The 144,179-nt window shown below is 41.7% G+C and overlaps 5 protein-coding genes across 17 annotated transcripts in view; 3 read left to right on the forward strand and 2 right to left on the reverse strand.

The window, feature by feature from the left end:
* Positions 1-14,879: 14,879 nt before the first annotated feature.
* On the forward strand, positions 14,880-91,682 carry ctbp2a (C-terminal binding protein 2a). 6 transcript variants are annotated; one of them, XM_049007282.1, is made up of 11 exons: positions 14,880-14,988; positions 15,131-15,247; positions 50,103-50,248; positions 78,886-79,040; positions 82,062-82,206; positions 83,245-83,451; positions 86,063-86,277; positions 86,868-86,998; positions 88,760-88,887; positions 89,552-89,666; positions 91,234-91,682. In XM_049007282.1, the coding sequence occupies exons 3-11, from the start codon at positions 50,191-50,193 to the stop codon at positions 91,412-91,414; spliced, it is 1,335 nt and encodes a 444-aa protein (XP_048863239.1). In that variant the 5' UTR covers positions 14,880-14,988; positions 15,131-15,247; positions 50,103-50,190; the 3' UTR covers positions 91,415-91,682. The 6 variants fall into 6 exon arrangements, with proteins under 6 accessions (XP_048863239.1, XP_048863241.1, XP_048863237.1 ...); XM_049007284.1 differs by adding an exon at positions 90,087-90,161 and having other exon boundaries at positions 14,904-15,247; positions 91,234-91,371; XM_049007280.1 differs by having other exon boundaries at positions 14,904-15,247.
* A 1,575-nt stretch (positions 91,683-93,257) lies between these two features.
* On the reverse strand, positions 93,258-112,249 carry LOC125739361 (ubiquitin thioesterase ZRANB1-like). 2 transcript variants are annotated; one of them, XM_049009396.1, is made up of 10 exons: positions 111,444-112,249; positions 109,394-110,167; positions 105,172-105,359; positions 104,136-104,289; positions 103,074-103,145; positions 102,453-102,651; positions 101,354-101,474; positions 100,275-100,404; positions 98,896-99,125; positions 93,258-96,791 (listed from the first exon to the last, which is right to left on the reverse strand). In XM_049009396.1, the coding sequence occupies exons 2-10, from the start codon at positions 110,130-110,132 to the stop codon at positions 96,573-96,575; spliced, it is 2,052 nt and encodes a 683-aa protein (XP_048865353.1). In that variant the 5' UTR covers positions 110,133-110,167; positions 111,444-112,249; the 3' UTR covers positions 93,258-96,572. The 2 variants fall into 2 exon arrangements, with proteins under 2 accessions (XP_048865353.1, XP_048865354.1); XM_049009397.1 differs by lacking the exon at positions 111,444-112,249 and adding an exon at positions 111,063-111,415.
* Positions 112,250-112,383: 134 nt separating this feature from the next.
* On the reverse strand, positions 112,384-123,296 carry abraxas2 (abraxas 2, BRISC complex subunit). Its single transcript, XM_049009399.1, has 9 exons — positions 123,164-123,296; positions 121,165-121,255; positions 120,440-120,476; positions 120,185-120,251; positions 119,395-119,585; positions 118,101-118,220; positions 116,484-116,568; positions 116,157-116,274; positions 112,384-114,956 (listed from the first exon to the last, which is right to left on the reverse strand). Exons 1-9 carry the CDS (start codon positions 123,284-123,286, stop codon positions 114,472-114,474), a joined length of 1,317 nt encoding a protein of 438 aa, XP_048865356.1. The 5' UTR covers positions 123,287-123,296; the 3' UTR covers positions 112,384-114,471.
* A 220-nt stretch (positions 123,297-123,516) lies between these two features.
* eef1akmt2 (EEF1A lysine methyltransferase 2) lies at positions 123,517-129,030 on the forward strand. Of its 3 annotated transcripts, XM_049009410.1 has the most exons (7): positions 123,537-123,673; positions 123,821-123,953; positions 124,035-124,100; positions 124,227-124,341; positions 124,532-124,639; positions 126,823-127,039; positions 127,875-129,030. In XM_049009410.1, the coding sequence occupies exons 4-7, from the start codon at positions 124,243-124,245 to the stop codon at positions 127,967-127,969; spliced, it is 519 nt and encodes a 172-aa protein (XP_048865367.1). In that variant the 5' UTR covers positions 123,537-123,673; positions 123,821-123,953; positions 124,035-124,100; positions 124,227-124,242; the 3' UTR covers positions 127,970-129,030. The 3 variants fall into 3 exon arrangements, with proteins under 3 accessions (XP_048865365.1, XP_048865367.1, XP_048865366.1); XM_049009408.1 differs by lacking the exon at positions 123,821-123,953 and having other exon boundaries at positions 123,517-123,673; XM_049009409.1 differs by having other exon boundaries at positions 123,821-124,100.
* A 693-nt stretch (positions 129,031-129,723) lies between these two features.
* Positions 129,724-144,179, forward strand: part of LOC125739364 (protein FAM53B-like) — a 21,053-nt gene continuing 6,597 nt past the window's right edge. The window contains exons 1-5 of one of the 5 annotated variants that reach the window (XM_049009405.1): positions 129,724-129,875; positions 138,469-138,719; positions 139,689-139,731; positions 141,907-142,001; positions 142,176-142,607. In XM_049009405.1, coding sequence (XP_048865362.1) covers positions 138,627-138,719; positions 139,689-139,731; positions 141,907-142,001; positions 142,176-142,607 — 663 coding nt within the window. In that variant the 5' untranslated portion in view covers positions 129,724-129,875; positions 138,469-138,626. Of the gene's footprint in view, positions 129,876-137,437; positions 137,500-137,718; positions 137,863-138,468; positions 138,720-139,688; positions 139,732-141,906; positions 142,608-144,179 lie in introns of those variants that run through there. The other 4 variants (XM_049009400.1, XM_049009401.1, XM_049009403.1 and 1 more) reach the window with 4 other exon arrangements.

Consider the following 144,179-nt stretch of genomic DNA (forward strand, 5'->3'; position numbering starts at 1 on the left):
AGCATGGATGTTGACACGAGGCATGAAAGGTTGAACAAGATTAAACTGTTTGGGTGAAATAGCACTGAATGTGAATGTGAATGGGGAATTCTCTGCTTTGATGATAGCAGATGTTTTGAGCACATTTTTCTCTGTTCCCTTCATTAGCATTTCGAAAGGTCTCCCTCTGTAGCTCTCCACAGAGGCAGTTCATAAATTATGTTGCGGCAGTATATTGGAAGTGGGAAAAAAAAGCCCAAATCTCTTTCTTAGATATGTGTGGGTCTCATTTATTCCATCACCCTAGGTGCAGGAACTTCGTTTATTTGCACGTCTTATTAAGATGACGCTTATTTCATAAGTATGATCTAATCTGTTTTTTTTTTTCCTGAAAACAACTTAAACAAAGAACAAAACTTGTCATAAATGGAGTATGTTTCTACCCCCACTCGCAATATTTTGGCTTGCAAACTGTAATTAGACTGTGCAGTTAGACTGTGTTGTAGATGCAATTATATGTTTTGCTATACGTAGCTAAAATGACTGGGTATAAAAAGAGCCTCTCTTGTTTTCCATATTCCATATAGGACCAATAAACCCGTTGTTAAAAAGAACCATTTAAGAATAAACCTTTTATATATTTTCCATTTAGTAGGTTTAATATTGGGGTGGGATGGCTATTCTGGAAATGGATGGATGCATGGTTGGATAAACAGTTATCTTCCTCTTCGGATAGCGGTGTCATTTGTGTCTGTACCCATTAGTTCACAGAGAAACTTCTGGGAGTAATTCAGGCATACAAAAGCTTTAAAAATGCATCTTTTAATGCATCTCTCCAGGTTCTCTGCCAGCCTAAGGCCTGGATAGCATCTGGTAGATCAAAGATTGGCAGTTGCTGTTGTGAGTTAAAGAAAATTAGACAGACAACCACGATAAAAGCAGCCATTAGACGTAAAGCACATTTTCTCCCAAACAGGTAGCTGTACCATCTTAGCTAAAAGGACCAAAGACTGACAATGAATGACAGCGATTCTTGTAACAGAATGTGTATTTGCTCTTTAACAAAGAGGTTAACAATCAAGAGTGCAAGATATTTCACATCAAGAGTCTTATCCTGAGGCAGACCCCTGGGTTTATGTTCTTAGGACATGATTTACATAAGACCGGCAACTATTGTAATATTCAGATCATGAAAAATAATTTAGACATTTTTTTTTGCTCAATAAATCAATAAGATAAAGTATGTTTTGTTAAATTTGATTTTGAAATCTCTTAAAAATCTGGTAAATTTATTTAAGTTCATTTTATGTTTTGTTTTATGAAAAAATGAAACACAATTTTTTTAAATTTCCTGCTGGCCTTTTTGCTGGCCTCAAGGCGATCTGATGAATAAATTTTACAGTAATTTAAAATCAAACCTAGCAATTAAACATCTCGGTCCAGTTCACAGAAGCTATGTCTTACTTGTTTGACAACACCAAAAGCATAGATCCACCTGTCTTATAACCACTTCTCCTGCTCAGGGTTGCAGGGAAGGTGTAAAGCCTATCTGAGGCAGTTAAGACTCATGTGCACTCTGGATGGGATGTCAAATAAGTAACCAGTAAGGCACCACAGAGATGCCCTGGGCATGGCTCCGCTCCCTGAATGCGGAGAAATAGCTGCCCGCTGCTCTGTCCCATATGCGTTAAATGCAGAGGACGCATCGTGCAGTGGTGTGTCAACAATGACAATTAATCAGTTTCACAATGATCACAAAGGTCTATTGATATTACTGAACCCCCCCCCCCCCACCCCAGTGATATTTCAGCACCCATCATGCCATACTTCCTTGTCCTTTTCTAAAAGGCAGTAGCAGCAGGTTATGGAGGAAGAGGAGCATCAGGGTGAAATATCAATAAAAAAAAAGCGAATCATCGGAATAACCTTCTATCTGACTGTTCTGGGCTGCTGAGTGGAAGTGGAAGTCAACAAGCGACCCGTGACACACATCTATCCACCCCATGCCTTGCACACTGCTAATAACGTTCCACTTTTGCACTTTATTAATAAATAATAATATCCAAAGACTAAGCTCCATTTGCACATTCCTATTACATCACCGATTAATTACTTATTTCTCACTGGTTATCTTGCACTGCCTTGTCCTTTATTACAGTGCTGTTTGTCCTACCCCCACCTGTCCCCTATGCTGCAACTGTGACTTAATAATCTCACTGTGTTCCTCCAGAAATATGTGACAATAAAAGCTGAAATTTCAAACTGTAAACTGCATACAGCTACTGGCAATCAAGGTGTCCCTCACTGTGTTAATGCAGCAATCACAGAGCTTATGAAAACATCAGAGCCCTCCCCTCAGCACTGAGGTCTAAATCCCCCGAATTTGCTGTTGCAATAATCAGCTGCATTTTATTTTTGAAAACTGTGAATTGTTTTGCATTTTAAAAAGGTCAGACTCTGAGGTTCCTGCCAAAATAAAATATAAAAAACTTTGGTAACACTGAACTGCGCAAGATTAATTCAGTACATTTTATAAAAGCATTGTTTTGTTAAGTTTTTTTTAAAAATAATTATTATTCCAGTCATGTGTAATTAATAAGATATAAATGAATAAGTATAAATATAAATGTACAATAAATATGGTCAATCAAATAGTAAAGAGTATGAAAAATAAAAGAGATTGTTTGACTACTGATGCTGAACGTTGTACATCACTGTTTTTAAATAATTCTCATGAACAAAAGAATACTCTGAAAATCTGAATATAGTCATTTGTACTAATTCATTAATTTTGTAAATACACATGAAAAAATAATGTCCTTTTTCAAATTAATCCAGTCCTGAAACATGATATACAGAATGAAATTAAACAATGCAATGCATTAAATATGGTAATTATGAATACATAATTTAGTGTCACATATATAAGACAAATCTTTGTCATGGGCACAACCGTAGTTGTGTGTTTGATTCCTGCTTCCTCTGTTGTGTGTGATTAAAAGCTGGTGGAAACTCAGTTTTATAAAGATCTGAAGTTTGTGTGCCCTCTAAGTATTCTTTGTGAGCTCCCCTGCACAGTCAGAAAGACTTGTGGGTAGGCAAGTAGTGTGTTTGCCCTGCAATAGCATTCGGGGCCCTGGAAAATCAAGTTATGAAAATGGACAGACATCTTTCTTTAAGGAGTAGAAAAATTATGAACTACAGTTATGACATTGCATTTATATCTCTTGCAATAAAATGCATGACTTGTTTGAAATTTGAAGTTCATTCTAATGAGTAGATCATCTATCACTTCACGGTAGCTAGTCGTTAATGTGGTGTCAGTGAACAAAAGACTAATTGGGGCTCTTATTCATTTCACAAACGTATTGCACTGGAGTGTAGAGACTTCTCCCTTGTAGAATGCTACTATCAGCAGCGAGCATTCCAGCATCCCATTGCAATTCCATCAAATTACTGATACATTACGCCTCACATGACTCCAAAAAGCAGGCTCGCCTACTCAACTTACAATGTGCACATATACAAAAATAGTACAAAATTTCTAATTGCTAGAAATTGCACTCTCATCAAAAAGACAATGTCAGCTTAAGGCAGCAATCAAAAGCACTTTGCAGCTGCTTAAAACACAACTTGTTTGAACAACATATAAGGAAACATCTGTCATCTCTCCGTCTTTTAGCTACTTATCCAGTCCTGAGGGGGCTTTGAGTCTATCCCAGCTCAGGACATAATGCTGTAGGAATATTCTGCACTGGTTCATTGTGCAAAAGATTATTAGTATTTATTTTTCGTGTTTTACAACTGTTTTATTCTTGTTTTATGTCTATTGATCTTCATAGTTTTTATGTTCTTTCAGAAAGTTATTGGAATTGCCATTTCAAACATACAGAATATTACAATAATGAGAAGTGCATTATCTAGTGGTTTTAAAATTAATTTGGAGATTGATATCACCATAGCAACATATAACAGCAGATGATCCTGCAGCCAAAATTGACAATTTCATGCTGTCTTACTCAAACAATTGAGGTACAGAGGGGATTATAAAAATAAACTTGCCATCCAGTAATATGGTTTCAGATTCTGCTGAAAGTATTTGATGCTTAAAATCTTGTCAATTGGCTTTTTTTTTTAGCTTCTCCAACTTACTGAGCTACATTTCTTACAATTTTATCGATGTAGTGTTCCAGAACTGTCCAGACCATATTTCGAATAGTATTCGCCATATTAAAAATGTATAATTTTTCAAGAAGAACAGCGGAATTTCATTAGTTTTCCAACAGATTAAATATACATATATATATATATATATATATATATATATATATATATAAACATATGCATATATATACAGACGCTCCTCTACTTATGAATGAGATACGCTCCGAACAGCCCTTCGTAACTTGAAATGTTCGTAAGTCGTTATTCAGCATCATTTTTACGGTATACGCACGTACAAAGAACTAGGATGCTGGGAGTACAGACGCTACGCTGCTGCGCGGTGGGAGTAGCGGCCAGAAGCCGTACTGGGCGGAATCGGCACACAGAAAAAAAATTTGATGAACAGGAGCCCAATGAACACAATTTGAACTTCCTGAAATCATATTAACTATATTTAATTTACAAGAGCCTTTTAAGATTTATGTTATTTCTTCATTTTTTTTTTTACATATTTTAATGTTTAGAATCATTCATAATATCATTTGTCTATTCATTACTGTCTATCAGTTGTAGGAGCGATTGAAATTACAAGTAAACTGTATATTTAACAAGTTTATTGCAGAAAATGGATAGATACAGTTTTACTGCCAAGGTCACAAAATCGTGCGTGGATGGTGGGAAATAAGCATTTGTGGGTGAAGGCTGGTGTGAGCCTCATTTTCCTTAAAACGGGGGATTAAGGTTGATGCTAACCCAGGCCTACATACCACAGACTGTCTCGCTGCCACACACACACACACACACACACACACACACATTGAGTTTGTCTGGCCCTGCCTGTGACAATCACTGTGAAAATAGCATCAATTCATTCAGCCAAGAACACTGCAGTGAGTGGAAGCTGAGACATGCAACCGAAGAGAGCTGCATGAAAATATGCTCTGAGAGACGGAAAGCCAGAACTGGCTGAATGGTAACATTTTTATTTTGTTTAAATCGTTACATTGTTAGTAGAAGTTATACAAAAGTAGATTACATGATGTCCCTGAAGTGCTCTTAATTAAAATGTACTGTGTATACAGACCCGTTTCCAAAAAAGTTGGGACAATGGGTAAAAAGTAAATATAGACAGAATGCAATGACTGGCAAGTCATATAAACCCATATTTCATTGAAAATATATGACGACATATAGGAAACCCAGTCCCAACTTTTTGAGACGTGTTGCTGGCATCAAATTGAAATTGAGCATATATTTGTCATAAAACAATAAGATTTCTGTTTCACCATTCGATATGTTGTGTTTGTTCAATTTAATACATCCGTTTTATGCATCTATATGACAAATTATTAATTTAAACTTCATGTAATAAATGTGACAATAAAAATGATCAAATTCAGCAACATTTAGTGCATCAGAGTGTTTACTAGACTGCATTGTTTACCCTCAAGTAAAACTTATACACTGTTGAACAATTACCAAATTGATCGATATTTGATTCAATGTAAATGAGTTTATCAATTAAGGTTGAAATGCAATGCAAAAAGTTATCCAAATTATGTGTAAATGATGAGGATTGAATTAAAGGTAAACACAAATGAAATGTTATTATCGAATTATACTACACTTGTTTTCTCATGTTTTAGTCTTTTCTCAGTCTTGGGGTTTTGCAAGACTTATTTATTAATTATAATTTTTTTATACACATATATATGCAGTTCTTTTGAGATCATCCGAGATATCATATAACAAACACAGGCACTCCTGCAGAGTGTGTTTTGTATGATTTATACTCTCTGTAGTAACTGTTTACTTGAAGGGGCACAAGTAACTTAATAACTCAATTACTCCTCAAGTAGAAATCATGTAGTATTTGTGTGAAATACAATATATGAACAAAAGTATTGTGACACCTGGCTATTACACCTACAGGAACTTTTATCACATCCCATTCTAAATCCATAGGCATCAATATAGAGTTGGTTCCACCTTAGCAGGTATACCAGCTGATACTTTCCCATGAAGGCTTTTCACAAGACTTTGAAGTGTATCTGTGGGAATTTTTGCCCATTCATCCAGACCAGCATTAGTGAAGTCAGGCACTGATGTTGGACATGAAGGTCTGGATTGCAATTTCAGGTGTAGTCCATCCTAAAGGTGTTTAATGGTTTTGAGGTCAGGGCTCTGTGTGGGCCAGTCATGTTCTTCCACACCAAACTCAACCATGTCTTTATGGACCTTGCTTTGTGCACTGGGGCACTGTCATACTGGAACTGAAAAGGGCCTTCCCCAAACGGTTCCCACAAAGCCAAAAGCACAGAATTGTCCAAAACGTCTTGGTATGTTTGAGCATTAAGAGTTTAATTCACTGGCCTCACCCAACCCCAAAAAAACACCCCCATACCATTATCCTTCCTCCACCAAACTTTACACTTGACACAATGCAGCCAGGCAGGCAACGTTCTCCTGGCATCTGCCAAACCCAGACTCGTCCATCAAGCTGCCAGACAGAGCAGCGTGATTTGTCAATCCACAGGACCTGTTTCCACTGCTCCAAAGTCTAGTAGCAGTGTAAAGTAGCAGCGTGCTTTACACCACTCCATCCAACACTTGTCATTTGTGCTTGGTGATGTGAGGCTTGCATGCACCTGCTCACTCATTCCATGAAGCTCCCAGCACACAGTTTTGCACTGGGGTTAATGCCAGAGGAAGTTTGGAACTCTGCAGTTATGGAGTCAACAGAGTGTTGGCGACTTTTACACACCATGCACCTCAACACTCGGTGACCCCCCTCTGTTACTATACATGGTCTGTCACTTTGTGGCTGAGTTTCTGTTGCTCCTAAGTGCTTCCACTTTGCAATAATATCACTTATAGTTGACCACGGAATATCTAACAGGGAAGAAATTTCACAAACTGAATTTTTGCAAAGGTAGTATCCTATGACAGGACCATACTTGAATTCACGGAACTCTTCAGAATGGCCAATTCTCTCAGAAATGTCTGTAAAACACCTGAATTCAATGATTACAAGGTGTGTCCCAATACTTTTGTCCATATAGCGTACAGGAACCACTTTGGCTGATTAATGATGAATGAACACCGGATCAGTACTAACACCTGCTTTCCGGTTAGTTAATACTTTAAGTAAGAGTGTACCACTATATAAGTAAAGTATAACACTATTTCTTGATGTTGTTATCCACAGTAACTGACCTGATTGATTAGCTTAGCAGACATTTACATTTATTTATTTAACAGATACTTTTGTCCAAAGCAATGTGCAAATGAGGCTTGAGAGCTGGGTCAGGCAGTGTCCATGGGGTTAAGTGCCTCGCTCAAGGGCCCAGTGGTAAAATTACAAGGTGTTTCCCAATACAGCCACAGGATTTGAACCAGTGACCTCCTGACCACGAGCAGAGAATCCTAACCACACAGCACACATTCCTGAAATCCTGATTTTTATATTGCAAGGTTTTACATTTTATATTTTGTGTGCTTGTAATTGCAGCTCCTGGGGATGCATCTGTTGGACCTATCATCCATCCACAAGACCAGATCCAAAGCACTCATGAGCATGAGATCACCCTGGTCATCACTGCTAAGATCACTGGATTATGGCAACCATTAGCATTGCTCACTGCAGAGGATAAAATGAAAACAGTTTCAACTGAGCACAGGTATTGCAAGGGCTAAATTTTATTATCACTTTAATTTGAGTGAACAGTGCATGATCATTCTGCCTGAAATCAATATATTTTTCTCAGAAAGACATTTATCTAATACTACAAAAAAATAATAGCATTACTGATTGCTATAAATAGAACATTTATTTCTCTTTTCCTTTGAAGTGTTAGACCTTCAACTATCTAGAAATGATTTTTATGTTAGACAAGAAAAAGATCATACATGTCATGATTTATGAATAGTTTTTTTCTTGGTTCCTGGTTTTATGGTTAATTTCATTTGCATAAAATGAAGAAAAATACGGAATGTTTCATTTTGCTTGATTAATGTTTTAAGTGTATTACTTTTGGGAAATATTTCTTAATCCAGCAGATCTATTGTAGCTGACAGGACCGACAGATCCTTTGATGCACAGGGAAGAAAAAAATGGCGAGAAAAAGAAAACATGAAGGGGATTTGCCATGTAATCAGTTTTATGCATTAGTGTTGTTTACATTAATGAGTCATTACCTAAACAAAGATAAGAGAAGCTCGTCCATGATGCTTGACACCAGGGACGGTTTCTTACATGAGGTACTGACTGCCATGTGAGTTGGTGCCAATACTTGCACAAGAAAATACATGTCAGCTGTACTCTGTCGTACATCTGCGACTTCCATTTCAATTTGTATCCCTTTAAATAGAAACAAGGTCCCCCCCCCTCCCCCAGTGCCAATGCTCTTCATGAGAGAGTATTACAGAATCACAGAGTAATTATGTAATACTGAGGCAAAAACAGCTTTTAAAACAGCTATTAAAATGAATTTTTAAAAAATGTCGAACTGAGGCCTACCCCAGAACTAGGACAAATGTAAATTATGAGACCAAGAACCTTAGATAAACAGGGTTTCTTAAGGTAAAATAACACTAAACATAAAGCGGAACAATAATTTAAACACACAATTCCAGAACTTAAAAGCGTAAGCAATGAAAAATGAAATGCATTTAGATGTTGGCAAAGATTGTATTTATTTAAATCTGAAACAACTTACTTTTACTTAATTACTTCCAAGGTTCATGCATATTTGAAACTCACACTAATAAAAATGTTAATGATAAAGGCAAATAAAAAAATACAGAATGTTCAGTTATATGTGTAAAACTGATTTGCTTTTTATTACATGCATAAAAGACTTATTTGACTTCTCTTGACTCTTCTGAATGTACATCTCTGGCACATAGCAGGTCATTAGCTTCCTAAATTACACATCATCAGCAGAAATGATTCTAGCTAGCCTCCCAAAGGGCTTCAGACAGTGCGGTTGACATGGAAGGAGATCATTTAACGTGCGGTCCTAGTGCCATCTCAGAAGTTCAAGTGGACCCGCCAGGGGTCTTTCGCTGATCACCTCTCACAGCTGACAGCTTCTGCCACCAGCATATCACACAGTGACCACAGCACAACTCAGCCAGGAAAAGACCTTTTTGCACCAACTGTCAGGCAAAAAATACTGGCATTAACTAGGCTGTTTGGGGCTCAGATGTGAACCAGGGGTGGACAACTCAGCGCAAGGGGGGAGGCGTGGGCATAGAATTTTCTCAACAGGAATCCATCTGGAAAGCCAAACCTTTTGCTGTTATAGGACAGGGATTTGTCAAATCAATGGACTTTCTGTAGGGAGGGTACATCCTTCTGGCAGAAAGACTGTAGAATTGCACTACTCCATTTGTTTAGGTGAAAAAGAATGAAATGATTGTCTTGGAGGGGTGACGTATATGACACTGTTTTGTATGAGCTCACGGTTCTGGTGTATCTCTGGTGTACTTCGTGGATTAAAGTACCATGGTAAATACATATATATATATTTCCTCAGATTATGCAATCCTGAATAACGACAATCATAAATGATTGAAATAGATATAGATAAACAGAACGCCTATTTACATTCAGCTGTGCTTTCTATGGCCTGGAGACTATTTGTCAAGCCAAAAGAGGGGAGTGGAAACCTCAATAATTCAGATAGGAATTGATTTGCATCTTGAGAGATCCGAGCTAGAGAATCTTACCACCTGCGTCTCTGATAAAGTGGCATCCATTTACAGTGATGCCGGGTCAAAATGCTAGGGGCTGAAAAATACGGAGAATGGCGATGATTATCTGAAGAATTGCAGATTACAAAAGTCTATTCGCAGATTAGAGACAAAGCTTTTAAAGCAAGCAATCAGAACATCTTTAGTCCACTGGTCGGCGTTGGTATAGTATGTATTTGTACTGCATTAATAAAACCTGAAAAATACAATTGAGTTACTATTATGGCATTGCTTTGAAAAATTGCTAAGTGGCCACTACACTGATTGAAAAGAGATTGAAAAATAGATGGCCTGCCTGAAAGGAAGATAAACAGGCATTGACCCAGGGAAACAGGAAAAATTAAGAAACAAAACTCATCCAAATTATAATTATAGGATAAACGCAGGTAGATCAGATGCTTCACAATAATCAAACCCAATTTTGCTCATAAAGTCCAATTAGATCATTTCAGCAACATAGCAAGATAAATAACATCCACACAAGTAATAGCACGGAGACAAGATCAACCTTATGCAACTGCCAATGCTGAATGCACCACAACAGAGAGAGAGAGAGAGAGAGAGAGAGAGAGAGAGAGAGAGAACAATGTTTGAATTAAATGATGTTAGAATTAAAAATCCCATATCTCTATAAGTAGAGAATTGTTGTGCAGGTTGAGCTTGATAGAAAGTTTGAAGGATAGATTTTACATGAAAGCTTTTCCCCAGAGTGGCACACATGAAATTAAATGCTCCCCCAAAATAACACAGAATTTAAATGGCTGAAATTGTACATCAGCTCAGACAGAAGCCATAAACCTAATAATAACGATAAAAGGAGGGAAAAAATGTAGAGAATGAAATAAAAGGCATACATCCTGCACTGATTCCAACCCTGTGACACAAGTTAACATTTCTCAAACCTAAAGATCACTCATGACGACTGGCACAGTTTTGTCTACTGGCTTAAATTGTCTTGGGGGGGGGGGGGGGTCTATCATAGAACGAGCACCTATGTGAGTGCAAGACAATCCGTAGTGCAATTTGTTTAATCTTAGACAACACACAGAAGTGACATGCAAAGTTTAGACCTCTAAATGGTGGTAAACATAGGGCGGAGTGTGGCCCAGCGGGTTTGGTCGCTGTGTCTGCGTTCGGAAGGTTATTGGTTCAAAGTAATTTCAGCACTCGGCCTCTGAGCGAGGCCCATAACCCCCAATTGCTTCAGGGACTGTCTCACCCTATTATCTCACAATAAAAAAATGTATGTCGCGTTGGATATAAGTGTCTGCCAAGCAAACAAAATGTAAACACTTCCAGCAGTTTCAAGAATGTCATTTGGGTGTTGTCACTTAACTGCCACACAACACCTTTGGAAAAGTCCGGGGGAGGCATGGAGAACAGGCCAGAATCGTATGGAGACTCACTTTTTAATGTGGACAGGCTTAGAAGGAAACGAGATGATAAAACACGTGATACACAGCTATAAAATTGCTCTTTCTGCAGCAAGGAAAAACGACTGTGCAGCATAAGGAACCACCTTGTAGTTTTCGGGTCCATTTACTTGTTATATGCATAATTTATTTCCGCAAATGCAATTGCTTCTATTACCAATATACACTAATGAATAAGTGAATTATATTATGAATGTTTCTAAATGCTAAAATATGCAAATATGCAAAAAAGAAGTTCTCTGGTAAATTAATATTGAGTGAATAAGCGTGCTCTAGACACTTGACCGGTTTTATTCTGTCTGTTTATGAACGATGACGGATTTGAAGTCACTGCAAAAGCAGCACTGACAAACAACTGTATAGAGGAACAGGTAGAACAAATCAATAAGAACAGTGTGAGTCACCGGGCTCATCCTCCTGGATGTGACGCCTCTCCCTGCCCACCCCATTCGCACGCTTTTTAAGGTCCGCAGAACCTGAAGGAAAACTGAAGAACTTTAAATAACCAAACAAGGAACTAATGTCCCAATCCTGCAAATGACACATGATCCGTTGAACACTGGGAGAATTCTCACTGCGATATATGTAGACCTACCTTTGAACACATAGTAGCTGGACAAACGTATGCCATTGGATTGTCTATAAGTGCCTATCCATTTACAGGATTGTGGTGAGTCTGGAGCCGATCCCAGGAAACGCAGGGCACGAGACAGGGCACACCCCGCACGGCATGCCATATCACTGCCGGGCACACACACTGCGGTGAATGCAGAGGCACCAGTTCACCTAACCGCATGTTTTTTGGATTGTGGGAGGGAACTTGTGCAAACACGGAGAGAACATGGAAACGCCACGCACAGAGCCTGCAGATAGGAGGCCACTTCGCTGCCCAGTGAGTCACCATGCTGCCTGTTGCAGGAACGAAAGCTATAGCATTTCAAGAGTTAATTATCAATCGTTTTCAACCGGGACCTTTTGGCAAAAACATGCAGCTTAATTACTTACTTCAGGCTAATAACAATTATTATAATAAAAATTAACATATTAAAAATCTTCATATTAAATAGGTTAGGCGTTGATATATAGGTGTTGCGCTATCTCTGGAACCCCCCCCCCCCCCCCCCCCCCACATTTTATGCGATAGTGCTTACTTATGCTTTTCTCAAACAAAATTGCAAAACCGATCCTTAATAAGCTGTAGACATTTGATATATGTACTTGCAACCTAAATCTAAAGTATCTGCAAAAAGGGTTACTGTGAAGGAGGCCAAGCTTAGACAGATCCAGGGGCCCTGAGAAATAGCTATCATGGGGGGCAAAACCTCTAGTGGTAGCCCTGCCTGTAAAAGTGTTCCTGCTATATAGGTGTTTCTATGGATTGTGTCCATTTGAGCTTGGAAAATGTTACCTTAATACCAATTAGGAGACAGAACTACAGAGACAACTATAAGAGGAAATGAAAGTGTCACAAAGCGTACAGTGTTTTCTGCTGGAGGGTCTTAAATGTGCATGGTTTCCCCTCTCAAGGATTTTCGTTCCAAAATTGTCCATCCATCCACTTTGACTACCTGCTTGTCCCATTCAGGGTTGTAGGGGGTCTGGAACCTATGCTGGAAGCTATGGGTACAAGGCAGGGAACTACCCAGAATGGAGTGCTAACCCATCACACACACGCAAACACACACACACACACACACGCACAGAAATACAGGTTTGTAATTATATCTTTGTGAGGACTCTCCATTCATTTCTATGGGGAAAACATGACGACCTTAACCCCCACCCAGCCCTAACCTTAACCATAAGTACCAAAATGAACTACTAGACTTTTGGCATTTTTATTTTCTTGATTGCATTCACAGATCTTTGTGGGGACCTGAAAAATGGTCCCCACAACATCAAAATGGCAGGTTTTTATCAGGTTGTGGGGGACATTTGGTCCCCACAAAGTAATATAAACCTAATCTACACACACACACAATTTGTTCATTCCAATTCACCTTAGCATGTTTGTGGACTGTGGGTGGTAACTGGAGTACCCGGAGAAACCCCATAATGACACGGGGAGACCACGCAAACACCAGGCGTGGAGCCGGGCGGAGATTCAGATAAGATAAACATGGAGTGCAACCAGGAAATATACTGCAGCTGTAATTCTCCTTGTGCACAAAGTCAAAGTTTTTGAGTGAAAGGAGACACTCCTGTAAACCTCCTTGACCAAACGTAGAACCAATCATCAGTCTGCAGTGTTCATAACCACCTGTACCTGCACTTTAACGGAAATGATTGAATTATACATCTCTCATAATATGTATCATTTTTAACATTGGAAACAAAATGTATAGCTCATTTACATCATAATGCTCTGACACTTCACACACTCATAAAATTACTCAATGCATCTGTGCTATGGATCTGAAATATCTGCATGTTGTTCTGGCCATTTTCTGTAGAAATATCATATAGGGATGAATCTGTAGGCTTCTGTGTTTTATAAGATGTTGTACCTGAGCATAATAGGTGCAAGCTAGTTACAACTACATTAAGGATCATGCACATCCATCCATCGTCCCAACATTTATCCAGTAGAAGGTCATGGAGATCTTATCCCAGGCTGTACAGAGAACAAACCCTGCAGAGAATCCAGTTTTACAAACTTGCTTTCAACAGATGTGTGGAATTTCTATGGAATATACTTCTAGACATTGTGCACCGCTTATCAAATTAGGTTAATATGCTTAAAGTACCTTTTAAATGGGACATTTATTTCAGGACCCATATACAATTCTTTAATTTAGTTAGATGCCATTACAGCTAATGTCATAATAGACCATCTGTGGTCTCTTATCTCTTTCAGAAAACAGTGCTGTCATTAAAGTGGCATTTGCACAATGTGTCCAGAAAATAAGGTAGTACCAGTTCACAAGTTTGTGGTGCTGCATCGTCAGAATCTAAACAAACTCCATTTGTAAACTATTATTTTAATAGTGGCAAATGTGCAGTTTTCTTTGCGATGGAGAATGAAAAAGATTTATCTTTGGCTGAAAGTTTAGAACTAAAGTATCTCGATATGTTCACTACTTCTTAAACAATGTGCATTTTTCTTAGGCATTATTCTACATTTGATATGATTTCATACCTTTAGCGTTAAGCCATGACATCAGTATGGGTGGGACTCGTTCAATGGAGGGAGCAGTCACGGATTCAAGCAAAACAAGCCATCGTGACAATTTATTATGAGTACAACAATCAACACAACAGAAATAATAATAGGCTAATTCGTAAATAACAAACATGTTTAATGACAATAACTTTAAAACTTGCTGATTTTTACTTTCCGTACCAACAGGTTCGACGTGTTTTTATAAAAACTAAATCAGTGAAGTGCAGTTATTTACAAATGATGTGCTAAGAGAACTGCGACCCCCCCCTGAGAATATACCCCTAGAGGACCGAGTGTGGATAAAGAGAGTTGATCGGGGAAGGGGGGGGGCAGGCGAGTCCGTGAGGATTTGTGTCATTGGTTTGTATGAACCAAAGCCCCGCCTTTAAAAAAGGAAAACGAAAAAAGAAAAAGAAAACACACCTCTCAATCTTGCAATAGGGAAGAAGAGATAAGAACACTTCTTAAATCTTACCATACTACACATATCAGGTACCTGACTTAGACACAAACCCCTTGCAAGTCAGTCAAGAGCAGGAGAAAAAGATCGATTGATTTGTGTCTGGTTTGGAAACTGTCGTGTTGCCTACATATTTAGGGCTGGGAGGATTAAGTTTTTTGTGTCATTTTTAAGGTGGATCAGTTATCCTGAAAACAAGATCGATAGGAAGAGCTTTTAAAAAAACGGATGATGGTGTTCTTTGATGCCTAAAGTCGTGGCTTGAACTTGCAATAAACATCATATATTAAGGTAAGATTTGCCCTTTTTGAAATTTGGAGGCATGGAATTTACCTGATTGCTTTTATTTAGCTAGCAAGGTAGCGGCTATAACGTGTCCACAGTGTCCATGTGTGTTAGTCTCACTGCGCCATGAAGAAAGGCGAGGGACGAGGAGGGAATTATATTACTATACGAGGACATCTTTGGTTACAGCGAGCCGCACTTCACTGTCAGGAGAAAGACTTTTTTCACGTGCATTTCCCCATCTTTACACGCTTCGCGGTCGGCTTTGCGTGAATAAATAGCCGATCGTTTGGCAATTGTTAAAATAACATTTTGAAAGACATGACGGGGCGCAGTAAAATATGTGGATATAACGAATTCCACTATAGCCAAGCTAGCCAAGTAGCTAGCAGTTTTAGCGAGCAAAAATACCGTCATCGCGTTTCATCAAAGTCGCTGCTGACTTGGGGATTAAGCGAATTTATTAACGTATAGCTCGCGGTTTCCTTTAATTGATATCGGCAGTTTAAGCGTCTAATCTGTAATCAAAATATTTTGTGAAACGCACTCATGGAGATGAAAAGATCGGTATGTTTTAATATAGGATGGGAAGGATCGTAGTAGCGAAATGTTTGTTATTATTAATATTGTTATTATTTATTTTGCGGAGCAGTTGTGCTCCATCAGCAGCGAGGTCCCCGGGCTGGGGTGGGCACCGGGAGCATTGTTTACTTTCTTGGTGACTGTAGATAGATGGGAGGTAGCTAAATGTCAGAAAAAACGTATTAGGGTACTGAGAAGGGTTAAAAGGAGTTGAAGGAAATCAACTAAATTAAACCAATATTGCGATTTCCGCGCGGACTCGTGATTGTTCGCCGGAATGTCATTAAATAAACGCAGCTGCGACATTGTGACAATGTGACTGATCGCATGTAGCATTTCTGTAAATCTTTTTTTCCCCCTCAGCTTTAACGGTTTAAGTTTTGCTAGATTTTCGGGGTTAGATTTACTGATTTCGACCGCAAATGGAGCTGCTGAAAATTGTTAATTTGTTAAACATACAGGTTCCTTGGCACTTTATCAACATTTCTGACTTTAAAATAATAATAATAAAAAAAACAATAACATTTTAAGCAGTGTGGAAGTTGGTAGCTATATCAGCGTGTCTTGCACAGCCACAGAAGCGGCAGGCATTTGGGGAGGAGGGATGAAGGTGCCCCCCCTCAACGAAGTTCAGATCGTATTCAAATGGTGTATTGCGCCCCCCCCCCCCCATGATGAACTCATGTGATCGCTGGAATGAAGGGATTTGGAGTTGAGCTCTGTAACTTTTTTATTATAGTGCCAGCTTCGGATGCACGTAACTTGTGCCCATGAACTGAAACAAGAACAGAAATTCCTGTAAATGTTTCACATTATCATTTTGCCCGCTGTTGTAGCGCTATTCTCCCGTATACTCCCGAATATAAAAAGGCACCCTTGGAGTTTTCAATGACTGATGTTTGAAAGCTCAACAGACCGTGTCCTTGAAAAGAGCCCTTTGTTTGTTAGGGACAGAGATGGGGTGTTTGCCCGAAGGAATAGGAACCGTACAGATGTGGTCTATTATTTACGCTTTATTTGTGAGTTTTTTCTGTGAGTTTTCTCTAAGATAAGAGTTCTTATCTTAGTGTCAGAGTAAACTCTGATAGTAAACTACGATCAGCTCGGTTGAAATATATTTTGCCCTTCCCCTGCATCGAAGTGACTGCTGTTGGGGAAAGTTTTTAAAACAAACCCGAATGTCCCAAAGCCTTTGATCTGCGCGTTTTTGATTGCAATAATTTTGCTACAGTGTGATATATGGGAAAATCCTCATCAATAAATAAAAGTACATGCATGGTTATCAGTAAATGGAAAAACACCCCGCGATTTAGTACGATGTCCTCTTATGTTTGCTAATTAGATATCACACCTGAGTTATATTAAAGACCAGGCGTGTACCGTTTTATGTTTATATAATGCAGGAGACCCCATCATGGACCTTGAAATGTTCCCTTTCTGATCCTTATGCTTACGCTATACAGCAGCCACCTAATAAATCAAAGCTGCTGAACATTTCAGAAGAGACATTTTTAGCTCTTGAATTATTTATCGCTATCCATCATTCAGAGAGTCGCACCCCATTCAGTGATTATGTATCGCAGCCTTCAAACGCGGCGTGTCTCAAAATTTCTCTCGGTGATTATTACTTTAAGGAACTTATTGTGGTCCCTGGTTTTCAGATCGAAATCCCTGGCACGGCATGGTCACCTTTTTGCCATCTCCGCCTGTCAGGCTAGTGTCTAAATTCCCTGTATGTTCGCTGGCTTAATGTTGTCAGACATGGAGGGTGTTAACCCTCCCAGACATGTACGCCCCCGCCCCCGGAAAGTGCGAGTGGTGGTTTGATTTATAGCGATGGGTTTGTATTCGCGACATTTGCGTGCCGGGGCCTCACAGACAGGCTGGACGGGAACCGAGAGCCGCGGCCCTGGGCGCTGATGGCGTAAAGCCCATGTTTTCGTTTGCTGGTAAATCGGGCTTTGCGTGACTCTTAGCCGCACCTATTGGGGTTAAGAAGGGAAGGAGGGCTGGAACTGAAAGGCTTTTTAAGAAAGGGCGGGAAGCAAAGAGGGAGGCAAGAAAAAAAAATCGGATTTTTTTTTGTTCCACCAACATTGGATTTGGGCGTCTGATTGGTCTTCCCTGACTTCTGATTTTCTCTAAAATGACATGTTGGTGAAGAAGACAGAGTGGACAGTCTCTGACTCAGCAGGGCTCGTTTTTAGGGTGGATTGAAAGTGCTTTCCTTTGCAGCCACTTGTGGGATTCAATTTAGTGATAATGGAGCTCAGCTGTAGCCGTCCATCTGCAGGGCACCGACGCCAAAGTGCATCTGATATGAAAAGTGAATAGAGATTCCTGCCATTCCTTCTGAAAATTGTCTGTGCTGATTTAAGAGTCAGAGAAATGGGAAAAAAACCCTTCCAGTGTATTCTACGGATGAGAGCTGTGTGTGTGTGTGTGTGTGTGTGTGTGTGTGTGTGTGTGTGTGTGTGTGTGTGTGTGTGTGTGTGTGTGTGTGTGTGTGTGTGTCTGTCTGTCTTGGATCTCGTCTAATTCATGAAGGAACGTGTTGAAATAACCCTGGAAAGCAAAGTACAGTCTTTAACTCTCTTTAACTGTGCAAACTAGGTTAATTGGTGCTAGATTCTATATTATACTCAGCAGATAGGCTTTTCTAAGGATGTAATATTTTATAGTTGTATATACACTAACGTATCTTTCAGGAATCCATGTACGTTTGATTATGCTGAGGAAAAACTGTTTACTTTGGGTCGGCTCTGTTGTAAAATTACACTGCATTACGATCACAGGGATCAAACTGCTGATTCATCACTCACGCAGAACTGGTTAATCTACAGATTAACTAATCGCAAAAATGAATCCACCAACGAACTAAATCAACCAGCTCCTGTCCTTAAATCACCCCCCCCCCCCCATCGAAAAAACACATCAAATAGATACATTACCATGCAAGCTTCAGATCTTGTGAAAAGTTTGTTCGATGTCTTCAGATGTTTACTAGTAGTTCTAGTAAATTAGTACTAGTTTACTAGTAACAACTTCCATGGGACAAACTACTCAGGCTGCTCTGATTTATGCCAGGGGATTGGATCAAAAATACTGTTGCATTATGCCTCTTAGTAGCGAGTGTGAAGTTTGGCCTTGTTTAACGGAAATTGCATACTAAGAGTGTATTGGATCATTCGTTGTAAAATTTGTAGTTGAGATCTTGTTTTTTTTATTCAGTTGTGGGTGGGGGGTGTGGCCATCCAAGGTTCAGGTATAATCAGGTTTCGAGAATACTGAAGCGGCTCACCTGTGCCACATGTGAGGTTCCTCTAAGACTGAGTTCTGTTTCTGCTTGTCCCTAGTTAACATTCTCTAACCCTTTTGCTCGACCCAGCTGGCAGCCTGTCTAAGACACGGCACACGTTTTGTTTTTCGTTTGTACTTCCCCTTGTGCCTCGTTCCTCCCTTTTTTCGCTAAACCCATCTCCACGCCTGTCCACAATAAATGTCCTATTCCTTCTTCCCATCCATGCGTCACATGGTTCTGCCTGGAGCAAATCTTATAATCCCGTCACGATGAGATGAATCGCGGGAGCGTCCTCGTGCGTCGTCTGCTTGCCAGTTATTATCCAGCAGAGTACTTTGTCATGGCTAACTGGCAACAGGTGGCATGTTAGTTCAAACGCTGCCATTTTAGACACTGTTTTACCATTTACCCAAGGTAACCTGGCTTATAACGCTTTGGATAAATGTCCAGCTGTATAGACCTGCCTTGGATTGGCTGGGCTGCAAAATCATAAATACCTGATCACTGAATGGGTGCAAAGAACACCCTTTCTGATGTCTTTTATGTTTATTATTGTATTCATCTGTATTCTAGAAATTCGGTGTAAAATGCAGCGACTGGGGGAATTGTGTACATTTATCGTATGTATGCTTTTAAGGGGAGATTAGCTCAATTTTTAAATTGTATTTATTTGGTAGAAGCACGTGGATATGAATTAGGACAAAGGTTGCATGCTGCAAATATTTAATTTCTGCCTTGGATGTTAACGTTAACTCCACGTTCACTAGGCGAGTATGCTGATCGTGGCCATTAATTCCAAAAGGAGGGCTGCTCTACAAAGGAGAGACCACCCCATGTTCTGAGTCCTGTTTCCTGCTCTCTAGAGCAAACAGGGGTGTATTCCCATGGGTCTTACTAGAATGCTACGCATGCTTCTGACTAATAACCGCTGCTTAGTCTCCCTGATTTATGAGTTAGCTTGCCGGGTTCAAAGAATATTTAATACGAAACAGGAAGAAATGGCTACTTTGGAAATTCCGTGAAACATTATCGAATTTGAATGCTCTGTGAAGAAATCAGATTTAGTGGGATTAGGGCAGGGTAACGACACAAGCAGTGGTTTTTTGGTTGACTGTTGAGCTTTATTTCGATGTGTCTAGCTGTTGGGGGTGCAGTGGGTTTCTGAACATGTCGATTCAGATTCAGATGACTTGGAGAAAAAGTCTCGTATAGCGAATTACGCAAATAAATGCTGCATATATGTTCTCCAAGCAGTGCTTTTCGACCGTAGCAGCTGAGCTCTTCTTTCTGGATTTAGAGGGTTCTGTATTCTACCCTGCAGGTGCATCAGTGTTTGTCAGAGTAAGACAGGTGCTGGGGGAAATTGCTGCTGTTTCGCAGTGACTGAAATGGACTGCAGTTTCCTAAAATGGTTTCACCATCATCATCATCATCATCATCATCATCGGCTCTCTGTTCTGAAACAGCCTCAGCTCATTACACCTGCTTTTACTTATGCTTACCCATTGTCCCATATAGGTTGTATCAATTGTATCAGTCCAATTCTGGAACATCCCTTGGAGTGCAAGATAGCAGCCAGTTATCCGTCCTCTATTGTTGACTAACCACTAGCAGTGTTTTGCATGCAGTGATGGACGTCACATGCCATTCGATACTCTGTTGCAATTGGGCGGCCCGGCTGTCCTCACAATTTTCCCTCTTCCGGAAAGAATCCTGTATTTGAAAAGATGAAACTGTTTAATTAAAGTGATTCTTCAAATTATTCTAAAATAACACACATGCAAGGTACTTGACTAGGAGAGAGGGATCTGTTTTTTTGGAGAACTGAGATGGCAGGGGGTGTTTAGAAGCCGTGCTGCTTGCCAGAGTGGCTGCCCTCCTACTGAACAGAGCTCATGTCGGGCAGAGAATGTGACAAGCATGCGCCGCATGGTATCTCCACATCGTTACAGCCATCGGCGTCGCCACCAATGTGGAGTTTTGTTATCGGGGGTTTTGTCCGGCTGAAGTGTGGACTCTGTTCCTGTCTTTTCCGGTTTCTCCTGCCTGGTGATAGGAGCTGTTTGTCCTGGCTCCAGCAGAGATGAAGGGGCACTCGTGTGTGGAGAATATTGACACTGGTTGATGGTGCCAGTTTTTACTGCTGTTGGTATGTAGATGAATGTTCTGAAACAAGTAACAGTACTAAAAATGTAACTATGTTTTTTTTTCTTCTGATGTGAGATCTTGCGCTTGCCGTCAGTGAAAGACTGTTTGTTTATAATTATAACCGGGATTTTTATATAGCAATTTAGATTAGGAACCAAAGGGTACAGCAAGGATCGTCCTGGGATTTAACCTGGCAAAAATGTATCTTTAGCTACTATGCTATCTGTCGCTCTTCCAGCTACTGTGAAGCAATGTTCACCTGTTGTCAATGTCATAAGCTATGTATCTGTTCTGTGAATGTTTGGAGATCGCACTGCCCCCTTCAGCCCTTCCAACGCAACGACAGCAGAACAGTCTCGCAACAAGGGTGTGTTAGGCCATACAAGGAGGAAACAAATGAATGTTGCTATAGAAAACTCTAGAGACTGGTTGAGATTGGGGAGGAGTAATTATGAAGGATGTTTACGGCCCACACTCTATCGAGATGAGGCTGTCCCTGCTGTTGGATAATGGACGCCCACCTGGTACAATTGATGTACTGTAGATTTCCCCTTTCTGCTAAATTACCGATCATTTGCATTACAATGAGCTCTAATGGTTCACAACGGCGAGGATACTGGTCCAGTGGCATGCGACAGTGGTTTTTTTGGCAGACCTCTGGGAAAATGACCGGTCATGCTAAGTGACCATTTTGGGAATGTCTTGGCCGTCCTCCTGCACCTCTGCTTGATTGAGATGCATACCCACTAAGGCTTCTGTGACACGTGCCAGTGGGTGTGTGGGATAGCGGGTAAGGACTTTATGTTTTGAATTAAGCATTAATATTACTGAGGCGTCTCTCGTCTTGCCTGGGAAAGACAAGCGCCTGGAAAAAAAAAATGCAAGAAACATTCATCGTTTAGAAATGTTGACGTGGATATCAGGCTGTCTTACTTTTCTCCTTCGGAAAACCAAGGAAACTGTTCACACATTTGCACCTCTGGCAGCAACTATTAATCAGGGCTTTTTTATTTTTTTTAAAGAAGAAAGAAAAAAAAAAAGAAAACGATTGTCATCCCAAAATGGCCCAATTTGGATTGAGAATGTTGCAGTAGGTAACACTGCGAAAATGTTCCGTCTGCTCCATGGCTGCGTTTGACTGACACTGACCCCCTGCTGGGAGAGACTATTACCAGTGTTATTAATGAGCTGCCTGTGTGTGGTAGCAATCTTTAAACCAGGACGCCTGGCCTTAAGCGAGGAAAAACAATGACGGTTGCCCCTGTTTTTGCTGCCCGCGACAGGAGCGGAGCTGGAACCCAATTCCTCCCAAAACTCCTTCAAAGCAAGACGGAATGAAAGGGCGGTGTTTTTATTTATTTATTTATTTATTTATTTCCTCGTCCTCCCCTCCTTCATCTTTACCCTTTCCGGCTGATAACTGTCTCAGCGACTTAGAACAAGGTGAAGCTTGAAAGGCAGTGGTCTCAAGCCATAAGAAAAGCCAGATTTAACAGCAATTGGTACAAACCTCGTGGGAACAGTTTTTCTTTCTCTTCTCGGAACCTGCTCATCTGCTGAGGCCTGGAATAATTACCTTTTGCAGATAAAAGCCTGAATTATTTTCCGGATAGAGCTAATGGGTATTAAAAAAAATAGAAAGGAAAAAAAAAAACTACTCGACTGTTGTTGTTGGGGCTGATTGTAGAGTCACGGCTGATGTTTGTTCTATTGAGTCCTTTTGCGGTACTTTAACCGATTTCCCCCACATATCATTCCCACTCACAACAAGCTTTTTGATGTGAAATAATATTTTGAATCTCTTTATTAAATGGAATGATATTTTATTGTCAATAGTATTATATTCTATCAACAGCCACCACCGTGCAGTTAATTATTAGGGACTCAAACATAAGTTTCTCTATATTTTTTTATCTTTGTGATTTAGGTCAGGTCCAGTTGTACTGAAGGTCAAGTTGGAAGAATAGTTTATATCTCATAGAAGTCTTGGCTATAAACTTGTGTTTTCGCATAAAAAACTTTGATATATTCAGAAGCACGTTATTCCGATCGATCCAGGCATGGTACCCGGAATGCTTCACCAGAATTTACCTCCATAAAGCCTTACAGACAGGCTAGAACCCAAATAAGCTAATGTATGCTCTTCTGTGTTTGGCTGGAGATGCTTACGCACATTAGTTCCTTTTAACGTTTTGATATGTTCCTCCCTGACAGTAGAGGACAAAATTGGTATCTAGCCAGTTGCTTATCCAGATTGTCTTATTGGCAATAATTATGCACCTGACTGACAAAGGAGGGACTTGGGATTGTATTGCAGACCTCAGTAGGACTTCAAAAATACCATGAGGTTATGTTCTATATATTTTTCTCCAGTTACAAATTTGGAACTTACTTCAAAGCCATCTACCGAATCTTGTCGTTACTTGGATTTGCCTTGATATCAAGACTTCATGACACTTGTTCTTACGCCATTCAGACTGTTCAGCCATTTACTAGCTTCAAGCTTGCAAGATAAAATGATGTCATTTCCTGGTTGTATATTTATTTGCTCTCTAGACCTTGCATGCTTGACCTCTGCCCAGACTGTTCCAGAGCTTCTCCAGCCTCACAGTTCCATCTTGGTTGATTTCCGATGTCCTCCAGTCCTTGCAGGGAATTCAGTACATAAAATAACTAAATGAAAGTAAATGTGAAATATCAACAACCGGGCTGCAAGTATTGATCGTAGCTTACAGCTCTTTCTGTACTCTTGGTGCAGTGGGCATTAGACTTACGTAGCACTCCTAACATACGGAGATTCATAATGATTTGAATTTCAGTCCAGATTAGAGCACATCCGATTGACCAAAGCTGCTCTGATGAATAATGCAACTATGATAAAATGTTGCAGTAGGAACGTTTTGTTTTACAGTGAAGCTGTGGCCTCACACATCCCAGGGTTTGGATGTTCTGTACATGTTCTCTTGGGTTTCTTCTGGGTTCTCTTACTACTTCTCCCACTCCAGCATTATGGGCTGTAGCTGATAGTGTGCGATTGTGAGTCCGTGCCTTGCAGTGACCTTGCACCCCACCCATAATGCCCTGTGTTTTTCACAGTATGGCTCTGAATTTGCCACAGCCCCGTGTAGACAAGCATTTATGGAAAATGGATGGATGAATGAGGACACCAAATGCAGAAGCGGCAAGACACTCATGCGCACCTTGTCGGCATCTGAGCATGAAACCTATATCCGCTTTGCGGTCCCCAACGGGCGAGGCAGATGCCGCCTGCTATCGTGGGTGGCACCGAATTATCCGCACCAACATAAATATGCATGCCGTTCCCGCTATTCATTTCTGTAGAAGAGAAGAAGAAGAACTTAGAGCAGGCCATGCTTTGAGGAATATGTCACTCAGTTTGACAGAACATGACATTTGAAAAGGTCTGTGAGTAAGACCTGTTTATGATGGATTCAAATTACAGTGTGCAAGGCTGAAGGGAGATATGTGGGGGGGGGGGGGGGGGGGGGAGGAAAGACTCCTGCCTATTTAAATGTCACTTCCACACATTGCGCTCTAGCACTTTTTTTTTCTGTAAAAAGAGCTACTTCCGCAGCCTGTTCTGACACCACTTATGCTCGCGAGTCGAGAACTCTTCAGAAAGTTGCCCCAGACTGTTGACGCTTGGGCAGCATGTAATAAGCTGTAAAACACCCGGTTTGAGGAGATGAGCCCCCACACCCAGGACCCCTGTATCACCTTTCCTTTCGGTTTGCCTTTAATGAGCTAAAGCAAATCCAGCCAATCGGGCGCCACGCCCAGGCCCACCTTGGCACCAAATGTGAATCTTTCTCTTTTTCCTTCAGCGATGAGTACCAAACTTTCCCGACTGTCTCAGGCATGCAAACTCTTCCCGTCTGGGGAAAACAATTTCTCCCCTCAATCCTTTTTTTGTTTTGTTTATGCAAAATAACATACATCGGAACCATGGTTTCAAAATTGTTCCTGCCATTAGCTCTGCTGGCCTCTCTCCCGTATAAGGAAGAGATGTTGTCACACCGCTCCGAGGTGTGTCAGTTCTTCTGTCTCATGTGGAAGCATCGCTGGCAAAAGCGCAATAACGATTTGACTTCGAATAGTCTGTCCTCCAGTCATGAGAGACTCTCCATCCTGTAGAGTATAAACCTATGAATCACAGTTGGAGCATCAATTTTCGGAGCATCGTTTTTAAAAAAATAAACGATGCATCAGTCGATTCTAGAGGAGCTTTCTGTCGAGAGTGAGTATGGTGTGTTTTATAAGGAGTCAACATTTCCCCTCTCCACCGCAAGTGCAATACACCATTTTTAGCTGCAGTGCACTCATTTTATTGACAGATAGGGCTATTAGGTTGAGGTTTGACAAGTGAGTGATTATGTCTTTGGTGCACTTTTGCAGTTTTGTATGCTTTAAAAATGTTTGTATTGGAAAAATGGTTTAAATAATAGTACATTCTTGTATTTCTTGTTTATAAAAAATTTCAAGGTACATACCTTTTAAGGGTTGCAGCAGCCTCACGTTCGTGGAATTTATTTAGCTATGATCTTATTACAATACAAAAAACTTCACAGCCGCCCTGATATACGCAGCCCTGTGTGTCAGCATGTCTCATGTTTCACATTGTTTTTAGAGTCTTTTTTTTTATACTGTTGTTACACAAAATATGCAGTCTGGCTATTGAGCTAAAATAAATAAATAAATAAATAAATAAAACATCACGTAGATAAAACAAAGCCGTTTACATTATCTGATACTATGCAACAGGCATGATGAATAGATTGCATGGGGCCAAAAAGTGCTTTTGGAGAGCTTGTTGAACAAAGTATGTTTCTGTAAATATCGCACTCGTTCTCGTAGGAGAGCTGACTTTCCCCTAATTAACAAATACACAGGAGAGGCTTTTGGGTAATTTATATAATTAATGATGCAAGGGCATTATCCATTTAAATAAAATAGAAATGTGATTGTAATGAGGTTTTGTTGGGCAATGATTGTGTTGAAAGAGGCAAAGCATGATTTATATATGATGGAGAGGCAGGAATATCTACGCTATTCCATTTGTAGGTATGATAATTTGTTGAAATTTAACATTTATTTATGCTCAACAAGGAAGCAATTTTTACTGTTTTTCAATAAAGGATCGTTTCAGTATGAATGGATTTGTATCAGAAAAGTTAATGCAAGGTATAGAACGTAAATGGATACAAGATAAATCGCTTTATTGTTTGTGTGTGTGTGTGTGTGTGTGTGTGTGTGTGTGTGTGTGTGTGAGTGTGTGTGTGTGTGTGTGTGTGTGTGTGTCTAAGCAGAATTCCATGTCACCTGATGCGGAGCTCTGGTCCCCACTGTGACCCTGTTCAGGGTAAGTTGTTGGATGAATGCTGGATGTTTGCTTTGCCATTAGCAGTTGATGTGAAATTTGCCTGGCAGTTAAAACAAACAAACAAATAAAATAATAAATGTATATAAAATAATTGCTTTTTTTCTTCATCATAAAAATATATATGAGTATGTATTATTCAAAATTGTCTATTCATGCATTCAACAGTTAGTAAATCTTTCATTTCTACTAGTAATAGCAAACCTGCTATACTGGCAAATATGAGTGCTTATTCATAACTTTCGTTACAATAAAATACGCTTTAATGTTTGTAGTATGTGAATCGGGTGCATCTTCAACGGCTGACAGCTGCTTAATGTTTAATTTCTCTGGTATGTTTCAGCAGCATGGTTAAATTCGCGTATTTTATGTGAAAGGTTAGCGTATGGTATTTCAAGAATTTACGAACAGAAGAGTGAGCGGAAATCAAGTGTCCTCTGCATTACTGTTTGTCGGACAGACGCGTGCTTCACTGGCCCTGTAAATCCATAAGTTGATGTATAGAGTGAGGTCTGTTAAATCGAAGAGATGCCGCATTGATTTTTGCTTTCTTATTCTCCTGAGCCGACCTGCTCAGTGAATGATGCTCCAGGAGGGCTACCAGTCTCAGGGCTATCTCTGGTTGGCCACCGTAACCTTAGAATGCTGGGGGAGGTCCTGCATGTGAAGACGCTCTCAAAACCATTAACCCGCTCTTTGTCGTATGTAATATGCACATTGCCTCGACGTCATTGGGTTAAGACATGAGTATGGGGGCTGCCTGGGCGCCGGTCCAAGCTGCAGAATGCCTCTGGTACGTGAGTGCCATTTTATTTATTTCTTTGTGTTCTGTGGTAGGCCCTCTTGATTCGTAATTGTTAATCCCTGAAGTGAGCACTTAGAAAAGGGTTGGGGGGGGGGGGGGGTGGATTGATTGTGCAGTGAGTTTATGGACTACAAACAAGGGAATGACTGACTCCCCACAGTTTTAGTTGCCCACTGTCACTTCTCGGCGATCTTCCTCCAACCTCTTACTCTGCCTTTTGCTGAAGCGATCGTTTCCCAGTTTCGGCAGACGAGGCGATGAATCAGGAGGTCTGAAGGCGTGCACTCTAATTTGTCTGCAGGAATACCCAGTGCAGCATTGCTGGCACTGGGGTTTAAGGGTTGAGGTGTTAGAGTGTCTGTTCAGCAAATCAATTTGTTTGAGGAGCTGGGAGAGGGCTCGGGAGTTCGCTTGCCTCGACTTTGACGGCTCACTACACCTTCCGCGATGGCATGAGCCTCTGCTTTATCCTGCCGTCATCGCCAATGAGCTCTGGCGGGATGCCAGACCCACTCGCGCTCCCGGCTGCAGTTGGCGCGAGGAACAGAGGGCCGTGCAGATTGACGCTCAGGAGAGGCATTGAGACTGCCCCAGTTCAGACGGCACCTCTTCACGAGGGCGACGAGAGAGAGAGAGAGAGCGAGCGGGCGGGCGAGCCTGGGTCCTCATTGGTGTGCTGAATATGATGTTTCTTTTCTAAGTGCTGCTCCCTCTACAGGCAGCTATATGACAGTGCCATCACACAAATACACGGCAGTACTGTCTCCAGTCAGGCTGCAGATTAAAGCGGCTGTTTAAGACTAAAACTCAGAGTGGCCTAAAATTTAGTTAACATGTCATTTGATACCAGTAATTAAAAAATGATGGTTTTCATTTGTAACATTTTGGAAGTGCCTTACTTTATACCTAGAATTACTTTGACTTTTACTTCTTTTTTTTAATATTTTGAACAACTTTATACTTTTTTATAATTCACCTTGAAAAGAACGTGCATATTGAAATGTCTTTTTAGTTCTTTTTTTTAATACGAACTTGATCATGTTCAAGGCTTCAGTAGACATGCAATAAATTGGACTTTCAGCCTGTGTCTTCAACCAGTAAATCTGTCCAGCTGTTTGCAGCTGTATATGGTGCTGGAAATGCGTGCACTCGCAAATAAGTTCAGGTAAACTGCTTCTGTAATGAGGAGAAATGAGATTTTTATCTATGAACCCTTAACCAACCATTAAAAAAAGTTTTTTTTTATTGGAAAAGGGTTCTTGCACAATGTCTTGGCGTCGTTGTCTGGAGACCATCCAGATGTGCTGTCAATCACATGAACAGATGTTTCTCAAGGTCTGCATGTAAGCATCTGTGGTGCTTTATTGATATACAGCTCTGGATAAAATTTGAGACTGCTCTATATTTTTTAAGAATCGGCATAGGTAAGACCTGGTTTGGTTACATTTCTGCTGACAAACGGCTACATTGAGTTGACAGGTTGCTTCCAGGGTCAAAATTTCTAAAATGCCTGGACACAAGAACAGGGTGAAGGAGGAGACACTGGGAACGACCAGAAACCAGCTGGGTAGAGGGCAGAAGCGACTTTTTAATTCCAGAGATGAACGTTAACTTATCCGACAGTTTCTCATGATTCATAGGATGACATGAAGTGACCTTCAAAAGGAATGGAAAACATTAAGTGCAGGTGTGAAGTGCACTGCTAGGAGAGTTTGTATCAGGCTCCTAGAAGCAGGACTGAAATTCCATAAAGCAACGATAAATATATATTATTCGCAGAGGCACACCCATAAACTGAGAAATGAGTGAAACTGAAAATTGTGCTGTGGTCTCTTCATGTTTTCGGAGATGTGCATTCATATAGCGCCTGCCATTGTCTTTCCAAAACTTCTTGAATTTCTTCTAAGCCCCAGGCACTTGTTGAATGATGCAGGTCAGGACATTCCATGTATTTCTGGGAAAGGTGTTGTCTCTCTACATTTTGAAGCTTCTCCAGCTTTCCTGTGCAACAAGGCTCTGCGTGACCTTTTCCTAACCTTGTCGACTGTAAGTGATCAGAGGTCTGTCATTTGACAGAAGGGGGACACTCCCAGACTCCCTCCCCTATCCTGTTTCACTGGCAATCATACGGCTTTTGGTTAGCTAACAGTGTAGCTCAGACTGCATGTGTGACGTCAGCAGTATCTCTCAGCTCACCTCAACTCAGCTATCTTATGCTGGTGTATCTAAACAACAGCCTTCTATTTATTGGTTGTGAAAGGTTGCCAGCAAGTTTGTCATGTTTGGAAAGAGCATGTTTAGCTTTTCATTTGATATAGTCTCTTATTTTATCTGTATTATCCAGATTTGAGAATTCCTAAATAATGGTTGATAGAAGACAACATACTGTGCAAACATTTTATGACCAGAGGTTCTTCTTGCACAGTTTGCGTAATAGTTTACGAGATTCCCTTTTACACAACCGAGTTAACGGCATGCTGTAGGTTGATCGCTGTCTAGCTCCAGAAAAGAAATGTTTTGGGGACGTTCCAAAATGAACAGCATTACATCCATTAATCTACCCGGTTTCCATAAATGAAAATCCAGTGAGGGGTTTCAGTGGGCAGAAGGCAGGGGACACGTTGGACAGGATGCAAGAATTTTATCAAAAGTGCCAGAATTTTCTGCTTATCAGTATTCATCAGTTTTTTTTTTTTTGTGTGTTTCGTTGGTGTTAGGAATTAAATTTAATATAATTAAAAGTCTATTGGAATTCTCCCAGAAGCAGAGATGTAAGTGTGTCTGTGGGAAACACGAGGCAGAGCCGAGTTTAGTTTTTGCAGGGAAAGGAGCTTGAAACTACAAAGACCAGAGCCAACCGTGTGGCTTGGAAAGATGCCTAAACAAAAGGCAGTTTGTCACTGCCACGGTTAAACTAACACACTCGAACACAAGGCTGTTAATGAATAAATGTTAAATAAAAACCTGACGGAGTGCTAACAGTGTGGCCCGATCCGACAGTGCTTAGTACTTGCCGATGTTTAAGCATAGGCCGGTTTAGTTAAGCACCAGTTGGGTGAAAACTAATCATGCGTATTCTGCTGGTAGAAGGTTTACTTGCTGCTGGGTGGAATTGCTGTTGGAATTCAGGGCTTGTTGTGTGTCCCACACCCGTGTGGTGGCCCCCTCATTAGCCTTCCTGACGGTCACTGTGGCAACAGCTTGACCAGTCATTAGCATTAGCATTTTTCAAAAGCATTTCTCTCGGGCTTTCGTTCTACCCCCAACAAAGGGTCATCTTACATTCATTTTAAATGAAAGTTCTCTTTATTGGCCTGAATTACAGCTTTTTTTTTTGGTTTATTTTCATGGAATGTATATTAATATTAACGGGTGGTTCGGAAAAGGGCATTTGGAACTTGATGTCGTCGTCCGTGCTGTACCTTCTCCATTAAATAATAAAGCCGCAGCCTCAGTTCTGCAAATGTAGCTTGTACATCAACTAGCGCTGATAGCTGGTTGACATGGGAACATTTATCCAGAAATGCATTTTTCTGAGTAAAAATGAATAATTACAAGAACTTCATGCGCTAAACAAGCATTTGAGTTCAAAATGCATTAAAAGTGGTAAATGGGAGTGAAATATCTCTGCTGTCTCACTTGCCCCCAAATTCCCCCCCCCCTGCAGACACAGCTGCCTCAGCCTTTTACACCCGGAGTTCAAACCCATGTACTATTTACCCATAATGCCCCCCTAGACATGTCCATTTTCACAACCACACCTTGCATGATCCCTCTCTGACGCCCTGCACACCACCCAAATACACCACCCAAATACACCACCCAAATACACCACCCAAATACACCACCCAAATATACCACCCAAATACACCACCCAAATATACCACCCAAATACACCACCCAAATACACCACCCAAATACACCACCCAAATATACCACCCAAATACACCACCCAAATACACCACCCAAATACACCACCCAAATACACCACCCAAATATACCACAGAGCACTAATATTTAGTCAGACTCCTCCCTTGCAGGGTCTCCCTTACCTTGTGCTTTGTGTCTCCTGAGAGAGGCCCCCAGTTCAGCACAAACCTACACTGGCTAAGTGGAAAAGGGACGCATGGATCGGTTAAACATGACCCCTCAGTTCACACCTTGAAATCCTATCATAACCTCGTAGTCTATATGAGACCAGAAACCCTAACCAGTTTATGCATGTAGCACCCAAAAAAAAATCCATTTATCTATGCCTACCTATCTAAACCTTTCTTTTTTCGTTTATTTTATTTAGTAGATTCTTGTGAAGCAAGTAGCATACTGCAAACATGCAGGTATCGAGGACACGACTAGGCATTAGTGCAGCTAGCTTGAGCTTCCGATGAGTACGCAGTTACAAATGTAAGTAGCATAGAAGTAAGAACTGCTCGACATCTTCCCACAAAGCGAGCCCCCTCCAAACGATTCTAATAAAACAAAACACTCCTTCAGCAACAGCTCTGTATCACCCCTCAAACCTCAGATATCCTCACTGTTATGTCCATTTTATTCAGTCCCTGCATTTCAGGGAATTCAAGTGGTCAAGTGTGCAGCCGTAATTAACCCCCGTGCCTGCAAAGGGAGACCTTTTCAGGAGTATTCATTAACCTTTTTCAGAGAAGGTCGACATGCACCTAACCATTCAGCACGTGACAGGTCTTTCCATTGTGTTCCCTCCTCAGAGGTAATGCATACAGCTGTAAATGAAATGAGACAATAAACCCGCCGATTCTGCACGTCTGTATGGCTTTTCATTTGCCCTCCTCGGTGATACTTTTCGACATCTATGTTGGTTTGTTTTGGGTATTCAGATGATTATATTTTTGTCCCTACTGAAGAGAGCCTTTTCATACTTACTGAAATGAGATTCTAAAATATTTTGCCACAATTTTGTGTCTGTCAAATGAAATCTGGGCCCTACTTGTTTGGTGCATAATACCGAATATGCCTCCGGTTAGAGCCTTTAAATAATTAAAATTAACTTGTATAATGTCACTCCACCACCTTTCAATCTGGCAGGTTTGCTTTATGCGCGATGACAATACTGGTGCACGATTAAATATTTTTCTTGAGAGAGAGTAAAGCAGGCAACCTTTTTGGAATGGTTATAGGTGGGGAAAAAAAAACTCCCAATATCTTGGCAGTTTTGCTTAATGAATTCCTTTTTTACTTCAAAGCATTTTGTGTTTTGTTGTTCGGGATCACAGAGGGGTATTTGTACCTATAGTAGTGTCTTTTTTTTTCTTTTACCTTTAATCGTGTATTCATTTATATTTACTATATTTGCAAAATAGATTTACTACGTCTTACAGGAAGTGCAATGTCACTGGTGGGCAATGTGTAAATGGGGACTACAACGATAACAGCAAATAAAATAGACCTGTTTTATGAAGACCTATCATTTTTATTTACTTAGCTTATTGTAACCATGGATACCTCAGCTGAAACGAGTCCCCTTATACAGATTTCTGTGCAGTAAAAGAATACTCACAGCTCTGGAGGGTGTGACAGATGGAATCAGTCCCTGACAGGAAATAGCAAACTCACAGATTTGGGTCAAAAGACTTTTTTTCTGGTCAATTCCCGGACCTCCCTCGCGAATGACTGCTTCAGAAATATGAACTTCACTTTGAATTTGGATGTAATGTCTGTACTCTACGCTTTAGCTGGGTCATCTTAATGGGTCACAGGTCACCATGGTTGTCCTGTCACTTTCATAGCAGAGTTCAAATGATCATGTGACATCTTTGGATATTATGACACGTCGGATTATTTTGGTTTAGTTCAGTTTATTAATTCTGCATAGTTGTTGACCAGTAAAAACGTAAATGAGTATACAGTCATGCGTCACCCACCCCACATAATGACGTTTTGGTTAACGATGGACCGCATAAGTGACGGCGGTCCCGTAGTATTATACGGCAATGAAGCTGGGAAGCTGTCGTAACATCGTACTGCAAAGCGTTAGTCACGTATTCGGTGAGATTCTAGAGTAAACAAATCTACTGCGCTACACGTTCTATAAAAATATAGCACTTTCAATTATGTATAATGCGTAACATTTGATAATGATAACAGATAACTATGTTTTTGATTTAAATATTCACTATACAACGATGAAATTGCCTAATAACGCATTTCTCAGAATGTATCCCTGTCGATAAGCGATGCAAGAGTATACTGCTATGTCAATAGAAATGTCTCTAATGCATTCGGCTCTGTTTCACTTGTAGTAGATTTAAATACTACATTTAAATACTACTACATTCAATACATTATTACATAGAATTGTTTTGCCTTTCTGTTTTTTTAAGGGACCATATCACTGTAAGTAAGTAATGCACTGTCAGTTATAATTGTATGGAAGTTGGTTATTTAGCCAGCAGAATGTTCCCCAGTCCAGGTTTTCCCAGCCCATCGCTTCAGCTGAGCTCTTAATTTGCCTTGTTTGACCTGTTGATTGAATACTTACATTTAAAAAAAATATATATTGATTTTAATTAAAATCACATTAAACTGAATGTGTTAATGGAACATTAACTTTGTTCAGAATAATTGTAAGATGAAGTATTTCTAAATATCTGGTTTTTACCATTAATATTGTCGGTAATATATTATTCATAACATTTATAATTAATTTCTGGTCAATTATTAATAATGAAATAATTTGTAGCCTTTAATCAATTCTGTAAAGGACCAAAAACTGATATATTAGCAAATACATTTTGTTACAAATTATCAGATAAAAGGAATGCACTTTATCAACACAAATACATGTTTTTCTAATGTGCAATTAAAATTTACGGGAAAGAAATGCGTTATATCACGTGATCTAAATTATGTGACGTATTCAATTAATATTTCAATCAGACCTAATTAATTTAAAGCAAAAGCCAGCATACATAGCGGGCTGTGAGCCGCAAATGGTAGCCCAGCACATGCTATTATTCAGAGTGACATATACAGCCGGCGCTATTATGCCTTATCCATTATTATACTGCAGTGTTATATTTTATCCATATGCAGAGCTAGCAGTACTATTGAATCCTTGTCATTTGTTGTGCTTAGACCAGCAGGAAGTGTGCTGGAGATTACACAGAGGACCCGCCCTATTGAAGTAAAATGGGGTAGCCAAGGTGTCCAGTGGAATAAACTGCATAAAGCGGCGATGAAATTGCAGGTGTATGATTTACTCTTTAACAGCAAATGACAGGACAGCCAGTCATGGGTCGGATTGGTCGGAATAAACACCAGTCTGTTCCGCAACCCTTCACTGGCCGACGGATGTTGCCTTTTTTTCTCGTTTTGATCCAACACGTGCTTCAGTACGCAACAGCCTTTGAAAAGCAATGGACTCTTAAAGGTGTCAGGAGATTGTTCCCCGAATTGTAACAAATAGTAAAGAAAATGTGTCTGCGTTCCTCTGGGGATTTTTGCAAAAAATCAGTTTGTTACATTCAACTGATTTATCGATTGAAGAGTCGCTTCTGACAGCAGTCACAGATGGATAGGAACGTCTGAAGTATCTTTTATTCCTCTTCAAATGAAATCCCTTTCCCTTCCTTAAAAAGTATTTTAAAGAATTACTGTAAGGAAAAATGACGATGATTCTCTTGAAACCTGTTAGTGCGTTTTTAAAGTTTGCTATAAACTATATTGTATTACGGCGTACATCTAAAACATGGGATGGTATTCAATGGGGGTCCGCAGAGCAATTTCTGGGCATCTGCAAAAAACATAATCAGTTATTAGTCGCTGGGGGTCCTTTGGCTGGATTATCGGCAGTTTGACCAACCCAGGTTTAACGAAGGCTGAATCACTGACTGTTGAAATTTTTAGAATTTCAAAGCTGTGTAGATGAAAGCGACACGTGTCCTGATACAATATCGTTACTTTAGGCAACTGTCTGTTTAGATAATACCAGACTTTGTGTATAGCCTCAGTTTTGATGTTAAACAGGAGCGATACATTCAAGGGAAACCATGTTGCATATTGATGAGGATACCTGTTACGTTGTTTCCAATTCGTAGGAAATTTGCCACCATAGTAACCGTGAACCAGGAAATCTTATTATTCTACATGTCCCCAAACAAGGCTCCGTTAACTGAAGGTGACAAGCCTCACCAGTGACGTAGCTATACAATGCCTGTACCACCTTTTATCTACTATCACAGTTTAATGGGGTTTTCCTTCAAGTGGATCATTGGCCCAGAGTAAATTGGATGAGGTGGTTTATAAGAGGTAATAAATGACCTACACCTGACAGCTGAGCCACGTTTCCTGTCCCTAGAGTTCCAAGGCTGGAGTATTTATAAGGCTTCTTCATCACCACTGTTGGAAAAAGTAATCCTGCGCTCTGGGGGTAAATTCTAAGCTAAAGCTTAATTTATGGAGAGTGTAATGTGGTTTTGCTAGCTCCATGGTTTATGGCACCAAAACCTTATAAACATAATTAAACCTCATCTCAGTTGTATCCTTGGCACTTGTCAGCATTTTGAGAGCACTGGAAGTTTAATTATTGGGACAGTTTTCTCCTATCTGCTTCCTGCATTTCTAGTTCTCGGTTGTGGATGCTGTGTCAGGTCTGTAAGATTATAAGATCCTTCTACTCTGTTTCTAGTTTTGGAAGAGCTTTTGTCCATTTTATTGGAATATACGCAGAACCTTTGATTAGCAGCGTATTCAGTCATCTTTCAAACACAACCATTTAATAGCATAGTATTTTCTGCATTATTCAGTGTATGAAATGTTTGTGGGTTACATTGTGTAATATTGTATAATATTGTATAATAAATAATATTAGTAGCAAATAGGCTCACTGAATAATGGCATCATTAAGGATTTATTTCTCTTTTTTTTTCCTGTGGCTTGCTTAGATATTGCTAAGGAATTGCAGTAAACACAATTGCTGACTGTCGGTAATGAAATCTCATTACGTTTGCCGGGGCAAGATGGAGAACGACATCAAAAAATTAATTGTCTGCTCACAGTAGTTTGGACAGGAGCTGGGTGAGGCGCGGTAAATGAATCACCCTGGGCAACAGCTTTATGCCCCCAGAGAGAAGGGAGTGGTTAGATTTAATAAGAGGATAGAATGAGGATTTTTCTTGCATCAACAGCCCCCATAGCCACACACACACACACATACACAATCAGCACGGATCAGTGTATGTACCACTGCCAAATAGTGTAACCCCTTTGGACCCTAATAAAATTATGTTAACTACATCTATTTGATATTCTTATATGAATATGATAATAAATATATTCTGCTCATGAAATGCATTTACTAATTTGTAGCGGTGCCATTCATTAAAATGTAACGAATGGCAATAATACAAATACAATATTTAATCAAATTACAAGATTTACATTCAAGATTCAAGGCTGGAGTCGGGATATTGCACTCGGATGCTCGATATAGTGGGATTGCAATGGGCATGAGTATTACATAAGTCTGAGCACATAATGCAAGACTGATAAAGTACTCGACAAAATGAGTAGTACTAGGCAACAAAGTACTGACTGAGGACAATGTATTGGGCAGAGTAAAGCATACTAGGTAAAGTGCATGACACAAAGTACTGCACAAAGAAAGCACAGTGCAGGTGTGAGCAGTGTTGCACCAATGGACAGATCGAGCATTAAAAACATATCGTACAGCAGCACTGTAGCAAGTACCGTTGTGGAAACTGACCAGCTCTTACACTTACTTGGACCTGCTACTTGTTGCTCATTGTAAGTTTAACATAGCAGCACTTGTCTACTTGACGGCTGTATGCTTTTGATGGATCTACCTTAGTTCGCCACTTTTGAGAAAAACATCAGCTAAATCAGTTGAGGTGGATGTAGCTGGAGGGGGTAGAAGCTGGTGATGGTAGGTAGGTGGAGTTGTAGATGTCAGGTTGGCATTAGCTCAGTTACTCAGTTTTTCATGGTCCAGCAGGCGTCCATGGTGCCGTATGCTTTTTCAGGCAGCAGTGGAACGAAGAGACCATGTCTGGGTGAGTTGGGTCTGTGATGGCACCCGCGTTGGAATAACAAGTTACGGTTATCGCTGTTTTGCATGTGGCTTTTTCTGCCGAATGGGGATGTACATTCTGAAGTGAGCCGTTGATGAGAGCAGGTCGCAGAGTAATTTGCAGGTGCCACGCTTTCTAATTTTGTGGGTTATTTGCAAAAGACGGCTGTGTTAATGAATACAGATGCGGCGCGTTATTCTGAAAATCGCCGCCGTAGCTAGAGATTTCCTGTTTCTGTGTCGTCCAACCAGCTACAACTACAGCAGGCGCTGAAACGCGGAGCACTGCTTCGTCACGATGAATCCTTGTTCATTAATTCTATAGGAAGATAGGCGAGTGAATTCTTACTTGCTAATTCCTTAAGCAAGACGGATTATAAATGAATGTCTCGGAATTAAAGATTCCCTATGGTGCATCAGTCTTTCTCTTAGTCATTAAAGTGTAATTTACATTGAATGAGGTGTAAAGTCGGTTACTATTTTATAAAAACATGTATATTAGATATGTAATACAATATGAATGAGTAACTTTAAAGACTGTCGGTGTTTGCCCACAGGAACAAACAAAATTTAATTTATTGACAGCGTTTCATTAAATAAGGTATTGCTGTCATATTGACTATTGACACTTCTTAAAGCTACGTGGGAAAAAACTGTTGAACAGTTTTATAGCACTGGTCTAATTTAGTTACAAGAGTGACGCCTCATCCCTGCTGTGTTTACTAGCTACGCACACAACCCTAACCAATTTCCTTTTATATCGAGATATTACTTTTGTAAGAGTCCTAAATGGTACACGATAAAGTGGGGAAAAGTTACGCCGATTCCAAAATGCAACATAATTGGTCCCCCAATCCAACGAATCCAATGTGATTGGCTTTCTTGAAGCCCAACATCTCTAGAGACACCCATGGTCTTAAGTTTAATCTAGGTTTGTTCATTAGGCTACCGAAAGATTGTCGCTATACATAAGGATAGGAACCTGGATTGTCCTGTAAAGTAGCGATGATATTATGTCCCATTTTTTTTCTGCTCCAATCCCGATAGCAATAATACAATTTTGAGTATCTGCTAATACTGATACCAATCTGATATTTTCCCCCTTTATCACCTACCAAGCATTAAATATTTGCATCAGTACACTTCCGTTAACATGGCATCAATTAACTTCTGCATTTAGTGTTGTAGTGAATTTTTTTGAGTATGCAAAGAATAGGAAAATATATAATGGTCATGTTGCTCAAACAAAAGTTTTGGCACTACAGTACAAGAAGTACTGTACTCATCCACAGTCAGCATGAGTCACACAAGGCTGCTTTTGTTTGATTCAGCAACTTCCACGAAAATGAACAGAAATATTTCTTAAAGTGCAAATTGTGTTTTCTGTTCCTAAATTAAATATAATAAAGAAATCAATTATAAAAATATCACCATATACCCCAACTAATCATTTCTAGTCAAAAAGTAAACATAATTCTCCAGTACAAAATATACAACGGACCACAGATAAAACTTTCAAATAATAATTTACCAAATCTTAGAAAGATTACAAGTACCTCATACTCCCGTTAACTTCGCAAAGAAATATCACCGCTAATCAGCTCTTTTTTTCGTTACATAATCTTCTGTTTACACATAAGGGGTAAAATCATGGTGATGAAATCAGCACTCTGTTGTTTTTCATTCTTTCTTGTCTTCCTTCAGCGTAAAATATTTCCACACAGCCGACACGACGACTCCCGGCGTACATGCGTTGCTGAGCACCCATCCATTATGTCACCCTCACTCCTGTTTTCGGTACATCGCACTAAGGCTACAAGCATTTTTGCGATGTTTCAGGCTAGACCTACCTGTGTTGGAAAATCAGATCGGTTTCTTACTCCCCTGACTCCTGATATCCAATCCGGCATTTTTTGCCGATACCATCCCAATACTGATAGTAGATATCAGATTATTGCCATCTTTGGTATAAAAGTAATAACCTTGCCTGGGACGTCTGCTTTCAGCTCGCATCCATGGATAAATGCCGTGACCTCAGTGCAATGGAAGCTGCCTAAAATGCACCACCTAATCTCTCACTCCACTACAAACCTCACCATGACATTAACTGACTAACCGTTCAGATGTAGTTATTGCATATTGTAGATGGTCAATTTTATAATTAACAGTCATCTTTATGGGAAGGAACTGTGGGATGCAGTTAGCTCTATGACTGTAGGTCAACAAGTAGCACATTTTGCTAGCAGTGTGAAGGTTGTGGGTTCCAATCCCAAGGGATGCACACAAATTGTAACTTCTCTCTAATATAAGTTGCTCTGAATAAAAGTGTAAAAAATAAAATAAAAATCACAATTCCTTTTTATGAGTTAATGAATTGGTTCACTGGAATGACTTACAATTATGTTTTTAACAGTCAGCATCATCTACTAATATATTGCCCCAGCTATTAAATAGTTTAAGATAATCATGCAGAGATAATGGCCTTGCTTTTCAAAAATTTCTCACTGCGTATTCTTTTAAACTGTCTGTGTTTATTTAGTGCTGCCACAAAGCTTTGGGAAAATATGCCCCTTAGTTCGTTAATGTCATGTCAAACAAATCCACTATGGGAAGCCCTTGCAATGCAGCGAGGAAGAAAATGCAATACAGGGATGTAAGCAAAGCCTTCTGCTTGTCGGCACGCTTGAAATACTGAGAAACGGGCAGCGATATCTTCCAGAATGACAAGAAGGAAGTGGAGATTGCGTCCGTGGGAGAAAGTAACACAGTACCCACCGAGACCCCATGTTAGTCCCCATGTGGCGAAACGTCAGAAGAAGAGAGATGCTGATTTCTGCCGTAATATACAAATAAACACTGTTCTGTAGCTTCTCTTCTTAGATTGAAGTCTACATTGCAAAGAATAATTATTGGAATCTCATGTATGTATTTGAGGACCAGGTTAAATGGATGAATGATGGATGAATGGATTTGCCCACCAATGGGGAGGCTGTGCCCCAACACCTCCAACATTTCCGTGTTCACCAGCATCTCATGTGTTAGCATTGTGTTTATCTGCAGATTACGCTTCTACTTAATTGGACTGACTGAAAACAGCCGACCAGTTTATCTCCAGCACTGTAAAACAAAATGGGAGCATTTAGAACAATCACTGATTTAAGTGTTTGCAGCTTTCGGCTTTTTTTTCTCGTATCTCTGCAGCAGTGATATGTAGGGCCGGTACTTCCTTCAAACCCTATGAGCTTCATCCAAATTGTTCTTTGCTGGAACTTCCACAAGGTCATAGTTGACAGAGTAAAAAAAAATTGCGGAGTTAAATGAAATAATTCTGCATACACTTTGGCACGCAGGAAAACACCTGGGGTGCTTGATACATTAGCAACGCACACTACACACTCAGCGAGTGATGGCATGTAAAGACCTATAGCAGTTAAACCAAAGGGTGGAGTATTTATACACGAGCAAAATGTGTATAGTGCTGAATATATATATATATTTTTTTTTACAGTCACATTAATTCCTTTGTAGGGTGATGTGTGCTTATGTGGTTTCGGACTCTGTGTTCATGATCAGAAGGTCGCTGGTTCAAATCCCATGGCTGGCAGATTGATGTCACCATCGGGCCTTTGGCCAAGGCCCTTAACCCCATTTGCTCCAGGGACTGTATGAGCCTGCTTTCTCAATTGTGTATCGCTTTGGATAAAAGTTCCTGCTAAATAAAATGTAAATTGTTCCAATCTTTGGAAAGGGACTCGCTAAAGGTTTGCTAAACAGCCCACGCCGGAGTGAGAGAGAGGTTGAATGTATGAAATGTTCTTCATGGAGGATGGAACAAATTGAGTATTAAGGCTGAAATCAAGTCGTATGCAGTCATGGTCAAACCTAGGCTAATGCGATTTTCACTTGCTGTCCATTTTGCTTTATGACCTGGGGTGCGTTTCCCAAACGCTTCCATCGGCGGCTTGCGTGGTTGGACTCAAGTTGCATTCAGTTGCATGGTTTCAACTATGTAAGTTGCTAGCATAGTTAGCAACTATGCTTTTGGGAAACGCACTCCTGGTCATTACAGAATGGAATTTGGTCGCTGAATAAGCAGTGGTTATAATGCACATAGTCCTCTATATACATATTTATGCTTGCATGTCAAAATAAAAACAAAAACAAACAAACACGGTTTTTAAAACATAAACAGTCATTGTGTAGGCTATTGCTTGCTGGTGACCATAGTGGTAACACATCAGCATGACATGCAACAATAAATCGAATGCAGTAACAGGATAATATGTTAATTTGGTTACATTCTGTGCTTATAAATGCCTACCACTTGCCTTTAACACCACTCTCTGCTGGGGGTCAGCACTTTCTAGTAAAGTTAATCCACTAGGGTTGTATACACTGCTGTCATTTTCTGCCCTGTTTTGCGAGTCCTATAAAGTGAAATGCTCTCAGGTTTTAACACTGTGTCTGGCCTGTATATAGGTGAGACCACAGGGGCTGATTTAAGGGTGGTCCTGGTGACGTGCGTGATGTCTGGGGGGGGGGGGGGGGGGGGGGCTGGCTGTATTTCACCTGTCATGACCACTGAAAATGGCACGGTTATAAGCGCCTGTCAGGCATGTGAAAAATTGCGTTGTTGCTGGGCGATAATGCGGCCTGAAAGAGGTTATTTACAGCAGCAGCTGGACAAAACCTGGGTTCGTTCCAGTTTCCTGCGATGCAACTCAAGAAGAAGCAGACTGACTCGTGCGATTACTGCAGCGACGAACCATACTTGTAGCTACCATGGAGGTGGTGCCAAGTTCTTCACAGAGATACAGTGTGCAGCCTTGACAATGCTTGCTGTGATGAATGACACCCCCCCCCCCCCAACTCCTGAGTTTTGGAAAAGGAAGCCGCCTGCGTTTCTATTGGCTGTATTGATGCCCTGAAAGCTGACACCCTTGAAGGTACAAAATGGGTAGGCTGTGGAAGAGAAGCTCGCATGTTAACTGCACCCTACTAATGCCCATTGAGGTTCGTCCTCACCCCTGCTGAGCAGTAGAATTCACTTCCTGGTCAGCTGACTGGATTTAAAGTAAAAGGTCAAAAAATGTTGGCTGTCCCACCTTATTCATAGTTGGGGTCGATGCTTTGTGTGAGGCTGCCGGTGGTGGAACTGCAGGAACAGGAGTCCAAGTAATCATTGCTTTTGCTCACTTTTTGTGCTTTAAGTATTTTAAATCAGGGTAGCTACATTGGCCATTTGCTGTGTCACACCGAGTCTCAATTCAAATACAAGACAACGACAGCAGTTTCATACACCGAGACAATTGCTGTTTTATATTTACTATGGTGGTGCGGTGGTTAGTACTGTTGCCTCACACCTCTGGGACCCGGGTTCAAGTCTCCGCCTGGGTCACATGTGTGTGGAGTTCACATGTTCTCCCCATGTCGTCGTGGGGTTTCCTCCGGGTACTCCGGTTTCCCCCCACAGTCCAAAAACATGCTGAGGCTAATTGGAGTTGCTAAAATTCTCGTAGGTGTGCATGTGTGAGTGAATGGTGTGTGAGTGTGCCCTGTGATGGGCTGGCCCCCCATCCTGGGTTGTTCCCTGCCCCATTGCTTCCGGGATAGGCTCCGGACCCCCACAACCCAATTGGATAAGCGGTTTGGAAAATGGATGGATGGATGTTTTGGGGCAGCGTGGTAGCACAGTGGATAACACTGTAGCCTCACTCCTCAAGCGCTGTAGGTTGCATTTCTGCCCTCGGCTTCACGTGGAGTTTGAATATTGTCCAGTGTCTGTATGGGTTTCAACCAAGTTCTCTGATTTCCTTCTACAGGTCAAAATCTTGCTGCTAGGTGAATCGGTATCTCTAAATTGCCCATAGTGTGTGATTTATATTTGTTTTGCAATGGACTGGCATCCTGTCCAAGGTGTCCCCTGCCTTCTACCCTGCATTTCCTGGGCTGGGCTCCAGGTTCGCCGTGATCTTCTTCTGAAGTGTTTCCCAAACCCGTCCTCGGGGGCCCACAGACAGTCCATGTTTTTGCTCTGACAGGGAGCTCCGAGGGAGCAGACACATGGACTGACTGTCGGTCCCTGAGGACCGGATTGGGAAACACTGCTCTACTGGATGGGCAATATGAATATTTTTAAAACTTATTTGTACACAGCGTTTTGCAGCAGTAAACCTTGAACCTCCCTGCAGTGGATTAATGCCTGGACACATTAATTTTGGCGGACTAACTGCAGACAGGAATGGTTTCAGGTAAATGCTTGGTTATTTTCAGGTCCACGTACTTTGTTTTTGGCAAAGCTTCTGTATGACATTAGATATAAAATCTAAGTGTAATTTATGACTGCACAATAAATAGTTTCAGCATCGTCATCACAAAATGCGCATTCGCAGTAATGACATCGCATTCGTCGGCGTTGCTTTGCGTCTGCTGACAAGTTGTTTGACTCGCCGTATTGGTAGATCATAAAAAGTTCTATTTGGCTGTGGTTTATTTTCGGTAAATTTCATCTCCTGTTTTGTTTGATAAGTACCGCAATAGTAAGTGCAAATATTTCGAATATTGCGATGCGGTACCGCGCAGCCCTCGTAGAAATATTAGCCGATTGATGACATTGTTACTCATTTTGGGTTTTCAAGTTCGAGCACAATGAAACACAACGAAATTACTTCTGCAGCAAACCCAAAGGTAATTAACGGTATAATTAGTCAATACAAAATTTAAGCTAAAAAAATAAAATTAATAAAATAATCATACAAAGTGTTGTCTGATTTGTGCTGGTGGCAGTCTGACCTGTGGACTATTTAAACTAAATGTTTTCCTTTGCTGGTACCAGGCAAGTATGTTTAACAGTAATGGCTCAAAACAGGCTAAGTTGTTTGAGGATGGGAACTCGACTCTACTCTCTTTATTTTGTAAGAGCACAAAGATTCTTTTCCCTTGTTGAAACTGCGGCCCGCCTTGTGTCATCTCTGGTGATGATGCAATGGTGTGGTAGATCATCTTGGGGACACTGGGATTCAGTGACTGCAGAAGCCAGTTTGTTTTTCTCCCTCATCATCCTTCTCTCTGCCCCACTCCCATGAGATGCATGACCTCCTACTGATGCAAGCTGAACTCTGAGTTCAGCTGGCCTTCAAAGGAGCTTGACCATCTGCAGTCGTAGCGACTGAGAGAGCAGAGCCCCTTTCCCTGCAGCCAGGAAACTATAAGCTATGTTCTTGGGCTGCTCTGTTGAGAGCTTTGAGTGAGTTGTTGTCGTCGTGATTGTCCTTGTTGTTGCTGTTGCCGTTGTTGTGTTGTCGTAAATGTTGGACTAATTTCCAAACAAAACTTGGCTACTAACTTTCTTAAACTTCTGTATGTAATTTAAAATCCGCAATTGTAAGAAATCTTGTCTGACTGGCAAGTCACGTATGATATAATTTTGTGTATATCTGCACGGAGATGGAAGCAATATCAAACTGAGAGACAGTATTGTAATGTTGCATGGGGTATAATTTACTAAGCTAAGTGAACAGCTTTAGGAGTAGATATGTGGCCCTGTAATAGTGTTTCTCCTGTACAGTGGGCCTGTTTTATGAATTCTCCGTGGTCTTTCTGTTTTCTGTTTGACAGAGTTTTTGTTTTGGCCAAGTAGTGAAAGATTTATCCCAGAGAAAATAAGACGAGAAGAAAATGGTTTCTTTGTGCCAGCTCCTGGGGTGGACGGAACGGGGGGGGGGCACAGGAAGGTTTGAGAAAGCAGTTTGGAAATAGCAATAATGAAGAAAATCGAATCCTGTAATTACAAGAAATCCGGAATTATTTGAATTCTCTAGGAAAGGTGTTGATCCTGCCAGCATGCTGTTCTAGCACCAGGTAATGATGCGATCTTGTTGGAAATCCTTCAGCAAAATACTACTGAAGTAACGGTGAAGTTTTCTGTTTGTATTTGTGTGTGTGTGTGTGTGTGTGTGTGTGTGTGTGTGTGTGGGGGGGGGGGGAGCGGGAGGCTAATATGATGATAGATGCCATTGTGTTTCCTTGTTTAGCAGTTAAAAAAACATCCCTAGAACTTTTTCCTCCTGCGTGTGATCATGTGCCTTTTAAATGTAGTAATGTGTTGTATGATTTTCTTAAAAATCTAAAACTTTTTAAATTATGTTTTTTTTTGGACTCTTCAGTACGTTGGAATGGAATGAGATGCAGTTGATTTTATAATGCTGTGTGTGTGTGTGTGTGTGTGTGTGTGTCTGTGTGTTTTTGTCATCTTTGCCTGCCGTAGCAAGTAGCGCAGTAGGAGAGCAGCCTGACCTTTTATTGGGTATAAATTATTCAGACATTCATATTTTTAATTGACATATTAATTTACCCATGCATTAAAAATTGTGGTTATCTAGCGTGTTGCTGCCTGTGCCGTTGTGTGTTTTGAAGGGTGCAGTTACAACTGAAATTTGATCCTGTCATTGGAGATTTTACCAAATGTACCAAACAGTCTCTCTTACCTGTCTGAACAGTTTCAGTATAATGTATATCGCTCCTTTCCCTTCTCCTCTGGAACCAGTCCTGGCTTATGAGGTTATGAGGCTTTTTTTAATATGTGTGGCTGTCATAATTACCTTGAAAAGAAAGTCATCAATCTGTGCTAATTAGCTTCTGAGAGAGGATGTCTTTATTTTCAAACCCAGTTATTCTGACTTTGTGTTTCCTTACTCTTGTAAATCACACTCGAAGTGGATTTCTTCTTTCCCGAATTTGGCGCAAAGACGGACTTCTTTACAACCGGAGCTTTATCTTTGCCTTTTGTGTTTCTACAGATTAAGGCAGGTATTGTGATGTGAATTCAATTTGAAATTTAGATTAAGCCAGTGAGCGAAAGCAAGGAAAGGGGGTGTCTGGGGGGCCGGCTTCAGTACTGTACGCACGTCCTTGCGGTCAGAACTTCCCTAGAAATAGACCCATTTCAATTATGAATTCAGTTGAGTCCCTCATCGCATGAGCTTACACTCTTGAGGAAGAAAAGGCTTTTCAGTCTCATTGTTCTGTAGCTGCTGGCAGTGATGTGCATAACCAGACTCTTTAGTTGACCATATACACTGCATTTTTTAATTTTACGTTTTAAGATTGCACATTTAGCAAAACTTTGGAAATATTTGCTTGTTGCAGATTTGAAAATATATTTTTCCACGTTGGAAATTTAAATGAAGTATTTTTCTGAAGGGTATGATTGTGTAAATATTTTTCCATAAACATGAGATCTCACTACTGACAGTTTTTTTTTTTTTGCTAGTATTTTAATTTCCTTCCTTTTATCCTTGTTGCAGGTTTTGTGCAGTTGTGATATTAATAAAACTAAAATACTAAAAAGGCTTAAATGACTTTAAATTCACCCTTTATCAATGTGAACTTTTTGCATTCGTTTGAATTCTAAGAGTGTGCAGTATTAATTAAATCAACATAAAAAAATTTAAGGGGGCGGCATGGTGGTGCAGTGGTTAGCACTGTTGCCTCACACCTCTGGGACCCGGGTTCGAGTCTCCGCCTGGGTCACATGTGTGTGGAGTTTGCATGTTCTCCCCATGTCGTCGTGGGGTTTCCTCCGGGTACTCCGGTTTCCCCCCACAGTCCAAAAACATGCTGAGGCTAATTGGAGTTGCTAAAATTCTCGTAGGTGTGCATGTGTGAGTGACTGATGCGTGAGTGTGCCCTGCGATGAGCTGGCCCCCCATCCTGGGTTGTTTCCTGCCCCATTGCTTCCGGGATAGGCTGCAGACCCCCTGTGACCCAGAGCGGTTTGGAAAATGGATGGATGGATAAAAACTTTAATAATTCACACCCCATTTTCATCACACAAAACATTTTTACAAGTTAACCAAAAATAGAAATTAGAGCTAGACATTAAAACATTTTAAAGAAAGTTTTGTGTGTGTGTGTGTGTGTATTCTGTGACCTTGACTTACTTTCCTGACACATTTTTTTAGACTTCAGTATTATAATGTTTTGGTTACTCTCCATTACCCCTCATTAAGGATCTCTTTTAAATAATTTCACATCAAATATAAGCTCAGTATGTGTGTGATATACTGATTGTGCTTTTTTTTCCATTATAGCAGCTCCTATAATAATCATGTAATTATCTGTTGACTGGAAAGGGAAACTGTTTGCATGCTGAAGCATTGAATATCTGGCATGATTTCATTTTGAACTTCCCTCCCCTCCCATCACCTGACTCCCTCCCCCATCTTGCTATGCCAAACGCTTGGTTGCATGCCCCCCCCCAACCCCCCTGCTCCTTCAGGACATGCCCATGATCAATAAGTGTGTCTTGGGCTAAAGCCAAACCTCAACACAACTGAAGAACGGCGCTTTGGGATTGTGGTTGAATTCCGACCCTAGCGCTAAAAATACTGGCAGCCTCTGCTGCTTTGGCCGTCGATATTTGGCGGTTAAGTTGCCCGCTTGAGGGTACAACTCCTTGGCTCTCTGAGATTCCCCTTGTGCACCCCCCCCCCCCCCCCCCACATTTTCCAGGTGTGTGGGCGGGGAGAGTCCGTTACTGCTCCTCCCATTTTTCATGAACCCTCCAAGAGTCATCTGCCCTATTTACACGTGTAAATACCGAACGCATCTTGGAGGTCAGGCACCCCGGAACGAGGCCCGTGTTGATAACGTCTGTGCTGCGCTCGGATAAGCCCAGGAGAGCGGTGGCCCGGTATGCTTGATAAATGAGACAAATAGCCAGGAAGGTAAAGCCTCATTCAGGGACAGGAAGATTAATCAAGGCTAACTGATGATGCTCTTTGTTGCAGCATTTTGAAACAGCACTAGATTTCCCCCCCCTCTCCTTGCATCCATTACCACCCATGCAGATGAATGCTATTTATGAGCAGAGGGTACAGTACCAACCATTAGGAGGTGCTGAGTATGTGTGAAGAATTCACGAGGTAGTACTCGTATCTTCTGCATCGCTAAGGTGCTGAACTGTCTAAATTAGCAAGTCCGGATATTGGCTATTGTGGTAAAAATACTAATCCACAGCTTTTGATCTCCACTCTAAATATTCAATTCTCAGTATTGAATATTTAAAGTACAGCTCACTATTTAACAAGCCTCTTTTATATGCTGCTGCTGCATTTAATTGCCTTAATATTTTCTCACACCCAGTGTCCTGGAAATGGTTTGGCGTCACTTCTGCAGCCCTTTGCTTGGAGTGTAGAGGACAAATTTGGCTTGTGCTGGAGCTAGATTTTTTGGGGGCGGGGGTGGGGGGAGGTTTTGGAGCTAAAATCTATACATAAATTTCCTCCAGCTATGTATAATACCCGAAAACCTGCTTGCTTCACCACCTGCTGCCTCTGTTATATTCTGCCACGATAGGCATTGTTCATAATCTCTAACAAACAGCATACTGACAGGCGGGATGGAGATCTATAATCTATGAAAGTTTGTGAATACGACGGTTCCCTCTAATGGTTAGAACGTGTCAGTACAGTTGGGCATTTAGTCTTAAATTTGCTTTTTAAAATCATATTTTTGTGTTACTAGTAGAACATGACCTCATCCAGCTGCATTATACATTCATCCATGAATACAGCTAATCACTTTTTTTTTGGAATATGATCACAGTAGCAACTTTTTTTCCCAAAGTCACTTATAAATAATCCACTATTTCGCGCCCTTTATCTATAAATGAGAAATCATAAATGTGCAATAACTTTCCTCATAACTGCTACTGGTTAAGGTAATAAAAAATTAAATATAGCAGTAGTTTTGTGTACCAATGTGTTCCTCTAACACCCTCTGTCCAGAACCTACACATAAAGTCTTAATCATGTATTTATACAGACTGGTATATTATTGAATGAATTCAGCGTAAGTTCCTTTTCCAAACATACAGTTAAAGGGACCCTCTGGTCACAAATTCAGTGGCTGCTGAAGAGGTGTAATCGGTGGGTTAGCTGTAAACTTGGGTTAGAACAGTAAATATATGATTCATGGATCCAGGGGAGTTTAGTAAATGCCACCCACAGCATATGGTATTACATATGGACTGTGTACTTCCTGAGGTCTTAATGTCTTTTTAAGGGGAATTACACCAATAGTTGTATTAAGTTCACTCTTTACACCATCAGACATTTTCTAGTGTATATGAAGGAAATCACATTATGTAAGATGTTTCCTGAAAAATTCTATTCCATAAAAATGTTTCCATATACCGAGTTGAACTGAGAAATCTGCAAATGATGATTTATTTTTTTAAATCTGATGTCAGTTCGGCTCCCGCCTCACATATTCTAGACCCGGTGGGGGTCAATCTTATCCGTAAAGAGCCGGTGTGTACACAGGCTTTTCAAACCCAGGTGTGAGGACACTTCAGCCAATCAGTCCTCTAATTAGTAATCAGTTAGGGAGCTGCAGCAAAACCCCCCCCCACACACACGACGGACTTTTCTGGATAAGATTGCCCGCCCATGTTGTAGACGGCAAATCCATGTGCTTCCAGTATTTGTATACTGTCAATGTATAACATTAAAAGACACACAAGCAAATTGCGCCCTAACGGTTCTGCGCGGCTGTCTGCAGACGCATCGCGGCGGCATGCTCCGTGAAGGACGGCGGGCAGCACGCTAGGTTCCTGAAGGTCAGCTTGGTTTCCTGCCGCACCTCCGCCATGGCTTTGGCTGACAAGCACAAAGTGAAACGGCAGCGTTTGGACAGGATTTGCGAAGGTAAGATCACACCAAACCTCCCCAAATATCACGGCTGCCGTATTTGTTCGTGTGTTTGAAACAAAGTACTTTGAGTTACGGTCCTTCCGTTGGCCACACTGGGTCATTCCATTATCGACCTGATTTCCAGCCAGACGTGGGTGCCTGGTTGCTCGTTTTAATATAATCTGCGGACCTCGATTTTATTCAGAGTAGACTGTGGTTGTTCGGGACCCTGAACTGAAAATCCATTGGCTTTCCTACTATCTCATTACTAAACACTCAACTCAGAAAACTACCTTAACTGAACCTGTTTAACCTCCCCCCTAAGTACTTAGCGATGTAATAGGAACTTTGAGTCAAGCCCATGTCAACATTAACAGCTGTGGTATATGCTGCACCACGTGTCACAAGGTTACAACTACAGGAAATCGGCAGGGATGTTCCGGTGGAGATTGGGGGTCTTGTTCTTGACAGGAAGGGCTACCATACAGAACATCCATTTTTCACCAGGGATTGACTCTTTGTCTAATGTGTGGTCTTGGCAAAAACATGGATCCTGCTGTAGGGGATAGAGCAGTATGTGGAGTTTGGTGACGATACCTGCAGCTGGCCTAGTACTTATAAGCTGCAAGCTGTTTTTTATATTTACAATTGATGCTGCAGAGGGTGGCTTGTCCTTCTAAGAAAGTGATTTCCATTGAGGTTGGCTGGTTCAGTAGTAAGCACAGTCTTACATGGTGTATGCTGCACACTGGGAGATCCCAAAAGAGTTTGGGCTTATTTTACCAGGAATGACAATTTCCACAGAAATCCATTTAGGTGCCTTTAAAAATGACACAGAAATGGTAAATTGTGCTGTTCCAGCTTGTGATTCCGGAACTCCTTTCACGTGAAGTTGTGTGACTTAACCGATGTTTTGCTAAAATATTGAGAAGGTGTCCTTTCTGTATTCTGTAATACTAACTGGGAGGAGGTCTCAAATTCTTTATCGTTTGAACTACACAAGGACTAGTCATTCTTTAACCAATGTACAGGCATCTTGTCTCTGTTATTGTTTGTGAGCCAGGCAGCAGTGGTCCAATGTCTCCAGAACCATAACAAGCTTTTCATAAAATTACAAGATCCTTACTTGCAGAAGTTTACCGCAATGCTACTTTCCTGAAGGGATCTGGTGAAGAACTCCTCTCTTCTCCAGCTGGTTTCTATATTCTTTTGTGGCTGATAAAAATGACCCGATGCAGCAGTGACTAATTGTCTGCCTTTTTTTGGTTTTATTATTCTGGCCCGTGGTACCAAAATTAAGATGACTAACGATTGATTATACAAACTCTTGGTCTATTTTTGTCCAGTTTTTTTTAGAAGTATTTGATTAAAAGATAACTCTATTAAAGCTTTTTAGACTTATTCAGTTAGTGATTTCCTTAACTATTGTACAAACAATTGTTGCATTGTGTAGATTTTAATAATCGTTACCTGTATGTCCTGGTGGATTTTGTTGGGGAAAGAGAATTTTGAAATGGAAATTCTGGCCAGTTGTTGGGGGGGGGGATGGCTCACGTGTGCCTGTGTATTGTACCTGTTCGAACACATTGGGGGCCTGCAAATTGCATTCGCAGCAGGAGCTACCCAGCATCCTGAGCCACAGCTGCAGGCTCCCTGGTCCTCAGCAAGCCTTTAATTGCAATTATACGAGAGTCACAGAACCACCACTTTGATGTCCAACTTGCAGACCCTGGGAGCAGAAACAGGCCCACGCCTGCCTAGGAAAATGGGGAGTGGGGGGGGGGCATGGTGAGGCAGAACCGTGAGGTCCCAGTGTGGATTACTTTAATCTGGTTTGATGCTCCCAGATATGTTTCTGGGCGACTGGTTGCAGAGCTGAGCCCTGTAATAAAGTGGAGGACTTGCCCAACTCTGGTACTGATTATGTTGAAATAGGTTTTGTTTTTTAAGGCTCTACAGTTTTCCTGCTTGGTTGCTGTTTTTGGATCGATGCTTTTATGACCTACGAGAGGGAGTGGCGACTTCTGATTGGGTGGGAATCTGGATCCAGCCTCCAGATTTTTCCCTGATCCAGTCCTCTTCAGCCTGATTTAGGCTTTAATAAATGAAGCTGTTTTAGTGCCTTTGTGACCTAAAGCTGTAACCTGACTTCCTCTGCAGGCTGTAGTCTGTGCCGGGGGGGCTTTTTTGAGGGTGTTCTTTAAGGAAAAAACACTCTTTTCCTATTCCTGTGGCGTAGCCCTGATGAGGGCCACAAATGGCCGACTGTCACCACGAGGCTGGAGGAAGGACAGCGGATGCAGCAAAGTGCCAAAGCCCGCGAGAATTTTAATATGATGCACTTATGAAATGAGGACCTTGTGTAGCTTATGGACCGAGCCCTTTCTACCTTCTGTGTAAAACAAGAAATTGATTTATTCAATCAAAGCAAATTACTCAAAATAATGAATAAAACGTCGTAAAAATCCTCGTCATTAGGCGTTAAGCTTGGCCATCGGTGAACCCCAAAAATCACGGGAGGGCAAAACTTCGTTTTTGTCTTTCGAACTGTACAGTTCGTCCATGAAGTGATCTAATCATAGATAACGTTCTCCTCTTCCCTAGCTAGCTGCACTGTTTAAGTCCTCCCCTGTACTGCCTTGCTTTTAACCCCACTATTAATTAGTTGATTGGGTGCAGGTGCGCCCCCTGGGGACCACTCGGGGCGCTGCACACTCGCCCGGGGTTGACGACGCTCTGGGGAATTGTCCCCAGTCTGCGCTGCTGCCATGTAATTGTACGCCCGGAAACTACCTCCTCGCAGTTCTACAGATACTGTTACAATTTGGCAAAATGTTCTAATAGTACAATGTCTAACAAATGAGACTGAATTGAAAAAGCTGATAATGATATATTTTGTGTAATATAATTCTTCTATAAGGACAGTCCTATTTATTATCATTGATAGTAAGGACCTGGTCGTCCCTCTGGCATTCAAAGAAAATGCCATTGAAATGATCTTCATGTTGGTATATAACAACACTGCGTCTATAAAAGTGTGTCATCGTAGCCGGTTCAGAATCTCCTAAAATCATCTGAGAATTCTCAGCGACCGTCCAACACACACACCCATTTTTTTTTTACTTGATCACTACGCCACCCAATACTCAGTTTGGCTAATCAATACCACATTGAATTGTATAACCAATTAAGTTAATGAATTTAGCTGGTGGATGAATGTAACAAATACATGGAATGGCTGAGGTGCCCCTGTGGAGAGGTTTGGGAACTGAAGCTGTGTTCATCTAGCTGTCCAACAAAGTATCAGTGGTTTTGGAGAACAAAAGAAACTCTTATTTATTTATTATGTAACTTTGTATATGTTTATTAATGTGTGATTTGCATATCTTCTAATGTTAAAGGCCTTTGTGCAGAACTGTGCATCGCTCTTCCAACCGCTTTTGCTGGTCGGTGTTGCAGGGAGCCTGGAGATGCACAGGGCACAGGGCACAGAGCTGGATTAATCCCTGCATGGAACACCAGTCTGTCAGTCGTGCACTGCTGTCAATTTAGAGACCCCACTTGGCATCATTTTATGAACTATATCAGGAAACCGAAGTAGGTGAAGGAAAGCTGGAAGACAAGACGATATATACAGAACCCCCACTCTAGGGATGTGAGCCCCCAGACCACCCATCTGCTGTATATATTCAAGAATAAAACTAGTCTTCTTAAGAGTCGTGAGGTTGACTATATGCTTTGATTGTACGCTTTCCTTCACTTATAGACTTCTAGCGGTGGTATTGCAGGAATGTGATCTCTTTGCCAGTGTCAGAAGATTAATTATGCGTTTTAAAATGAAAGATGCACAACCAGCATCAACTACAGATGACATAGCCCTTAAGGGCTGGTATTGAGTTCTGTGTAAGGCACCCAACATCACATCGTGTGACCTTAGACAATATGGCTGCCCTGAATAGGTGTACGTCAGCCAGAGTTATATATAGACTCTGAACAAAGCAATTTACAGGCTACTCTCCGCAAAGAGATGATCCCATTTTTCAGTTTTGCTTCATTAGGCAAAGTAATATTTTTCACGAAAATCCAAAATATCCGTAGCTTAATATACATTTTTAACGACACGTGGAACTGAAGCATGGAATTAATTTACAGCCTTCGAGTAGAATTTGTGAAAATTACAGTTTATTTACTTCCGATTTTTATCAGCATTTTCCTCTGCGGGGACAAAATGCTTTTGAGAACACTGCTGGGAAGCATTTAAGATTACAGCTTTTTTTCGTCTAGTAGGTTTCAAAGGGGAAAAAAATTAAGCATATGTTTTCCCAAGCCTGTGGTTTATGTGAACATCATTAAAACTGAGGTCTTTACTGCTTTTGTTTTTCATTCTGCAAATTTGTTTAAGCGTTTTCTTCTTTTTGAAAGCCCAAGCTGTTGTAGCATATTGTTAGTCTGATCTGTATTCATATACAATTTAATAGATCTATACTTGTAAGCTGAACTTTCCTGAACCTTAGTTATTTTTTTATTTCATTTTCTTTTTTTAATTTTCTGTTTACTCAAGACTGGTATATTACAACTTAGCATTTATTTATAAAATTGTACAAAATTATTCCTGTAGTGTCAAAATAAATTAACATCGTAACCTCGTTTTGCCTAAGCAATTCCAATATTTATGTCCTATAATAGATGACTCGCTTAACGCTGTACATAATTACAGGCAGATTTCTTTTTTTTGTGTCAGCCGAAAAAGTGTTTTTCCTTTTAGTAATTTCTGTAGTTTCTGCAAATCATTTTGGGTATTCTTTCGTTACATGCGTGCACAAAAATTCGCTAACAAACTGCTTTGCACAGAAATGTTTAATAATAATAAGTTATAACGAATGGGCTTATATATTGCTATCTGTGAAATGTTCTTTTGGTCTGTGTTATCCTGCAAGAAGAGTCATTCTTCACTCTCCTGCTCTTTAATTACGAAATGATGTCCAACCTTGCGTTGAGATCATGGGTTCAGAGATGACGCGCTTGGCTATTACAGCAGACATTCGTGCCGCATCCATGCGGCATCCAGTGGTGCAGCCCCGATGCAGGAAGCGTAAATGAAAGTTCGCAGTGGTTCTCCGATGCAGGAAGCGTAAATGAAAGTTCGCAGTGGTTCTCCCAGCCACACTCTTAACCTCAGCTGCGGTACAGGAGTCGCCAACACGCCCCCGTGTCTCCATCCTTCCAGATTGCATCATTCCATCGCCTCTCCCTTCTGTCCCTCCCATCTGTGCCTCAGCACGGCTCGAGCACCAACGCATCCGTTCCAGGACCTGATGCTGCCGCCATTAAGAGTGATCTCAGTCAGCTTGTTGGCCGCGGTGGAGAGTTCCGGACAGATGCAGATCTCGTGCCACCCCAAAATCATTCGTGGGAGGTGTGTGGGTGAAGAAACAAACACCATCCCTGAGCATCCAGGAGGGGGGGGGGGCAAATCAGGCTACGGTCCTGATCACTTCCATTCCTGGCAGCCAGTTATTAGATGAACTGTTCTGAATCATCTTGGTATTAAGCCCCAGCCAGGTTGCTTTGGAACCCCCCCCGCTGGCCCCCCAGCCCAGAGACAGGGGAAGTGCAGTCCAGCATGTGTTACTGGACACACCAGCAAGTACTGGACCGTATCATTTTACAGTATTTCATCGCGATGAGAATTCCATTGAAGTTGACGATGACGTGCATTCCTAGTGTATTTTGTTTGGTTACTTGTGGTTAAGGTTTGGGCTGGGTAGGGGTTAAGGTCCTCATTGTTGGCATTAGAGTTTTTCCCATAAAAATGAGTGGAGAGTCCCCACAAAGATATGAATGCAAACGAGAATGAATGTTTTCTCTTAGTAATTCTTGTACTTGCAGAGTTGGCAGCTATGGTTAGCTGGCTAGCTTGGTGCTATTTATGGATGCACATACATATATGCATGCATATTTCACTTATATTTTACTTATGAAATTACGACTAGACCATATTTGAATTGAAGATATTTTGCAATAAATGGCGAATGGCTGTTCTCTGGTGTACTTCCTTGTGCATCTAGGCAGGCCTGTCTAAAGCCTATTATTATTGTTATTTTGGCTGAGCTTGCGGGTATGAATTACATATGATGCAAGGGGCTTATTAAAAATAGTTCTATCTGCCATTAGCCTGGTAGAAAAGCCACACTTATTAATAGTGCATTCACAGCTGACAAGACACTTGTAGGATGAACCAGTTAGAACCGGCCATTAAATAATAAGCTTGACAAATGTGACGTGGCACAGTCCAAAAATAAATTAATTTTAATGTCCTCTCATTTCCTTGCTTAACTGCTTCTTAGATTTCAAGGCATTTTAAAAGTAATTAAAATGTGGTTTTGTGTGTCAGCCAGTTCACATTGTAAACCTGTGATTGGTGTGCATGGATTTTATTTTGGCACATATGCAGTTTGGAATCCACTTTGTTTGATACAAATGTCCACGATACTTTAATAATTGATCTTGATTTTACTTAAAGCTGTTTTGCTTCTGACGGGTCCGTATTGAGACCGATAAATGAAACATTCAGCTACGTAAAATGACATCTGTTGTTGAGTTTCAGAATACTAGGCATGTGAGGTATGAAAGTATTCTGTGTTTGATTTTATATAGTGGAATTTATTCTCTGTACTTGAAATATTTCAGTTAAATTATTCAAGCAGTGGCATTTATTGCAAAGATGGGTATATTGTAGCACACCAGTGCTGTTCTAGGCAATATTTTTTTTTGATGGTAATTCTGTAAGTTTCAAAGTCACTGCCCTTTATGGTATTAGGTTACACTCTTGAAAGGGTATGACAAGGTACTTGGACGGGGTAGTCTAATACAGGTTCATTAGGAGTTCAGTACCTGCCCGTTATACTTAAAGCTCAGTTCCACATAGCTTACTTTAATAAAGGCTTTTAAATATTATTTAATATGTTCTTGCCCACATTGCATCCCATTTGTTTTTTTTTCTGCGGGTGACAGTTTTCTCCATGTTTGCAGGGCTTGGAGGATTAATGTTATCGCGTTGGGGGAAAACAGACTATCCAACTGCGTACATGGTATGAATAGATATGAATAAGAAAAGGAGAGAAAGAATCGGAAAAGGACTAAAATGACCCGCTGAAGGTGGTGAATTTTCAATTATGTTAACGCCCTGGCAGCTGCACCGAATCCTGGAAGGTCATGAGTTAACAGCCTGCACCATGTATCTGCATACAAACTGCTACTTTTACCGCACATTATGTACCACAGGGCAAGAACTGCCAGGTCACATACGACGTACAATCCCCACCTAATCAGTTATGCATCCTTGCATGTCGATTAAATAAAGTTGTTCATCGCGGATATGAATCTTATGATTTGTTAAGCAGTTGCGTAAGTTTACTATTATAGAAGAGCGCAGTATATAGTATAGAAGTATAAGTACTATAATATAGTATATAAGAGCACAGTATATAGTATTTAAGAGCACAGTACATAGTATAGAATTATAAGTACAATAGTATAGTATATAAGCACGCAGTATATATAGTTATAGAAAAGTGCAGTATATAGTATAGAAGTATAAGTACTATAGTGTAGTAAATAAGAGCGCAGTATATAGTAGCTGTAGTTATATACTGCTTTATAGATTTCATACAGTGCGGCTGTTTATTGCCACATCTGCTGTACTTCTTTGGAAGCGTTCGCTAAAGCCTTTTAAAGGATGTAATTTCATTTTCACACTTTTTAATCTCATAAGCATGAAATAAAATGAGAAGCTGTTGCTCTCATCTGTAGATTAATACCCTGTGGCTGGCATGAACTCTCTCTCTTTCCTTTTTTCATCAGTGTTATAGTGCAAATAATCAAATATATACTGTACTTGATTCTTTTCTTTTGTCGGCAAGTTAAGTTAGACACCTTATCATCTTTTGTGCAGTTATTAATCTGCGTGATACTGAATGAATAAACGTGATTTACAAACTTGGACGTTTCTGTTCATCTTGGCTTTAAGGCTTACGTGATTGTTTAATGCAGACTAGATGGCAAATCATTACTTGATGGCGTGACATGAGAGGCAGTGCTGTCAGGATCGAGGAGGGGTTGGTGCCCAAGGCTCAACACAATGAGTTTGACAACTGTTTTCATGAATAAATCAGTGGGGATACTCGCAAAAGGAGATTAAATATCAGAATAAACTGAATATAGACCACCCTGCCCAAATAACTGCACCTTTGGTGGGGTGGTCTTCGGGTCTCCTAGGTTCCTGTGTGATAGGGAGGCTCTCTCTGAAGTCCAGATTAGGGCACTCTTAGCTCTCTTTGGGTTGAGGGAGGATTTTGGGAAGGGGCTTGGATAACAGCAGATAAAGTTGAATAAGGTTATTGCTATTCAACTTCTCCAGGAGATAGACAATAAAAAAGGTATAGAGAATTAAACATAATGTTGTGGTTCTGCAGAAGGACATTTGCAACAGTTGGCAGATTAGTACTCAGCCATACTAGATATTTTTGCTACCTGACCTCATGTAAGTCTTGCGGTCTGTTTTAATTTCTTTACCTAAATTCCTCCCTATAGTATCCAGGGCCACTCCCTAAGAGTACACAAACTGCTGTCTCTTAAAATTTGCTTCAGGTAAATTTAAGAGTGAGAGGGGAATTGCCCCCTCACTCTTAAAGTTAGGGGCACAGCCATGCGCGATTGCTGAAGTGATGTCACGGGGGCAGTGGAATTAAGCGGTTTTATTTAGACTCTAATCTCTTATTTCAATTGCCAGAGTGAGTAAAATGTCCCAGAGTAGGAAGGGATAAACTCTCTGGATTAAGCCCAGCCCCCACCCTCTCCTCCATCCCCTCATTTATGTCCCCCTCCTACGTCGTACTTGTCTGATGTACGGCATAAGCAGGGAGCCCATCACTGGGGACGCAATGGCGTGGTAAGGCTGGCTTAACGAGGTGCGTTGCGTGTTAGTGTTTGCAGTGTCCTTTTCATTCCTCCCCATCTACTTATATTTCCAGAGATTAATTATTTAGTTCTCGGCGGTTGTAAGGGGAGGCACTTGATAGGGATAAAAAAAATTACAACTGGAGATCAGGTGAAAACGATACCCTCTGCTTTGCCTTTTCCCCTCTCCTTCCCATTCTTCTGATGCGACAGTAACAGAAGACTTGAAAGCGAACACCTTGCTTTTTTCCCTTCTTTAAAGCTGCCGTCTTGTTTTCTGTCCAATGCATGCTTCCAGCAGGCAGTTAGGTGTTGGTCGCTCTCAGAGCTGGGACACGTTCGGTGGTAATGAGGGGCGGGGGGACAGGGAGAGCAGCTACGACCACTGCGGCAGAATTCCGGGGAGGAGGAACTCGCTAACATACGGGGGTGACGGGGGAGGGTGGTACGAGCCACCCCCCGGAGTACGTCCCCCCGATCTGGATCTGAAACGAGAGCCCTGCTCGTATCAGGGCTTCCCTGACAGGTTTGAGCAGCGTCCCTTGCGGAAGAGTTCAGTCCCTGAGCTGAACAGCCACTACGACAGGCACGCTATGGCTTCCCGAAACTCCCTCCCACCTCTGGACTACAACCAGCATGACCCTGTTATGGGCACCCGACAACTAGAAGACCCCCGCGGCTATTACCGTGGAGAGCTGCAACCGCTTAGCAGATCAGCCCCGCATTATGGGGTGGTTAGCGGGGCCCGGTCCTCATGGGATCAAGGTCTGGGACGACCCCCTCCTCCTGCTTGTCCTTTTCCTCCCCCTGTGGCTCATGAGATGAGCCGTATTTACAAGGACCCTACTACTGGCAAGATGATGCCAGATGGTCCGAGAATACCTGGAAGAGATGCTTCACCAGGGCGCTATGGGCTCGAGGCAACTTCACCCAGGTATGCGACTGAGCCCCTTCCTTCTGTTCGCTCCATCTATAGTGACCTCAATGGCTGCCCCCTTGTCCCCCGTCAAGTTTCAGCTACCTGCTTGATGGTAGATCCGACTTCTCAGGGAATGGATGGAACAGTAAATCGCGGAATGGCACAGCATCAGGAGAGTCCTTCGACTTTTATGTCTATGGTGGCACAGAAGGTACCGTATGACCCTGGGTTTGACCCTAATGCCCCAGTTGTTGCTCCTGGAAACACGCCCATATGTGCATTACCTCAGCCTCAGACAGCAGTAGTGGGGACTCCTGCAATGATAGATCCCAGGAAGAATGCAGACCCAGAGTTTCTGACATTCCTACGCAGGGAAGGCATCTCTGAAAGCACCATCGCATTGCTGCTTCAGCAAGGCTTCGACTCCCCCAGCATGCTGGCCGTCATGGAGGAGAATGACATACGGTCTGTGGCACCCAACTTGGGGCAGGCTCGGGTGCTTTCCCGCATTGCCCTCAGTTGCAAACGCCCTCTTGAGACTAACACGGTGCAGGGTGCAGTGCGGGCACGCTCCAACAGCTTCAGTCACCGCAATGACGTCTACTTGCAACAGCAGAGCCTTGACCCCAACGTCATGCCTCTGCCTCCCAACACCCTGCAGCCCATCTCAACCCGGATGGGGGAGATGATAGGTAGAAGACCCAACAGTGCTCCTTCTCAGCATCTCCTGGAAACTACCTCCTACCCTGGCGCTTCACCTGGATGCTACCCAAATGGAACAGGGGGGTCTCCCAACGCCATGTCCCAAACCCGGCCGATATCAGCGTACGCTGGCCAACAAGCAGCCGCCGTGTCTGCCTTGACGCCCCTGAATGCTGTATCACCACAGCCCCTGACCGCTGTGTCTGCCGCACCCCCCAAGGTTTACTCCACCACCTACACGGTGCCCATGGAGCTGATGAAGAGGGACCGCACCATGCTGCCCATGTCCACCTTACAAAACCTTCAGCCGAGCCCCCAGATGATGCGCAAGGTTGGGTCTCAGGCAGAGAACTCCCTGCTGGCTGCTGGTACCAACCTCCAGACACAGAGCGCCAACATCCCCAACCAGAAGCTGAGCCGTCGGACCGGACCTCCTGTTATCGTCTCGACCATGGCATCGCCTGATTCAAGTAACCCTATATGCAGTTCTTCCTCATCTTGTTCCATTCAGTGGCCTGTCTTATCGTTTTCTCTGCGCCAATGTTTCATCATGTCTGTCTGGTTGTACTTTTCCCGTCCTTATGTCTCTGTCCCAATGCAAAAACTTTGGAATTGAGTGGTTATATATGAAGCAAAAGGACGATCAATCCTATAGTCATACCATATTGGTAATATTTGATATTGCAGGAGTATATTAGTAATTAATTAGTGATTTCACACGGGTATAAAACACTTGTGCAGTCTTTTTATAGATATTTTTTATTGAGTGCAGCTCTTTGACTTTTCTTTTATCATAATTCACCATTTTATGTGTGCTTTTGCTGTTTTTTTCCTATGTAGCTGGGCTGTAAACCTGGACACACTACGGAAAAGGGGGAGTTAATTAGGCATCGCTAAGATGACCTCTTTCGGAATTCCTCTGTACCGCGTTAAAGACGAGTGCATTCCTCAGGCCGCTGGCAGGGCGGCCATTAAAAATGCAGGAGGCTGATATGTGAGGTCATTCCTCTGAGAGGGCAGCCGATTGGTTACATGCATAGTGAGATGTTTTCGGTGCTGGTTCTGCAGTCTTGTGTCGGTGCTGGTGCCATATATCCTTATTAGAGTGTGTGAAGGCAAAAACTGAGCTTTTGATTCCCCTGGAAAACTGGAATCCAGGGGAACTGGAAAAGGAGAGCAGGTGATCCCTGCCATTCTCTATCAGAACAGGTGTCCTTTTACTCTGTCCAGATATTCGAATTTTGCTTTTTGTGTTTTTATCTCCCCCAAATAAACTGTCAGGGGGAAAAAAAAAGATCTGAGACTCAAGGGAATTGTCAAAGCGCATCTTTTACAGTCAGGACTACTCTGTTTCTCACAGGATGGATGGCAGCGAATTAAATGAACAAGTGCGCTTAGAAGATAGTTAATATTTACCAATTAGTTTCCTATTATGGTTCTACATGCTCCTATGCCAGCCTGGCAGCTGTAACAAAAAGATGGTGTCACTTACCATTTTGCTACACTCCTGTAAACGTGACAATGGCTTTGCAAGTAGCCGACTGCCTTTTAGCAGTTGCCATTCTGTAATGACACTTCTGCATGTTACAGATAGGGCAGAGTAATGTAATACTTGGGTACTGAAGCAATAGTCTGCTACATTTAGTCAGTTAATACTCCACTACCACTGGAAGTTAATTTATGGGCTTTTAGCCTTTAATCTTAGTTTCTTACATTTTTTTTCTTTATTTTTTAATTTTTTTGTTACCTTCCATATTTTTCTGATGAGACTTATTTACAATACTACAACATGCATGTATTACTGCATACCGAGCAGTTTATAAAACGTTTTCATCGGTCGTCTTTTCCCCCGACAAGAAAAAGACCTGTGCTTTTTTTGTTCTTTAGTCATTAATGGTGCGGTTTCCTGTAGTCCGTGAGAATCCCGTCACATGCTAATAGGCTCAAGAAGACTTCTCATATTCTGAGAGAGTGGTGGTGGATTTCATTAAGCAATTTCCTCTTGTCGACAGGCTTGTGCGGTATCAGACACATTGCCAGGGTTTGAAGAGGATTTTGAAAGTGTCCTTGTGAGAGTCGCCTCCCCCACAAATCCACAGCAGATCTCTCTTCTCCTAGGCTGTCTGCAGCGATTACCTCAAGTCAAACATTTTTCCAGGACAACAAACTCATTTGCATGGGCCGACGTTCGTTGCTCCAGTAATTTCATCTGTTAATGGACGGCCCACAAATCCGATCTCAGAGCATGTTTCTTAATTGTGTGTTGCTAGGCAACCTGGGTTTTGGTCGTAATCACAGAAAGATTATCTTAGTATTCAAGTAACAGCGAAGGGTTTTCATGAAGTGGGGACCTGTGGAAAATTGCTTTTGAATTTGCATTTATGTTTTGTTAAATTAGCTTAAGCTTTGAAAGGCAGAAGTAAAAGAGAAATGTGTGCTTTATTTACACAATATGTTGATCTTTAAGTAGTTTTTTTTCACTGCTAAACCCTGATAAAGTTTATTACTGCGGGCCATCAGTCATCTTTCAGACATAAATATTACGATATTTGTATTTAATGCTTTAAATTAGCATGCTTTTTTTTGTGATTTTTAATTTTAGTTTCGCATGCAGTGATTTGCTGCTGTGCTGTGGAGCTGATTTGAAATGTTAGTTGGGATTTCCATGAACGTAATATTTCCAACACTTAGGAACAGAACCACATAGTACTGCAAGGGTGGCCAGCTAATATAAAAGCTTCCTCTACAAGGGCCTTCGCCTCTCTGTGTTAGCTAATGCCATAAGCAGCTCATCAATAATGCTATTACATGGCCAAGCCTGAGGTTTCACAATGCAGTTCCCGACATCTCGTAGCGGCAAGGAAAAATGCACTATGGCTATGGATGTGTCTAGCAGCCAATGTGGAAGCATAGCAGGTCAGTGTCACACTGAATTCAGGCTACATTTTACTCCATGGATGCTAATAGCCGTGTCGCGTACATAAAGGATAGGGTTCCGATTAGCTGTCGCTCCTACTTTGGACTCTCGAAGACATCAACAGAAGTGCCCATGACAACTGTAGAGGTTGCTCATCAAGAGGGGAGGGGGAGTGTTTAATCTTCCTGTTTGGACAGAATGAGGGAGCGTGCTGGGTTGTGTTCTCTGGGGGAAGGTCTCGCTGTGCCGGCCACTTGCATAACCTTTTAGTGAACCACGCCGAAGCATGCCTTCGATATGCATTCACCCCGGCGTTCACATGAGGGGCCATTCAACAGCATGTCCACAGGGTACGCTCCGATGTCCTTGGTCCCTTGTTCATAGACATGCGACATCATATGAAAACGTTCCGCGGTTCTGATAGACCTAGCACGTGGCTCAGCGAGGTAGCGTCTCACAGCTTCAAGGTCGTAGATTATAGCTTCTGGGTATTTTACTGGAGATATTTTAATGGCAAGAAGAACTGGAACATGTGTCTTAAACTGCCTTTAGTTTAGGTCTGTCCTGTCGGATGGGCTTGCAAGTTCTGTGTGATGTACCCAACCTTGCGTCCCAGGGAAACTGGTTATTGACAACAGGTGTATGGATGATTCTTGCATACACACACGCACACGCACACACACACACACACACAATATTATATTGAGAGTCTAGACTGGGTGTATGTGGCCGTGGTATGTAGGTCTCGTATCAGTAATTCAATAAAGAAGGTAGAGAAGTGATCTGTGCTTGTTTGAATTGACGATTCATCTGTTGCTTTGTTTTAAATCTTAAGAAAAATTAAGTATAAATGTGTGAGGGACAGAGAAGGTTGTCCATATGTTTGTCTGTATCTTTGAGGGTGTGTTTGAGGAGTAAATGCAGGCAGCGGGATGGAGAGAAGGCAGTATCTCCTGTTTGGATGGTGATTTTGTAGGCTTGGAGTAGTATCTGGAAATTTTATCTGGGTAATATCTAGTTTTATATATATATATATAGCAATTTTGGCATGTGGTGCACCTGAGGTTATGTCCCGTGGTCAGAAACACTCGTCTCTTATCACAGGATGTCTAAATTTGGCAGATGTCCCCAGACTCTGCTGTCTGGACAGTACCCTTTAGAAGGCCATGTTGTGTTACTCTATCGTATTAAAAGAACTGCATCACTGAACTGCCAGCCAATTCCATTCTGGTCAAACGAGACACATGAAAATACAGAAATGCATAACATAAAAGACTTCCATTGGTGCTGCTTTGAAATCCTGTCCAATCTGATTCTTGCATTAAGTTCAGAGGTTATTCCAGCTGGTGAGGTCTGTCTATTGTGGGAACTAATGCGGAAAGATCTCCTCGGTCATCTTTGAAGGGCTGCTGTGGGGAGATTGCAAGAACTTTGCTACTGGCTGCCTACTTTCCAGAAATGACCCAGCATTACTGTGTGATCCCACTGGAAGGAATGAATGAATGAATGAATGAATGAATGAAGCCTTAAATGGTACACATACTTGCTGGGCTCTGAACAAATAAAACTTTGTTGCGTAATCCCATGTTCCATCATTACTTCTCTTGCGCTAAATGTTTGATACTTGGAATTAAATTGTCAGGGTGCAAAGTGACCACATCATATACTAGAAGAGTCTGTGAAAATAAAAATAAATAAATAAATGTTCTTTGAAAGTCTCCTCGGAACTTCTTTATAAATGTCCTTCCCTTCGACTTTCTTAATCTTCCCAAATCATTCCCAGGATTAACATGAAGATTAAAGGCTTTACAGGGCAAGTCAGTTCCTAAGTTTAAAAAAAGAAAGAAAATGAATGAACAAACGACCCTGTAATATTTTGCCCGCATGGCTGACATTTATGTGGTGACTCTGCCACAGAAATATACTGGGCCCACCATCTGTGTCTTGTGGCCCATCCATGACTGAGAAGAACAACGTCAACCCTTCTGTTGTTCCATTGCCTTGTCAGCTTTTTGGCGTCGTTTCAGGTGCATGCTGGGTATTTGATAGAAAGGAACTGACACCGATTCCCTGTCTTACTGCTATCCTACCTGCTCTGCTGTGATGGCAGACTTCCTAACGCATTCATCTTTGCAATGAAGCTTAACAAACGGTCAGTGCATTAGTATTTGATTAAAGTCAACGTGCAGCTTATTTCCTGTGCACTGAACGGCTCCAATGGTTAAATATGTAATGCAGTGCAGGGATTTCCTGTCGCAGGAGTCAACAGCAAATGATATATACAAATACACTCTGAAAGAAGGGATCCAGGAAACAGTGACAAATTGGTTACATTTGTACGTCCGTCAGTGGGAAAGAGACTGAGAAAAATATGCACATCTCTCCAAGAAATCCTTTGTCGCCCCCCCCATTCTCCGTGCCGGGCAGGTCACCCTGAATAATTCATCTGCTGCAAATGAAAACCTCACGGACATTACCATGCCAGCCTAACCTTGTGCTTTATGAAACAGGCGGCCGGAGACACTCACCTTCTCATTTTCTTCCTTCATTTGTGCTTCCTCCATTCAGAGGAGTTCGTCTTTGTGTTATGAAAAACGCTGTTTTACAAAGGTTATTGTAATGAAACCAATTATGTTTTCAACTCTCCTCCCAGACACCTTCACTTAACACGTCCACAGAAATAGTTAGCTCTCCTTTTGGATGGAAAAGGAAGCAGAAAAGGGCCGTACTATCTCAAAGGAACACTTCACGCTGGATGTCAAAATAGCATATACTGGAAGCTGATAAAGGGCGATGCGGATGATTGATTTTTAAGGTGTATAGTACCTTATTCAGTACAACCTGATTTTTTTTTTTGTCTTTAGCCCAGCACTTTAGCTCACTGTTGACATAGATTTGCTAACATTTTGAGAAAATTAAGCTAATGTATTGTAGTGTGTTAGGTCCTCTGCCAAGCAAAAGTGCTCTTACTCTGCAGGAATGCATATCACTGCTGATTTAAACTGCTGGAATTATTTCGTTAGCTATTGGTTTTTCTCTTATTTTGTCTTCAGGGTGCTTACCGTTATTTTCCATTAGTCGTCTTGGTGTTCCTTTCTGCGGTCACTGCGGGGGTTTTTAATGAGGGGAATTTGAATTTAGTTTTCTTGGAAAGGGGTTCGTAAAGCAGGGGGAAAAAAAAGAGATCTGCAGTGGGGAAGTTGTAAATAAATAGATAAATACAGAAGTGAAGCACGCTTTGTGGGAAACGAGTACCGTCTCACCAGTAAGAGAGAGAATAAATGCATCTCGTCATTAGAAACAGGGTGTTTTGGTTGCCTCCTTGGGCTGTTTTGTCTGTATTCTGTCCCTGGCATTTGGAAGTCATTATGGCCACTGGTGCTTTTGCTGTGCCTCATTGTGGCACTTTTCCCAGTTTAGATGTATTTAGCTTATATTCAAAGCTGGTTTACTTTTCAACACTTAGCCTCGATTTGGTCTAAGCCTGTTTGTTTTCTTATTTTTTGTAAACTTTTTTTTTTTTTACCATTTAAACATATTTGACTCAAACTTATACAACTTTTGCTCAACACCCTTAAAGATTCTCGTTGACTTTGGTGCCTCTTTTATTCCCCCTGAGATCTTATCTCACCTTGACAATATTATTTACCAAAATTACGAGGGAAACTGGATTGTTTTAATTTTCCCATCATGAAAAATGTTGCCGATTGTGACCCTGTATGAAATCTGGCACACATTATACAGCATGTTTACCAGTCATGTGTTTGCTATGTTTCCTTATACATTAACGTAAAACTGCTAACACTCTGCTCCTTACTGCTGCTTGATATACATCAGTACATGCAGAATATTTCACTGGACTGTTCCTTATCTCTCAGGGATTGCAGCCTGAATGGTGACAGATCAGACTCCACCGTGTAACATATCTCTCACCTGTGTTTACAGTGGTGGGGACGGGGGGGGTCCATCTGTTTGCGAAATGTTTCTGCGATATCACTAGCAGAGCTTGTTTGCTTTCATTATGATAAAATGGCCGCCGAGTACAGCTGCGCTAAGTAACTTCTTTTGATGCTGTAATCTTATCCCTCCTCTGGTACCATGGAGCCTGATGTGTGTGTGGAAGCCCAGCTGTGTTGCGTGGGATAGCTGGACGGTGGTGGGTGGGACGCACGGGGGGGGGGGGGGGGGGCGGGGGGGTTGCGGGGCGTTGGGCATCGGACGTGTATTCTGGGATCGTGTCGTGTGTGTGTGGGGGGCACTTTGTTATGCCACTGGGGGCGTGCTGCTGGCGAGCTTCATCCTTTATACTAGGCCAGATGGCTTCTGTCAACTCAGAGGAAGGGGGGGTGGGGGCTTCACAAAAAAAATAAAAAAAACATGCGAGAACTCTTCCGTGAGAGATTTCTGAATGTCAGTTTCTCCTACATTATTTCGATTCCACTTGTCCTCTTTTTGTCCTCCTCTCTCCTGCTCTTTTCCTTCATCCTTTCCCCTCTCTCTCCCCCTCTCCTTTCTCTCTTGCCCCCATCTGGCAATATTTTTCCAGGGAGAAAGACTCGGCCAAGTCAGGGTCGGGGGGTGGGGGCTGTGGTTTGCAGCCACTCTGCGATTTTCGTGACATCATCTGCGATATTCTTTCTGCCCGTTCTCCAGCCCTCAGCAAACCTGTGTGCAATCTGGAGGCGTCGCTGCGGTTTGTGAGTGACGATGGACACCAAGCCGCCATCCAGACAGAGAAAACGGTTCCTAATAGGTTCCTTGCTCAGCCCGGCTGACGGTGGTTTTTTTTGTGCTAGCGTCCCTTCTTCCCCCATACTACCTGCACTGCTTTCTCGCTTTGCAGGCAACGGAGGAGATCAAAGAAAACAAAGAGGCTAGTCAGTAAAGCACTTTGTTGTGTGATCTGGCTCACGAAGGCTGGCAAATAACGACACTGGATTTATTTAGCTTTAGCTGCCACCGGAACAGAATCCTCCCACTGGATTTAGTTCCAAAACAATAGGTGCCTCTCAGGTGAGTATACTGGCGACCGGAGAAAATGGATTTTCCTCTGCTTCCCCTTTTGGATCCAGTTTCAAAAAGGGTGCCACAGAATGGGCTATGGGATTGGCTGTGGCCAGGGGGGGGTTGGGGTATTCAGAGGTCAGCTCCACTAACACTGGTTATGTCCCAAGTTGACTGCCACTGGTGGGAGCCAGAGGGCAAGGCCTAATGTTGACTTGGGAGACTATGCAAATATAGATTCAGTGTAACTGTGAGTGACAGTGTTTGAATTGCTCTAGCATCTCTGTGTGATGGTTAAAAAAACAACATCCAGATCATCACTTTTGTCTCCCAGTTGATTAAAAGTTTCAAGAGTCAAGAAATTTGTAAATGCAGTGTGAGTCTCGGTACCTGTGATCGGAAGGCTGCTGGTTGAAATATCGTGTCTGACAGAGTGATTTCACCAGTGAGCAAGACACCGGTGGCTCCTGGGATTCTGACTGACTCCGCTCACAAGCCTCACTTTTGTGTCAATTTTGACCAAACCATCTGCTAAAGAAATAAACGTAAATTAAATGTATCAAGTTGTTTATGAAAGAATTAAAGAATGACTCGCTGTTAAACAGAGTCATAAGACACTGGGGAGTTACAGAGAAACAGTTTCTGTTTTATGTTACCCTCCCGGGGAAAAGGGGAACGAAAACAGGAACAAAAGATTAGGGGTGTGAGGCGTTTCAGTTTTTTATATAAACAAAATATTCACTTTGCAAACTTCACTTTTATCTTCCTCACTTGGGAATTGTTGCTGGGTGTTTCCTGGTCTGCTACCAACACAAGCAGATGTTTCCAAATGTGGATATATGTGGGTCACCTGTCAGTGCTACTTGAACGTTTTGAGTGGTACGTGATTGTGTGGGTTAGGGCAGTGTGTCTGTAATCAGAAGGTCATGGATTCAAATCCTGTAGCAGGCAGGGTGATGTTACTGTTGGACCCTTGAGTGAGCATCTTAACCCTTGCTCCAGGAATTGGCTGCCCCCCCCCCCTTTTTCAATTCTATGCCACTTTGGCTACCCCCCCCACTAAATAAATTAATGCAGTATATAAGAGCGGGGGCTGATAGCTTGTCCAAAGCTGTCCTTTTCTTATGTCTGTTTTCCAATTCTTTTTAACAGCTTCATCACAAGGCCATCAATTGTACTTCAGTATATGTTAGATGAATTGTCTCATTTAAATGCAGTTGTAGTGTTTTCTATGACGTGAGGAATATAGCTTTCTAAAGACCACGATACCTCATACACTAATCAGTTTAGCGTTAGTTCGGTGTTGACAGTTCTGTCACCTAAGAATGCATTGACCGCTATAGAATACTTATTGAAAGTGAGTGCATTCTTCCTTATACATTTTAATGTCTTTTCAAGTGCTTTGAAGGACTGGAGTTGGATGACCTCCATGAAAAGTTTCAGTATAATTGGCTTCCTTTAACACTTATTATATACATATACATCCTTTGACTAAATACCACAAAATTACATATTTTGTAAAATAATCATAGCAAGCAAGCTCCATATTTCAGCTCAATGAACTGCAAAATGTCATTTTTTACCAAAGAAAAGTGAATTATTTGCCCCTCATAATGTATAAGTAATATTAGGATAGAATGGCTTTCAATTTTAGTAACTATTTTTTATTAATTATATTATCTTTGTGAGAAAGGTTCTGTTTTTGAAACCATGTTTGTTGTGTGATTTATGTATTTATGTAAATCTGTATACTTCACTGTGGTATTTAAGGGAGCAGCTAGACGTCAGATACAAGCGAGGCTGTGATGGTGTTGGGGATGTCGATCTCCAGCTGGTCATTCTTAGCAAACTAACTTGTAGTATTAGAGAATTTGGTTGCTTCCATTGTCCTTCCTGCATTTCTGCCACAGTACCAGAGGAACTGGAATTCTTCTTGCCTGTTTTGTAGACCGCAGTTCCCATAAACTCATTGACATCAAATGTCGCTCTCTCACCTTAGTTTGAGGCGAATAATAATACTTATCTTCTGTTCCCTTAGTCAAATACCATTTCGTTCCCATCACTGTGGCTGTTCTGTGTGGGAGGTATGGGGGAGGCTTTCTTGAGGCGTGGGACCTGTCACATTTTACTACTGCAGGCTTCGTAAAGCACAGAATACTTTAGCGTGTGAGGTGAAAATTGTGCAGAGCTGGTTTGTCGCCAGGGTGGGAATTGAACCTAGGTTATTGTGTGGCCCACCCCCACCCTGTCATCTTGTGTGCTCGCCATTTCATTAGCACTTTTTAAAGTAATTAGCCACTGGTATGTAACCAAGCCCTGCTGTTTAGCGTTTTTGCTTTAAGAGTGAGTGACAAGTGCCTGAGGAAACAGTTTGTTTCTTTCAGGGAAACTGGTACTTGCAACATAGATCCTTTATTTAAGGGTGGACCCTATTCTGTTATTGTTTAAAAAGCCTCGTTTCCTCGGAAATATTAGGGCATTCATAAGTAACTGCAAACGAAGTTGCATTTAAGTTGTGATTGTGTGGCGTAATAGCAAGATGGTATTTGTGTGGTGTGGCTGTTTTATTGTTGTGGTAAAAGTTTATTTGTGTGTGTAAAAAAAAAAAGAAAGAATACGGTATTTTACTAAAGATCTGGGCAGAAGAGTAATAGGTAATTCCGGGCTTGAAGAATTGTTCAATTAACTTTTCGTTTTTCTCGTAAAAGAGATCCTTATCTGGAGAAACGGTGGGGAGATACGCTGGAAGAATAAACAGGCGAGGGATATTTCTTCAGGAAAGGGGATCTGGAGTGCGGCGAGAAAGAGCGAGCGAGCGAGCGGGGAGGGGCGGCGTTCTTAAAATGCTATGGTCAGATCTCAAATTAAAAAAGGGAAAAAAAGGAGAGAAGGAAAAATGTGCGCGCAGTAGCGGGGCGAAAGGAAGAGCGACGCGCAGCAGCCAGGGGCGCCGCGGCGCGCAGCGCAGTCACACCGCCGCTCGTTCAGGGACTTTTTCACTCGCTCTCCCTTTTTTTCCGCGCCTCCGCTTTGCTCTTCCTTGTTCGCTTCGCACAAAAGGCTGAAGGAGGACTGCCATGATCACTGCTGCTTCTGGAGCCAAGTCAGAAGAAAGGCACTAAGAGTTCTTTTCTTTCCCCCCCCCCTCTTTTTCCTCCAGCTCAAGTGGGATAGAGTGGAGCCGGGGGCTGATTGCAGCTAGGGGGCTGGCTGTTTTTCCTAGGATATTAAAAAAAGGAGGGAACAAAGCCCCCCCCCCCCTCCCCGACCATTTTCCGTCCGCTTGCGGGGGTCCGTGCCCTTTTTCCGTCTCTGCCTGACGTAGGCAGTCCGTCTAAGGATGGTCGTGCCAGGGGCGATGCGTAGACTCTGCTGGAGACACCTCTCCTAACCAACCGGAGCGAGACTGAGGGTGATAGGGGAGTAAGGAGAGGGAGGGAGCGCGGGGGGTGGAGTGGTGGCACGAGCAGGAGGGCGGGGGCTGGGGGATACCCCCAGGATACACTCTGAGAATTTTCGTTTCTCTTGTTTTTTTTTTTGTGCATTCTTTTTTTTTTTTTTTGGCTGCCATGTGCAATTCTTAAACAGAAGAATGTGGAGACAACATTTTGCAGGCAAGGAGCACGTTTCCTGTTTTCTCTCCTGTTTGTCTAATAAAGTGTGGCATGAGTGCGGTTTTTTTGTGGGGGGGGGGGGTCTTCATGGCTCATTTTATAATTTTTTTTTTTGGAGCTAAGGGGATTTGGGGGGACTATGTAGGGGGGAGACTTATTAAGTTGCTAAGCAGTCGAAACACTTTTATTTGTTTGTTTATTGGTTTGAATGGAGCACATCAGCAAAATGTTTTCTGTTAGCATGTTTTTTTTTTTGTAGTCCAAGTTTTGTAGCGTCCGCAACAGAGATTATTGGGAATTAAGCCCAGTTGTCTGCTGCTGCTGTTGACGCTTGCTTTTGTCCCACCCCCGGCCCCCAATTGTGCACTGGAGAGCAGGCCACGCTGGGGCAAACACAAAGGGCGCCATTTACGCGGGGCGCTCTCTAATTTTCTTGGCAGGGGAGCTGTTGGTGTGTCAGGCAGCTGGGTGGTGACAGGGGTGGGGTAGACACAGGGAAGACAGACTGCCTTTGTGCGTTTTGAAGGGTGGAGGGGTTGGTGATGATGGGGTAGAGGTGGTGGTGGTGGGGGGTTGCAGCAGGGTAAAGGAAAGCAGCCAAAGGAGTTTATAATATTCCATCGCATCTTTTTCTCCTCACCTGTCTCAGAGATGCGGCGTGTGGGAGCGCATGCGTTTGTGCATGAAAAGTTCGAAATCGGTGCCAATGAGGACAGTTTAGCAGTTACCGTTTAAAGCTTTGGCACATTTCTGGGAAAGCTGAGAAGAAACTCTCAAAGGCTGATACCCTGTTAACTCTCACATTAAAATATTATGCCTTTTTGCTGCTGTGACTGTGAGGTAATTGCTTTGGCCGCTTGCCATGGTGGGGTATACACATGCGTTCATGTGTGTTGATTTATAGCCTAAGACTTGTTCCTCTTTACTTAATATTTATTTTTGTGTGTTTTGTGGTTTGTGATTGAACTTGTTTTCTTTTTGGACTGGCAAAATGCCCGAGGCAACTCTAGACCAGGTCCTCGTCTGGGACAAGCTCTGAGAGTCGCCCGCCATCCCTCCCTTCTGCAGCTTGGCTGTTGCCAGGCAACCAGAACCAGCTGTTGATGGCACAGCCGGACTGTCTCCCTTCCGTTGGCTTGTGGATAGAAAACAGATTGGGCAAAACCTCCCCTTCAACCTTTGCGGATTCTGACATCACCGAGCTGTGGAAATTCTCGTTTCTCCTTATTTCCTTTTTCTTCCGAATTTTTTTATTATTTTTAAAATTTTTTTAGCTGGGCTGAGTGAATGTATCACGGACGGCGTGCTCAAAAACCACGACTTGGTTTTCTGTAGATGTTTGTAGTGGAACTCCCTCCTCGTGCCACACAAGGTTGTAGAGCGTGGCGTTAACATTAATAATAGATGGAGAAATCAGGTAGAGTTTAATGACAGGAACAATGTCAGTTTTTGGTTCCTGTTTCGTACTCCCAAAAAGCTTAATCAAATGGCATGTCGGAGCCCTTTTTTCGGCTACATTTGTCAGTTGTGCAGTTATATACTATATACAAACCAAGGAAGGGTGCCAACCACTAATCGTTTATGTCCTTGTTTCCATTATTGATTCATACCAAGAACAATTCCAGTGATTGTGTTTCCACTGCCATCCTCTACTGGATAAAGCAAGGTGAAGATATCAACTCTGCTCTATACCAGGAACTATCTAAGCCAGAAAAGCACTTTCAGTTCCATGATTGGTTAAACATCATATCATTATACAGTTGAGAAGAGTCATAAACAAGTGCAATTATCTGTTTTTTTTTTCTTCTTCAAAATTTCTCCAGTGGGACCTGGAGTGATGATGAAATATCCAGTGTTTTTTAGGTGAGGTAACCGCAGGAACCAGGCTTGTTAGGCTGCCTTTAATTTAGTTTTTACCTACAAATCTAACTAGGGTTTTGCATTTTCTTGCATTAAGATTGTATGTTGATGCTTTATCAGCATTGGCGTACATTCCTGTGGAATTACTTAGCAGGACAACAATAAATCAGTTTAACTAGGTCTATTCTGTGAGTGCTTTTGCCTCTGACTTTCATCAATGTACAGCCAACAGCTCAGCTACTGTTTTTAATGGACGAAAATGGTTTTGCCCTGGATGGATAATGGAAAAGGTGGAATTAGTTATGTCCTGTCTTGGAATTTGCATTTCCTTGTCTAACTAATTAATGAAGTGTGTGCCTGTTAGAGGCTGATATTCTGTAAACGCTTGGCTAGTTAAACCTGGCTCAGGTTGCTTGATTCGGGATCGTTCTTCATTTTAATGAAAGGTACACTACCAGTCCAACTGTTTTTGCACACACTGCGATTTTCTACATTTGCATCTTACTCACTTAACATTTACTAAAAATACACTCAGTATTCTTTGCTAACAAATACATCGACAGTATGTTCACCATGTGAGTACCTTTATTAGCAAGAAAACGTCATATCTTTGATTCACTGGAGTAGCGTCCTCTACCAGTTATAACAGCAGAGAAAATTCAAGGGACATTAAATACAGCAGTTTCATCGGATGAACCAGTTGACTAGTGCATCTAAAGAATAGCTTAGAATTTCACTATGACATCACTACATAACCAGTCAACAGGATGCCTGTGTAACAATCTGACTGGTAGCGTATGAGAAAAGAGTGGATTTATGCTTGATCATTGTTGCTCCCTGTGCCAGACTGCTCACCTGGGTGAACCTGAGGTACTGATGAAATTGTTAGAATATGCATCGGTTCTTCGATATCTATTCCCTCAGGGATGGGGTCTGGGCTGGCGGGGGGGGGAGGGGGTTTAACGGCAACAGCTGTCCCGGATCCTCTCCGGCTCTCCGTCTGTTGAGGACCGCAGTCAGCGGGAAGGCATCGCTGCAGCAGCACGTCAAATTAGGGCCACTTAAGCCGCAGCTGTTGCTTCTTTTGCTCGCTAACTCATCGCTCGTGATCTCAGACGAGAAACTTGTTCGCTGATGTTGGTTCATTAATTATTTTGTAGTGCTGATTCATTTGTGGATTTTTTTTTTTGTTCTGTTATAATTAAAAGCTTCCTCCCACCCTACAACCTTAGGCAGAATAAACATTTGGAATATGGATGCTTGCATGGATGGATGGAATTAAATGCTCACATCCTCAATATAATTACGGCTAGTCCCAGTGTGATTAATTCGATAATTGAAAGTAGGGGGGACATTTCCAACCAGAGAGTCATAGAGTGGTTGGGTAGAAGGTTGAAATGGTTTAAAGGGGGCTACTGTTTTCTCAGATCCATCAATTTCAAAGCTGATGGAAAATAAAATGATGACCAAAGGCTTATTTATCTTCGAAGGGTTGTTTTTTTTCCAGGTTATTTGTTTTCTTCAGTGAATGAGCACGATTTGGTACCTGCTGGAAGTGACAGGAACACAAACGGTGTCCACCTTCCAGCAGCCGCGACAGGGTGTCAGATGGCCAGAGAGATCTGCTGTGTTGACATTAATCACCAGCTGTTTTTTTCTACGGGGTGCGTAATGGTTATTTGTCAGACCCGAGCCGAGCAGAATTATAACATGATCGGAGCCAACAGGCAGCCGACGATGCTGTTAGTGTCCCCGTACGATGGAAAAAAGCCAAGCCCAGCTGAACAGAGGCTGTAAAAAGCGTAACACTAACTTCACAGTCCACTGCGGCTAATGGCCGTGTTTACATTTCTGTCTCTGTGCTCTAGTCCTTATCGTAGGGACAAGGCCTGCTCATCTTCCGTTGGACAACTTTTCCTGATCCAAAGCCAGGATGTGTCCACTTTTTGCAGCTTCTGTGCGGTTTAAAGACAAATGCTGCGAAGGTTTTAATAAATTATAGGGAATAGAATGATAGCCTGCGATTTTAGAGCGACGTTTTTATTGTTCAGTGTCCAACCCCCTTCGAGCACAACCAAACCCTTAATGGAGCTAGAAGTTGTCCAGCAGTCACACTGGGTTCCATTAGCACTGGGCTATGTGGAGTAGAAACTGGTAGGCAGCCTTACCGGCCCCAACCCCCGTCCACACGAACAGGCCTCTGAGCCCAGCAGTTGCCAGTGTTTAACATTAGTATCCAGATGGACCATTAGTCACAACTGGGATGCAGTGTCACTGGTGTCCCCTCATATGCCACTCTTTCATTGAAGTGTTACCATTCTTGTACCGGCCATATGCTTGCTAGAATATTCTTGTATTCATTTAAGTCATGAAAGAGATGAGCAAAGGGATCTGCATGCAGTGAGAGATACAGTGACCAAAAGTATTTCGAGGCTCATTTGCAGCAACCCTGAACACTGCATTTAACCCATATGGCTTCTGTAAAATGCCCTATTATGTTCCACATAGTCACTGTATTTGAGAAAGGACTTTGCTGGAATATGAAATGTCTTTATATGGCAGGAGAATCCTTGACTATTGTAAAAGAATGGGACGGCAGGTGTTTTAATGGTTAAGCACATGGGCAGCTTCAAGCCCCAGAAAGGACCTTGCTTTAGTTCCCTTGAGCAAAATAGTGAATCTGAATTTGTCCAGTGAAATATGCTAAGTGCTTCAGATAACAGCATTGGTGAAGCAGCCAATGATATGAAGATCTCCCACGACAGTGACTGTCATACTAAAAGGCAGGCGGTAGGTGTTTCGAGATGAACACTTCTGAGTTTCTTTCAAATTTTCTTTTTTAATTCCTCCACCAGCCTTCCCTACCTCCCCATTCTCTTTGACTACCTTAGCTGAATACCAGCACTCTTAAGATTTTATTTATTATTTTATTCTTCAGCGCTCCTCAGCTTAGAAAAACCAGCCATGTCTTTCTGAGAAGTAAATTCCTTTTTGCTAGATGTTATGCATATTTCGCTTTATTACCTTCATATTTTCCTACAGTTTACTTGACACTGACCCCTTTCCCCTACACTGTGTCCTCCTCCTCTGTGTCGGGTCCTAGCACACCGTTTTTGTGCCAATCCAGTGTCCTGTTTTTTTTTCCCCTTAATCCCTATAACTTGTTCCGATTGGCCACCACTTGTTCCCGCCCCTTTCAGTTCTTACCCAGTGAGCAGCTGGTTTTATAGTGGCTAAGCATGAAAACCTGCGGTTTTAGCGGGGGGGGGGGGCTGCTGTAGTAACCTTCAGCAAAACACCTAAGTCGTTCCAGCCGTATAAAATGGCCGATAAATGCATCAGCTAAGCAATTAAAATATAAAAGCAATTAGCCCAGAGCACATTCTACTTACTATGCAGTGGGGATGCTGATCTGTAGCAGAAAACTAAGGATGTTTTGCTGAATCCTGGTCTAGTTCATCTCATCTATAGCATCACCTTCAGTATTAAATGTGAGATAAGAGATTTACTTACCCTACGGTGATCTGACTGCAACCAGAATATAGTCAACGGCATTAAAATGGTATGAACTGGGTATATGATGATAGATATGATTTCTACTGGGAAAAAAAGCACAGAGGGGCCCTTTCGTAGGTCTGGTTTCCAGTGTACTTTGTCTAATGCACTGTTGGAGCCTCGTTTGCTTCTGTTTGCTGGAGCCTGACCTGGATGTACACAGTTCTCAAAGGCACTGCCTGGATTTGGTCTTTGTTACTCTTCTTTTATGTCTTTATTGAACAAGGTCTTGTGTTTAGGCCACTCCTGCCGACCTGGTGTTTAGTTGCACCACAACCAGCACTTTGTGGTTCCATCAACACTTTTGGAAGACGACGAGAGGGGGGGGGAAGAAAACGTTTAGACCTTTGATTCTCAGCACACAAGCGAGGTTGTCTGTTTTAAGGTCCTGCGAGGTATTCAGTGGTGGGGACAAAAGCATGTGGTGAATTGTGGCGTTAGCCTCTACATATCAAGAAAGGTCTCTTGGAATAGCAGAGTAAAAATAATTTGTCCCTCCATTTTAGTAATGACACAGAGTGTTTAGATGAAAAGGCTTGGGGGTGGCGGGTGGCACTGTTGCCTGGTAACCGTGCGAAGCATGCAATGTGCTGTCACAGGTTGTGGGAGCGGGGGTGCATCTAGGTGGGCTGGTCACCGGGGTCATTTCCTGGAGATGTAGGGGCACCTTGGTATATGTGATCAGTGCCTTTTCGGGGTTTGACAGCCTGAGGTCGTCTTGTAATTCCTGGGCTGATTTGGGCTCTAATTGGCTAAATTAGACTGGTTTGCTCAGCATTGTTAGAACTCCCAGCACTGCCTCGCTAACCTCTTCTCAAAGGGGATGGTTTTCACGGAGTGGTCAGTCTTGGGTTGCTTGGTTTAACCTTGATAATAGCCCTATTTTTTTGCAGTCTGAGGGAATATGAAACACATCCATCTCATTTGTCGCATCCTGCCCTCCTGTCATGACAGCAGAAACAGTGTAATTATGCATGGAATATGTATAAGAAATGTTCCTTTTGATCTTGAAACGTACGGGCTATCCAAATTTACATTGTTCCTTAGCATGCCCTTTTCATGCTCGGTTATCAGGTGGCCAAATGACCCTCTAACCCTGAGCCCCGCTCTGTCTGCCCCTCAGGTATCCGACCCCAAATCATGAATGGGCCGATGCACCCACGCCCCCTAGTGGCACTGCTGGATGGGCGCGACTGTACGGTGGAGATGCCCATCCTCAAAGACCTGGCGACAGTGGCTTTTTGCGATGCACAGTCCACCCAGGAGATCCACGAGAAGGTAAAAACCCAATTCCTCCAAACCACGTGACCTGGCTGGGCTTTAAGCCAAAGCTGCAATTCATTAAGAAAAAAAGCTCAAAGCTTAACACACCTTTCGTTTTATGTTCCTTCTCCCTTCTTCGCTCTTCTCACTCTTCTCTTTCTAACGTAAAACTAATATTAAAGAATTTTGACTTTTATTATCTTTGCAGTTAAAATAAAGTGGGCCCATCGTGATTTGATGTCAATGGGTGTCACAGTGCAGTTTGTCTTCATCACCTGCATTGTTGTAATAGAGAAGCGTATGACGTGAGTGGAATGTAATTACAGCGTTCTAGTCTGTATCTCTTTTTTATTGCTTTTTATTCAGCAGCCGAGCAGAGCTGAATATATGACAGGAACTCCGAATGCGGGAGCCGGTATCGTCAATGAGACCATACCGCCTTCTTCGCCTTATGAAACTGGAATATATGCAGAATTGCATTTGCATAAAACAATTCTGGTTCAGACTTGCCAACGCAAGATGGGCGAATTCTTTTTTTTTTTTTTACTGTGTCATAATATAACAGCGGTTTTAAATAGCTCTTTATAAAAGTGGTTTTGATGGGTTCGTTGTCCAACAGCTGTCAGTATGGGGGGGGGGGGGCAGCCAGATACAACCAGATACAGCCATCAGGTTGTTCTTAGCATCATTTTTAATCCTATCGCTTTCTGTGGACCAGATGGGGCCGCACAGTGTTTAAACCCACATGCCCTACGGTCTCATTCTGCCCTTTCATTACTTGGGAGCAATATGAGGCGATTTGGTGAGATTAGGAGTTGGTCAAGCTCATATTCAGAGGAGTTCCTGCTATTTCTTTGTTTGTTTGTTCATTTGTTTGTTGGTTCATTTGTTTGTTGGTTCAGTGTAGCTAAGGCACAGGATGTGACTCTGCATGTAAAGGCACAGCATGAAAATTGGGGGCCGGGGGATGTTTCTTTTGCCGGTGCATGGGGATGATTAGGTCACCTCCCTAGGTGAGGGCCCAGGAATGCTGTTGGCCAGCTGTGTAGGAAGAGTCTGACGGAAGATGGTGACACTCAGCAGGAATACTGCAGCCAGGATCTGGGGCCTGCACTACGAAGCCGGGTTATTGGCTTATCGGGGTAACTTGTCGGATTTAAGGTAGTCCGGGCAAAATGTGAGTGAACGAATATGAAGTCCATTTAAACTGTGGTGCCTTAAATCCGACAAGCTACCCGATAGGCCAGTAACCCCGCTTCGTAGTACAGGCCTCCGGCCTTGCTCTGAAACATCAACAAAATCAGACCTGCCAGAAGTTATTTTTTTTCTCAGTTTCATAAAAGGCAAAACTTTGAAATTATCCCATAATTTTTTTGTTACCCTTTCTATGATGTTTTAAACCTTTTTTTAAAAAAAAAAAAATGTGCCTTGACAGTTTTATTACTCAGAGAACGGAAAACAAGATTTGCATAATGCAAAAAAATGTAATATAATTAATGTCCATGGGAACTATGAGTTTTTTTTCCCTCTCATTGTTCTGTTTTTATGATAACAAGTTGCTTGTTATTCAAATCTGTTCTATTTGTGCGCAGAAAAAAAAAAAACATTCTCTTGACGCGAGCCGCGGAAAGCAATCCCACCCACAAAAAAAATGTATGAATAAATGCAAGAATTAAGCAGAGTGAAATACTGGGTGGAGTGTGCAGGGTAAACAGTTGCAATGAATTCCTGAGGGGTGGAGCACACTCAGTGGGGTTGGGGTTGGGGGTGGGGGTGGGTAAGGAGCTCCAGCAGTGGTACAGCGGCATAAAGACCCTGGCTTCAGCTTCGTGGACTGTTTCCACGGAGTCAAATGAACACACCAGAGAGATGACATCACAGCCTTAAAATCCAGTACTTAGAGAGAAACGCTTTGGGGGAAGGAAGAAGGACTATCCAGTGCGTGTGTGTGTGTGTATTATGTTTATATTACGTTGTGGGGACCAAATGTCCCCCACAATGTAATAAAAACGTTATTTGACCATTTAAGCATTTTTCAGGCCCCTGCAAAGATCTGTGAATGCAGTCAAAGAAATACGAAAGTCTCGTATTTTGTTTGGTTACTCGTGGTTAAGGTTGGGTAAGGGTTAAGGTCGTCATGTTGAGATTAGAGTTTGCCCCTGTGTGTGTGTGTGTGTGTGTGTGTGTGTGTGTGTGTGTGTGTGTGTGTGTGTGTGTGTGTGTGTGTGTGTGTGTGTGTGGTGATGAAGGGTGGGTGGGGCAGAATCCAGGTTTTTGCAATAAGGTGATGGCCATTGATTTAGCGTCCCGTGCACGTCAGGAAGCATGTCCCTAAACTCCTGTTTGTCTTAACAAATGGAAAACGGCCATGTTTTCTGTGGACTTACACATGGTATTTTGAAATGATTTGTCTCACAAAATGTTTTATTGTTTTAGTCGTTATTCACATGGGGGTGCTTTGCTAGTAAACCCAGCCTTTGGCAAAGAACAGAAGAAATTAAATTAATGTGTAGGGAAAGCTTTAACCTTGAGTTAATGTCTAGCAGGGAGTCTTGGGCCAAAGCTCTTATAAAAGCTTTATGTAAATTCACAGCGAATCTGGCAGGCAGGGTTAATATAGTTAACTGAAGGTGAGTGTGAAGCTATTACTTACTCTGAGATCCAGCTGAGGTTTGCTTAGCATGCGCACATCTGGGTTTCCCTCAGCCAGTTGCACAGTTTTAGTCATTTTAAGCTTCACCGTTTGTGAACGCAGTTTAGATTCAGCTGCCTGACATTTCATCAAACACCATCATACGCTGTACAATTTTTGAGGGTTTTAAACCTGGATGACTTTATCTACCTGGGTCATTATTTAACTATGACGTACCCAGTTTGCACCTTGTATTTTTAAGGTGCAAATTGTTAGATTTTAATTTCATTTGGGTCCTGTCATTCATTTGTTCGTTCATTCATTCTTTCAATCATTTGTTTATTCATTCATTCATTCATTCACTTGACAGTCTAATTCATTAAGATCTCTGTTCTTTGCCTTAGGTACTGAATGAGGCTGTGGGTGCCATGATGTACCACACCATCACCCTCACCAGGGAGGACCTGGAGAAGTTTAAGGCACTTCGGATTATAATACGCATCGGCAGCGGCTATGACAACATTGACATCAAGGCTGCCGGGGAACTGGGTAGGGAAGCATCTGGAAACGTTCATGCCAGGTTCTCAAAGATACTGAGCCGTAGGCTTAAGCAGTATCAAATTCTTCATACCGTCCAGACGCTATTTTCAAAAGCTGTGCTACTCCGGTGTTTTGAAATTTCACGACCAAGTTTATCGCGGGGTCCACTCCACTTGGAAATCTTGTCGGCAACACTTTATTCCCAAGATACCTTAGCATACCGTAATTTCGCCCAAACTTTCTAGGCTGCTAACGCAAACTTCCTTGAAGTCTGTCGAGATGGGCGTCCATGATAGCTCTCATGCGGTGCTCTGAATCAATATCTGCAGATCTCATAACGGGAGCCTGGAAAATTACTTTAGCATGTCGCAGAAGCTGTTCTGTCTCCTTCCCGAAGAAGAGAACCTTACAGCTGCTACAGAGTGAGCCATTCGCAAAGCTGTGAACCTCCTCATATGCAGATGACGTGTCTCCTGGCTAAATGACGAATCTGACGAAATGCTTTACGAGGCCACGGAGTCCGTCGAGATCCTCCTTTCTGCCAGCTGACGGCATTAGCGACTATCACTGCCACGCCGTCGGTTGAAACGGCTTAGGAAAGGATCGAAACTGCAGATAATGAGAATGAAATGCCAATGGGAGTGAGGTGCAGAGAAGCGGGTGGTATTTCCTCAGGGAGGAAGTGGAATGCGAGTATGAAAGAACGTGTTAAAATTATTGTGACAGACGGCCATTTAATATGAGTAACTGTGGCAGATCATGACTGATGCAAAGGCGAACCTCCCAGCTTTAGAGCAGATACGACACCCCCCTGCCCCTCCCCCCACCCCCACTACTGTATTTATAACTCAAATAAGGATTTTGTGTGATTTTTGAACAGTTCATTGGTAGGTGTCTGTGATTTTACATGCGTGAATTATCATGTTCTTTGTGTTGAGATACTATTAAATTGTATGTAAGTGTGGGGAGGGATTGGAAGTGGGTAGAGCGTAATAGTAGCAATCGTAGATTATGCATGGATTTCCTGGGCCCATGTGTGCCCCGTAGGGATCGCCGTGTGCAACATCCCATCGGCGGCGGTGGAGGAGACCGCCGACTCCACCATGTGCCACATCCTGAACCTGTACCGCCGGAACACGTGGCTGTACCAGGCGCTGCGGGAGGGCACGCGCGTGCAGAGCGTGGAGCAGATCCGCGAGGTGGCGTCCGGGGCGGCTCGGATCCGCGGCGAGACCCTGGGCCTCATCGGCTTCGGTGAGTGACCCTACAACCCCCCCACCCCACCATCACTAATGTCACACCTAGCGGATTTGAGGACTGTGACAATTCCAGCATGTATTCCAGACACATGATACTTTTTAATCAGGGGTCTGGATACTTTGGCAGATTCAGGGGGGCCCAGCACTCAGAGGGACCCTTTGATATGGGACAGCCTCTCTCCAGGTTACGATGGGGAGAAAATATCGTAAGGCGTACATGCATTTTAAAATTATACGCCAAACCTAATTAACATCATAGCCTAGCCTACCTTAGAAACATGTTTAGAACACTTAGTCAGCCTGCAGTTAAGCGTAATCATTAACTGGAAGCGTAATTCTTAACTGAAAAACAGTGTTGAATATCTTGTAACTTATTGAATTAATGTACTGAGAGTGAAAAACATCGTAAACTAGAAATATTGTGACATGGACCATCGTGACCCGGGAAGCGTCTGTAAAATGATTATTATATCAGGAGGGCACTGAGGTGACTTTTTTGTCAGGGGGACCAGAATTACTAGTTCCACCCTTTTATTATCAATGTATTTACAGGGAAACGTATTGAGTAACACTTCAAGTAAAGTAGTCATTATAATGCATTATAATGCATTCATAAAGTATATACCACTATAGCTATTTATTAAAGGCATAACACATTATAGGTGCTACAGATACCTTCATAATGCATTATAGTGATCAGTATAAGCCATTATGATGCATTATGAAGGTATTTATAGTTGTGTATATATATAATAATATATATATATATATATATATATATATATATATATATTATAGTTGTTATATATATATATGAGACCTTCATAGAGCATTCATAATGCTATAATGTGTTATGCCTTTTTAAAAATAGTTGTAGCTGTGTTCATAATGCTTTATGAATCCATTATAATGCATTTGAAGGTATCTGTAATGCATTATGGATGACTTCTTTAAGTAAAATGCTACCACGTATTGGTATAGTTTGTAGAATAATTAAGCAGGGTAAGGAGAATTAAGTTGATATCCCTAGTTTACAGTCCTAGGTCTTTGTTCGTTCCTTCTTTGTCCCGCCGTCAGAAAATCGTCTTCCTCCCCCTTTTATCCATTCTAATGCTTATTTCCTTGCGCTGAGCGTACACCTCCCTGCATGCTGTGCTTTTGCTTTCCTTTCTTTTCACTCGTTCTCCCTTCTCTCTGTGGAGTATGAAATGTGAGCCTTATTTTATCCGGATGAAAAACGGCCTTATTAATCCGCAGCGCTCCCCCTTCCTCTTGCGTTCTCTTCCTGTCTGTACTCTCATCTCTCTCTCTGTCTCTGTTATTTTGCGAAACAACAATTTTTGATGCTTTAAATTAAGTCTTGTGAGGGGAGTTTTCTCACGGTCCCTGTGCAGTTAACCAAGCCAAGCAGAACCAGTTTTATCCACTCTTTACGGCATCTTTTATTCATCCAATTTCCTTTTCTTTTTCTTCTAATGTACAAATGTGAGGCAAGCGGTTGAGGGAAAAAAAATATAGTAAGAATGTCTTACTGCGTGGTGTCTGCATGTCGGCAGCCTGCTCACGTGGGATTCTTGCAGCTTCCTCATATGTTGCCATTCAGGCGAGTTGGATACTGTAAAGTTAGCACTCTCTTCTATGCCCAGTAGGGGTCAGTGTACCTACCCCCCGCCCCCACCCCCCTTCTGACCTTGACCAAGGGTTTCCCTCACCACGGTGAGGCCGGACAGCACTGCCACATACGTGGGAAGCCAAGAAAATTCAACCGTCGTCCTTTTCGCTGACAGTCATAAGAGAAGACAAACGCAAGCAGACTAAAACTGGGTCAGCCCAGCTATTTTCTCTGAACTGTAAATTTTTTCTCGCAGGAATGAGTGTCGCGGATTGGTGTCCAAAATCTCCTGATCTTTTTTTATTGTAAGGATTCATTTCTGACTCTTCTTCACCTGGTCTTCTGGCCTAGGTGCGGTGCGAGAACGACCTGAAATGACCTCCCCTCTTTGGGTTTATCAGGAGTGCCCTTCGTCGGGTTGTGGGGCTAATTGGCCGCCTTGGCTAAAGCAGCCACTCGAGCATCCATGGCCCAACCGCAAGACTTCAAAACTGACTAATCCTGTTATGAACGCTGACTTCTTCTCCTGCTCCTCACCACAGAAATATGTCAATTAGCATTTTTCAGGCTTTTGCCTCATTATCTGCCCATGAGACGATGGCTAAGGTTAGCTTTGTACCCTAGTGGCCAAAAATGTGGAAACACTTCCAGTCTTTAGAGATTGCAGAACTTTATTCAACTGTTGCTCCAGTTACTCATTTAATCATGCAATGTATGATATTCGTAACAGTCTTTAATTGCTTATAAGCATTACTACCAATATTCGTGTAGCAATTTTTAAAGCGTGATGCCTTTAAATTTTGTTCTTAGCAATGTCTCTCGGTATTAATGATTTTTGTTGTTAACCATGGTAATACAATACAAACAGTACAGTGTTTGCTCCAGCTATCCCATCTATTTTTCTCTAAGGCTGCAGACAGATCCAAAATGGCTGGGCTTCTCGTTTTCAAGGTGTGGGTCCTTCTCTGAGCGGTGCTTGCCTGTATTTGTGCAGGGCGTTCGGGGCAGGCGGTGGCTGTGCGGGCCAAGGCTTTCGGCTTCAACGTGCTCTTCTACGACCCATACCTGCAGGATGGGCTGGAGCGCTCACTGGGCGTGCAGCGCGTCTACACACTGCAGGACCTGCTGTACCAGAGCGACTGCGTGTCTCTGCACTGCAACCTCAATGAGCACAACCATCACCTGATCAATGACTTCACAATCAAGCAGGTGGGCATGGAGAGGATGTTCCGTTAGCATTATGGAATGCTACGCTAAACGTGAACTAGCTTCTGAACGTGCGGATCTTGCGTCACAAAGAGAAATATAGAAACTCTTTTTGTCTTCCCTGTACCCGTTGGTACAAGGAAGCCTAACTGTGTATAGAATTGTGTTTAAATGTACTCTTGCAGGAGTGTACGAAGGCCCAGATCTCAGGAAGAGATTTTAGTAGGTCTAATAAGACCAGTAGCTAGTTGTCTCTGTCTCAGAATATTGATTAAGTCGATAACGATTTCATTTTACGCCTAATACTGTTTTTCTTCTACAATTATTACCGAATAGTTTTTGTTAAATTCTATGCAGTTGTATAATTTAGGTTCTCTTAACTGTGTAGATTGCCGCTGTGTATTATATAACACGAACTGTACATAATATTCCCTTCCTGAATACACCTGTCTCCTGATAACACAAAGCCAAAGCCCCATCAGTCATTTCCATAGGTATGTTTGTTAATGATATAGGAATATAATGGTGACGATCCTGTTTGATAGAGTCTTTAGTGTCCTTTGCCAGCGCTTGACGGTCAGTTCCCCGCACAGATGCGACAGGGAGCTTTCTTGGTGAACACGGCAAGGGGCGGCCTGGTGGACGAGAAGGCCCTGACCCAAGCCCTGAAGGAGGGTCGGATACGCGGAGCCGCCCTGGACGTGCACGAGACAGAGCCGTTCACGTGAGGAAAGGGGCCGGGGGGGGCGGGCAGTGGATGGGGATCAAGGCGGATTGGTAACCGCCAGATGAGAGTTTAATCTGCTTTTGCTTTCATAGGAAAGGCTCAGTTACTTAATTGGATCAGTTGTTACACTGTGATTATGAAGTCAGCTGTGCCTGCGATGCAGTGACGCTCTGTGTCGTCGTTCTACCAGGCCTCACATTGTCAAGGAACAATAGTATGGCATGTGCACAAATGGGGTTAAGATGTAAAGCCTTTACAATGCACAACAAAGAAACTGATGTAGTATTGCACAGTAAATGAGACCAATAAGTGCACTATAACTAAACTATTAAAGGTATGCAGGTAGAAGATAGATGACTGGATATTACACGTATTTAATATATTACCTTACTACATGTGCATGTACTGTGCAAAAGTCTAAGGCAGCCAAAGAAAATGTTTACAGTTATGTGGGTAAAAAGTGTATATTTGCTCAGAAGAAAAGCACAATTTAATATTAGAACTTGTGCAAATTTAACAATAAAACAATAAAAACTAAGTTTTGTTGGATGGCTAGATGAACATCAAACCTCTCCTCAGGGGCACCTCAGCTGATCCATGTATTTGTTAAATTTCTCCACCAGCTCTAATGAATTAATTTAGTTAACTCGATGAGGTTCTAATTAGCCACACAAGGTTTTCTCGTGGTCAAGTAAAATAATAATAATAATAATAATAACAATAATAAATAATACATGGTATATCAGATTGTAAATGTAAATACTGGGGTGACTTTAGAAGAGGTATTCAAATGGTTAAGGTGTCACACTTTGACAGATATCATGGTTTTTACATCATAAAGATCATTTAAACATAATTTTCTGTATAAGACTTTTGCACAGTACTGTATATATACAGTACTGTGTTTATATAACAAAAGCAATTTTCTGGCTGACTTATTGATTATGCCGACAATGTAATGAGGTGTGATGACCAATAGTAGCATCATACTGAACTGCAAATTGTTGGCCTGTAGATGTTTCCTGTTTTCTGCTCACATTTTTATCGAAATGATCCGCTTTAGAATTGGCCCACATGAGGTTAGGTTACATGTCGCGTTTGGCGGATCAGAAAGTGGGAGGGGTAAGCGGACCCCAGATCACCCGCCAGCACATTTAGTATCGACTGCTCCCTCGTCGAGCCGTGCGGCTGACAGGAAGTGCCCGTCCAGCTGAGGAGAGCCTGTAGCCGGACAGAAGTTAGCGGTTTTTGGCAGGAAGCTGATGTTTTTTGGAAGGAACCGGAAAGAGAGAACTGTGGTCAGCCAAGGGATGGATAACATTTCTGTCTGTCTCCCTTTTCCATTCAAAAGCACATATCACCTTCTGCACTTTAATATATGATTTTGAACACTAATTAACAGAATTATAAAGCATGCATTTTAAGGTCAGTAAGAAAGATCATTTATAAATGAACAGTAATATGTTAACATTCTATGGTGGCTCTTTGCAAAGTGCTGTAACCCCCAAATCCAGGGATGTAGGTTTGACTCCTTCCTTTGACTGTGTGTGGAGTTTGCATGTTCTCCTCATGTCTGTGAAGGCTTCCCCTCAAAGTCTAAAAGACATATGGTTCAGGTGATTGTAAATAGCCCATAGTATGTACCCATAGCTTCTGGGATAGGCTTTGGACTCCCGCGACCCTGCATAGGAAAGTGGGGATGGATGGATGGATGGATGGATGGACAAATAAATAATGATGTCATTTTCTTCACTAAAGTTTTTCCCAGGGCCCACTGAAGGATGCGCCCAACCTGATCTGCACCCCCCACACTGCCTGGTACAGTGAGCAGGCGTCCCTGGAAATGCGGGAAGCGGCGGCCACCGAGATCCGCCGGGCCATCACAGGTGTGCCCCCCCCCCCCAGCCATGCCGCTGCCTGTACTGCATCAAACCCATAAGCAGATGGCTTTTTCTGCTAATGTTATACTATAAGCAAGTCATCAGAAATAGCTTCAAAATATGTATAGGTTTAAAAAATGAATAATATGTGAAAGAAATCAAAAGGCAGTATGTTAATCACTTTAGAGATATGATTATGAAAAAACATACCTTTAATGATTTGCACATCTGTTTAATACAAATTCTGTAATCTCGCCTGAATATTAGGAGCCTTTATTAATATCTACTGATGTTCTAATGATTGTATTATATTTGTGCCACAGTAGCCCTGAATGTCCCTCAGCTACGTGAATAAAATTTAAATCTAAATGATTTTCTGTAACCCCTCCCACCTGGGCCCCCTAGCTGCGCCCTCTTCAATTTAAAGGTATCCTTTAATTGATGCCATCATTAGTTTTACATAAACACAAGGGAGGCCAAGCCTTTGGGTAGAACTGGAAGGTATAATGATGTTCATTTGAAATTTATTCATTTGATTCATGCATATCTGGATTCAGCTTAATTTAATCATCTTGGCAGTATGTTGCCGTATATTTCTCTTCCCATTTGGAAGACCGTTTGGTTTTATTAAGCATTTTCTTTCGCTTGTGCCTCTCTGTCACAAACCAAGGCCGCATTCCTGACAGCCTAAGAAACTGTGTCAACAAGGAGTTCTTTGTCACCACAGCCCCCTGGTCAGTAATCGACCAGCAAGTTCATCCTGAGCTCAATGGCGCCGCCTATAGGTGAGATGCAAACACATGCTGCTTGGTTAAGTCTTGTTCTATTGTTCTCGTGTTTTGCTGTTGGACACTATTCATACGTAGCTGTAGACAAACCCTGAAACACAGTAACATGGATAGCAAGGCATAATCCCTCTGCAAAAGGCATCTGAAATGAGGGAGGGTTTTTGATAGCCACGATCTGATTACAAACATAACTTTGGCATGATTTCTGAACGAGTATCTGCTTTCTTTCCCTAAGCATGGACCTGTTATGTCCTTTCTTGGCAGTGCTGTGGGTGGATTTTTTTCCATCTCGCACATCCTAAACGTTCAGAAATATTAGGATGGATTCCATTCCCCCTTGTCAACATTAGGCGGTGTTTATGTCCCTAGTTTGTCCTCCTCCATGCCTCACATGGACTGACTGCTTTTCTCACACAGCCGAGTGAACCAAACCCTACAGGCCATAGCAACCGGTGGTCTCCAAGACAAATTAAATACCTAAATCAGAACCAGGTAAATACTCTGGCCATTAGTCGGTCTTGGCTGGTTAAGAATAGTTTTTTTCTTGTATGTTTTATTGCTGCATTGCTAATTCAGTGACCCCCCCCCCCCTTTCCCCTACCATCCAGGAATGTACACCTTTTGATGAACCATTTGCTGTATTTTCTGTCCCCACTAGATGGTGCTCTTGGTTTACTCTGGGGCACCATCTAGTGGTGTCAGAAAATACAGCAAATGGTTCACCAAGCTTCATTTGCCCATCACTACTTCTCACAACCAAAAATTACCAAGCAAGATGTATCTAACACAAAAACCACATATGCAGATTCAGTGTCAGCATAATAAGTTTAAAATACATCACTGAATTCAAATCACTGCAGCAGTTCATTCATTTGCACAAATAGGTTTGATATGAATGAGTACCTGAACATAATTACCTGCACCAAATCGCTGCTGTTATCCCTGTGTACACGCTCACATGGATTTTTCCATGTACATGAATGTGTCTTGCTTTAAATTTTGTCATACGAATGCATCATGAATAGATCATGAATGGATGAATGGATCTGCTTGTTTAGTGCGTCATTGGTTTTTAAAGGATTTCAGTTAAGCTCACAGAGATTCTGCCTAGCAAAAAATGCATTTAGACCAGTCGTTTTGTTCTAGAATAACCCCTGTTGTCATTTGCGTTTCGTGTTGTAGACACCTGCATTGTGGGTAAACTGATGCCGGATGCATGTTATGCAAGATGTGCACATAACTCCATTTCCAGTGCCACTTTTGGAAAGTGTCACTGAGCAGAATCTTTATTGTACACATTAATTATAGCATCCTTGAGCAGCAGTGCAGTCATTAGCCAGCAAAGACCTTTACAGTGCTTGGCATTCAATAAAACACACAGGGACATTTCGGAAGGGGAAAAAAAACGATTTTCACTGCCGGTTATTTGCTGAGGTGGAAGTTTAGGTGCATTTTGGAGAGTGTGTGCCAAAATGTATGCCTTGCAATGCCCCCCCCCCCCCCCCCCAATCACGGTGTGGTTCATCACCTTTAATAGGACCTACTGTGTGTGACCTTTTCACAGGTACCCTCCGGGCGTGGTGGGCGTGGCCCCAGGAGGCATTCCCGGGGCGATGGAAGGCATCGTGCCTGGGGGGCTGTCAATCGCTCACACCTTGCCCTCCGGTGCACACCCCACACAGGCCCCCTCGCCCAGCCAGCCCCCCAAACACGGTGACACACGGGAGCACCTGACCGAGCAATAGCACTAGTCCAGGAACGTTAACACCAATACTCAGCTGGGACCAAGAGACAGTGAACCATACCCTCTGCCACTCCACACAGGGGGCCACAACATGCTCCACGGATTTATACTATCTGTTTTGTTCTTTATTTCTTTTGGTTCAGTGTAATATATATATTTTTTGGGGGGGGGTGCCCCTTTTCCTTGGACCTGTTGATAGCATACAGGCAGGCAAGGTTGCTCTGTGAGCTACTGGGAGACTGTCTCACCCTGCCCCCCCACCCCCTTCCCCACCCCCCCCATCTTACCCCAAACCCCCCCCCCCCCCCCCCCCCCGCCACTCCTTATGGGATGACCTCCTTTTCCTGCTCGTACAAGACAGGACAACACAGAAGAATGATTACATCATCAGTTATGGAACCTGCCTTCTTCAGCGTCTGCACCAACATTGCCCTAAACTCATGACCACCATTCATATCAGTCGCGTGTCTTCGTGTTTTTATTCAGTTTTTAACAACCCCCCCCCCCCCCCGAAGTTATTTGTTTTGTGGGGGAAAAAAAGAAAAAAAAGAATATTATAGAAAATTATATTATATATATTTATCAGACAAAAAAAGGAAATAGATTGCTCCCAGCAACAGCAATCGACAATGTGAACTTTAACCCTTTCCTGGCCACACGCCGTTGCCATTGAGAGTCAGCCATCAGTCTTCAAAATACCAGCCGCCACAATCCTGCCACGATTCTGATGTGCAGTAAACCAGTGATCTTATTCTGTCAGTCTTAAACACTTCAATAGGCATTTTTATTATTCTCTATTACCAAGCATCTTGGAACAAGCCATGTGTTTTCTTACAAAAAGAGAATTTATTTAATTAATGATGATTTAAGGAGTTTTTTTCAGTGTCACTAACATTGGCAATGGGATAGCTGTTACTCCCTTAGATAATTAATTACATGAGGTTACTATAACTTGATAGGGACTTCATGATTGATAGAGTGTATTATCTGTGGTCTATTAAGTGTGGCATTATCAAAAGCATTTTTGGATAATCAGTAGTTATGTCTCTTAACCACACAAGGGCACCTGATTTAAAAATTATTCAGTATAATTTAGAAAAATCCTGACTTGGGTTTATGTTGATCATTCATTTCTTATTGGAATCAGAGAAGCATGTAATTCTTGCTGTGGGACGTTGTGTACAGAAGAGCAAAGCATAAACATTTCCAAGAAGCTTGGCTTCATCGATTTAAATCAACTTTCAATTTAAGTGTCTGTGTTTGATCTCCCATTTTTCAAAGTTTAGTGCGTTTGATTCCCAAGTCACCCCCCCCATTTTCCGTTCTTGCTTGATTTTTGGTTGCCACACTGTGGATGGGAAAGAGTTAAAGTTATTATTTTTTTTCTTTTTAAACTGACTCAGGAAAACTGATTATTTTTTTTTCCCCCAAAATTTTTGTCTGAGAAAAATGAAAAGAAAAAAAAAATCCGAATATATTACTTCCTTTCCCTTCCTTGTTTTCATTGTGGTATTTTTTATATAACAAGCATCCCATGTTTTTCGGTGTTAATTGTTTTTCAGAGTCCTGTTAGATTTGTATTGCATAGTTAAATGTTCTTATAACCATAGTTTTCTTTTGCGGGCCCATTCTCTTCTACGTTTCAGTGAAAGCCAGTCGAACATCTCAGAGGTGCCGTGTGCTCTGAGCAAAAGCAGATCTTTCTAGTGTCCCAACGATAGCAAACACAAGGCTGCCAGTGGCATGTTTGGATTTTAGTGTGAGTATTTGTATTTGTTTCTTGTATAAGGTGGACATTTAGCATTCGGTGCAGTTCAAATAAAAAATACAACTCTGAAACTGTATCATGTGAAATGTCTTTATTCACTCATACACACATATAATAGATACACAATATTAATGGTTAGCTTAGCAATTTTCCCCAAAAACACTTAACAATGCCTTAATCTTAAAAGGCGGAGTGATGACTTTTTAAAAATGTACTACTGTTTTATTATCAATTTGTTTCATCTGTAAATTATGCAACATTTACATGTCATGGTAATTAACCTCCTTCTGAGAGTATCACACATACTCCGGAAAGCAGTGTTTAAAAGTGCTTCAGTATCCAATGTCACTGCTGTCAAAATGCAAATTTAATTTTGTGGCTAGCCTAATCCTTTTACCCTTGACCTTTCACTTAGCTTCCAGAAGGGGGCGCTGTTATACAGTCAGAGTCTGTAAACCTTGCCAAGTGAGAGAACGCTACTTCAGCCGTATCTGGCTTCTCTGTGTTTTAGTAATTGAATAGTGCAACACATTTGCAAATGCAAATTAACTGCAGAGTGCATTTGGCTTTAGTTTTCATGTCTGCTTAATTTTATGTCTCAAAATGGTCAGTCTGCCTATGTTATGTAAAGTTTCATATTTTTGATTCTTTACTGAAAATGCTGTGAAACAGGGACCATGAATATTATATTAATATGAATTACTGCATTTATTTTTGCTTGCTTCCCTCCTGCACTGTAACCAAACTTGCCAAAATCCTTTTGTAAATTTGCCTACATAGAGATACAAGATTACGGAAAAGACATAATCACCGTCCGCTCCAGATGACAATACATGGGACAAAGAAAGGTAAACGGACCAATTAAAAGCCACTGGTGTTGCAAAGGCAGTATTAACAGGTCCTGGAATTTGACTTAACGTTAGTAGTTTAGATGGTTAGCTACACATGCGTAAGCATGATCAAAAGATTTAGCGTGATTTAGCGATCATACCTCTATGGCTGGGCTACTCGGGAACTGGACTAAAACCTAAAGGTTGCTATAATTACTCAGATATTCTTATATTTATACTGTATACTCAGTGGTAGCTTATTTCTGACTATGCAATCAATCCAGTGTTTGTTTCGGTTTATATTAAATTCTATTTGTATTGCTGCTTCATTTCATACATCCCACGTGAACGTAAAAAATATAAAATTGATAAGCCAGCCTGGTCATGATTTAAGTACACGCTGATTTCTAAATCCTGGGAAAAAAACGCGATATGAGTAGGCCACAACAGCGCTCACCATACTGAAAAAAAACAACGGCTTGCAAGGGTACCTCAGATCAAATAAATTAAATTAATTGCTGGCGGGACTGAAGAAATATCACTATGTTTTTAATAGTAGTTGGAAGACCAGTAGTTGTTATAGTTGTCAAGGTTACCTACTCTGATAGTGGGTTTGCGGGGAAATGTACTCCAAAATGAGTCAGGCTTTTGCCGACATAACGAGATATGCAATCGCAGAGAGGATTCTAGATTTTGCTTATTTTTATGCATTTTCTTTATTCAGCACCACACGTTGAAATACAGTATGGTGATTAACTGCGCAGAACATTCCGTTTGCCTCGTTTTATTACCAGATTTCAGTGAGTGTTATACCAGTATCATTATGACAGTAATCATTTCGATCAGGACCATCAGTCTCTAATGATTTGTGAGACTAGCTTATACGGAGGAGAGCATCAACTGCACCCCACGCCCTATAAGCCAACTACACATAAAGCCCCAGTTGAGACTGAATTGAGTCCAATATTGCCTATTAACTGAAGTGAGCTTGATCCCTCTGTTCTAATACAAGAGTCAACATAACCTTTTGAGGTACAGTTAATTATTTACATCTGGATTTGATGCAGTGACTTCCACATGAAGAGTAATTAAACAATGTAAAAATTTAAACACAAGCAAACAAAAATGAGTTTCTCTGCCAAACGCAATGGCATTTTAAAAGATTAGACTATGGATTAATGAAGGTAATGGGATTTATTAAGTTAATATATACAGCACATAATGGCCCATTAAATAAAGTGTAAATTAAATAAAGTCATTAATTCTAGAGTCCACCAATGATCATACCTTAAATTTTTAAATAAACATGCAGACAGTCACGGTTAAGGGTAAATACTGGATATCATCATTGAACTAAATTTTTAATATCGAATGAAGCTGCACGTTATACTTTCCGTTCAAACGTGAAATAAAAAAATTAAAGTTTTTTTTTTTGCATAAATACAACGCAAACGAATACAAAGTATCTTCATCCGTCAAATTAACCCATGTGTTTGCTTTGGTGTTACGTTGTTGGAACTTGGTTGTAGGAATCAAGATCGGTGCAAAATTATTAGAAGTAAGTTAATAGTAAAAAAATGACACAAGATGGAAATTTAAGGACCAAACAGAGAAAAAGAAATCAAGGATTATTATTTGATACTAATAAATAACTGTTAACTATTCCCCTCCCCACAAAAATAAGCACCAAGTTGAAGCATCAGACTGAGGTACAGAATTCATGCTGAAACGTTCCTGAAATGAAGATTGTTCTCAGTCCAACCTAACAGCCACCAAGACTGAAAAAAAAAAGATCGCTCTTTAATTCAGTCATGAAAATAATGCAGGAAATTCTTCTGGTAATTAGCTGATTTAAATGCTTAAATGTTTGGGCAGGTGGCTGTCTCTTAAAGATCTAACCATCAATGGGTTAGTCAGCTAAATGTTTATTGGGGATGTTTTAAGTGGCTCAACTAAATGGCAACCTTTATGATAAAATGGAATATTCGTTTTCTTCATTTTATAATAGCCTGTTGTATTCAGGCAAATGTATAACCAATGTTTAAATCTATTATAAATGTGCATTACTAGGAATAAAAATATCGATACCATACAGTTTCCTCAGATGGAAACGTTACTTAGTCCCCCAGACTACATACAAAAGGGGAAGTCAACTGAAAAGCGTAAACTGTGCTTTTTGCGGACTATAATAAATCAAAATAAATTCTTTGACAAAATACTTTAAGTCACATGAATTACATTAAAGAAAAAAAAGGCTTTTACATTTAGGACGGCCCACCGTAAAACGCTTGTTTAAATGGCATTAGAATCCCTGAACTTAATTCAAATCGCCTAGGCTGTTTCCTTCAAGCAAAACATATAACTCTGTAAGTCATCGGTTTTTAGGGTTTTTGCCCGTTTTCATCATAGGTTTAGTATGTTCCTAGGCGGCATACAGAAATTTTCCTATGACCAAGGAAAAGGGGAAAACTGGAGGTTTGGGAATCATTACAGATTTAGCCAAACCATTGCATTGTACTCCCCCAGTACCCAGGATCGTACCCAGGATCACCCCCAGCACCTCATGTTTCGTCATCCTCATCGTCCTCTTCGCCGTCTGACAGAGCGGCGTGCGGTCGGATCTGTCGGTAGCCGTCCAACCACCTGTCCAGCATCTGCGCGACGAGCGGGTGGGTGCTCCTACGAGAGCTCTTCTGCAGCGCCACCAGCAGGCCGCCCTCCGTCACACAGCAGTCCAGCCACTCCCGCAGCAACCTCTCCTGACGCTCCTCGCTCCCCATCTAGAAACGGAGGTCAAAGGTCGGCGCTCTGCAATGGACTCAAACACCATCGCTATCGTCAGGCAGCATTAAAGTTCAAGAAATGCAAACACCTCCGGGCAGAAAAGCTGACGGTGCTTCTATCGCTGAGTTATCAGTTATTAATTGTAGCGTTAAATAGGTAAAGTGGAAGTCTTTAACGTGTGCAATTACCCGATAAACCGGAATGGAAAAACATACGTATTCAGATACACCTACATATTCGGCTTTCGGCAGCAAAGTATAAATTCTAATACTGCAATGCTGCTGTATACGACCGTAAAAGGTTTGAAATACGATGGTGGAGCACTGATATTTTAGCTGGTGATGCAAACCTCCATTAGCAAGTAGATGTGACAGCTCACTGTTATAAGTATGTCACTGCTGCTGCAATGTTTATTTAGAAGTTGGCCTCCTTCACAAAACCAATCTGCAGCCAACCCTTTGTCTGTATTTACTTTCAATCTCAGCAAAATCATACTTACATAATTACCAGAGAAATGTGTATCCGGAGTCCAGCTGACTCTAACGACTACTTTTCTATCAATTAATATACTATTTACCACTAAATATTCAACTATTTTACCAGTTGGTCGATTAATCTAAACAATAATTTTTCTTCCAGAAAATCGGCAAAAGGAATTTGGCAAGTTTGGTTACAGTGCAGGAGGGAAGCAAGCAAAAATAAATGCAGTAATTCATATTAATCGGCAATTGGCTGCTGTATTTAAGTTAATTTTATTTTTACAGCAACAAACCTGATGTCCTGGCAGGGCTTTAGATGACAGATGCCAGCTTTTTGGCACCATATGGACCTTTCTTACGTCCACAGTCCAATAAGCATATTATTGGTACGCCTAAAATACTAATGAGACGCCTATTGTGATGCTCAAAAGTTAGCAATCTGTATAAATTCGATGTATCCTTATGCTTATTAAGTTCGCTTGGCAGAGCACGCCACATGCAACTGATTCGGTAAATAATGGAACCAATAAGTACTGAAGTGGCAATGAAGAAAGGAACAGCCGAGCAGCCACAACTTCAATTAAAAGAGGGGATCTGGTGTATAAACGGTAAAAAGATGTCGGTGGACGGTGGGACTGTTTTGCAGTCTAAAGTCCGTCAATTGGCACCATCAATGAATGCAGAATAAGCCCAGATTTTCGTCAAACACTTATTCAATGAAGATAGCAGGCAGACAACTTTATGGCTTTATTAATAAGTGTGATTATCAGCTACAAGGACAAAGGATATTAAAAGCTCCCCGAAATAATGGTAATTTAATAATAAAACACAAACAACATTTAAGGTTTCCTGGCAGCCCATCACCCAGAACAGTGCCTCTGTTTTCTCTTCAGGTGCTCGAGCAGTACTGCTGAAACTCTGCACGGTGTAAAACCACCATTTTGTTTTGTGATGATTTGAAATACTCCCACAATTACGTAATGACACTGAAGGAAAACATTTGTCGCAATGAATTGAAGTGTTTCAGAAATCAAGGCAATTTCATTAAAATATATATTTTCTAAAATGCATCAATTTAAAATACTGCTTTTGATTCACTTTCAGCATCAATGTCACGACTATATTGACTAATCACAGCAGCCCTAATCTGGAAGATTTTTTTCATAAATTTTTTTTTCATAAAATATGACGGAAAAGATTTTAAATCCCACCCCCTGTTATGTATGTATTGTGTTCATGAGAATAAATGTGTTCATGCATGCGCCCAGCAAAGGTGAAGCACTCAGTGTTGACCTGTGTTTTGCCCTAAGCTGCCTGAAACATCCTCCAGGCTGTACTGTACTGGATCTTCTAAAATGGAAAGATGAACAACTGACTAAAAGATTATAAGCAGACACCTAATACAGACCGTAGACTTAAGTTAGAGTATCGAACAAGGATATATTCTTAGTGAAAAACCCAGAGCGTAGGTCATCCTTGTACATAGGGTTTATAGTGTATAGTAGTGTTTCCCAATCCAGTCCCCGGGGTCCCATAGACAGTCCACGTTTCTGCTCCCTCCCAGGTAAGGAGCAAAAACATATGCCTATGGTAGTTTCCATGAACTATGTTTAGGCCTCACCTCCGGGGCTGACAGGAAGTGAACATGTAGCAACTTCCTGTCACTGTCCACCAGCGGCAAGAAGATCACCGTGACGTCATCATCCACATTGGGGTTGGCCCCTGCCCCTCGGCTGTCATAGCCATCGTTCTCCATGGCCACCAGGGCTGTGAAGTGGCCCCGCGTGTAACCCAGAGCGATGGGGTTCTTCCAGCAGAAGCTCTGCTCCCACAGCAAGGGCAAGTAAACGCCTTGGAAAAGAAATGGGAATGGAGAGAAACGCAAGCTTTAATTTGGCAAATGGCCTCTTTTCCCCTTCTAGCCAAATGACTGTCTGTTCCCGGAACATGAATAAGTGCCCATAATGCACAGCAACCTTTTACTTACAAGTACTGCGCTGGCTTTACAATTCCACTTATAACATGCCGGAAAACATCCTCCATTAGCGGACCATGAGGCAACATTTGCACTGACTGCAAATTACAACCAGACTGTTTTTAAAACATACTGCCCGGGTCTCCCCTGTGCATTCAGCATACTTCTCTGCAATGACCAACACATGCTCAAAAATAAATAAATAAATAAATAAATGGACATAATGAGCATGATGTACTGTGTTTTTGTAAATATATCATTTAATTAAATTCTTGAAAAAGGCAGCAGGCTCCATTTTACATCAATATAGGGTCTGTTCAGTATTTGTTATATAAAATGTGGTACATCGTAAATATTGTTTTTTGATCAGCGTCATAACTCTGATGCAGGCTCCCCCCCCCCCCCCATTCTGGTCCTAGGGGGGTCCAGAATCCTGCAGAGTTTGCTGATTCCCCTGCTCAAACACATCTAAACCAGCTAATTACCAGGCTTAGTCGGTGTGTTTGGGCAGGAAAATCTGCAAACTGTGTAATATGCAATAATTTGATCCTGCCCACCGTCTTAGGGAAGATCTTATGGGGAAAATTAACAAAAGTCAGAAATAACAATGTATTAATGATCAGGGCGTGCTTAGTTCAGGACATCCATTCTTACAAATATTTTTTTAGATTTGTTTTTGAACAAGAATGATTTTTGGCATGAAGTTTTTTTTTTTATCCTTTAAAGAGATTCAAGTTTTTTTTTTTTTTTTTTTACCAGGAGCATCTTGTTAAATGAATATTGAGACACAAGGCTAAAGTGTGCAGTACCTCGCAGTTTAAATAAGGACTCAATGAAACATGAAACAAATAAACCAAGGCAAGCTGAGTAAAGGACAACATTTTACGGTTTGAAATTATTTCACGCCCCATTTCGGATTAAAGGGGTACAAAAAAAAACACTGTACTTCTACGAACTGAACAACATTTCACTTTAATGTGTAAACTTTGAGAAGTAGTGCAATGAAATTTAATCAAAGCACTCACCTTGAAATCGAGTGTAACCTAGTGCTTCACCACGAAAACTCTTGTAATACTTCACTCCATAAACTATGATGGGCCGACGGAAAATGTGTGCGAGAACAAAAATGTGTGTCTGCTCCAGGCTGGCCCCAGGCTGTAGTACAGGGGAGAAAAGAGTGTGTGTGTGTATGTGTGTGTGTGAGAGCGAGAGAGACAGACAGACAGACAGAGAGAGAGAGAGAGAGAGAGAGAGAGAGAAAGAGAGAAGGGTGTGTGAGAAAGTTAGAGAGAGACAGACAGACAGAGAGAGAGCGAGAGAGAGGGGTGTGTGATAGAGGGGTGAGATAGAGAGAGAGAGAGAGAGAGAATTTTTATTGCTCTTGACTCAATGTGCTCCATCATTTATGTGAAAGAACTAACAAAATACTAGTTAGGCTTTAATGTACACCTCACAAACAGATCAGTATTTGACGTGTCTGAGTTTAAAACTGTAAACTACAAAAGCACAAAACTGCATATACTGCATCTTTAAATCACTAAAACAAATTATTGCAAAACATCATGCTTGGCAAAGTGTACTGCTAATAAAGACTCATCTGTTTAGTGTAAAACTATGACCCACTTCACTGAACACATATTTCATCTTAACTATCCTGATGCAGTCATAATCTCTCACACATGTGCCTGTTCACTGACAGTGTTTCTCTAACGACAATATCAACAATAAACATGAATAAAATTTCCTTATTGTTGTTCAACACTTTTATGCAGAATGATTTATATTTACATTTCATTGCCTAACATTCATTTTTTTTTTTGTCACCAAAAGGGCCGTAATATCCCCATTTGGAATTAACCACATCACTGCATCCTGCCCTTGTATCAAAGATACAATAACAGCAACCTTGAAGAGAATGCTTGCATCCAAATTGTGAAATATTGCAAAAGCTATAAAACTGTCTATAAATCCAAACCAGTCCCAAATGACAGGATGCAAAACTACTCATATTATGCAGTTCAAGTCTACTTAAGTGTTATATAAACATGGCAACAACAAGTGTGATGTCGTTACAGTGACAAAGCTGTGTGGGAAGTCTTCCTACCTGACTGGCCAATGACAAGATGAATGCCCAGTCTTCCTGCCACTGTTCTTCCCGCAGGGAGAACTGCAGACCACAGCTCTGTGAGTACCATGACTCCCACTCCTTCCAGCGCATGTAGAACCTGAGGCCGCAGAGCACAGTCACGTCTCACGCCTCTAGTAAACCGTCGCCAAACGCCGATCACTCCAAAAAGCCTGAGATGCTTCAGTTTGACTATGCAAATATGAACAGTATGGAAGAACACTATCAGACTACTGGATGAGATTTATGTTCTGGGATCATTCTTCCTGCTCTAAACACCCATCACCTGAAAAAGTCTGAAAAGTCCATCCATTTTCCGCAACCTCTGGAGTCCGGAGTCTGTCCCAGAGGCAGGGAACAAACCAGGATGGGGTGCCAACCCATCGCAGGGCACACTCACACACACACACACACACACATTGGTAACTCCAATTAACCTCAGCATGTTTTTGGACTGTGGGGGGAGTTCCTGGAGAAAACCCCACAACGACATGGGGAGAACATGAAGCCACGATAGAGACTCGAACCCTGGTCCCAGAGGTGTGAGGCAACAGGGCTAACCACTGCGCCACCATGCCACCAAGAATCTTCAACGTTACTATGCAAATATGACAACTGGATGAGCATTACTGGACTATTCGATGAGATTTATACTGTGGGATACATCTGAGGGGCGGCATGGTGGTGCAGTGGTTAGCACTGTCGCCTCACACCTCTGGGACCCGGGTTCGAGTCTCCGCCTGGGTCACATGTGTGCGGAGTTTGCATGTTCTCCCCGTGTCGTCGTGGGGTTTCCTCTGGGTACTCCGGTTTCGCCCCACAGTCCAAAAACATGCTGAGGCTAATTGGAGTTGCTGAATTGCCCATAGGTGTGCATGTGTGAGTGAATGGTGTGTGAGTGTGCCCTGCGATGGGCTGGCCCCCCATCCTGGGTTGTTCCCTGCCTCGTGCCCATTGATTCCGGGATAGGCTCCGGACCCCCCGCGACCCAATAGGATAAGCGGTTTGGAAAATGGATGGATGGATGGATGGATGGATGGATACATCTGAACCTGCCCACTACTGCCCAATACCTCACCAGTGCGAGCAGTCATGCAGGCTGTCATGGAGAGTTTTGCGGAGGACAGAGTCTTTATCGTAGATGCCCCAAGTGGCCTGCAACACAGAATCCAGCAAGCAGTCTCCCGCAGTGCGATTCCACAGGGCGTAAAGCCTGCTATCCAACCGGCTTCCCAGCTCCAGTGACCAGTTAATAATGGGCGACTCCTCCTCCAGTTCTGCCAAGGAAAGAGATGACTTAATCTCTTATTCTGTATTCATCTCCTTTCCTGCAAACTGGAACCTCCGTAACCTACTTTGCGTAGCTAAATAGGTCAAAAGACGTATTTGAGACACCCAGAACTCAGAACATAGGGTGACGGAAACACACAAACACCGTGGTCCCAGGAGAGTGTGTCTTTCAATTAGAAATATGCACAAACCTAATTACCCTAATTACAATATAAGCACTGAGCTCTCAGAAGGACCAGACGTCACAGCTAATCCTGATATGGAAGAAGAGTCAGTGGAAGAACCTTCATCGTTTTATCACATCTATGAAAACAACTAGTGGTTACAAAATCATCATTGTTCCCACTTCATTTGTTCCTTGCAGCCAACAAATCATGGATTCAGAATTACCTTACATAAATTCTTTTACCTTTTTGTACGTCTCGATCAAGGACCTCATCAAACAGCTTCTCTTGAACCGTAGTGGGTAAGTCCTCGATATCTACAAAGAACACATTTTATTTGTTTTTTTTTTCTCCCCAGGAGCCCCAAAATAAAATCCACTGTATTAAAATGCAGGCCGGCACGATGGCTCAGGTGGATATCACTGTCACCTCACACCGAACCTGCAGACTAACTAGCTTCTGCCAAAGGCCTGTACATGTATGCCCTCTGTGATGACCCAGGATGCACCACAGTCCATTGCTGCCTGGGGTAGGCACCAAGCCACACCCTCCCCCAAGACCGCACCGAGGATATGTGGTTAGAAGGTGTAGAAATGTACATACATTTTTAGAATTACAGATGCTCCTCTACTTACAAAAGAGAAATGTTCCGAACGGCCGTCCGTGACTTGAAATGTTCATAAGTCGTTATTCAACATCATTTTAACTGTATATGCAAGTACAAAGAACTAGGGTGCTGGGAGGCTATCCTATGCTTCATGCCTGTGACATTAGCTAGAAAATTAACATTTAAAACTGTAAGCCATAAAACCACTGACTCCTGTTCCTGACAAGCAACTGTCATTTTTGTGAGCTTAAGTGAAAAAAACGAAAAAAAAAAAAAAACACTAGTCTACTTTCATGACAATTTTAAAAAGCTATTTGTAAAATAGTTGACCTGCTACGGATGAGTTCGCCAAAAGCAGTTTATATCCACATGCTACAAAGACAACTGCTACGTATTCTCTTGCTCACAAATGCACGTACTGAGCTGAACAGAAAGCTGTCGTTTTGACCTCAGGCTAACGGGCAAGTTTAACATGAAGAAAAGACAATAAGGTATCAGGGAGGCCACTGAGGGTACACAGGAAACCGCACGACCAATCACAAGACAGTGCTGCAGATACATTCTTGAACTCTTGCCTGAGATCGCACCTTGAAATGAACAGAGCTTCAACTAAGATCTGTATTTAGTTACACGGGATGTGAACCAAAGCCGGCTAGGTAAGCTTACTATAAACAGGAGGAGGATTTGGTGCCACGCTCACCTGCCGGAAGGGTGAACGTCACGAGGTCAGCGAGGAAGTAGCAGGCGAAGTCGCCCTTGCGCTGGTGAAGGGATGCAGCTACCTCCCTCCGGATCTGCTCTGTCAGTTCCAGACTCACCATGGCTGGGATGCGCTTGGCCGCCTGCCCGGAGACCTGAGCACAGTCATGTACAGCGGTTACTAGCGTTACGCACGGCAGTCAAGTAACAGGCAGCCCTCCTGAGAGGTCGGCATTCCGGCGAAATGGCATCATGCAAACAGCACAACAGACATCGATCATAGCTAAAGTCACGCACAGCCCAACGAAACTTTCCCCTAAAGGTGAGTAAACCATGCTTATCTAACTCTGACTTAAAGGAACCCAGGGTTGTAGCTTGCACTACAATAAGAGGAAGACTATTCCATACTCTGCTTCCTCTTTTTGAATACTACTCTACTCTGAAGGCCCACGGCAACAAGAACCACGAGCACAATAACTAAAACACCATTAAAATAACATTCTGCCAAATAAACTAGATTAAAATTAAAATGGTAAATAATATCAAATGGATAGCTTGAATTTAATTAAACCTTTGTCAGCACTTTAGTGACAGCTTGAGCTTTAAATAAATAAATACTTTCTTCAATCACATTTAATCAGCTGTAAGTTACATGAAATCTAATCCATACCTCAGCCTAACACCCACGAAAGTATTGTTTTGGTAAACAAGTCATCAAAAAGTCAATATATATATATTTTTTTCAATGGTAACCAAACACATTTCTTATAATCTATGTAAAGGTTCTTCTGACTGTGTGAGTGTGCCCTGCAATGGAGTTGGCGCCCCATCCTGGGTTGTTCCCTGCCTTGCGCCCATAGCCTCCGAGATAGGATCCAGACCCCCCCCCCCCCCCAAACCCTGAATAGAATAAGCATTAACAGAAGATGGATGGATGGATGGATGGATGGATGGGTGGGTGGGGATATTCTGACTGACCCTAACTGCCAGGCTAGCAGTTGCCGCTAGGTGTCCCTTAACGTCCATCCACGCTTTACCTCTGTGAGGAGCACGGCCAGCATGTCCTGCCTCTGGAAGCGGATGGCCAAGTGGACCAGCGTGAAGCCCTCATCGAAAGCAGACGGTCGATTCAGGAGGTGCGCCTCCTCGGCCGTCAGCTGCCGGGAGGTGTCCCCGCCCGACGACTTGTAGGCCTCCACAGGGGCCAGGACACCCTCCACCACACCTGGGGGTGAGACAGGATACAGTGAAGTGAACTTTTCTCATCGCAGGGGGGGGATTCTTGTGCATACAGAACGGAGGTACATAAAGTACATAAAATTGCAAAGACAAAGTACAAAGACAGTACAGATAGTGCAAACAAGTAAACCCAATGTAATCAAATTTTAGAAGTACACAGTACACAAAAAGAATATCTTGAAAAAAGAATATTGTACAGGAAATAAATAAGCCTAAATAAAATAACGGGTGTTTAAAACTCTAACCACTCAGTGCTGCGTGTAGCATTCAGTCACTAATTTGTGGAGTAGGCAAGATTCCCATAACAGTTGTTTTCTTCATTGGCTTCAGTTACCTGAGACAATGAGTAGTGGAACATGGACGTTTTTTTCAAGTGGGGGGAATCTTAACGAATTTCCCTTTACTATAAAAAAGCAAACAAATTCCCATACTCAAAAATAAAACTCAAAAGCAGATGACGATTTCTAATGAGAAGAAGAAATAATTGTCGTTAAAGACATCTGTTTTGCGAAGCAAGCATACTGTCAAAGAGTTCTCACAAAGGCAGTGACAGGCAAAGTTTGGGAAGAAATGCAAACGTGCGCATTTCTGGAACACGCATTTGTGGGCCTAGTGTACTCAGCATCTGTCTCCTCATATACGAGAGCATTTCGCAACAATTCACATTAACTGCAGTGTAAGACAGGACAGTGGTGTGTGAAAAATGGGGATGACAGGCTGAGGGCAAGTGAGCGCGGACGCTGGGATACTCAGAGTTCCCCTCCAATTTTTACATTTTCCAAGTGACAACCTTTGCATTTATAGCTGACACCCAATACAGCAGAGAGAACCGCATCAATCGGCAAGCCAGTAAGAATCTTCGACCTAAACATACACTTAAATCTTCTTCGACCATTAAAATTTAAACAGCATTGCAAAAAAAAAAAAAAACTCAAGATTTCAGATTTCAGTAAATTTCAGTAAATTTCAGAACACATAACCATTGACTGTGATTTACATTTATACAGCATTGCAGCTTTTATCCAGAGAGATGAACAACTGAGAAAGCAGCATCGGCCCCTGGATCAGCTGAAGCTGAGGGCCTTAGTCAAGGGCCCAACAGTGACATCACTCAGCCTGCCACAGGATGTGAACCAGTAACCTAGGCAATAGAGTTTTCACAAGCTTTAAACCCAAAGCGAGGTAATGCTTAAATGTCCGCACGCAGTCCAATTCGCCTCGCACTGTCATCTTTCGTGCACTTGGTTCGGAGCAGGTGTAAACCTTGCACGCCGGCCCCAAAAAGGATGGGGTGATTGCTGTTGCGAGCAAAGAGGAGAGAATCATTTTTCGCCGCAGAGAATCCAATTATCACGGTAAAGTGGAGCTCTGAGGCCTCGGCGGCATGACACCTCGACAATCTTCAAAGACCCTCTCCCCCACCCCCGTCTTTAATTTTCCTACAAGCTACATCCTTGGCTGACATGAACCTTTCAACTATGACGCTGAGGAAAAGTAAAGAAAATCTGCAGCACGCAGGACAGTCGCTGAGTCATTCTCCAGATTCACATATCAGAAGAGCGACAAATTAAAAATGCAGTCAAATTCAGCGGTCCGTCCCACTGCCAGTGTGACCATTAAGCACAAGTGTGAATTCCAAGTTTTGTGTTGGCATGACAGGAAAAAGTGTGAATTAAGTGTCAACAAACATGCGGCAGAAAATGGCTCAAAAACTGCAAACTGCGGCTGTTTGTTTAAAATAGGAAATAAAAGGACAGACGAAGACAAAAGATAATAAAATGATTATGCAATCTAAAATGTAAGGATGCGTTTGCATGAAATCACTGATCTTACAGCTGGCAGCTACTATGATTGAAATGTACTCTCATTTTATGGTAGATATGTTTGCAATAAATTAACTCCAACCCCTTCATGAACAAAATCCGGCAAAATAGTACTCAAATTCTTGTTAGGTTTTTGCAATGTTTATAAGGTGCTGTTTATCTCCTGTTCCAATACTGCCTATATCAGTACCTGGGCATGCGTTGATAGCTCAGCCTAAATGTACTTATCTATGCCAAGTTCTCTCCTTGACAGCTGTATGTAATATAATGTGCTATTTGCCACACACGTCTGCTAAAAAAATAAATGCAATGTAATAGTCCTTGTCGATTCAATGCATTTATGCTTAACCCCTTTTCAAATGTAAATTTCAGTCCTTCCGTTATTTTTTCCATTCACCAAGTACAGTTACAGAACCTGCTGAGGTTGCATTGTTTTCATTAAGATGCACCATCTGACACAGATAATATCAATAAAAAGGGTGTTCCAGCGAATCACAGCAACCGGGCCAAATGGCTGGCTTATTCATTTACTGTAGGAAGTCCAGAGCATATGGTAAAAGGACACAGAAATGTGATAAAGCTCCCAAAAGTAGACCTTTTGCGATAAATATTTGATCCTAAGTTGTTAAGAACCTCGCTTTAAATAACCAAAGTTTAAATTTCTAGATTTGTCTTTCTTAAGCAACTAACTCATTTATTTCATATAAGTTAACAAGGCAAGCTGCCAGCCATAATCAGCAAAGCAATACATTCACCACAAAGCATTTTTTTTAAAGAATAAAGCGACTGTATGCATTTCTCCCAGAGAGACCAAGTTAAGGAAGCAGTTATTCATCCAGATATATACATTTGTAAAAAAAAAAAAGTAATTACATTTACAATAAAATATTATTACATATTGCTATGACTAACGTAAGCCATATTTTGAAATGTAACTTTACAATATAATAAAATTTAATTTAACTTCAAATGGCATTTTCATCTGACCAGTAGGGGGCGCACTCCTAGTAAAATCGTCATCTCGGTCTCTTTCTCACCCATGCAAAAAAAGAAACACATTAACGCCTCTGATGCTTCAGGCAAAAATGGGTCCACTAAAGGCCAGCTAACAACGATCAGTGCCACATCTCTGGACGGCAACCACAATATGCCCCCTGTTGGGAGCCCTGAGACGCGTACCAGGAATGCCAACGGGATGCAGCTGGCATCCGCCAATCTCCCCGGAGAGGATGAGTGTTCACCTCAAGCAGCATGACTCAAACTCATGTGGTGGGCAGATGAAGCCAGAAGGTGACTGAAGAACAACCTGCTTATGTTTCCCTGACCACAGGCAGCTCAGAAGACCCTGCCTCCTCCCATCTGTAATGAGCTGGAGTGCTGGTGCAGTCCCATGGAAGCATAACACCGGGGCTGCGTCCTTCAATCTGCCGACTCACGCAGACCGGCACCGGGAACCGATGCCCTGATGGGTTTGGGTTTGGCCTTGACCACAGTTCACGCTTTGCTCTTCTAAAATGCCAAAATGTCCCCAGTTTCATGTGCTATTCTGTATAAATGAAGTAGTAACATACTATCGCACATCCATGTCAAGTGCTTTGGCTGACTCTGTTATGAAAGACACTATATAAAGATTAATTAAACTGAACTGACATACTGCCGGTGACCTCAGAGCTGGACACAATCACTTGAAAACGGAGTTAATTTCTAATCAGCTGATCCAAACCCTCTTTTTCCTGCCTTTTCAACCCCACCCCCCCCCCCCCTTTTCCTTGAATAAATTCTGTCCCTTCTGGGAAAACACTACTGAGAGACAGCACAACAAATAGTTTGAAGTATTTAAAATCAGTCACTGTAATCAAATAAACATGCTAAAAAAGAGAATGATTGAAAGTTGCACAACCAAAACTCCTAAGAGAAGTACTTTATCAAATTATTCCAGTCATAAAACATCCTAATACCACATTTTACACTGGGAAACAAAAAAAAAAAACTCTTCTTCTGTTTTGGAAAGATTTTCTATCTTGAATTTGTCAAATCTGAAAAGCAACTAAAATCAATCATCAGCAATGAATTTCCTTCTTAAAAAAACTGCAGCTGACTGAAGAGCACCATTTGAAATTTGTAACGGTATGGTCATGGTCATGGTCATGGTCATGGTCATGGTCATGGTCATGGTCGTCCCTGAGCAGCTACTCACCTACACAGGCATTGAGAAACAACAAGTCTGTTTTCCTCAACCTGTTTTGAATCAGCTTCAGCTCTTTTAAGTTGTTTTCCTTCACTCCCTCGTTGCCGCTGCTGCTGCTTGCGGCTGCCAGCTCAATCCTCTGGAAGTCCACGGTCACCGCTGGCTGGCTCTCAGGGTTTGAGGCGGAGCCCCTCTGCTCTCCGCTGCAGCATCCCTGCTGCTGGTCCCGTTCACTAATGGCGGCGAGGGAACAGTCATGCTTGGTTTGCTCTAATGTCCCCGGTTCACTAGGCTCACAAATTGTACAGTGCAGTTCACGAGCCGGGGGCTTGTTGCGGTCATTGTTTGCCGCGCAGAAGTCCGTCAGAGGGGGTGATGGAGACGTCGGTGGCTGGGACACCGGTCCCGGAGTCTGTGTGACCTCGACGGGACCGCAGGACCGCTGACAGAGGCACTGCGTGCACCTCACAGCACGCGGCCAGTTCAGGTAGGTGCAGATGTGACAGGACCATTTGGCGACTGCTTCATCAGCAATCTGATCAGGGCAAATTAGCATGCCAACGTCCCTGCTGGGAGGGGTGGCCCCCCAGCCTGGCCAGGGCTTTCGAGCCCAGCCGCTCTTGAAGGGCTCTTCGGTGATGATGGTACCGCCGGGCCTGGCGGCTCGGCACATCGTGCACTTGATTGCAGACGGCCAGTTCTCGTACGTGCAGTACTCACAAGCCCATTTCGAACCCGGCTCCGTCATTGCGGGCGAGTCACCCTGCGCGCTCAAGCACAGAGCTGCGGAAACAAACAAGCATATTCATAAACTGCTTTACTAACCCCATACCTACACTGCAAGAACTAGAAATATTCCATACAGCAAAACTTGAAAGGAGGAACCTTATTTATAAGGCAGCAAATCAAAAACATATTTATATATTGGCAGACAAATAAATGACTACACTGGCCTATGTCAACAGATCACTTTTTATTTATTTGGACAATGACTACAGTGAGAGACAGAAAAAACATTGTTTAGTGTCAAGCATCTGTCAAAAAGGAATATCAAATCATAATTATGTACCACGATTCTGAAATAAATTCAAATAGCTATTATGTAACTCGAAACCTTTGACCAGAAATCCCATCCGAAATGGTGCCCAGAGTATTATGAGGCAAAATAACTCTATATCACAGACTGTCAACATAGAATTCCCAAAATATGTGGCCAAAAAAGAGATCTCAAGAGACACCAGCCTTTTAAAATTCAAATTATTCATTAAAAATTTTATATTGATAATTAACTATTAATTTTATTAGAAAAATCCTGCAGATCGTTCTTAGCTATTGCTGACACACAACAAAAACATGATTTATATTGGGAAGCACAGTTTTTTTTTACCTTGTTATAATCGGAACTTACATCTGAATAATGTAAGTTATTAATAGAGTTATTAATATTTATTATTATTACAATAATGGCGACCAGGTAAGTGTCCTGTAATTCTTCACGATTGTCATAACCGTACTTATAACCAAATATAGCGGAAATATCTTTTGCTATTCGCTTACTCAAAGTTAAGACAAGTTGTAAGAAAGTCAACTGAAGTAACGCCCACCGCCCCATATAAACAGGTAGAAAAGCTCCTGTCAAACGTGGACGCGTATGGTTATTTTGAACACAGCTACTAACCTGGTTATAATCACAAGGTACTTTGGTACCAATCAGAGCTATTAGAAGAATTCTCCAGTGTATTTTACTTCCCAGAAGACGAAGCTTCTCACGAATACCGCTGAAATCCAACATGCCTCCGGGTGGGTCCTGTACAAGACAGGGGTCCATCTGCGTCTACTCAGTGTCTGTAAGCTTACCCTACAGCAACATCATGGGGCTGACAGATTCTCCAGACACTATCGCTGTCAAACTAACAGCTGGTACTTTAAATGACAGCTTGTTGATTGTTTGGTTGCCCGTAGCGCAACGCAATTGAAACGATTTCAATCATGAATGGCGGCTTAATAGCATTAGTTGCATGCTCTGCAGACGGTTTTGGACATGTAGGCAGGCCCTTACATTTTTTAATGTTTACCCTCCTTTCCCAGGCTGTGGCTCACGATCTTCGGATTGGCCAGCCCTTCCACCGTCCTCTTCGGCTTGTCCAAATGCGATCCCGATCGCGTACTGTTTCTTTCCAAGTGCTGCAGTCAGCCAGCTACATATTCACCATTATTTATAATGGAGATATAAAGGAACTACTCGCACTCTGTACGGCACCCCTTATAGCCTCTATATTCGGATTTTAAACCATTGTGATCCAGATTTTCGACATACGTTGCAGTAAATCCCACCTACGGTAGCAACCGGGAAGCCAAATAATCCAAAATAAACCTTCAGCAGGGCCCTTGGTAAAGGGGTGTGTCTGTGGCGTCGCCACGTGGATGAGCCAGCGAACATGATTGGATGCTTTTCTATGCGGCATTTTATTGGCCAATCAGCGGTCTCGTTTGAGCTTGTCTGTAGTAAACTGTTACTTCATAGCGTGTCCGGATGCGATTGAAATAACCTGTATCTTTTTATTAGTTTATTAGTTGCGTTACGTTACATCCGCTCGTAATTCATAGAAACGAGACAGTGTACTTCGCTAACTGTGTCGTCGCCTTAGCCAGAAGTCACAAGTAGTAATCTTGGTAATAATTTGCCCAAAAGAACAGTTAAGTCCACTGAACACTTCACGACCTGTTTGTAAGAATCTCCTATTCCTAGGTTAACATATATGTATACACACACACACACACACACACACACACACACACACACACACACACACACACGAATGATGATTTATCAATCATCTTCGTTATTTGTAATTTCCAAGTGCTTTAATCGATCCTGAATGTCCAGATGTAGCCTATAATTAATTTATTCTGCTCAAACTAATCAGTGTCATAATTGCAGCATTATCCAGTAACAAAATGATGCAATCTTGTACACATAGTAAAACAGAAAGGCAAAGTATCTGTAGTTACTTTATTACGTCATACAAATTAAGTTCAGACTGAGGTGAAATATCTGCAAAGTAACCTGTTCCGGTTGTATAAGCAATCTATGTATGACACCTTTTCCACTTTGATACAGGTATCCGACGACAAGGGTTGAGTAAAGCATGAGTTTGTGCTTGGAAATGAAGCAGCTCCTCAAAGACCACTCACACACAGTGTGGCGGTGTCACACAGATTGAAGTATTGAACTCCAGCACTCCTGCAAAATATTTTAGTTTTGAATAAGATGGGGGAAGAAAATAATAATTAAATACAGTACTGTTTAATGTGTTTTTCATATACACGTTCCGATTATTTTCAGCTTTTCTCTAGGAAAGACATTCATTGTTCACAAACAACTCGCTCATTTGAACTGTAGGTTTATCATCACCATCATCACCAAACATGGATCTATCTAAAAGCCTTAACCTTAGACGCGGTCAGATGGTTGTCGTTATTTAAAATGTTAGAATGCTAAAATACTCTAAAGCAGAAGAAGCCCCAGCGTTGGGTCGCGTAAGCGTTCTCCTTCACAAATGACAGACGGAGTAAAGCTTCTCACCACACTGTTCACCTAGACTAATGGCTATTCTTATTAAATTTAAGTTGACAGCAGCTGATTCTGTTCTCTCTATAGCTTTCAGTGCGCATTAATTTCAATAAACAAGTCGGTACTCCATTTGTGACCTGTGTACGAAGTCCTTTGAACCCAGGACCTGCAAGTTTCTGCTATGCTTAACTAAATCAAGTCATCTTCTAGCCAAGCACCATTATGAATAATTCTTCTTGGTGTCTGACCACCCAACATGCGGATTTGGTGATAGAAAAGGTACCATGACTCTAACAAGGTCTTATCATATCCGTTTCCACTACAACGCTGGCTGAAATTAAGGCCACGGGATTTACTCATTGTATTAGAACATTGTTCAATGCCTGAAACCCCCGGAACTCAAACCAGCCCGGCCCAGAGTGCCACAAAGAGTCTCCCTTTCATGTCTCATCTCAGTAGCAGAAACAAGCAGTTAATATTAGTGATAATACAAGCAGTGTTAGAAATTTCCTTTTCAGCATTAGCTCTCAATGTGTCAAGAGACCACTGCCTAATGTTTTCTATTAGCAAGCTACATAGTGCTTGATTCTGTATATCCCAAGTACTACACAAAGGACAATCCTATCTGGTCCTAAAGATAGAAGCCTACTGTTTTTGGCACAACTAAACAGGACTGGCAAAGCACGATAAAGAATCCAGAAAAAAAAACTGAAGTACAGTAAAGAGCATAAAATATCCGTGATTTGATACATTTACATTGCGCCATGGTAAAGGATGACCATGTTACTTTGTAGTATTAAAATAAGCACCCCTTGTTGTAACTGAGTGAAACCTACATCCGAATTCACTTTGTTAAAGAAATAGGCAGCCACGATTAATAAGACTACGGTATATGGATGTAAAAGGAATAAAACGCTAATGACAGTCCTTAGTCAAGTGTAAGATAAACGTGCAAGCTAATGCAATATATATATGTATATACATATCTACATACATACATACGTTAGATAACCACCAATTTGACTCTTTAAAGGCCTCGGAAAAATAATTCCCTTTAAACAAACGATAAAACAAGGCAAAATAGTGCAAGAGGTAATGGTACAACTTGATGCTATCTGTTGGTAGCAGATGTCAGACATTAATCCAGAGCATTAGTCTATTTCAGCAGTGGGGCCAAACCTGGTCCACCCACTGTAGCACCCCCTGCTGGTTTCCTCTATCAATCCCCAAACAACTTTCCCCTGAAAAAGATTTATTTCAAAGGGATTTTTTTTTCTTTTAGACCTTAACCAAGGCAAAACCGGCCCAGTTTCCCCAGAAGCCTTTTTCCGAGAGTCGCAACTGGCAGCCTGGACTTTCTAGCATAATTCAAAGAAACGAAAACTATAATACAACCTATGAGAACACAGCAAAGCCATCCACTCAAGAGGTTTTACTGCCAAGGCGGAGACCCCCCCAACCCGTCGGGATACACTGCTTCCCAGCGCAGCGTGCGACATGCCCGTGTTCATGCCTAGGAGCTCTGAGTGCCGTGGGAGTCGCCATCAGGTCTGAGAGAAGCGGGCCGACCCTGGCTGGGTGGCAGCGTCACGTCCCCAGGTGACAAGGACAGCTCATTTTCTAGGTTCTCACAATCGTTGCTCTCCTCTTCCTCCTGGTCCTCCTCGTCCTCCTGGCCAGCAGCCCGCCTGTCCAAGGAGTCCAAACTGGAGCCATCGCCCAGCGGCAGACTCAGTGGGTTAGGGTGACCCGGAGAGCCCACTGCCTGAGGTCTGGGGAGGAAGACGACGTTGGCCTTGCTGCCGAGCGCCGAGGAGGAGTCGTGACCGACCACATCCGAATACAGCGGCGGCATGTCCGAGGTTCCGGGTCTCTCCAGGCCCATCCGCTCCAAGGTGGAGCTGCGGAAGCCAATCCTGGACGTCACAGAAGAATCGGAATTTTCAACTACAGATGCGCTCGACTCCACAGTTTCTGCTTCTTCTAATTCCTGGAGTCCTGTAAACAGAAGTGAGAAAAAATAAATCTATTTTTGTTGCTGCTTGCATTTACTTATCTTGTACAAAATCTAATTTTATAAATCACTACAAAAATCAAAGTTAACCAAAGTAAAACAAAGCAAATCATGAACCCACTGGTCATCCAACCATGCATTCATGCACAAGGCAAGGATACAAAACTGCTGGTCACACACAGACAATTTAGGTAACTCAGAGGCAAAAAAAATAAATAAACCACCTTATTACATGTTTTTGGATTGCAGCAGGAAGCTGCACTACACAAAATCCCACACAAGGCAGGGACAACACACACAGACACACACAAATGCCAAAGGCAGATTAGGTATCGATCTTTGTGGACACTCTTCATTCATTTCTATGGGCATACACCTAATCCCAATAATGACAACCCTAACTGTAACCATAAGTTACCAAACAAAATACAAGACGTTTTTTTATCAAATTGCGTTTCTCCACGTGGGAACTGGGAAAAAATCCGCACACCTTCAAAACAACAGGTAACCATCACATTCTGGGGACATCTGGTGACCATGCACACACACACACATGCACACACAAAGTTCATATATTCCTGTCATTGTGGGGACCCTCCATTCATTTCTAGCCTTAATCTTTAACCATAGGTAACCAAACAAAATAGAAGACATTTGGCTATTTATAAATCTGAGGTTTATATTGAGGAGACCTTAAAAATGTCACCACACTGGATTTGAACTCTTAGCCTAGTCTTGTACAGCAATAGAGCTACCTACTGACCCATCACACTGACAGAGCTCTATTAAACATCCAGAACACACACAGTAGCTAGTTTATTACGTACGCCTTAACGCATAAAGCATGAAGTTCCAAACAGCGACGTACATAGTTGCAACTGAATTATACCGCACACAGTACATAGATAGGGTTCAGAGACTCAGTTAGCATTCGGCTAAGAAGGACCATGATGTGTGATCTACACGATTTTGAATGTAGTCTGACTGTTGACACCAGGTTGTTGCAACATCACAGAAGCATCCCCCTCCGGTGAGGTCAGACCAGGAATGACCAGGCTTTTTAAAGCAATATCCCCATACTGGTTCCGGAGGCAAAATGGGTTGTGCCCAGTACTAGCTAGCCTTACCTAATAAAGTGGCCCCAGAATGCACTGTCTGTGACAATATACCAGCAGAAGACTTACTTCTTTCTTCCTCTGCACTCTTACGTTTTCTGAGTGCTATTTCCTGTTTGAGTCTGTTTACTTCATCCTGGATTTTTTCTTTCACACGTTCACTCTGTTCAACCTCCCCACAGACAGCCTACAACAGTAAGAGGACCAATGAAGACAACAACGTGTGCCCTAACATCGTAGACTTGACTGACACAGTTACAGAAGATGTGGTTATACAGTTACTACGAGATGCTAACATGCCAATACCCTCATGACAAGTCTGGCATAGCGTGTCACAAACCACATGAAAGTGTGATTTTGAAAGTTTCCTGTATCTTTCAACGGTATAAATCTTACCTGAACCTTTTCTTGAAGTGCACTGTACACCTGAAATATTGTTCTGATATCTTTCATGACTCCATCCTTGTCAAAAAATTCAGCCCTGGAACAGACATCCACATCAAAATTTTAAACTGAGCATTTCACAGACCGTACCTGAACCACAACCAGAAATACACAGCGACTAGTTAAAGATTTTAACTAACAGTTTAATCTACATTACTGTCTACTGCCTTTACAATCCAGGACTTTGATATGTGACTTGATACATGTCCAGATCATGCATTGCTGTGTTTATTATTGTAATTATAACTGGCCAAATGACAAATTGTCAATATTCTACGTATAGCTATTTAACACAGAGTAGTGTCTGATACAGTAATATTTTCATTTGGGCTTCTAAGGGTTGTGAGTACAAAAATCAAAAAACAATGATGCTTTGATTATAGGCTAAATTTGTTAATACAGACGCTCCTCTACTTACGGACTTTCAGACATACGAACGAAGGGGACTGTAAGTCCAAATTGTGTTCATTGGGCTCCCGTTTCCTGTCCGCAACATCATTTTTTTTTCCTGTGTGCTAATTCCGCCCAGTACGACTTCAGGCCGCTATTCCCACCACGCAGCAGCGCACCGTGCGTCCGTACTCCCAGCATCCTGGTTCTTAGTACTTGCGTATACCCTTAAATGATGTTGAATAACGACTTTATTTCATTTCATGGTACGAACGGCTGTTCGGAACACATCTCATCCGTAAGTAGAGGAGCGTCTGTATCTAAGATTTTAAGTTTAAACGAATTTGACAGCAGCTCTGCTATCTCCCCCAGTGTCCTGGGAGTTGCAGGTTAGAACTTTATAACCTTGAACAACTGCTCCAATAGTGCTGAACACAAGTTGACCCTTTTCTCTGACTGCAAAACTTGCTTTCACCTTCATATATAGATATTGGTGACACTTTCTCATGTAGAGCAGGACGGTATAATGTGAAAAGTATCCAATTTACCGAAAGAGCATGAATTGCTATTCTATTCTAAACCGTTTAAAAGTGTAAAGATACAAATTATTTTTCACACCAAATTTGTTATTATATAATCATTTTTGATTCATGTTAAATCACACTTCACTCTAGTTAACAGACCATTTTCATACAAAACTGCTGAGAGATTACAGTATAAAAGAACAAATTAATGTTATACTCCTTATTTTCTTCCTAGTTATGTAAATTTTGATGACATAATGTATGCATGAAAAAATGTATCATGAACAGCGTTTGCAAGAAAACCTAGATTCTGCATAAGTGTCTCATGCAAACACTGATTGAAAATGAAATTTGACCACTGGGATGGCTTTATATATGTTTGTTTGCATATTTCTAATAGCAGAACACCAAGGTGCTACATGGGGCTACATAGTTAGTTGCAGACGAACATGATTCATGCTGAATCCCTTCTCCACAATGTTAGCATTTTAGTTGTCTGCCCACCACACAGTTTATTTCGGCAGCATAGGGCCCATCGCACACCTTTTAGTTTGGGTCTTTCCATATTTGGTGAACTATAAATTACATTGGTGTCTCAAACGAAAGCCAGGTAACCTTTGTTAGCAACCCCACCAAACTCATAGCGATCACTCACCCCTGTTCTTTGATCACCTTGGCGTAGTTCAACGATGTGTTTGGTACAGAGGATACCTTGTATTCTTGCTGGCTGGTGTTGCCAAGGTTGGGGATGCTGAGGGAGACCCTTTGATTGTACCTTCAGGATGAAGAGCACAAACAGGCTGCACTGAAGATCCCCGCCTCTTCAGACACAATGTATATTAAATGATCACCCTGTCCTGAAGCTCACTACAAGTGACACTCAGACGTAAGGCTGGAAGTCAGTGTCTTGGCAGTAATATCAACAATCCATTGCAAAGATGAATTAAGCATTCAGCAAAGCCTGTGGTGTGTGTACAACATGAGAAAACATTACCGGCAAGGATCTGTGACGTGTAAGTTGACCTTCGGTCTTCAGAACAGCTTAAATTTAGCTCTGAATGCAGTCACATGTTTTAAGCAGTGTGTGATGAAATGTTCCTCAAGAAACAAAAAGGATCGCGGAACTGGGATGAATCTACTGCTTACGCTGCACCCCAAAACATCCCAGAAGTATATGGAAGTCATTTCACTTCATCCTGGCGTTCATAAAGCAAACCTTTAGATTTTTTGAGCAGTGTATATGGGAGTATTAACATCCTGGAATATGAGAACATCACGAAGGAACAGAGTTGCACTATGACGTCATATTCCTTGGCTATTATACAACCACGCAGAGCAACTATTGGACCTAATGACTCCCATAAGCTGTCTGCCCATAGCAACAGACACTGTGGGCGGAATGCAACCTTTGTCTTTCCTCTTTCTGGTTGGGTTTATATTCAGAGAAAGTAGCTGAAAGATGATCCACTGGACCATATGAAGCCTTTTTCAATACTCAGGGATCTAGCTAATAGGCTCCTTAAACTGGGTGATATAGGTCTGTGCCCATCAGCCTTGGATACAAGCAGGTTGTACAAATGTCATAAACACCAGCTTAGCGAAGCTTAAGGTATACAGTTTTTGTTGAGACTGGGTCATCCAAGTACTCACTCGGTGATATGGCCATTTTTGAGGACTCTCTCTCACTTGCAACCATTTTTCTGCTTTTCTGATGCAGAAAACCTCACAATATCTTAATATACATTCTGAACACACATTATAGATATTTTTGGTTAGTTTTAATTACTACTCAATAGATCTGTATCAACATTCCAGGCTATTTTCTTTCAAGGAAGTTATAGAAACCAAAACCGATACTCATTGTTTAGGGTTGTTAAGTGCAAATATTATGGTTACAGTAACAGAAACACAAAACTGAACGATCGAACTTGAGATGGACATCACCATACCGTTTGTTTGGCCTGAAGAGCACATACTCTAGCGCGTGTGTTGAGTTGTTGGCAGTGGAGATGAAGCTGAAGAGAAGGAAGACAAGGTCGGGCACGCCCAAGATCTGTGTCAACTGCTTGTGGATGATCTGTTCCCTGAATGACATTTGTTGCTGTGTGTTTCTTCTGAACCGGTACCAGCCAATGACATTCTGAAGAGAACATACATATGGTTTTTTTGTGACAATTCATCATTTGAGCCAACAAACATCTGTTGCACAGCTTAATTAGATTGTGGTCCATCCATCCATCCATCCATCCATCCATCCATCCATCCATCCATCCATGCTCGCTTGTCCTAAGCAGGGTCACGAGGGCTCCAGAGCATTTCCCCGAAGCTACGGGTGCAAGGCAGAGATTAATCCAGGACGGGGCACCAAATCATCGCAGGGCACACAAGCCATACACCCACACTCACACCTATAAGCAATTTTGGTAACTGCAATTCACCTTAACATGTTTTTGAATTGTGGGGAGAAAACAGGGGAACAAGACAGACTATTAAAAAGAAAAACACACAACACATGGCAGAAAAACAGGAATTAAAGACAAAGACTTGTAGTTGCCATGAGCATAGAATTTAACCAGAAATGATCCAGCAAAATATTCAGAAATGAACATGTACAAATGTGTAAGTCAGTTTGGGAAAAGGCATTAGCTAAAAAACATAACATATATTAAAATAATTTTGTCCAAGCTTGTGGGAATGGGGTCTTTGTCTAGGTCAATGTTTCAAAGCAGCAAAACTTACTTTTCTTCTATCTTTGAGAATTTTGTTGAGGTTCACTTCACTCACTTTACCTGCGTAGTCATAAAAGCTGAAACAAGAGGCAGACTGATTAATATTCACTTTGTAACACTTGGACCTTGCCCTGGGATGGTTGTTCCAGTTAGTTTAGCTGGGTATATTGTTAAATGAACAGACAAAACAGCAATTTAATTTAAGACGTTGATACAAATGATCAAATAAATGAAACGTTTACTGAAATGTATAAAGACATCTTACCTAAACAGTTGTGCACAAGGTTCATGGTTATGGATTTCTGTAAATATACAGCATATATATGAGGAAGAATTCTACAGAATGCATGAACACACTAAATTTCAACACCGGTAATGTGTTAGTACTATTATCTTTATAATAAAATTACTACTACAACTATGTTCACTACTAGCACTATTATTTTTGTTGTTATTATTACTGCATTATGTGTCATGTCTCCTCACAGGAAACCACCTAACCTCATGGCCTATGTTTATATTCTACCATTCATTACTTTGTGTAGTACCACCCCTAGGTCTTAAAATGTATATTTATATTTAAAAAAATGTGCATTTTATTATATATATTATATAAGCATACATGCATAAACATATATATGGACACAATATTAAATGCATATATACAAAATATGCATTATATATATAGTTTCTGGAAACTATATACATACATGCATAAACACATATTTATACAATGTTTATACACACACAATTTTATATTTATATGTAATTCTCTGTCCCTTTACATTGTGCTATTATGTTGATTTGCCTTATCCTGTTCATAACTGCTGCTGTAATGCTGAAAGCACCTTTTGTTTGCAGACATGCCTGAATGCTACTCTTTTGCTTAACATTTACTTCACCATATATAAACAACAAAAAAACATATGCTTACTTTTATTAATAAACCTTGTTTCCATAAATGACATTGAGTAGGAACAGAGATCTTACCAACTACTTGGAGAAATTCAGTGTTGCTGATCTGAGCATCACTTATGCTAAATGATTCCTCTCGCCTCACGTCCCCCAGCAAAAAACCTTCCTAAAGAAAGCAACATATTTTTTGCATTGTTACATTGCGACACACTGAAATCTGGTCTGCAGTTCAAATCCACTGAGAATAACTATAACACTATTACTAAAACATTACACGATAAGGAAAAACAAGAACGGCTCTATTCTAACAAAAACATTTAGCAAAAACACCATTAATCATAGACGTGACTAACAAAACAATAAATCAGAACAGTTAAATGACATGACAGAAATCAGGCCCAAAGTCAAAAAAAGAAGATCGGCAAGCTGCCTTCCATTGCAGCATCATCAACTACTGGAATTGTTCCTGACGAATTTCCTGAGGTTCAATACAAAGTCATAAACCAAGGCAGATAAAAAGCTGTAACCCAGGACCTTATGGGAGCACAGCCCCACTGCCTGGAAGAAGGTAAAGCTTCCAAGCTTTCTTCATTGCTGCTGTTAGCAGACTAAGGAAAAAAAACACGTTTAAACCATTTAAGGAGTTCTAAAATATTTAGGTGAAACAGCACCAAAACATTGCACATAAAGCTGACAATTAAGAAAATCAGCCAATTTAGTTGTCAAGCAAAACAGTAGCTGAAATGCACAGAGCAAACTTTAAACACAGAACTAATTCATTAAAAATGAGAATGCATCAGTGCCGCATTTGTTGTTCAATTCAAAAAGTCCTAAGCTAATTAAGCTGCAGACCTTTGCCAGACTAATTGTATAACATCTAGGACTAAGAAGAATCCAGTCAAGTGACAGAAAGTCCTAGGCATTCACTTGACATTTGTCCTATGAAGTATAATTCTATACATCCTGGGACACACCTAATGACATCCAAGAATGATCCAAAACGAGTCCCGTGCTCCACTATACACAATATAACTAAAAATGTCTTCTGGACATTTTACACTTACAAGAGACAAGACTTGTCTACAGTGGTGCGATATCTCATCCACTGGTTTACTTTTGTCTTTTATTAAATACCATAAAGAAAATAAGAACTTAATTGAACATACTTTAAACTTCTTACACAAAGATATGGATAAATATTATATCCATCAGATCTCCATATATGGGAAATATAACAGATCAGCAATGGCATCTGTTTGACCATAACTCATCAGAAGCTTGTCAGTTTCAGACTACAGGCACACAGGATTTCCCTTAACATGTAGAGGCAAAGCTAAAACTAAACAAGAGCTAAACAAGCAACTTTAGTATTTTTTTTTTCTGGAAACTAATAATTTGCTTTCATGCCATAATCTGCAGAACAGTCAGGATACCAGCCATCATAAAACTGGCAAAATAACTCATGGTAATTTCTGATGACATATACATTCTTTTCGAATGTAACTAAATGCACTTCAATAATTCAATAAATTCCTAATTTAAAATTGTATTTTAAAAAAACTCACAATCTCATACCAGAATTTTAACCTGAGGAATAAATAACTATGTTATTGACTGATGTTTACTAATTAGGGAGCTAAACGAACAAACGTTTACTACTAACGCTGAAGCAAAACAAAAGGCTTCTCTTTCTGACCAAACTAATTATCGTCTCACAGGGCACAGCGCTCTCACAGGCTTGACTCAGTGGTCAACCGACTTTCTGTTCATATATGTGGTTTTGTATAGGTACAAAGTAATGTGTGAACAATGGCACAAAAACACAAATCTATAGTCGATTAAACCCAGCTATACGGCAAGACACAAAACATTAGTCGCAAAATTACTATCAGATACCAAGTTAACTAAGAAGATAGTCCAGTTATTTAGCCAAATATGTCACTGTGAGCTGCAGCATTTTAAGATGACACTGGAGAAACTTGATACCCTTCACATAATGCACCGGAAATGACCAAACAAACCAAATAACTCAACATATCCCTCTCAATTTTGATCAGCGACTTGGAATACTTACGTGGTCGGAGTTGCTGTTAGCACTGTGATAACACACAGAACTGAAAGTATAACCTGAAATGGAAGCCGCCATAATGGAAGCTTCCCCACCTGCCCCACAATCCCCTACGGCCCAAATCTTCATTACGTCATGAACATCCGGTATCTTTTCAAGGTGTTCTGGGATATGTAGGCGGTGTGAAAAATAATAGACGTTCAGTATGCATATTGCAGGTACATTATTTTGCAACTCATGTACTTTATAATAACATTGTACTCTAAACGTAAAGAGACTTTGAAATAATTATTTTTCTATACAACTTTTATTTTTTTTTGTTTATTTAACGGGTCCCTGTGTCCGTGCTAATAATGCTTCTTCCTGTGACTTCCTGGAAGGCGTGTCTTCTGACAGCATGGATTCGAAATTCAGCTCGCAGGTTTGTCACCATGCTGCTAGATGCGATGAAAAACAAAAAGAAGATGAAGATTTGGGCGAAGATTTCTTGCCTTCAAAGTTGGGAACAAAAGAGTAGTAAGTAAATAAGCATTTAATTGTACAGATCGATTTTTATTCTATTCATTTTCAATAGCTACTGACCTAATAAGTCGCGCTGTAATGGAAATTAAGTTTGTCCTGGAGCAGAAGTCGCAAAGCAGTTACGGTATATCCATCCCCCAGCCCTTCAACCTGGAGGCTGTCCTGTGCAGCAAAGGGAAGCAAGGCAGTGAAACACGGCACAAGATGATTTAACGACATTTATCCTTGGACTGCATGAAAGAATCGCAGCAATCCCGCGAAATCCGGAGAGAAAGTGTGACAACTCATACACACGGCGTGAGGGTTCATGTCCTTAACTTTGTATTATTATATATATTATTTGTCTGTGTTTTAGTTGGGATGATGCCTATCAAAGAGAATTGCAAGCATTCGAAGACATAGGGGATGTCGGTGAGATATGGTAAAAATCTTACTCCGTGTTTTCACATTATGTGAGCAGTAAAATTATTCTGTATTTTAATGTATCAGACAATATACAGTACGAGAGGTTCGTTTACATAAAGTGTGTTTGTTTGTTTCCTTCTAGGTTTGGAGAGGAGAGCATGGAGCGTGTAGTCAGGTGGCTGGACAAAATGAAAATCCCCAGAAATGCTGCTATTCTTGATATTGGAACTGGAAACGGCGTCTTCCTTGTTGAACTGGTGCGTTTCATTAAAAATAAATGACCGCTAAGAAAATAACACGTCCTGTGTTGTTGCTCATGTACCGGTTTTGCATCTCAAGGTGCATAGTAATTTAATATTTTGATGTAATTAATATAACCGCAGTTTTAATGAGGTATTGTGCTGTATTTGTCTGAAATATCCTTGTCTCGCATTTAATTTTCCACAGGCTAAGCATGGATTTACAAATCTCACAGGGATAGATTATTCAACTTCAGCTGTGAAGCTGTCAAACAACATACTGGAGAAAGAAGCCTTATCCGGCGTAAAAGTTAAGGTAACTCCTTAACGAAACAGCTGCACAAGGTGTTACGCGGTGCTTTTTAAATATGTCTCCCATGTGTTTTTAGAAATATGATGATTTTTTTTTTTGTCATTTACCAGCAGCATGTACAAGAGCAAACAGTATTATGGAAAATGGTTTAATGCTGAATGCTGCAGTTCTGAAAGTGAACAGCTGGTGGAAGCATTGGGCTTTACTGACAACTTTTAAGTCGACCCCCATTTCATCAAAGCTGGGGCAAAACAATTAAAACAGCACGCGATCAAGTGAAAAGGTTTAGCGGATCTTTTTAAAGATTCCTTCAGGTTTTAATTTTATTTCTATATCAAGCAGTCTACTGCTTGCACTGCTCTTACTGTTCAATGAAATAGTTACACTTTCCGTAGTATACTCTGGCCCAAGGATGCTTTTCCAGTGTGAGGAATCTCTGCCATGTTTATTTTGCAAGGGGAGAGACGGCACCAGAGAGGTGTTAAAAGTAATCAAGGGTAATCTTGTAAAAGTCTGACAAATTAACCGCCTCATTCACAACCAAGGTTGTTTCCACTTGCACTATGCATAGATTCATGCTGGATTTCCATATATGTGAGAATGGTGTTCTGTGGTAATGGATATCTTGGCAGATGGCATGGTGGAGTCAATATTGACCCTAGTTTTGGCACTTTTCTATTTATTGCTTAGTGTAGAGAATTTACTGCCAACAGGTAAGTCTCCCAGGCAGCAATGTCTGGAAAGTCACGTGATGAAACTCGAGCTCATCCTCCCTGTCATATCTAACTAGTTTTTTCTACCTCTCTGTAAGAATTTAGTTGGCCATTAATTTAGTTGGATGATGGTCAAGATAGTACAATGGAGTGGAGTCATACTGCACAACCTACCAAAGTTCTTATCCATTGCACATGCTACAGTGGGGCTATGTGTCTCCCACTGGCAGGAGAATTGCTCCTTCAATGCCAAGCGAGTGCCCTGAATGCATTACAGCATCAGACAAGAGCCTGCTGTCCATAAGAGATGTAACAAAACATAAAGGTCAACTGTCCAATGAGGTGGTCTGCGCCAAACAACATGACTCAATACCACAGCACAACTGTCCAATGTAGTGGTCTGCCCCAAACAACATGACTCAATACCACAGCACAACTGTCCAATGTAGTGGTCTGCCCCAAACAACATGACTCAATACCACAGCACAACTGTCCAATGTAGTGGTCTGCCCCAAACAACATGACTCAATACCACAGCACAACTGTCCAATGTAGTGGTCTGCCCCAAACAACATGACTCAATACCACAGCACAACTGTCCAATGAGGTGATCTGTCATAAACAACATGACTCAGTACCAGAGCACAACTGTCCAATGAGGTGGTCTGCGCCAAACAACATGACTCAATACCACAGCACAACTGTCCAATGAGGTGGTCTGCGCCAAACAACATGACTCAATACCACAGCACAACTGTCCAATGTAGTGGTCTGCCCCAAACAACATGACTCAATACCACAGCACAACTGTCCAATGAGGTGGTCTGCGCCAAACAACATGACTCAATACCACAGCACAACTGTCCAATGTGGTGGTCTGTCATAAACAACATGACTCAATACCACAGCACAACTGTCCAATGAGGTGGTCTGCCCCAAACAACATGACTCAATACCACAGCACAACTGTCCAAGGAGGTGGTCTGTCCCAAACAACATGACTCAGTACCACAGCACAACTGTCCAATGAGGTGGTCTGCCCCAACAACATGACTCAGTACCAGAGCACAACTGTCCAATGAGGTGGTCTGTCCCAAACAACATGACTCAATACCACAGCACAACTGTCCAATGAGGTGGTCTGCCCCAACAACATGACTCAGTACCAGAGCACAACTGTACTGCAGAACATATTCTTTGCCATCAGTGCTATAAAAATACAGTCAGAAATAGCCTTTTGAATGTAGAAAATGGATCCGACTTGCAGCATTTCAAAATCTTTATACAATTTGTATGGTCTCCAACACCAGTGAGGGCCTATGTAAATTAATACCATTTTTACCTTATTTGCTTAAAAAAGTGTTAATACTTATGTATAAAAACATTATTATTGCTAAGGATAATGAATAGATAAAGATTTGTTTATTTGTGCTGAATTTAAATGGTTGGTTTTTTCCTCCTGTTTGATTACAGGAAATGGACTTCCTTAGTTTCTCTGAGGAGTTGGGTAGTTTTGACATAAGTATAGACAAGGGCACATTCGATGCCATAACTCTCAATGTCAGTGCTAAGGATGATGGGAAAGAGCGCTACGTTAAAGCTCTTCAGGGAGTGCTCAGGATGGGTGGATTCTTTGTCATCACTTCCTGTAACTGGACTAAAGAGCAGCTGTTGGATATATTCAGCAATGGTGAGTGGCCTTCCAGTTAATGTCCAGATTCTGATGTCAGTGATGGCTATTATTTTAAAAGTGATGTGCAGTCATTTTCACTCTTTCTCGACGAAGCAGCAATTCCATGCTTTAAATGTGGCAAACTAGACAGTAACACTTTATATGAGGGGGCTCTGTTATGCAGGGTCTGACCATAACATAAGGAGAAAGACCAGCGGTAAAATGAACACAAAGATTTACTGTTGTTAGACAAGTATTTACAATATTTACAAACAATTGATGATGATACAAGTTACACATCTGCCCAAAAATAATATAGTACTACACTCAACATTAATGTGTTAATTATCCAGAAAAATAAGTGTTACTTAATGATCCCATGTTCGTTCATCATTAATTAGTCATGACTGTTCATGTATCTCATGCATTTACTATATTTGTTCATGATTTGTACTTGAGTAGTAACTGAGTTATTAATTTTAAGTTACTTGTGCCATTTCAAGTAAACTTTCACCAACTAGTCTGTCACATGACTCTTTCTAAAATCTACTGGAGATGTTAGGGGTTATGGTTTAATGCAAGACGCTTAATTAACGGGGGGGCAGATGCCCTCAGTCACTCCTCCCATTAATTCCCCAGGTATTAGTAACAGGAGAGAAAACTGACCAATCTGCCAGGCAGATTATTTGGAAATTCCAACCATTCAGATTGTCTTCTAAGATACAGAGATGTTCTAAGTTTATAAAATGTGAAATTCCAGGAAGGCCGACTTTAAAGTAAGGTTACAACCGCTGGATGTATCTTATCTGCTTGTAATCACCACCTTTAAACGTGTCTGTACTCTGCCCTACAGGGTTCAAGTTCCTGCATGAGCTGCCAACACCTAGCTTTCAGTTTGGTGGCAGAACTGGAAATAATGTCACTGTCTTGGTTCTTGAACGAATATGAGTTCTGATGTCACACCAAACAGCACTGCGTGACAAGCATCCCCCTGCTCTGTTACATTGTCAACAAAACATGTTTGTGTTCAGTTTACGACATAAGGATTTATTTTGGTTGAACATCCTGAAGAGTAACTTTCATTTTGACCTGGGTTTGTGAAATTGATAGGCCATTGCATGCTCTCAGTTTTAAACTATGTATAGCTATATTGATGGAGTCATTAAAAAGATCCTACCTCTCTTGTATAAATATGTCAAATTAAGGTTTTTTTTTTAATTGCCTAAAATGTCCTGGATTACTGCTTTCTTTGACCTTATATTTATTAAGAAAGGTTTCCATATTCAATTAGTTCTGCACTTTCTCTCATAGCATAAGGATATCATTTTCAATTTTGGTGTGGTTGATATATTTAGATATTATTAGTTTTAATGTCTTAAACATAAAACAGGAATAGAACAGTAGGTGGGGTTCTTCACTAACCTGTAATATTTCATTTTTTGTGGCGTTACTTTTTGCTTTTTGTCTACTGTCATCTGTTAATAGAATGAGGTCTTAACTCAAACAACATCACTTTATTTTTAGGCATTACGTAAAAAGCTTAAGAATCTGTACGCAATCACTTGGGAGGTTTTTTAATTATTACGCTGCCAATGAAGAAACCAGTAATCAAGTATCTTACGATCCAATATTACAGTGTTACCAGCGTTTTAATCTTTCTTAAGAATTCAAAAATTTCACTCTGGCAAATGAGGCTGCATGTTTTTAAGATTTTCCACAATATTTTTGTAAAGGCTATATGTACATTCCCGGACGTTTATCAAACTTCATATTAGTTGTACAAAAAATAGTTGATTAGCAATAAATCAAAAATCTATCTCGGTTATTGGTTTAAAAACCAGGCGTTAAATGTATTGTGTGTTATTTTTTAATTGTATATCAAAAATGTTTCAATTACTGTAGTGTGAAACATAGAAATGTATGGAGGTTGTATCACCAACATTTGGGCTCCAAATCCATGACTGTACAGTGTTAACTTTCAAAAGAAAAATAAAATATCAGTGTTTTTCCATTGCTTGGACACCTGGTCTTATAATATGATTTTCACATATTGATTAAATTACTTATATAGCTGCGGTTTTAGTGGTTGTGCAGTAATGTGGAAATTGGGGGAAACCCTCTCCTCTACATTTCAGTCATAAACTTTGACACGCTAAGGAAGAAAAGAACTGCAACCTTGTTTCAGGGACCCAACAAAATATTAATTATGCAACTAACGAACATATTGAGTTTTTGTTAAATCTGACGTTTGGGTTTATTATTTTTTTCATGATGAAAGCCATGAAGATCTGCATCACTTTAAAACTTGAACAAACCCAGAAATTCGTGTCGAATTTACTTACGGAGGGTACTTCAAATTTGAAAGACATAAAACGCGAACCATACTATATCAGAGATCGATGCGCGACACATGGGAAAACTAACAGCAATGTTTATACACTTTCTATACTGGACTCCAGTAGTTCAATCAACCCTGCCCCCTCCCCGCACGCCACTTTAAACAACTCGGACGTGCGCATATACGTGCAATTTTCAAGGGTGAGACGCCATTTATTTAACGTCTGCGATTCAAATATTATCCTTTCCTTGAGCTTCGTTATATTTGCATGTGTAAAGTATATATTTATAATTACTTGTGATACAGTAGAAACAATAAAGGTTGCGAATGGTGCGTGAAATCACTTTAAAGTGCTTCTTCGCACCCCCGCCCCGTCCCGCCGCAGAGATGGTTCGGCCGCGTGCGGATATCGTTACTGACAATGTTTAAGTTTGCGGTCTGCTGAGGGGCTGCTGGATCCGGCCGCTCGCGCTCAGCTGGAGGACCGAGGTGCGCTGGAAGGTGCGCGCATGAGGGGTTAGCACGCCTTTTCTGCTCTTTTGTTACGCAGGTCGAAGATATATAACTGCACTTTTCCCACCAACACTGTCGATTATGTAGTTTAGCATTAAAATGAATAATACCATATACCTACCTGACTGCTGTTCGGGACTTTCGAACGCTAGAGTGTTCGGTATAAGCGAGGAATCTTCATTAAACGTTTTGTCTTTTAAGTTTTTAAGTAAGTAAGTGACACTTTCCAGGTGTTTCCTTGTCACTTTCGATTTCTGATGTGATTAGTAGTCATTTTCTTGGCAATAGATGGTCTTAAGTATTATTAACGAGTTGGTTTGCTAGAAAGTCAACTAACAAGTTTGCTATTCTGCGAAGACCACGCGTGATGTGTAGTAGTTTGGTAAAGCAGCTGTATACATTAGACGATCAGTTATGGGAAAGTAATTCTGTCTGAATACATCACTTTATTCTTTTTTCCCACCTCTGATCGTGTTTTCTTACTAAACCGCACATACATCCGCTTAAATCTAAAGTTTCATAAGTGATGTGCTTTGATTACTTAATAGTTTTAGTATTGTAGCCTTTTTTTGTTTTGTCTGGTGGTGGTCTTGATACTCTTTTCTCTTTGCTTTTTGTAAATAAAAGATTCCATACTTTTGTGCGGTGTTTAGCAGTTGCAGTGCAGAACAGCTGTGTTATAGATCAGCCACCGAGGGGAGAAGCTGATTGAGAGATCATTTGCTTTGTTACTAGGATCTGTCCGGCTTCTTGGACAAAAGCATTCCTGCCTTCATGCCTCTTGTCTTGAAAACGACTGACGGCCAAAGCAAAAGAAAAAAAAATAGACTTAACCACGGGGTCTTGATACTGTAGGGGTCTGCATATTTCTTCCTGCGACCATGTGAGCTAACTTTTGAGCTAGAATTAGCAGGCAAGTTACAGCTCATAGGAGTGTGTTCGGATTTTTTTTCAGGGATCTGCATAGTTTGTTTTATGACTTTGGTGATCTCTGTTGACACACGAGGAAGTTAGTGTTTTTCTTACAGAGATGTAGCTTAACGCACCATATAGTTGACTGCCATAGTTTTCTAATTCAATACTTTCTTCATTTTATTTTGTGTTTCAGCTACAATAAAATGCTGGCTTTCATTGAACATGCAGAGAACTTCAACACTATTGTCATAGGGATAAAAGTAATGCAGAAGAAAAACACATTGCAGTGGATTGCACTGTAGTTTTGCAAGCAGGACTTGGCTGTTTAATCTCTGCCTTGTCCTAACTGCATCTGCTGCCAGGTCTGGCCTGTGCTTCTGGTTTTTCCGTGTGATTAGTTGCAGTTTCCAGCATCTTTGAGTTGCCTTTGAACTGAGGTGACTGATTTAAGGTGACTGTGCAGGCAGCCTAGTTAATAAAAAAAAATACAAAAAATCAGAAGCTGTCCCCAAAGAACACTCAATTACTGCAAGAGGCAAGCATTTGTGAAAGCTCGGTGTTAGGAAATTGGAGTATAACATAAAAGGAAGGAATGCATTATGTATTATGCTGTTTTTCCTTATTTTCTTGATCTTTGTGTGTACTTTAGTCTTACTGAATAACAGACTTGCTATGGTGATATACTTCTATATGATTAGTTTTTCTTTTAAGATTTCTGCTGAATTTTGTTAGTCTTTGATTGGTTAGTAAGGTCTACAGTGTCTGGGTGAGAACAGTGCAGAACTTCATTTGGCCTAAATTCACAGATTTGTACCTGCTTCTTAAACGGGGTGGATGATGACAAATGAAATTCCACTCCAGTCCCTCTTTCTGTGCAATCCCGATCGATTTTGGCATATCCTGTGCAATTCTGTCTCTTGTTCCTTTACAGGCAGTCCCCAGGTTAAGAATGCCCAACTTGCAGACAACTCATACTTTCAAACATATTAAAAATATAGGTTGAATACAGTCGTTTGTAATAACGCACGCACTATTTTTTTGATGCTCATTAAAACATTGTGTGGTTTCAGTCTGTCAACTCGAGGTAGAGTACAGTACTGCATGTACTTACTTTTGTCATTATTATTATGTACTTTAAGATGATTTAGTATATTGAAAGTGTTTCTTAAATATTTTACTTGCATAAAATAGACAAAACATTTGACTAACGACTGACTTACCTACAAATTCGACGTAATGACAAACTTGGGGAACAGACCTCACTCATTCTGATCTGGGACCTGCCTGTGCAGTGTTTATTTTTCCCTTTAGTGAAAGAACTTGACTGATTAATGCTGTGTGCTTCTTATTCAAACGTTAAATTGTGTATAAATTAACTTATTGAAAGTTTCTGATAACTTGGTAGCTTCACATCAGAGTATACTGCTTGTATGGTTGGTAAACGTGGGATTGTCAAGCAGTGGGAGTATGCAGGTATTTTGTAAGAGGAATATTGCCTCAATAGTTGCCCGTTCTGCAGATGTACAGTAGGTATGTATTTATTTTTTTTGTTCATTCTGTTGCATTATTTCCGTGGTAATTGATTATTCTTGCATAAACATATTGTCCTACAGCAAGTAGGTCATGGTGTGTGTGTGTGTGTGTGCGCGCGTGTGTGTTTTTAAGAAGCATTTTTTAAAGTGCATTCAGGGGCTGCGTGGCAACCTTCGAACATCCTAATGAAAATTGGATCTATATTGACATGTAAATTTGAGTCGTCCCTCTATAAAGGCTTAGATCTACACTAAAACTTCCTCTCTTTTTTTTGGAAGCCAGGTAGCAAAGTAGGCTTTCTTCTTTCTATGGTTTAATTAAACTTGTGCATAAAGAGCAGAGCCAAATGGTCCCTGTATGTTTAGGTTTGGAAAATTTGCAGAGGCTTTTGTGTTTATGGTAAATGGCTCCATTGGGCCCTATTCTGTGTGGGCAGCTGTGTTCCTGTGAAACGCTGGCGGTGCCATATTCCAGCTATAGCCCCGCAGCCCAGAGCACCAGACAGAACCTCCAAAAGGGATTGTTAGCCATGCTTGTCTTAGCCTCTTTGCGCGCACAATTTATTTTAATGATGGGCTTTCTGTTGCCTGCCCCCTTGCACCCCTTTTCAGTCATAACTGATTTGCCTTTGGTTTGGGCTGAAGTGGTAAAGCAATGTGGAATTCAAAGTGCCCCCCGCCCCACCACCTTTATGGTCTTTTGTTCCTCTATAAATTCATCTAAATATATTTGATGCCCATGAAACTGGCTGGACTCTAAATACCTTCTCAAGTTAATGCAAGAGGTTTGCTTGTTCTCGACTGTTCTGTAGGGTTTAATGTGTACCAGTATGGGGGTTGTAACCACTGTTTTTAAGTTACCAAATCAATCGACCATGTTAATCAAGCACTTCTGGTATTAAGCCGAGTCTCTCATTGGCTGAAAGCCTGATCTTCAGGTATGGAAAGATCAAATGCATATACCTGCACTCCTGGAACAAGTATGTCCAGCACGGTACAACTTGACACTTTATTGCTTTGGATTGTTGAAGATGTTCAATTTTGGCATGTCTGCCAAATGTTTGTTTTCTAATCTTATTAGACTTCAGGTTTAATTTTCTGCTGCTGTGTTACCCAGAAGACCTGAATGTGCTCCTAGGGCTTCGTTCAGGTGCAGGATTTCTCTTGGTGCTGTATTATTTTTTTTTTGTCTTAGTTCCCCACCCCTTTCAGTTTCTGCAGTTCCTTGATGGGATGCAGTGATAGGCAGTGATAGGTATTTCCCACAGGGGCCTGTGGAAGTGGTACGTGTAGCTAACTGGGAGAATAACATCTGTAGTTTGAGAGCTCTGATTGCCTCCTGAATGGAGGTCATAAAATACTATGATTAAAGGACTGAAGCTTTGAAACTGCTGCTCTTGATAATACTTTTGGTGCTTGATAATTCATGTACAAGAAATCGCTATGTTAACATTAAATATGGCAGATGGAGCTGACAATTACTGTGGTATCTGCTTCTTGGAGTTTGAGGCTGTTTAATTTTGAAATAAATTTTAATTATTATTTAAACATTAATATATGGAAATACAAACTCCATTCAGTGATTCATATATATATTTTTCCCATTAGTTATAAAATAATTGTTTGTGTTGCCTTTTTGCTAGCTTTTTAAGAGTTCAGCAATCAGATCAACATTATCCCACACCTCAAGTATGTATCATGTCCGCTATGCTTTCAAGCGACCTCATTTGTCTCTTGGCACCAGCACGTTGGGCTGTGATAAAGACGTGCGTGTTGATCCAGCTAATTGTTCTGCTAATTGAACCAGTTTAGCTTTCTCTCTCTGGTTGCTGGGGAAACCTGCACATGCCCACCAGGACTGGGGTCGAGACACACTGCAGCAGAACAACGTAAGAGCTCATATCGAGGAAACTGCCCCAGCAGTTGATTAATAGGTTTGGCATTCAAAAGCAGAAGCATTAGAATGCATTCTGCTTGCCCTCATTACAAACATCAAAGCAACTGTATAAATTTAAACATGCAGGCTGGGTTATAGCTAAATGAAAAGTTAAAAAGATGCCAGAGGCAATGTTTCCGTTTATCACAGTAGGCACAAGATGTGATTGATTTTTACCTATTAAGTGTTATCTTTTAACGAATGTATTTACACGGTAGTAGTTTGCAGAATGCTCTGTGACAGTTTGTTATGAAGTTGTATGTATGTATGTATAAGGTACATGTTGTATGTTTAATATCCTGCTTGTACGACACAAGAGAAACTCTCCTTAAATTGTGCTCTAAGAACTAAGTGTTCTTTGCATTGCTGGTTTCGTAATTAAACATTTTTAGCTTGTCGAAAGTTTAAAGTTTCTCAAGAACATGCATGATTGGTTATTGTTTCTAAAATGCAAAATGTCAACCTGTGCATCCGATATTAAATATTGCTTATCAAAAACCACTGCTTCATGTCTTAAGCCAAAAATCCCTCATCTCAGTATTGTTTTGCTGTACTATGGGAAAACTGCACAGTCATACTTCATCATGCAATGTATGTTGCAATCTAATGCCTATGGTTTGTGGTGGCCATACATTAAAAGTATTGCATGTGTTTTTTTTTTCCCTTTTAATTCATCGACGCTTGGAAATTCTTTGAGAGGAAATGCCATTCTTCATCATATTGCCCGTCTTTCAATGTTTCGTCCTCTACGGTGCCCGACTGTTGTTTATAGCAGATTGTGATTGTTCCTGAGAGCATGTGCCTGCTATGCATGTGAGATGTGAGGGACACTGCTGAGGGAAGTGATGCTTCTGTGGTCTCCTTGTTGTATTGTGGCTGAAATCGTGATACGAAGAGAAGCAGGCAGACATGCAGATGCCTTTGAAGGTCTGAGATGGATTGCCATTATCGTTTGGCAGCCTCAGTCCTGTTATGAAGAATACCTGTAACTCTACTTACCATATACTTGCCATATACGCGACCTTTCGTAAAGGCCCGAGTTTGCTGCTGCCGTCTGTGAGCCTCAGGTCATTTCCACACTTGTTTCTGAAGAGCACACTAAAATGGGGTTATTAAGCACTGTAAGAAGAGCCTGTCCTGTTTGTTCTGTCCATGGCTGCATCACTTTCGGAATAAAAATTTCAAAGTGTCCTTGACTGTGTGTGTATTTGATTGCAGGTTAAAATATGGGATGCAGTGTGTTTTGTCTTTTGGGCTGGTTTTGTTAAGATTCCCTAAGCAGCTGTCAAGAGGACTGAAATGCGCTCTCTGCGTATCTTCTGTACGTCACCAAATGGCACTTGTGCTCCCTATCAGTGTCCACTTCTGGGATTCCATTAATAATTGATTCCTTCTAAATGTTTCCTTCTGCCATAATATCTCAAGTCTGTTAAGCGTTTAGTTACTCCAGCCTTCAAATGATTGATCTCAGCAATGAAAAGCACCATCCCATGTTAATCTTAATACTGCCCTCCTTGCTTTTGAGGTTCAGCTTGTACAGTACAGAGCCCCTCCGTAACACTGCAGTGACCTTGTGAAAAGTAGTAGCTTCCACATGCTTGTTAAAAGCCACGGTCCCTCTCTCTCTCTCCTTTTTTTTGTTGTTTTTCTCTCCCCCCATAAATCCAACATTAAGGGGTGACCATGTTGGTTATTTGCATTTGTGTGGTAACCCAGTATAACTGGTATGAGGGATTTAATGCTGGGAAAGACCGCAGAGGCCCCATAGAGCAGTTCTTTCATTAGCCAGAACTGATTTCTATTTGCTTTTTTATTTTGAAGTGCAGGCATAGAGTTGCTATGATACTGGGCTTTATGAAAAGCCTTGGAATTCTGTGGAGAATTGCGTAAACCCCATATGATCTTATGTCAGCAAACAAAATTGTGGCATGATTACGTTCAGGATGGTAAGATTCCCCCGTGGAACCAGAGAGACAATGGTGAATTCACGGGCTTTCCAGAGAGTCGTGTTTGAAATTTTGGGCTTCGTTCAAGCAGTGCTTATCGTCGTTCACCTGTAGGTAATGGTGACACATGAGAGTCCCCTTTTTAAAGGTGTTATTTGTAATGTAACACCAATGTGACTGCAGTATTTTTTACACTAGTGTGTTTTATTTTGGTTTATTACATATAATTGTCAGCATTGAAGGAAAAACTCTTTGAAATATGATTGCAGATATTTATATCCTGAGTTCAGGCTTAACGCAAAAAAGTAGGATTACCTGTCCCTCATGTGACTTTATTGAAGATCGACACATGTGATTCCAAGATACCTTTTGACACCAAAGCATTAAAAAAATATAGATATGTTTCCTGTCAGATGATGATGTTTGCAGCAGATTCAAGTCCAGAGAGTAAAAGTCTGGACTGGGATTTTGTTTCAGCCAACCAGTTGAGCATAAAGAGTCACAGAATATGCTGGTTGGCTGAAACAAAATCCTGGTCGGGACTTTTACTGTCTTGACCTGAATTACCCAACTTTGGTAGAAGGTGCAAAAGAACTGAGAACAGTGTTGATCTAAATGAAGAAGTAGGATATTATATTGATCCCCGTGGAGAAATGATCTTTTAGCCTACCCCATCCTGCTCTCCATGAAACAAACACACGCACATGAGCGCAAGTTTGGGTGTCACAGCCACAAGGGTAGCTACCTATGGCACCCGTGGAGCTGGGGTTAAGGGCCTTGATGTAACTTCTGCCAAGGCCAAGCTGAAACCAGTTATCTTCTGATCAGAAGCACAGAGGCTTAGCCAGCTGAACCACAAACCACGCATGGAAAACATTATCACTATATATAATTGTGCTCAAATATGACCAGTTTTGGGCCTTTATTTGTAGCTTTGTTTTTATGCGTTTAGTGGTATTCGCGTTTAGAAGGCTACAGATGTTAGTTTATGTTGCCTATATAAGTGGAAGTTTATCAAAGTGTGGGACAGTTGCTTGAGTCTGTAATAAATGCCACTGTTGGTTCTTTCTGGTGCACAGGATCATTTTGGTTATCCATGGCTTTTCTTTTCGTGCTGCTCCCATGTGCCCCCATCCTCCATCACTCATGGGGCCATCCTCTTTCCTGACCCCTCCACCCCCGACTCGACTGACAACCTGCAGAGCTGTGGGCCTCTCCCCATAACTTGCTGTCATCCCCTGCTCAGAAAGCCTAGCCTTGGGTGCCTCTTCTTGCGCCATTGACCCTAAGTGATAAATGTAAGTAATTGGAATCGTATGCATGCTGTTGGCATTGACCAACGTGAGACGAAACACTAGCTGGCTCTATTCTCCCAACCCGCGGACGAGCTTGGCTCCCGTTCCTCGTGGACAGCCACCGGGGTCTTGTGATCTGTTCCTGATGTCACTTCTTTGTTTCCCACGGTGTTTCATCTTCGGGACAATACTCTTTTGTTTCACAGACACTAGCACAAGGGACTAGGTTACCCCTCTTCTGTGTTTCGTTCTCTCTCGATCTGGCTTGCTCTGCTATTCTGTTTGCTATTCTTGGTCCTGTCTTCCTTTCCTTCTGTTCCCATGCTTCTCTCTCTCTCTTGTGGATTTGCCCAGATGACACTTGGGGTAAAGGGATCCTCGTTTACGAACAGTGAAGTCCATGACCATATCCATTTCTCGTCGACCAAAAGTTGAGATTAAAAGCTGCAGAAGGTGCAGATATGAAGATTAAAGGCTGGACCTAATCAGCTGATTTACAGCTTGTGGCAGCAGAGTTAGAGGAGGGTAGATGTTTGGATAACCGCAAGGTCATAGCTATTCCAAGCTTGCTTGAGGATTTTGTGATCCGAGTTCGACTTTCTTTGCTTTGTGCAGTGTACTCCAGGATAACTAAATGACTATTTAGCCATGACTTGTAATGGAAAAATGGTTTGGAATTAAGGAGTGTAATCAAATTATTTATCCCCTCTTGAAATATGTTTAAGCGACTCAACGTGTGCAGTAGCTGGTTCGATCTTTCAGACTTGTTTGTTTCTACACTGTAGCTATTTAACCAGTGCCGTGAAAGGTCACAGACTGATACCTGTAGCCTGATGGGTACTACCCAGACCTGGTGCCCTCCCCCCCCCCCCCACGAACTCGCCTTCGCCTGCCAGTTTGGCTGCGAGTTTCTTGGGTAGGAAGACAATGGCACTCGGCGAGCTGATGGCACATGTCTTTGTGTTTGCACAGGGCTTTGGAGGAGGTGTGAAGAGCATTCCAGGAGAGCCTGAGGGCGATCTACAGATGGGCAGCCAGCCACGCGTCCCGTCGACCTACACCTCCCGCACCCTGGCAGTAAACATGGCACCCGATGCCCTTTGCCTGCTCTGGAATGCATTTGGGCAAAGATGTGTGTTACCATGGTGATCATTTATTCTAAGACACTGGAAAAGAAGAAGGGTGTTGATGATGTAACACCCAGGAAGTCACACTCTGAGCTGGTAAGATATTACATTTGATTAGCAGGTTGCAACAGAAACCTGATTGCCAGTAAAAACAAAGCCCGAGATAAACGCAGGATTATCTGAGACTTCCTTAGCACTTTCCAATCCCCTACAGTGATAACTGACGGTTTCTTTTAGTTTGAAAGGTACTTTTTGTGAGCATAGTTTTACTGTGACTCAAGACTCCTTTCTGTTACTCAGTGATTTGGTGTGTTGGCATGTACTACAACGGTCTTCATCCTGCTTCTGAGTTTTAAAAATTGTTTCATAATTTTTAAAATGGTTCTTGCCAGTTAAATGTTATGTAATAAAGTACCTCTGGATATGTGGAAAACAGATTTTTAAGCTACAATTTGCAACAGATTTTAATGAATAGAATCCTATCAACACTGGTCATAAGCATGACATGTTGTTATTGGTGCTGCATTAAGTAGGATTTTATTAAAAGGGCGTGTCGGACATTGTAAAGTAAATGAGTTGTGTCTGACATTTTTGAAAGAGTGGTTTAGGGTTTTGCCAAAGCCAAAACCCAGCGGTCATAAATCTAAAAGGAATCCCAGTCGCATGGAGTGAGGTTTCTCCATAGCCATGTAAAAGCACATGGCCGTGCTTGGCTGTTCCGATCCAGTTGCAGCTGAAGTACCTCTTGTGGATTGGATTGGAGCCCAGCAGGCACCAATGAGTGGCTGAAGGGTTCTCACTCTTAAGCAAGGATCTATAGTCCTGTCAGGTCTACATTTCTTTGGATAGTGAGTTTTGTCCTTTTACTTGTATACCTCATTATAACAAGTTTGCTAACTTCTTAGCGTAACACTCCTGCTACAACATCAAAGCTGTAAGATGCCTTTTGCGGCGTAATAAACATCAACTGCATAGAAATGTAGAAGCAGTACGGACAGTAATATCTGAAATGAGCGAAGGCGACAGGGAGGCTTAGCTTTCTAAGCCATTCTGTTCTGTTTACAGACTATGAACAGAGGGACAGCTCTTTTCTCCTTTGCCTCTGTGGGTAAGTGCCCCCCCCTTCCCCCCCCCCCCCCCCCCCCCCCCATTCAGGGTCAGGCTGCCTTCAGCCCGGAAGGAGGCGCATTTAGGAAGGCTGCCAGAACTTAAATGTGAAGAGATAGCGGCTTAAAATGCATTTATGTGTATGATAAGACTTTGGGGTTATGCAGCTGCTGCAACAGTTCCGCTCGCTCAGCGCATTTCTTTTGGACTTCTGCTAGCTGCCGCCTGGGTCTCCCCGCGCTGTACTCTGTGATCCGTCCGCACTTTGCACCTGGGTTTTGGGCCGCAGCACCGTGTTTGGTCCCTGGTACTGCGCTGTGGCTGAATCGTCACACTCATTGGAGTCCTGCTGACAGATGGCTCAGATAAGAGTGCGGGTGGCTGATCACAGCCCCCTTCATCGGCTTCTGGCCCTCGGAGGCTTGACACAGGACAAACATATCTTGCATTTCCAGCCCTATTGTTGGTCAGGACATTAATAAAGAATGTTATTGCACTGTCATCATGTCCTGATGAATGCAGGAATCACCATAACTGACCTGTCTGCTTCAAGCTTTTATATATCTTACATAGAGTACAGTCAACATACTGTTATAGAAAGGTAAATGGCCTCAAGATCTATATGGGTACTAAGTGTGATTTAGAAAACCTGTTTGTTTTTCCATTACTTTCTCCATGGAATTTTGCTTCCGATTATATCTTACTGCTGATATAATTTATTCCCAAATTTTTTCCCTTCCAAGATCAAGGACACCCTGTTCAGTTGTTTGAAACAATGAACTTTGGTTATAGAACAACACAGCCACAGTAGGAGTAAACAAAAAAAAAATTGGGAGAAGCATGCAGGGTTTGACTAACAATGGACACGCGCAAACTCATCAGAAATCAATAGCGTTTTGTACTAGCATCGGGTCAGTAATTTGCTTTCCGATGCCTTGGCTGCCGCTCGGCACCCGCTCCACAATGGTAGGTGGTGTGTGGCGTTCAGTGTTTTGTCTCGAACTCACGTTGTGGGCATTGTTGGGATTTTTAAAATATGAATTCATAGGTCAGATGGTCCCACTGATGCTTCAGGTTAATCTCGCACATTTATTAAGCCTAGTAACCCTTCCAGGAATTTGGACAGTAAGACTGCTAGTTCTTCACTATTCTGGAAAACTCCTCCCAAGGCCAGATAGTCCTTTAACATCTGCTTTTCTGCTTGGCAGGACAAACAGACTGGGCCCATGAGTGGCTTCCTGCCTGTTTTTGTTTTGTTTGTTTTTTTATGAACTATGAAGTGGCTCTTGACTCTCAAGCATTAAGTTTGCGCCAGTAATATGGAATACTGTTGCTGAAAGTCCAACATTGTTCACCCATGTTTTTCAGTTGACCATCTTAGATCTACTGTTGATCAATGTATCACAGTGTTGCCGGGCCCTTTTCTGATACCTAGTGCAAGTTAATTTCTCAGTAGTAGTCTGCTTTCTCGTGTTGCATAGTTCAAACTTCTGAACCCCTGTTCCAATCCTTTGAGTTCTTCTTTATGGAAGTCATGAGAAAGCACCAAGTAACACCCACTTACAATGATTCTGTTGCAGGGATCTGTTTGATTCCAAAACTTTAATTCTAACATGAACTCAGTGCTGAGCTTCTGCTGATGGCTTAGTGTCACATGATGTTGCATCAGAGCAGTTATAGGATGGTGTTGCCATGATTGCGATTGTCAAGGTTATACTTGTCAGAGATGTTGCATACTGCAGCAGACCACCCAGGTTGCAGGTAGATTTATTTACCTTGCCTTTGAGCTCCTATTACTTGTGGTTGTCTTACTGCCCTTGATTGCGTTTAGTAGGCAGTTCATGTGCTGCCGATTTAATTAGTAGGCCATTCTTTAGCTTGTTTTTCTTAATTATAGTTGTGTTATTTTTACTTGAGGACAAAGATTTCCTTCCTGCTTTGTAAATGTGTGTTAGACTAGAAGAAGTGTGTGTGTGTGTGTGTGTGTGTGTGTGTGTGTGTATAGGAATATAATTTAATATTTGAGCTGATGGTAGCTTATTTTAAATGACATGTTTGCTGCAAATGACCTCTCTTAAGATTGCTGTATGCTTGTACATAAGCAGTTTTATTTATATGTTTGTGCCCCAACATGAGGACATATCTAATGGTGACTGCATGTGCCTGTGTGTCGCAGAGGCCGATCGATGGCGGGACCTGGGGCGAAGGTGTGGCCTCCAGCAGGACGAGAGGAGTCCCAACCTGGAGAACCTGTGGGGTACGCTGCCCGAGGTACGCCCAAGGAGCCCCTTCTGGGCCCGGGAGTCGGACCCAACCAACATTCCCATCACTGACCTGATCCGGGACCTCAGCCTGAGTGACGTCAAGGCCGCATATTCACCCTCGGCGGCGCCCCCTAGCAAACGCCAGTGCCGCTCCCATTCTCTCTCTGCCTGGCGGCCACAGGGCTCACGGGTGTGGACGCCTGTGGAGAAGCGGCGTTGCCACAGCGGAGGGAGCGCGCAGCGGAGCTCGGCCGGCCTGCCGAGGGACTCGCCCACCATGCAGCGGAGCTCCAGCTTCAGCCTGCCAGCCCGTTCCAATGGCCTGCCGTCCGCCCTCGACTTCTCCTGTTTCTCGTTCGCCGGCCTCCAGGAGCCTCCCAAGGCCCTCTCCCCGTCTCGTGAGCTGATCATCCCCGCAGAGCCACGTTACACCTCGGCCTCCTGCTCCCCGGAGTCCATGCCGGAGTTAGGCAGACGTCTGGGCCCGGGGGGACTCTCCCGAAGCCGCTCGCAGCCCTGCGTCCTGAACGACAAAAAAATCAGCATGAAGCGCAGGAGGCCCGGTGAGGGCAAGGAATCCAGGCCTTCCCTGGACTTGACCAAGATGACCCAGGTCAGTGATAGCTGGCAGTCTGAGCTTCTAAATGGGCCATGAATTTGTAAACGTTCTTGCAGAAACTGCAGACAAATTGAAACCTGTTTTAAAAACGGAATAAGTTCTTCAGGAGGTTGTTTGCGGTTTTAACAAGGTGCAATACTTGCTAGACTTGTTGCTTGAGTTAAAAAGGTAAAGGTGAGCACATCTTCAAAGTGTAAAGCCTTGGCAGTAATTATGGTTCAAAACCTGTGTGTGGAGAAAATGACAACTCAAAACATGCAAGGAATTATCAGCATAGAGCAGATACATTTAAAAAAAGAGCCCAGGGTTCATCCCTATGTTAGCCATTTTCCAAGTAGCGCAATTTTATTCAAAACTAGGCACTAATCAGTCAGTTAAAAAAGAAAACACACAAATGAAACCCGTACTGATAGAGACACAAAAACATAACGTACAGATACTCGCAGAATGTGACGCATACCTGGACCACCCACACACACCTTCCCACTCTCACTTTCTCACCCTGTACTTTTGTCTCTGTTTTACACACACACACACACACACACACACACACACAGGTTTGTGATGATATCTTTGCGTGACAGCCTCTCCATTCATTTCTATGGGGAAAACTCTAATCCCAACATGACAACTTTAACCCCCACCCAGCCCTAACCTTAACCATAAGTAACCAAACAAAATTTGAGCCTTTTGGGATTTTTACTTTTTTGATTGCATTTGCAGATCTTTGTAGGGAACTTGAAAATTGTCGCCACAACGCAAAAGTCTTAGGCAGTCAAAGGAAATGTTTAAAGCTGTTAATCTGGCTAATAAGTGTACATTTTCTCAGAGCAAAAACACAGTTTGCCTTTAGAACATAATTGAGAGTAACACAATAAAACAAACAGGGGTATCTTCTGTTCTCCAAAAAGTTACTGATATTTTGCTGGGTAGCTAGTTGGACACAGCTTCAGTTCTCAAACCTCTCCTGGGGGCAGCCCAGCCATTCCGGGCATGTGTTAGACGACACCACCAGCTTATTTAATTAACCGACTAAATTAGTATTTAAGTCAGAGAGACATTGATTAGTCGTATGAGGTCTGCTCATAGTCAAGTCAAAAACTCCTTGGGTGTGTTGGATGGTCGCTGCAAACACTGGGATGATTTTAAGAGAAGTTTTGAAATGGTTCAAGTCAACATGCTTTTAAAGGAATAGTATCAGTTTTTCACAGACATAATTTAATCATTATTTAAACTTTTAATCAGTACTGTATCCCTCAGAATCCTAATCGTTCAGTAGCATAATCGTTTCTTCTGAGACAGTGTCATCTCCCTATTTTGTCCATAACATCAACATCCCTCTTGAAGTAATGCGTAATCGATAACGTTTTTCTTTAGCTACTACCATTAGGCCATTACTAACTGGCTTCAGTCATTTAAGTGTTCGGTGAAACATTATGCAGTGGGTCACTGCAAAAGCTACTTTGTTGATCATGAGCATCAGTTACTTTGTTTCAAAAGCTCAGAGATGGGTCGTTTAGCAGCAGAATGCATGCTGGGAATACAAATTTTAACGTTCCTGAAGTT

The sequence above is a fragment of the Brienomyrus brachyistius genome, chromosome 3 (assembly GCF_023856365.1).
Source record: "Brienomyrus brachyistius isolate T26 chromosome 3, BBRACH_0.4, whole genome shotgun sequence".
NCBI classification, from domain to species: domain Eukaryota; kingdom Metazoa; phylum Chordata; class Actinopteri; order Osteoglossiformes; family Mormyridae; genus Brienomyrus; species Brienomyrus brachyistius.

Coding starts and splice junctions, on each gene's coding strand:
- ctbp2a (XM_049007286.1), top strand. CDS start 59,476: ATGCATGCTTCCAGCAGGCAGTTAGGTGTTGGTCGCTCTCAGAGCTGG. Junction 61,283..78,885: donor CATGGCATCGCCTGATTCAA/GTAACCCTATAT, acceptor TCTGCCCCTCAG/GTATCCGACCCCAAATCATG. Junction 83,452..86,062: donor CCTGGGCCTCATCGGCTTCG/GTGAGTGACCCT, acceptor GTATTTGTGCAG/GGCGTTCGGGGCAGGCGGTG.
- abraxas2 (XM_049009399.1), bottom strand. CDS start 123,286: ATGAAGATTTGGGCCGTAGGGGATTGTGGGGCAGGTGGGGAAGCTTCC. Junction 120,252..120,439: donor CCTTGTGCACAACTGTTTAG/GTAAGATGTCTT, acceptor CTCTTGTTTCAG/CTTTTATGACTACGCAGGTA. Junction 119,586..120,184: donor TTCTCAAAGATAGAAGAAAA/GTAAGTTTTGCT, acceptor TGTTCTCTTCAG/AATGTCATTGGCTGGTACCG.
- LOC125739361 (XM_049009396.1), bottom strand. CDS start 110,132: ATGACGGAGCCGGGTTCGAAATGGGCTTGTGAGTACTGCACGTACGAG. Junction 104,290..105,171: donor TGGCCGTGCTCCTCACAGAG/GTAAAGCGTGGA, acceptor GACTGTGCTCAG/GTCTCCGGGCAGGCGGCCAA. Junction 99,126..100,274: donor AGGTTACACTCGATTTCAAG/GTGAGTGCTTTG, acceptor TTCTTTTCCAAG/GCGTTTACTTGCCCTTGCTG.
- eef1akmt2 (XM_049009408.1), top strand. CDS start 123,555: ATGGATTCGAAATTCAGCTCGCAGGTTTGTCACCATGCTGCTAGATGC. Junction 123,674..124,034: donor AAGTTGGGAACAAAAGAGTA/GTAAGTAAATAA, acceptor TCTGTGTTTTAG/TTGGGATGATGCCTATCAAA. Junction 124,342..124,531: donor GCGTCTTCCTTGTTGAACTG/GTGCGTTTCATT, acceptor AATTTTCCACAG/GCTAAGCATGGATTTACAAA.